The sequence below is a fragment of the Phycodurus eques genome, chromosome 14 (genome assembly GCF_024500275.1).
Source record: "Phycodurus eques isolate BA_2022a chromosome 14, UOR_Pequ_1.1, whole genome shotgun sequence".
Taxonomy (NCBI): domain Eukaryota; kingdom Metazoa; phylum Chordata; class Actinopteri; order Syngnathiformes; family Syngnathidae; genus Phycodurus; species Phycodurus eques.
Genome location: NC_084538.1, coordinates 16,938,710 through 17,070,323, shown reverse-complemented (window position 1 = coordinate 17,070,323; position 131,614 = coordinate 16,938,710). Strand labels below are relative to the sequence as shown.

At 40.4% G+C, this 131,614-nt stretch overlaps 8 protein-coding genes across 12 annotated transcripts; 3 read left to right on the top strand and 5 right to left on the bottom strand.

The window, feature by feature from the left end:
* Positions 1-7,223: 7,223 nt before the first annotated feature.
* LOC133412766 (S100P-binding protein-like) lies at positions 7,224-12,071 on the top strand. The gene is made up of 6 exons (XM_061696392.1): positions 7,224-7,327; positions 8,345-9,245; positions 9,316-9,452; positions 11,504-11,604; positions 11,710-11,800; positions 11,851-12,071. The coding sequence occupies exons 2-6, from the start codon at positions 8,361-8,363 to the stop codon at positions 11,978-11,980; spliced, it is 1,344 nt and encodes a 447-aa protein (XP_061552376.1). The 5' UTR covers positions 7,224-7,327; positions 8,345-8,360; the 3' UTR covers positions 11,981-12,071.
* Positions 12,072-13,205: 1,134 nt separating this feature from the next.
* Positions 13,206-47,635, bottom strand: ldlrap1b (low density lipoprotein receptor adaptor protein 1b). 2 transcript variants are annotated; one of them, XM_061696394.1, is made up of 10 exons: positions 47,363-47,635; positions 33,006-33,148; positions 31,742-31,854; positions 28,554-28,668; positions 27,986-28,058; positions 22,639-22,734; positions 20,597-20,730; positions 19,204-19,238; positions 14,359-14,390; positions 13,844-13,990 (listed from the first exon to the last, which is right to left on the bottom strand). In XM_061696394.1, the coding sequence occupies exons 1-10, from the start codon at positions 47,445-47,447 to the stop codon at positions 13,944-13,946; spliced, it is 873 nt and encodes a 290-aa protein (XP_061552378.1). In that variant the 5' UTR covers positions 47,448-47,635; the 3' UTR covers positions 13,844-13,943. The 2 variants fall into 2 exon arrangements, with proteins under 2 accessions (XP_061552377.1, XP_061552378.1); XM_061696393.1 differs by lacking the exon at positions 14,359-14,390 and having other exon boundaries at positions 13,206-13,990; positions 47,363-47,634.
* A 9,804-nt stretch (positions 47,636-57,439) lies between these two features.
* On the bottom strand, positions 57,440-85,721 carry maco1b (macoilin 1b). Of its 3 annotated transcripts, none has more exons than XM_061695651.1 (11): positions 85,326-85,721; positions 83,597-83,738; positions 82,964-83,090; positions 73,121-73,244; positions 71,478-71,656; positions 63,864-64,410; positions 63,132-63,290; positions 62,778-62,960; positions 62,123-62,243; positions 61,806-61,980; positions 57,440-59,516 (listed from the first exon to the last, which is right to left on the bottom strand). In XM_061695651.1, the coding sequence occupies exons 1-11, from the start codon at positions 85,403-85,405 to the stop codon at positions 59,314-59,316; spliced, it is 2,040 nt and encodes a 679-aa protein (XP_061551635.1). In that variant the 5' UTR covers positions 85,406-85,721; the 3' UTR covers positions 57,440-59,313. The 3 variants fall into 3 exon arrangements, with proteins under 3 accessions (XP_061551635.1, XP_061551636.1, XP_061551637.1); XM_061695652.1 differs by having other exon boundaries at positions 63,864-64,407; XM_061695653.1 differs by having other exon boundaries at positions 85,364-85,721.
* Positions 85,722-86,806: 1,085 nt separating this feature from the next.
* On the top strand, positions 86,807-89,894 carry rhd (Rh blood group, D antigen). The gene is made up of 10 exons (XM_061696932.1): positions 86,807-86,828; positions 86,938-87,124; positions 87,221-87,371; positions 87,514-87,658; positions 88,774-88,946; positions 89,020-89,159; positions 89,227-89,352; positions 89,430-89,509; positions 89,688-89,761; positions 89,868-89,894. The coding sequence occupies exons 1-10, from the start codon at positions 86,807-86,809 to the stop codon at positions 89,892-89,894; spliced, it is 1,125 nt and encodes a 374-aa protein (XP_061552916.1).
* A 61-nt stretch (positions 89,895-89,955) lies between these two features.
* Positions 89,956-97,732, bottom strand: tmem50a (transmembrane protein 50A). 2 transcript variants are annotated; one of them, XM_061696756.1, is made up of 7 exons: positions 97,622-97,732; positions 96,992-97,097; positions 94,607-94,719; positions 91,657-91,724; positions 90,923-91,015; positions 90,720-90,780; positions 89,956-90,630 (listed from the first exon to the last, which is right to left on the bottom strand). In XM_061696756.1, the coding sequence occupies exons 1-7, from the start codon at positions 97,690-97,692 to the stop codon at positions 90,585-90,587; spliced, it is 558 nt and encodes a 185-aa protein (XP_061552740.1). In that variant the 5' UTR covers positions 97,693-97,732; the 3' UTR covers positions 89,956-90,584. The 2 variants fall into 2 exon arrangements, with proteins under 2 accessions (XP_061552740.1, XP_061552741.1); XM_061696757.1 differs by having other exon boundaries at positions 96,992-97,113; positions 97,622-97,688.
* A 2,882-nt stretch (positions 97,733-100,614) lies between these two features.
* Positions 100,615-102,325, bottom strand: mgst3b (microsomal glutathione S-transferase 3b). The gene is made up of 4 exons (XM_061696638.1): positions 102,078-102,325; positions 101,819-101,941; positions 101,606-101,678; positions 100,615-101,002 (listed from the first exon to the last, which is right to left on the bottom strand). The coding sequence occupies exons 1-4, from the start codon at positions 102,237-102,239 to the stop codon at positions 100,902-100,904; spliced, it is 459 nt and encodes a 152-aa protein (XP_061552622.1). The 5' UTR covers positions 102,240-102,325; the 3' UTR covers positions 100,615-100,901.
* A 76-nt stretch (positions 102,326-102,401) lies between these two features.
* rsrp1 (arginine/serine-rich protein 1) lies at positions 102,402-106,453 on the top strand. Its single transcript, XM_061696637.1, has 5 exons — positions 102,402-102,874; positions 103,698-104,224; positions 104,313-104,491; positions 105,731-105,799; positions 106,111-106,453. Exons 2-5 carry the CDS (start codon positions 103,711-103,713, stop codon positions 106,267-106,269), a joined length of 921 nt encoding a protein of 306 aa, XP_061552621.1. The 5' UTR covers positions 102,402-102,874; positions 103,698-103,710; the 3' UTR covers positions 106,270-106,453.
* A 4,669-nt stretch (positions 106,454-111,122) lies between these two features.
* On the bottom strand, positions 111,123-120,352 carry syf2 (SYF2 pre-mRNA-splicing factor). Its single transcript, XM_061697083.1, has 7 exons — positions 120,304-120,352; positions 119,919-120,017; positions 117,738-117,863; positions 114,016-114,133; positions 112,645-112,735; positions 112,014-112,112; positions 111,123-111,463 (listed from the first exon to the last, which is right to left on the bottom strand). Exons 1-7 carry the CDS (start codon positions 120,319-120,321, stop codon positions 111,298-111,300), a joined length of 717 nt encoding a protein of 238 aa, XP_061553067.1. The 5' UTR covers positions 120,322-120,352; the 3' UTR covers positions 111,123-111,297.
* Between the last annotated feature and the right edge of the window lie 11,262 nt (positions 120,353-131,614).

Sequence of the window (131,614 nt, the reverse complement as noted above, 5' to 3'; positions counted from 1 at the left end):
GCAGTTAAAGGTAGACTAAGACCTTTGCAAAGTACTGTGCATTTTTAACATTACAGGGTGGTTCTCCTGGTGAAATATGTATTTTTTTGTGTTATTTACTGTTCATGTCCATCTATTAATAATTGTTTTGTAGCGCTTATCTACTCTATGTGCTTATATTATACATTTTGTCATTGAGCTATTAATGTTTAAAAAAAATACTCTTTTGTTGAGGAAAAAAAAAATGTTTAAAGGGCAAACTACTGACCCAAATATAAGAGTATAAGAAGTTATTCAGAAGCCTGGAACTCATCATCTTAATTCTGAAGCAATTACATTGTGTTTACAGACAAAACAATTGTGCATGCAAGAATAACACCTTTTTTTTTAAACCCTTATCTTTACCGTATTTTGTTTTTTTAAATACAACCCTAGTTACAATGAAGTTGGGACGTTGTGTTAAACATAAATAAAAACAGAGTACAATGTTTTGCAAATCATGTTCAACCTATATTTAATTGAATACACTACAAAGACAAGATATTTAATGTTCAAACTGATTATTGTTTTTAGCAAATAATCATTAACTTGGAATTTTATGGCTGCAACACGTTCCAAAAAAGCTGGAACAGGGTCATGTTTACCACTGTGTTACATCACCTTTTCTTTTAACCACATTCAATAAACGTTTGGGAACTGGGGACACTAATTCTTGAAGCTTTGTAGGTGGAATGCTTTCCCGTTCTTGTTTGATGTACAGCTTCAGCTGTTCAACAGTCCGGGGTCTCCGTTGTTGTATTTTACACTTCATAATGCGCCTCGCATTTTCAATGGGAGAAAAGGTCTGGACTGCAGGCAGGCCAGTCTAGTACCCACACTCTTTTACTACAAAGCCACGGTGTTGTAACACATGCAGAATGTGGTTTGGCATTGTCTTGTTGAAATAAACAGGGGTGTCCATGAAAAAGACGTTGCTCGGATGGCAGCATATGTTTCTCAAAAACTACCTTTCAGCATTAATGGTGCCTTCACAGATGTGCACGTTACCCATGCCATTGGGACTAACATAGCCCCACACCATCACAGATGCTGGCTTTTGAACTTTACATCCATAACAGTCCGGATGGTTCTTTTCCTCTTTGGCGCGGAGGACACGACAACACAATTTCCAAAAACAATTTGAAATGTGGATTCGTCTGACCACAGAACACTTTTCCACATTGCATCAGTCCATCTTAGATGAGCTTGGGCCCAGATAAGCCGGCGGCGTTTCTGGGTGTTGTTGAGTTAGCAGAGTTTTAAGTTGCACTGACGGATGTAGTGCCGAACTGTATTGACTGACATTGGTTTTCTGAAGTGTTCCTGAGCCCATGTGGTGATATCCTTTCCACATTGACGTCGGTTTTTGATGCAGTGCCGCCTAAGGGATCGACGTCACGGGCATTCAATGTTGGTTTTCGGCCTTGCCGCTTACATGCAGTGATTTCTTCAGATTCTCTGAACCTTTTGATGATATTATGGACCGTAAATGATGAAAGCCATAAATTCCTTGCAATTGTACGTTGAGGAACAATGTCCTTAAACTGTTCGACTATTTTCTCACGCACTTGATCACAAAGAGGTGAGCCTCGCCCCATCTTTGCTTGTGAATGACTGAGCAATTCAGGTAGCTCCTTTTATACCCAATCATGGCACCCACCTGTTCCCAATTAGCCCGTTCACCTGTGGGATGTTCCAAACAGGTGTTTGATTAGCATTCCTCAACTTTCTCAGTCTTTTTTGCCACCTGTCCCAGCCTTTTTGGAACGTGTTGCAGCCATAAATATTCTAAGTTAATGATTATTTGCTAAAAACAATAAGATTTATCAGTTTGAACATTAAATATCTTGTTTTTGTAGTGTATTCAAATAAATATAGGTTGAAAATGATTATTTATGGTTAACACAACGTCCCAACTTCATTGGAATTGGGGTTGTATAATGATTGACACCATTTCATTGCAAAACTAATACGCCTCATGTTCGATGCTGGCCATTGCAGTAAATTGGTTGCATGTTTTACCACTATTACAGTCACTCAACTGAGGAGTAAGCGTCATCTTATTTTATACTGCAGTGGAAGAAGAAAGAGGCAAAATGAGTCCAATGGTTACACTTGAGCAGAGCCACATTGGACTCGACTGATGATGACTGCAGTGACAGCCTTTCATCAGTCCGGCTTCTTTTATTCTTTATGAATGGCAAAGCACAGGACTCCGACAAGCAGTGACTTATATTCTGTATAGGCCAACACAGGACCTTGAGCTCCAGTTGAAGGGAACATGGCCTTAAAACAGTGTTCTTCCTACATTGGGCAGAAATATCATTGCTCTTTACCTTTGTGGTGGAAGACTGAATCAATTTTTCCCTATTTCAATTAATAGGAATCAATTCAGGTATGAACAGCAGCCATTTTGTGTACCAACTGTAATCACTGTTGTTATGTTTTTATTTCTTTTCCTACCTAATAAATATTCTTACATTAGCATCTAATGCTACTAGGTTATATTTTAAACTTACTAGAATCAATTTAAATTAAACTGAATCTTCAAGATAGATTGTATACCAGAAACCACTGTTAGAGAACTAGGAAAAAAGACGCTGTGCTAAGAAATAGTAATAAGACCACCAAGATTCTTCAAAGTTGCCTGATAAGGACAAGGATATAAATCATTTTCAACATTTCTAAAACAAACAAAAAAATGACTCTTTCTTTGTTTGAAAGAAATAATTTTATGTTGAAAAATTAGTGCCACATTATTGGTTTTCCATGATGGGTGTACTCATGAACATTGTGTGTAAGAAGGTTCCTCACATTTGTTCTTGTAAAGCATAAACATTTGCTCATTGACCCTGTTAAAGATTGAAAATCACTATTTATATTCAAATTGTGGAAAGATTTTAGAGTGTTCGGCTAATATTGATGTATTTGGCTTGAGTAGTTTGCATAAAGACACAATATTCTCCTAAAATAGAATCAATAATGGTGTTCATTCAAGAACCTATTTAAAGCCGTGTGTTGAAACCTCTTATTGAGATGTTGGGACCTTGCTTTAAATGCAGCCAGCCTACATTGCCTACATTGCTTTCATGTTTCTTGCTCTACGAGTTTATTGTTTTGTATGAATTTGAAAACATGTTTGGAAACAAAGTCACCATTGAGACCAATCAGCCTGTTTCAGTTGTGAACAGAGATTGTGGACAAAGAAACATGGTAAGAAAAAAACTGATTTATTAATCCTAACATATTTTATATTTATTGTATAATGTGTACAGCAGTTGTTGCTTAATGAGGGCTAGCATGGTTTAATTAACTATTATGCACAACGTTACACAACTTCAGTTATGAAGTATCTGGTGTGTGCTTACTTGTGTTTGCTTAAAATAAAAAGTATCAAATATTTTCTCCCAAAAATTGTCTCACCTCTTTCATGCGGAACAATGTTGTGGTGGATTGTAGAATTTAATCTGATGGTGTCTAAATCGTTATGTTCATAAGGCAAAGGTTCTGGTGTCAGGTTTGCAAGTGAAAATGCGCATGAATGAAGAATGAATGAAAGAAGATTTACTGAATAGTACATTTGAACCTTGGGATTCACTAGACATTAACTGTCAGACTTCTCAGAGCAACTGAATCTGATAAATAATAAAAATGTCAACAAGTACTGGTCTGACATGGTGTGCTGGAAATATTTTTTGGGTCTCAATAATGCTATATTTATTAGGCAAGAAATTCAAAGCATTTAGGGTCAAGGCATATTCCTCTAACCATTTTCCATAGCGCTTGTCCACTTTCAGGACACGGGTGAGTGGGTGAGCCTATCACAGCTGACTTGGGGTGAGTGGCAGGGTACACCCTGGACTGGTTGTCAGCCATTCACAGGGCACATATAGTGTAGACAAACAACCATTCTCACTCACATTCACACCTATGGACAATTTAGTCTCTAACATGCATGTTTTTTAACTGTGGAAGGAAGCCAGAGTACCCGGAGAAAACCCACGCAAGCACGTGGAGAGCATGCAAACTGCAATATACACAGGAAGCGCCGATCCTAGATTGAAACTCAGAACCTCATAACTGTGAGGCCAGTGGCGGTTTCTGGTATGTGCAATGCATGCAGCCGCATCGGGCACCATTTCCCGTGGAAAAAATGCCACCTGACATGAAAAGTTTTTATTGGCATCATCATGTTTGTATGGGAAGTTTGTCCCTTGTGTAGACATTACCAGGGGTCTTCCAGGATCAGAAAATGGATGGATGGATATTGTAAACTTTGACATGAGAGGTTATGGATGTCAAAGAAGTATGGCATCTTTTGTTCTTGTTTTTTTTTATTTTGTGGGATGCACGTTCTTGCTTTGCTGAGTGGTTAATTAAAAACGCAAGCAAACCAGCGATGGAGGTCCAATTATTGATTGACAATCGACGATTGCAAGTTGTGATATTCTCTACTATTTTCTGTTCAAATGAACTGATGTGACATCAAAGTAAGAGTAAGTTAGTATTCTTAGAAAATGTCGGTGGGGGTCAAGCACAGGGTGCGTTCAAGCAAGGACCGCCACTTTGTGAGGCAGCAGTGCTAACCACAAGCTTACCATGCTGTTAAGGGTTATTATCTTCATAAAATGTAGGAATTTATTGATTTTTTTAAACGTGGTCTCCTTTTGTCAGTATCCTCCCCAAAACATAAAAGTTAGTATTTATATTATATATACATATGGACATGTGTGCGTGTGTGTGTGTGTGTGTGTGTGTGTGTGTATATATATATATATATATATATATATATATATATATATATACATACATATATATACATATATATATATACATACGTATATATACATTGACACACACACGTACACTATATATATATCCATCCATCCATTTTCTGAGCCGCTTCTCCTCACTAGGGTCGCGGGCGTGCTGGAGCCTATCCCAGCTGTTATCAGGGCAGGAGGCGGGGTACTACCCTGAACTGGTTGAAGGGCTACAGTATTTATGAAATAATGTGGTCTTACAGCTCCCCCTACAGATGTTAAAGTTCACTACAGTACATACAGGTATCCGGCAATATGTATGTATGGCAGGCCTCCTATCCTAGGTCAAAGGGTGATGCTGGTGAAAGAGCAAAATGGGATGGGCTTAGAGAAAGAATTACACCGAATATGTGTTTGATGACATTATTAGTACAATCAGTATTTGTCAGTATCTGTAACAGGAACATTAGCATGGGCACAATTGTTATGTTGGTGTTAATAGAAGCCTAAAAATCATACATTAGTATACATTATTCTATTTATCTGTCATACTTTCCTGAATACAGATGAGAATCCACATGAGTATACGCTCAAGCCTTGAAGATCCCACAAGACCTGAATTTCCATCCATCCATCCACTTTTTATACCGCTTGTTAGGGTCTCGGGTTAGCTGGAGCCTATCCCAGCTGACTTTGCGTGAGGTTATACCCTGGAAAGCTCACCAGCTGATCGCAGACAACAACCATTCACACTCACATTCACATCTATGGACATTTCAGACTAGTCTTCAATCAACCTAAGATGCATCTTTTTAGAACGCGAGAGGAAGCTGTCGTACCCTGAGAAAATGCACGCACGCATAGGGAGAGCATGCAACCTCGACACATTGAAGGCTAGACCCAAGATTGAAAACCCTGAACCTCTTAACTGTGTGGCAGACGTGTTAACCACTACCCTGCTGACCAGGACCTGTCTGGTTTATTTATTCATTTTTTGGTTTACATCATAAACTGCTGTAAATGGACAAATAGAAATGAAGTTGAAAAAAAATACAGAGATGGGGGTACAAACTTTCAGGTATTTAAAAAAAAAAAAATAAATAAATAAAGGTGCATACTTCATGCAGTAGGCCATTTGTGAGGTCAGAGCTCTTTGATGTTGGGTGAGAGGGCCAGACTTTCAATCTCTGTTCTTGTTCCCCACAAAAGTGTTTGATAGGCAAGTACAGTTGTTCTGCACCAAACTCATCCAAGCATGCCTTTATCGAACTTGCTCAGTGCATTAGGACACAGTTATGCTGGATCACAAAAGAGCTCTAAGGAAATGTTTTTCCTTTAATTATGTGCAATGGTGGGAAGTACTGTACGTTAGATTTTTCAGCTATCTGCACTTTACTTGAGCGTTTATTTTTCTGTTGACTTTACTTTTACTTCTTGCAATTAAAAAAAACAGATATCTTTGTACTTTATGCTTGAGTATTTATCTTTCTGTTGACTTTTACTCTCTGCAGTTGAACACAGATATTTACAGTAAGTACTTTCTACTTTGCCAAAATAGGCTTGTTACATTTTCAACCTGATATTACATTTAGTCAACCGGTTGTCAGTTTAGTTTTGGTTATCCTGTCAGAATTAAGTCTGAGGCAAAGCTGTATCCATGATTTCTTTCTCAGTACAAGCAGTGTGCAAGTTAATAAGAGGGAAACTAATTTGTGTGCAGGGAAATTATTGAAATAAATCTCAGTCAGTACTTCTACTTTAACCAGTTTTTTTTATTTTAGTTTTTTTAACACAATTATCTGTACTTCTTTTCAAGTAAAGAGTGTGAGTACTTTTGCCACCACTGGTTCTGTGACAAAGAGATACTAACCAATTAAACTACAGTACAGTCCCCACCATGCTGGCACAGCAATTCCAGAGCTCCTCTGACATTTTTTGTGTACGTGATATTTTGTCTATTGACCGACTTGCACGTGTCCGTAGACACGCACCCTAGAGACTCAGTTGCTTGGTGTGGGGCCACTCCCCAATTGCTATAAACAACTCGCATGACCTTGCGAACTTCTTGGGATGTCCACTCACTTACATTACGTTTCTATAGAGGTTTACATTTACATAACCGCTCCCACCTCACTGCAGGTGCACAGGTGGGTCCGACTCTCTTCCCCTACTGTCCCTGTCCTGTCCCAGCCTACATTGTCCTGTTCCTCCCTCACAGGGTTTAGCATCACTGTCCCGTATAAAACTATCTTTGTACTATGCATATAATGCTTTGTTTCTTTGTTTTTCTTACTTCGTTTGTCCTGTCTTTTCATGTTTCTTGTTTCTCTCTGTCCTCTTCTTTTTGTTTTCTTTCCTGTCACTCAATGAGGAATTTCACAAAATAAAAGTTGCGTTGAAACAAATGAATTTGAACAGCGCCCCCACGTCGAAACGTGTGTGTCCGCGTGGCTACCTGCCAGTTTAGTCAAGTCGTGTTCCAGACAGCCTCGAAGAAACCCACTTCGTTCGAGTGCTGCGACGCGTTTGTGGAGGGTCGACGTCGTGTAAGTTGTACTTCCCACTCGCGGTTGTCCTTGCGAGCCAATATCGGCGACGGCGTTAGCTTCGAAGCTAACGTCGCCGGTAGCTGGTAAGTTAGCGTTGAAAATGCGCGCGAGGCAGTCAAGTTTTGAATTTCAAAATAACTCGACTTGTTCGTAACGTCAGTGTTCCAGCGTCAGAAGTAACGCAAACTAACCCATCGGGTTATATAAATAGATCGTTGGGCTTACTAACTTCATGAGTGGAAGTACTACGCTTGTTCCTGTAACTTGTAAGTCTTTCCGTTAGTGAAGACTTTGATCATATTTTTGAATTTATGGGCATCTGACCAAAAAGTGGTCATAGGTTCAATAGTTGAGCTGGTAAAGCTTAAGGTCTAGAACGCTTTGGGTCCAAATGAAGTGCATGCATTACATCTTGGACATGCGCCAGGATGGAGTAATTATTATGCAGTTTTATGTGAACGTGTCAACAGACATTGTGCTGTTTCCAAACCTTTACTGACCCAGGGTGCATATTATATCATATATATATATATATATATATATATATATATATATATATATATATCAGTAAAACTCCCTTCACACCACCAAACGCATTTTACATATTGTATATTAAAATAATGATGACCTCGTCTCAGTTGACTCACAAATGTACTTACTGGGTGTGAAATCTTTCTGTTGTGTGATTGGCAACAGTTACTTACGCAGGTTAGTCGTACCTTCTGCTATCCACAGTAGTGGCACAGCATTTAATTGCTCTGCTCGTCGATGGCATAGCTAGAGGAACTGAAACACATTGTAGTCAATAAAACATTTTTGGACCAGTTAAGTAAAAGTGGATAATTTCCAGCAGCACTCCCGATGATGTCTCACAGCACACTACTGTCGTGCCACAGTGGTTTGGTATCATTGTCCTAAGTATATACTGTATACGGCTACAAGGCTGGTTTATTGATCATACTGGTTAAAACGGGAAATTCGTTAACATATTTTATTTTTATTGTGACTTAACAGATTTGGGGGGAAAAACATGCAGTCCAAGCGCGCCACCTTCAGACACTTCAAACCTTTGTCAGCATATGCAAGGGTTGCAATTTCTGAAGAGAGCCCGCACAAGTTTCCGGAGCCATTTATTAATTTTCATATTGAGATTTTCAACAATGGTGCAACCAAGCGGAAATGGGATGATTCCAATCAGGAAAGCCATGATGAGATGCCAGCAAAGAAACCGTTCAGTCCAAAGGTGTCAACGCCAGACGAAGGCTGTTTCCTGTCCTACTGTAGCCCTCCAGCGGGACAACAATCCCCTTTAGTCCACTCTCAACCCTCACTGTTTTCTAAAACGCTGCCCATCAAAGTCAAAACCAGTGAGTCTGTGAGCTTGGAACATGAGGCATGTAAATCTGCCCCGGAACCATGCTGTCTCGCAGGGACGAATTCATATTTGTTCGAGTATGAGCTCTTTCATCATCAGCCTGTCTTTGACTCTGATGTTGATGAGCTCTTGTGCCTCAATCCCTCTTACGGCCATAAAGGTGCTGATCCTCATGTAAAAGATGATGTGGATAAGGGTTATTTGTCCATGTGCCTCGCACTCTCACTCCAGTCCCCACCTGCCTGTCGTCAAATTCTAAAGATGGCCGAGTACACGATCCATCCGCCATCCAAAGTTTATCACTCAATTCAAAGTCCAGACCCTGCTGTGGGCGGGTTGTCATTGGACTCCCCTGTAGAATCTTTTGAGGGCGATGCGAAGGAGGTGTGGAATATCGGTCCCCCCGTTCTCGAATCGTCAGCGTGCGGAGAGGAGGAGAGCGGTAGTGGGAACCAAAAGGGAGAGGAAGTGCAGCCAAGTGAGACAAAACCTCTCTCTAATTGTGACAACAGCTTGGATGACACCAGCTTGGAGGTTCAGGTAAGCGGTTGAGTACGCTCTCACAGTGTTGTCATGTGACGCTGTGATTTTATTTTATTTATTTTTTTAGGTGAAGTCGGTTGTGCATGTTGTCGGTCAGCCCACTTTCAGCAGTACACGAGCTGCACCTCGTGGAAAATATCTCATCCAGAAGCAGTTGTCCACATCAACACCCAGTACCAGTAAAGACTCCATCCGTTCCAGGAGGTTAGCACTCAAGCATTTTACAGATTAGCACATTATTTTGGAGGTCGGTTTTTAATCGTTTTCTGATTCATTTAATATACTCAATCACTGACCACAATATTGGGTAAATCTGTACAATCCAGTAAGGTGCTTCTTATAATTGACATAAGGGAACCAAAATATTCAACTTATGTTGTCAGTATCATGCAATGCAGTTGTACACTGCTGCAAACAACAATTACAAATGAATTGTTAAATTATTGCAAAATATGCTACGGCGCCTGTAAAGCAGGGGTGTCAAACTCATTTTAGTTTGCGGGTCAAATCCAACCCAATTTGTTCTCAAGTGGGCCGGGACAGTATGTCTGTCGCTTTATAAGCTATAAATTCAATTCAACTTTTTTTTTTTTTTTACCTTTTTTTTTTTGGGGGATGTCCATAGTTACAACTATATTTGGGGAAAATATTCACATTTATCGATTATTAGCTTGTTGCCAATCTTGTTTCAAATCAAATGAGCAATCTCAAAATGTCATAAAAATTTTAGTATTTTCAACAATATTATGAATCAGTGTTTTCATTTACAGTTGCAATTTAGAGCTCACAGTAGAGCTATAAACCATATGTACCTTTTTATAAAACAACCTATTTAGAAATCTTTTTAAATTTACATACATTTCCACATCCATCTGGAAATCTTGAAAGGCTCAACTGACTCATCACACCATTCAAACTAAAGTGGGAACTTTTTAGAATGAAAGTGTAGTTAACCTCCTACCTTGTAAATGTATATAGGCAGATTGACAGAGTGAAACAAAAAAAATGAAAACAAAATAAATGTATTTGCTATGTCCATTAAGAACACATATCCAATGCAAGTGCAAAATAAAACATCACGCTTAAGGCAAGAACATGACACTCCTGGGATCGAAAAACTATGCAAATACGCCTTATTAGTGTTTAAACTGCAGGGGTCAAAGCTACATTATGTCACTGGTGTATAGTACATTCGCCTGACCATTGCAGGCAGCGCGGGTTTAATTCCTACTCTGTGACAGTGTGTGTATGGATGTCAGGCTCTATATGTGCCATGTGATTCGCTGGCGACCAATTCAGAGTGGAGTCTGTCTTTCACCCACAGTCAACTGGGATAGGCTCCAGATCCCCACAACCCTTAACAGGATAAGAAAATGGGTGGGTGGCGTAAATCTGAGGGGAGAAGTCACGACTTATAGCCCAAATTTAATGCTAATACCTTTCTGAGTGTGTCAAAAAATGCATCTACAAAGACAGAATTTTCATACTGCTCCTGTGTTGGATTGTTTGTTGCAGTGTGTTCTTTAATATTGCAGCCTGTTTTGGGTAAATTCCTAATGGAATTAATTCATGTTGTCTTTCATGCGGAAGGCAAAGGTTCTGGTGTCAGGTTTGCAAGTGAAAATGCGCATGAATGAAGAATGAATGAAAGAAGATGTTGAGAAAAGAAAACGGTATCATATCATAATAGTGAGGTTTGTGGTACAAATCTTGCAGCTTCCTTCCACATTCCAAAAAGGAATGGGGAGATTAATTGGAAACTCCAACACCTGTCCACAGGTGTCAATGTGAGTTGCTGTTTGTCTTTGTGCCATGCGATTGACTGGGAACCAGTCCAGCAAGTACACCGCCTCTTTCCCAGTCAACTTGAGCTCACCTCTCACCAGTAACCATAATGTATACAATCTAGATGGATAACCATTGTAAACTGCGCTCCTCAGAACTACTCACTCCAATCTAATCACACTTGTGATATGTTTATTATGTGAGGCCACTATATGGACAAACGTATTGAGACACGCCTGTCCAACTCTCTTAATGGGTTAGTTAATTGAGCGCCTTGGAATGAATGAAGGGATAATTGCAACATTGTGAACAATTCCATGCTTCTACCTTTGTGGGCACAGAAGAGACGACCAACAACATTTTATTTTCACTTACTACAAGTGTAATGGCCACGTGTCCCAATGCTTTTGTTGATATTGTGTATTGAAAGTGTCCCAGCGAGGTCATCGCTGATCTCCATTATTTTCCAGGCAGGTGGTGTTAAACACTGAGGAGGATTGGGAGCGAGAGAAAAGGATGTACGTCCAGTCAGTTCACAGACACATCAGTGAGGCTTCAGATGCTGCGCAAGGTAATGTCTGGGCTTCCTTCAAGCTTCTACATAGGGTGCACTGCAGTCACAACTACAGCACTGTTACTTTTAGTAGTTGTAACAATGCTGATGTCTTTTCTAAAGATGCTGTTAGTGAGCTGTGGGGTCTCATGACGCATGTCGGGCACGATTCCTCTGGAAGACCATGGCAACATCCCTCGGACCTCACGCGCAGGTATACCTCTCTCTCGTTGCACTTTTAGGACTCATGAAACTTCCTTTCAGGAACTACAAGGCACACTTAAGGAACCCTGAAATGAAAATGTCCCTCCACGAATGGCAGGCCAAGAACATGGGAATTCACAAGCGCTTTGAAAAAGTGCACAAAGTGTTCGAAAGAAGTCCAGTTCCCTAAGTGTTTTATTCTTTCAATTGTTGTAATGGTACTTCCTGTTACATTTGCACTTTTATGTTTGCACTATGTTTCTATACTAAATGTGTTGTGTTTTCAGAGTTTACAATCCTTTATTATAGATGTGAAATTGAATGCATGTTTGCTGAATTTTGATGTGAAAATTATTCAGCTCAATGGGCAATATCGCATATTGAGCATTTTAATATTTGCAATTTTACTAGAATTCAAAGGTACTTGTACCTTAAGGTGTTGTGTTTTTGTACTTGCTGTGTAATGTTGCACTTTTTTTAGATGTATAACCTTTTGGGTGTACATCTGTATATGCATAATTTGTTGATAAATGCCAAGTAAAACTGATGATTATAGCATTTGCTTATGAGTTATTGCATCATGGTGGGAGATTAACTTAAAAACATTATTGAATATAGTAGATTACATTTTGACCTTACGGGCACAGATTCTAACTAAACAAATGGCATGTTGCTTATTCTTGACAAATATTTTCTGGTTGTTGCTATAGCTGAGCTCTGGAATTGACTACACAATGCAAGTAAAATATAATCAGAATACTGTATAGCAAATGAAAGTTGAAACGTAACGTCAAATACTTTTACCACTTTCACAAAGATTCTGAAACCTAATAGAGCATTCAACATCAAATTAAAGTAATTTGCAAACAATTTAGGAACAAATCTACATGAGCAAATGTATTTCATATTGAAATTTAATGCAAATTCTGTTAAGTTAAATTCATACATGAAACAAAAAGGTACAAAAATAACACTGAAGTGTGAACCCCCCCAAAAATTGATCAATGCACCAAACAGTTGAATACACTGCCCTCCAATTTTTTGAATGGTTCTTATTAGCACAGTCAATGTGGCTTCTGGGGTTTGCAAAGGACAAAGGAATAAAGCCATCAGGCATTATCAGATTATTATTATTATTTTTTTTTTTTTTTTTTAAATCATTGGAAATACAGTATGTAGACTTCAGTGTTCCACCAACATGTCTCTGTGCTAGACTTCTTATGGTGAATTTAAGCAGCCATCTAAATGCTAAAGGTGTTTATATAATGCAAGTAAGAAAGGTTACTCCACTCTATTCAAGGTATGAATGAACATAGGTTACAGAAATCATTTTTGACATTAAATTCCCTTACATGAAAGATGTGCTTTTAAACATGGATACGTGCGCAGTGCAAAAATAGATTTTGCATCGGGGGGGGGGGGGGGGGGGGGGGGGGAAATAGGATTGTCATTTATCTTCTCTCATGCACACTCTTGGACCACCACAGTCATACATTTCCTTAAAGCCTGTATTGCCCAACAAGAGGCAAAAGCTTTGATGCACACAGGTAGCAACAAGTGTTGCCCAATATGAGAGAATATTGGTGCTTTGGTGACATTCACCATTGAGTAAAACTGAAACATCTACATCCTTAACAGTACACTTTTAGACAATCGACCTGTTGTGCTAAACTGAAGTTCTAGTTCTCTTGCCTCACATAAAACTCAACTCTTAAACATGGTGTAAGGGGGGGGGAGGAAGAAAAAAAACAATATATATATATACCACAAGCACAATACATACAGTGAATTGATAAGATGTAAAAAGAAATACACCGACTGTAACAAACATCAAATGACTGCAGGTTTTTGTAGAAAATAAACTGGTTTCAAATTTTCATATTGCTTTGGCCTGTTCAGTGCAAACCCTGCTTGTGTCAACCTCTGGTTGAGTCGATGCAGAAGCACCTGAGAGCCGCCGGTCTGAACCATCAGGTGAAGTCAATGGGCTGTGGAAACCCCCCAGCTGTCTTCGTCGTTTTCCCTGCCGGTCTCTATCTTGGCGGAAGCGGTCAATTAGAACCCTGGAGAGTCTTTTTGTGCTGGGAAGTCTGTGTCTTCCTGGTCCCATTTGCCCGGGGATAGGCACTCATCAGTGGTGAAATCCTGAGGGTTTACCCCAATGTCCAGGACCTGGGGGTTAGTGCGAGACTCAGCGAGTCTGGGAGGGGACACAGCAAGAGACATTTAAAAGGAGAACATTAGAAATGCACAGAACTGAGAATGCTTGGGAACAGCAACGTACGGATGTAAAGATGAGCCATGTGACTACAGAAGTGTCTTTGCATGAAACGCTCATGTCCACATTTTGACAATAAGTTAATAGCAAAAGTGTGATTCTCTAGCAGGCAGATGAGAAACAGCGTACGATGATGAGTGAGTGGACTCTATTCTCTCGGTTTTTCTTGAGTTCTGAGCAGCGCTTAATGATTGGTGGCATGTTGGAATGAATCTGGTGCCATATGAATATCCAAACAAATGAGGGACGATGACGTGGATCTAACTAGATCCACTAAATGACATTGTTACCTGAGCAGGATTCAAAGCTATCCAGACTGCGGCTGGAAAGGGGGGTAAACATCACAAGTCAGGTAACAGTTCAAATTTGTTCTAAATAGATGAATTTGCACTACCCATTTCACTGGCTACTTTAACGTTCCATTGCTTAGTAATGCAACATTACGTTCTAACCAAGTATATGAATGAGGAAGAGAAGTGACCATTTGTGCCAGATAAAACTGATGTGGGATTTTTCCCATTTCACTCGACTGAGGTTGGTTCGGGTTAAAGATGAAATTATCCAATATGACGGGTATTTAGACAAAAATGGTCTCATTGAGTATAGATAGGGTCAACCATAACCAATTCAGCTTGCAGCAGTATACAGTTGAGCAGTTCTTCACATCCCGGAAAAGCAAAACACTAGACTAGTGGATGTCACTTCTGTCAACCTTGAACAGGTTACAACTTGACTGATCAGAGCTGGCTGGACAAGAGAAGATTTCATGCTCGTCAACACGGTTCCAACCAGACAAGTGTATTGTCCCACTAAATCACTTACTTCGATGTTTTGCGACTGCATAACGACAGCTTAGCAATTAGCATCATGCCTTCAGTCTTTTCCTATCCACTACTCGCCCTCCCTTCGTGAAAATGTAAACTATACGTGTAAGAAGCTTATTCGCTACCATGGAGGCGAAGATCAGTGACTTACAATGCATTGACACCAAAGAGAACTTTTGCTTCCGCGGCTTGGTAGCCGGGGTTGTAACAAAAAAGCGTGCGTCAAGCAGATGTTCAATTAGTACACTGCGGTAATGTCAGACGCTGGATTTTTTTTCCCCAATATCCGGAACGATCAGCGTTACGGCCGAAACGAGTCAACGTTCAGTAATTTCCCGAACAAAATACGGACGTTCTGTAACATTTGGCAGCTCTGCTACAGTATTTGGTTGGTGTGAGACATTTTAGATTTTTGGTTTTTTTTCATGCACTGAATAGATATAAATAGATATAGCACAGTAAAGAGTGGTTATTTTAACTAGTAGGGAAGTTGATTAACTACAGTTTTCATCCACCCTAAAACAACCATAGAATAAAATCAAAGTGCAGCACATGTACGTCATCTCACTAACTGCCACACAGTGTTACAAGAAAATAGTGGAAGTGTAAGATTATACAACAGATTCACCTACATGCCGGACGCATGGGAGAAGCAGGAGCAGTTTTCTCCTGCACAACAACAATTTCCAGCACAAGCACCTTATTCCTGATGGACAACATGAACCTGGCCCCAAATCAGCCTTCAATTATAGAATAGCTCTATCGGTGCTCATGCCAGGAGCATTCTCATTAAACAGAGAGTGGAAGATTTACGATGTTTGGGTTTAATTATAGTGTGTGGAGAAAAATAATCATCTGATAACAGAAAAAAAATAATAATAATAATTGCCTCTAGGTACTTGTTTGCATGTACTCTCTATCCTCTAACCGTTCAGCAAACGAATAAAATGGAGGGGGGAAGAAGGGTTGCATGCACCACTCGACAGTGTGATAACTTTGTTGCAGGTATCGATCCATCCATTCATTTTCCAACCCGCTTATCCTCACTTGGGTCACGGGCATGCATGTAGACTAAAATTGTCAATCACAGCTCTGTTCAGATTACTTAATGGATGGCTTATACTAGCTGGGGCAATTCCAATCAACTATACCTGTAAACAACAGCAACGACACACTTTCAAGACTGTACTCTAAACATTGATTTACTCTGCTCAGTTCAAGTGACAATTCAGATTTTTGCTCCCAAGCAGCACAATTGGAAAAGAGTCATGGCAGCCTAAAGAAAAAAAACACATGGAACCAAATTTTCACATCAAAATCAGGCCACTTCTAAAAATGGACACCAATCTGATGCGTATCCGATATCTGCCAATTTCATTACAGCGTAAAAGCACAGACTGGATCTACGCCAGCAAGACGATATTGATGTAATCTAAATGAGGAGATCTGAAAAAAATATTAGACCACCCTTGCTTCTATGCAAAACGTTGACAGCACGTGTTGGGCTCAAGGCGATTAGTAGGATTTGGATGGGGTGCTGGTGCCACAACATTAAGTACAGCCACCCTTGGCTTTAGTCCACTTCGCTGCCGAATGCTGCGCCCGTTGGTGTCGCAGTACTCACACTCGCCTCCCTGGCAGACCTATTAACAATGCTTTGTGCATAGTGACTGGATGCCTGCATCCCACTCCAAAGGACAACCTGCTTGTTCTGGCAGGCATCCAACCATCTGAGCTCCGCCGCAAAGGAGCCACACTGTCGCTGGCTTGCCGCGCACAAGAACCTAAACACTCACTGAATGACAGTCTCGTCTCCACCTTCCGTGCAGCATGCTGGATGACACTGAAGAGTCCAGTGGTATTTGGAGGAGAAATAATGCTGAGTTGCATCCAAAGAACACCATACCTACTGTGAAGCAAGGGGGTAGAAACATCATGCTTTGGGGCTGTTTTTCTGCAAAGGGACCAGGACGACTGATCCGTGAAAAGGAAAGAATGAATGGGGCCATGTATCGTGAGATTTTGAGTGAAAACCTCCTTCCGTCAGCAAGGGCGTTGAATATTAAATGTGGCTGCGTCTTTCAGCATGACAATGATCCCAAACACACTGCCCGGGCAACAAAGGAGTGGCTTTGTAAGAAGCATTTCAGGGTCCTCGAGTGGCCTAGCCAGTCTCCAGATCTCAACCTCATAGAAAATCATTGGAGGGAGTTGAAAGTCTGTGTTGCCCAGTGACAGCCCCAAAACATCACTGCTCTAAAGATCTGCATGGAGGAATGGGCCAAAATACCAGCAACAGTGTGTGAAAACCTTGTGAAGACTTACAGAAAACGTTTGACGTCTGTCATTGCCAACAAAAGGGTATATAACAAACAAAGTACTGAGATGAACTTTTGTTATTGACCAAATACTTATTTTACACCATAACTTGATGATAACTTCTTTAAAAATCGGACAATGTGATTTTCTCATAGGTGAGGTATACCTGTGATGAAAATTACAGGCCTCTCTCATCTTTTTAAGTGGGAGAACTTGCACAATTGGTGGCTAACTAAATACTTTTTTTCCCCACTCTACATGTAAATGCAGATAGGGTGGAGCCTAACCCAGCTGACTTTGGGAGAGAGGAGATTGGTTGCTAGCCAATTGCAATTGAACAATTCACAGTCTTCAATTTTGTTTTATTTTTTTATTTTTTTTATTTTATTTTTATTTTTTTTAAGAGTGGGGGAGGAAGTCGGAGCAACCTGAGAAACCTCAAGCAGTCACAGACAGAACAGGAAAACTCCACAAGGGAAAGCCAGAGAAGAGATTAAAACCCACAACCATGAGAGACAGACATGCTAACCACTCGTCCACTGTGCTGCTCCGACACAGAAAGATATGCTGTATGCATGCAACAATCGTAATTGGGCATTTTGACTTGCAGTGTAAATCCAGCAAAATGCAGTGAACATAACTACCACTAGATGGCAAAAGAATCCCAAAGAAATGACTGCAAACATGAGGCGTCACAATCCAAATACTGATAAAATGCTAATGTTTAAAAAGTCCTTAGTTTTGATGATAGCACTAGATTAATAATGAAAGTTGAATTGATTTCTATGAATAGCAGACTAATCTATGCAATGTAATTTCACCATGAAAAAAAAGGAATACCTGAGTACCTAAAACAGCCCTAGATTCCCTCACAGCATCCTTTAAGACCAAAAAGTTAGATAATTGATGTCATACACTGCAGGACAGTTGGGGGTCTTTGTAATATTTTAGTGGTTATTTTGCTCCTAGATAAACAAATTATCACAAAAATGTTTCTTTTTAAAAGCATCATCTCTGTTTCAGCTCGTGTTGGCTCTGATTAGATTGTTCAGAAGTACCAAACTTTCACGACCATAAAGCGCACCGTATTAAAAGGCGGAGTCTCAGGTAGGGGCGAATTCTGTATTTAACACTTACATAAGGCCCACCGTATTATTGGGCGCAGGCATGCTGCTCGATTCCCATGTTCCTCAGCGAAACTGATAGCTTGCAGTTTAAACTGTGCTTCGTAAGAGTGTCTTTTCGTAGGTGCCATTTTTGGGGGTCCTTAGCCAAACTGATGGTGTTTTGCACAATGCACATACTATATACCTACTGGGGGTGTGCCTTTAGCGTCCTCTTTCACACGTACCCTTCCCCCTTTAACGTCCGCATGCTGTCCTCTATCACGTCCGCCTTCCTCTATATAAGCAGCGTGTCGGCAGGAAATGCTCAACGGTCAGTCAAGCGGAGCGCTCATCAAAGTCACACAACAACATTTACAGATTTTGGAACTCTGTGCACACATAAGGCGCGCCCCGTCCATTTCGGATCAAATTTAAGACTTTTAAATGCGCCTTATGGTCGTGAAAATACATTACCTAATGTTGTGGCTAGTGAGATTAAATGCAGGTCAGTATTCCAATACAATAGCTGCGTTAAATTTAAAATATATTACTTTCTTTCAGGTTTGTACTATAACTCCCTCATCAATGTGTCTCTGCCTAAAAACCATTCAGAAACATAAGTTGTCTGAGATAGAGAGTATGAAATCGACATGTGATACTGAGATGATGTAAGTGGAGGTACAAAAGCAGCATGATTTAAGGAAGGTCCCTGCCACATTGGGACCCTGCAAGATGAGCCTGTCAGCGGGCATCTCCACACCATCGCTACTACCAATGTACACATTTAGGTGGTGTTTTGCTCAAACTAGAATTCGCTGGTTTAAAAAAACAAATAAATACAATAAATACAATAATTAATTAGTTTTAAAAAGAGGTATCGGTTTACCTTGAAAAGGCCTCATCTAGACCATCCTCAAGCTCCTGACAGACAGAACACAGAAAGGTTAATTTCTAAATCAGATAAATAGTAGGCCAGTTACTTGCATACATACACTCACATTTAAATGCACATGCACCTCTTGCCATTCTCAATCTTAAATAAGAGAGTAGATGAAATTTCTTCTTTCCCTCTGAAACTATGCAACAGGGAGCAGGGATGTGCTCACTAGGCAATTGTCCAGCTCAGCTTACAGCATGTCGTAAAGTATTCGCAGCACTTCACCTTTTCCACATTTTATTATGTTACAGCCTTATTTCAAAATGAATTTAATTAATTTTTCCCACAAAAATCCTACTCACAACAACCCTAGATGACAATGTGAAAAATGTTTTAAGATTTTTGCAAATTTATTTCAAATAAGCAGCAAAGAAATCACATGTACATAAGTTTTCGCAGCTTTTTGCCATGAAGGCATCCCAGATAGAAGCCACTCCTTAGTAAAAGGCACATGGCAGCCCACTTGGAGTTAGCCCAAAGACATCTGAAGACTTCCCGATCATGAGAAAAAACTCTCTGGTCTGATGAAACAAAGATTGAACTCTTTGGTGTTGAATGCCAGATGTCCTGTTGGGAGGAAACCGGACACTGCTCATCACCTCACCAATACCGTCCCTTCAGTGAAGCATGGTGGTGGCAGTATCATGCTATGGGGATGCTTTTCAGCAGCAGGAAAGAAAACTTGCTCCAGAGTGCTCTTGACTTGACTCCAAGCACATAGCCAAGATACCAAGGGCATGGCTTCAGGACAACTCTGTGAATGTCCTTGAGTGGCTTGAAAATGGCTGCGTATGAACGCTCCCCATCCAACCTGATGTAGCTTGAGAGCCACTACAAAGAGGAATGAGCGAAAATGCCCAAAGATAGGTGTGCAAAGCTTGTGGCATTATTGTGAAGCTGTAATTTCTGCCAAATTTGCATTTAAAGTATCAAGCAAATGCTGTGAATACTTATAAAAACACTTCATGTTTTTATTTCTAATACATTTGCATCCATCCAGCGATCCATTTTTTGTACCGCTTATTTAAAAAAATCTAAATAAAAAATAATGACCTTTTTTTTCTCCATGTTGTCACTGTGGGGTATTAAGAATTTTGAGGGGAAAATGTATTCCATTTTGGAATAAGGCTGTAACATAAAATGTGGAAAAAGTGAAGTGTTGTGAATAATTTCCCACTGTAGCAGCAGCAGCAGAAGAGTACAAAAGTTCCCTCTGCAAGTACAGCTGCATTATAGCCAATCAATCAAAGTTTCCCTTTCATCAGTAACATGTAATTACTGTAGTGTTTAACCGTATCAAAGCTGTACAACTGAAACTAATTGATTGGTTGACTCGTCTTACCCATACTGTATTGTTGTTATCAGTTGCATGATTATGCACTGTAAAGGAATTCAAATCCATTGGTATTGTTCCTGAGCTGACCAACGTTACATTGGCGCCTTCTGCCAAATCTAGGAGTTTTGTTGTGGTTACCTCTGCAAAACAAAACAGACACAAAAAGGACAATTTTACACATTTAACAGGTATATTTTTTCATATACACCCATAATTGCATTATGTTGTGTTCACATAACCATAAATAGCAGTGTGTATTTGAAATCCTATAGATGCTAACCGATTGATATTGGGGCGGCTGTTGCTAAGTTGGTAGAGCAGGTTGTCTAGTGACCGAAGGGTCGCCACTTCGAATCCCAGCTGAAACTGTCTGCGGTCGAAGTCTTCTTGAGGCACTGAACCCGAATTTGCTCCCAATGGGGCTGGCAGCACTTTGCATGGCAGCAGCCACCCATTGGTGGATGAGTGTGTATGTGAATGGGTGAACGTGAGGTTTTGTAAAGCACTTTTGGCACCTTATGGTGTAGTTAAAGCGCTATATATACGTGCAATTCAATGACCATGCAACATTGTATGTTAAGGTTTAATTATCCTTATTAATACTGAGCATCTAATGTAGCTCATAGAGTTTGCCATCTGTGCAATATGTGATGAGTGAGCTTGGAATAACCCAACTGTACCACATTGACAGCATGGACCTGAAATGAGATGCACTTACCAGGTAATTGTGTGCCAATAATATGTCAAACCCTAATATTTGAGCACTCTTTAAGCTAATGGTGTCCACTGAGAACAGTTAAAACGCCACTCTCTCTAAAGCTAACATTGTTGCACGCTGCAATCTCATTTTTTAAAGTCAAAAAATATCTTTGGCTGACCTTCCAATGACCTGTAATTTGTAATTGAAAGAAAACCGCATTTGTGTGCCTGTAATACAATTCCCATAAACTTCTCTCATTTCTGTCTGCACAGGTTTTAAAGTATTGACCGAAATGTGCCATTTTGCAGGTATTATTGCTAATGGACCTGTAATCTGTTAAGGTAGGAGTGGGTTACAGAGAAAACACCAAGCTGTTGTTTAGTTGCCTGGAGAGTATTGGATTTTGTGGCAAAAGCGGCCTAAGTGATCCAGAGTCTTAGCGACTCAGTGGCATGCTGCGTGATTAGGCAGAGTAAAGGGGGCATAAATATAACCATGTGATGGCAGCAATACTGAGCTGTTCTCATTCTTTGCCAGTACTAGCACAGAGGCTTCAACCATGTATAAATGATGCCAATTGTATTTACAAGAATAATTTCCACAATGACAACTGTCTGTTTAGAGGCATAGTATGAAATCCAAATGAGTCTTTCGCCCCTCAAAAAAATCCGATAGGCTTACTTTTGTCTGTCACTTCTCCTCCCAAATACAGTGTCAGAACACATTTCAGAGATCCCTTTCTAGCTTCAGGGCATTTGGCTGGAAGCATGAGTACAAAGCTGATGTCAGTTGTTCCTGGACTAGCATCAAGCTAAACCCTACGTTATGAAATGGATCAGAGAAAACGTGAGGATTTAATATTTGATGTACCAAGTGTGACAGGGAAAGGACACATGCACACATGCATGCATGCATGTGAATGTGTATTGCAGCCATTGTGCCACTGGCAGCAGGATGTGCCTTATCTCAGCAAGGACAATACCCACAGCTAATGATGCCTTACAGCATGTTAAGCTCAAAGAGATGTCAATAGCTTTCTGCTCACAAGCCATGAAGAGTAGATTCTTACGAGGATTTGAGTGAACAATGAGGTCGCAGAAAACATTTACTCTCGTGGTTTGTAAACAAACAAGAGCTGTTATCTACTGTTTCTAAATGCAAGAAAGCATCCTACCATTCACTATCACCATGTGCATTCACCTTTAATGTCCTTTTCTGTGCATTACAATGAAGCCAAGTAGAAAGAAACCCCAGGCTGTTAGCTGAACTACAGCCTCATTGTAAGCCAACCTTTGACAAGTGGCTGATTTCTGTTCCAGAAAGCATGATGTTAGGTGACATGACTGACCTCCTTCCTTCAGGCTGCCAAGGCTCGCTGAGCTGTCTGACTGGGAGCTGTTGACTCCTTCACCATCTGAACCGGACTTCACTCGCTTCTCCTTTTCTGCATAGGCGGCAACACAGGGGTTCAAAGGGTGTGGACAAAGAGACAGCGGAGTTACAGAAAAGGTCAGATGGCTACGACACAGCAAAGCTGTAACAATGGGGTGATTTGTCCTTGCACAACTGTGTACTCATCTAGTGGCTGGGGGGAAAATAAGAAGAAATGTTCCACCAGGCACACATACAATAATGTTTTTGAACACATACGAAGGAACAATTGGCAGATAATTAGCGTAATTATTCCGGTTTGCATGAATTGTGAGGCAGTGGACTGCAAAAATAACAACATCCAGTTCATGTAATAGTGATTGCAGCATTTAAATTTAACCAGCAGTGCATTTGTTTAACACCCAAGAGGCTTGTGCCAAACATTCTCAGCTGCTAAGGTTTACCATTGCACAATTCATCAAGGACAATAACTAATTTACTAATATTCCTAGTGTCATCATATTCTCTGTACACTTTCAATTTGGTCTCCTATATAAATATACGTAACATGCATACACATTGTGGTAGGAGTAATAGTGATAATAGCAGCAGTAGAACTATGTATGTATGGTTTGCTGGTTGTCCCATAAGCCCAGACATCTTAGTGCTAGCAGTGTGAAAAATGTGTCATCTTTGGTTATGGTCCAGATTTGTCTGTAATAAACATGGCACCACGTCAAGATACCATATTTACACGACAATAAGGCTTAAAAGTCTTAAATTTTCTCCAAAATGGACGGGGCGCCTAATGTGTGCGCCGAGTTCCAACATCTATAAATGTTGTGTGATGAGCGCTCCGTTTGACTTGTTTTTTTGACCGCTTGACTGACTGGGAGCATTTCCTGCCGACACGCTGCTTATACAGAGGAAAAGCGGACATGGCTGAGGACAGCATGCGGACGTAAAGGGGGAAGGGTTCGTGAAGGAGGACGCTAAAGCCACGCCCCCAGTAGGTATATAGCGCCAGGGTGTCCATTGTGAAAAACAAAATCGGTTTGGCTAAGGACCCCCGAAAATGGCCCCTACGAAGAAACACGCTTACAAAGCACAGTTTAAACTGCAAGCTATCAGTTACGCGGAGGAACATAGGAATCGAGCAGCTGCGAGAGAATTCAAGGACAACCACTCCATGGTTCGCAAGTGGAGGAAGCAGGAAAACGAGCTTTGCCAAGTCAAGAAGACAAAGCTGAGTTTCCGCAGAAAAAAGAGAAAAACAAAACGCGGAAACAAGGCGAGGTGGCCCGAGTTGGAAGACCAACTCGAGCAATAGATTCATGAGCAAAGAACAGCCGGGAGAACCGTCTCAAGTCACAATTCGACTTGAGTGCAATAACTCTGCCATGTGCAGCAAGTGAGGAAGCTTGCCATCATTCCGGGAGGATTGACGAAGGAACTCCAACCGCTGGACATTGGTGCAAACAGGGCGTTCAAAGTGAAGTTGCGAGTGGCGTGGAAGCGATGGATGACAGATGGGGAACACAGCTTTACTAAGACTAGGAGGCAGCCCCGGGCGAGTTACGCCACAATTTTTGAATGGATTGTGGATGCTTGGGCTAACGTGTCTGCTTGCACTGTTGTTCGAGTTTTCGTAAAAGCCGTCATCATTTCTGAGGATCCGCATGGCAACGAGACCGACTCTGACAATGACGAGAGGGAAGCTGGCGTGTTTGATGGAGAACTTGCCCAGCTGTTCCTTTCGGATACAATACATGAGGACTTTGATGGATGAGGATTGATCAAAAAATAACGTGAGTACATTGTTAAATACTTCAATAAAGTACAACCGAACTCAGTTTTGCTCCCGCTGCCTTTTTAAAAACATTGTTTTAGCGTGCATACATGCTACTGTATGTTTTAAGCTAGCATGTGTTTTACCATGCCTGCGCCCAATAATACGGTGCGCCTTATGTATGTGTTAAATACAGAAATAGACCCCGTAACTGAGACTGCGCCTTTTAATACGGTATGCCTTTTTGGAGTTACCAGTAGTTGTTTGGTGAATATTATACAGACCCACGTTTTTTTAAGCTAATCGGAATTGTAGTATGTGGAGGAATGCAGGGCAGGGGATTGTGGTCAAGTGGGGGTGGTGGGAGTGTTTGGCTGCTTAGGTTTTTTCTTATACAGACACACTCTTCCTGCTTTGATTCTCTGGGGTCCCCCCACCGCATTCTTTCTTTGCTTCCTTCCTATAAGAGAATACTACTTTAAAAGAAAAAAAAAAAAAACATTCTTCCCTCTGTAACCCAGTGAGAATCCATTCTACTTTGGTGGCACTGTATTGATGTGGTGGTAAAGAGTGGCGATAGAATAAGCAGAGTGTGGGAAATGCGAAGTTTAACTAGCTTACAATATGTGTGAGGCACTTACGCTGGCACAATTCTTGGCACCACACTAAGCAAAGCAAAGCAAATGTATTTATAGAGCGCATTTACACAATATATACACAATGTAACTCAATGTGCTTCACATGATTAAAGCATTTTTTTAAAAATGATTAAAGCATTTTAAAAAAAAACTGCTAATAAAATTGAACGAGAAAAATAAAATGTAAAATAAAATCAGCATATAGTGCAAGAAAGATCCTTTAAAAGTGGACATGGTCTAAAAAGCAGGGGGGACAAAGAAGAGGTTTTAACCTGGACTTAAAAACATTCACACTTGGGGCTGACCTGACTTCTGTTGGCAACCTATTCCATTTATGTGCAGTATAATAGCTAAAAGCTGCTTCACTTTGTTTGCGTTGTGCTGCACTATTTGACCTGAGTCTGTAGATCTCAGAGCCCTACTGGGTTTATATTCCATTATAATTTCTTTCATGTATTCAGGACCTAAACCATTTAATAATTTATAGGCCAGCAGCAGAACTTGAAAATCTATTCTAAAGCTGACTGGGAGTTCTATTTAGTCCTATCTATGTTTCCAACCTGTTCAGCAGTATATTATGATCTACTGTATCAAAAGCCGCACTGAGATCCAACAAGCCCAGAATTGACACCTTACCAGAGTCTCTATTGAACCTTGTATCATTTAGCACTTTGATAAGAGCTGATTCTGTACTATGATGAGTTCGGAAACCTGATTCAAATTTGTCAAAAAGGAAAAACTGTTCTACTAGAACATGACAGTAGAGTATAAATGTAGTGATTTTCAAACGAAATATCCGAAAGGGCTGAAGAAATAAGCTTGCGTTTACATGAGACAGTATCAGTGACCAACACTGATCTATCATACGAATTTCCTTTCCCTTTCAAATTCCCCTTCCCAACACACTCCACCCTGTGCCACATTTCTTCTTCATTCACCCTCCTATCTCAGAAACAGTTGAACCCGCTCGGGCTATGTGCCAAAAATATAACTAAACAAGGATGGGAGGCTCACTGTGCCTTACCAAAAAGATATAGTGCATACCAAAAATATATTACAACAATTGATTCAAAAGGATGGCAATAGACAACAAAAGTGAAAGAAGAAAGTGGTTGATGTTGAAAAAAATCTGATACCTTCCTTGCCGCCAATCATCTGCAGCGAAGTACCACATGTAAATTACATGAATGTTCTGGTGAGCTGTGTGAAAAGAACGAGGCGTGTGTGTGTGTGTGTGTGTGTGTGGTGGTGGGGGGGGGGGGGGAGTGACTGAGCGAGCGAGCGAGCAAGAGAGACACCCTCCTTGCACAGCAATTTGGATTGTGCGCCATGTGCCTCGACATCTACTCGCTCTACGAAAGGGTTGGTTGCTTTGGCCAACAAAAATAAAAACGGTATATACAATGAAAACAAATCCCCAGCGAGGCTGTGTTCTCTGCAGAAAGGAAATGGCAGATTTAGACTAGTCTGCCCACCTTCACCTGACGCTATAACCTTAGCTCCTTTCTACCTCTCCCCACTGTCAGTCTTTAACCAATACAAATTCCCATAATGAAAGAGGAATTTCTAAATAGGTCTGTTGATAATTTGGTCACTACATATCCAAACCACTGGAACTTTTGAGTGTACAGGTGGAGTTTAGGAATGCGAGTTTACAAAGACAATGATGCCGTTCTGATTGACACTGTCAGCGAAGAAGAGGTGGGTAGACACATGCTTCGGGAGTTACCCTTACATTTACTTTGCTTTTTAGTGTTATTAATGGTTTTCACTTTTGAGTATATTTGTCAAGAAGACTTGCTACTTTTAGTCTGTTCTTTTAGCTAGCCTCAGTCATTTTGTTTCTTAACTTTATTAATCCAAGTCTAGTTTTGCAATTTATTAAACATTCCGCAAGGAAATATCAAAATTCAATAGCTGAGCATACACAAAACAGGTACAGAACAGTACATAAAGCAAGATAACGAAAAATAAAAATGAAACGAAGCCAAAATTAAATAAAAACTAATGACAATGAAAAATCCTACTCTTAAAAACGTGTGTACAACTGAAGTGCATCATTGTGAGATATTGTGTGGCTCTCGTGTCTAAAAAAGGTTTAACCATTTTAATCTACAACTACTGGACGCGGCCGATGTCAAGTTGTTAAAAGAACTTCTGCAGCCAAGCGATGTGTGGGGAAAAAACAGGAAATCTTTGTCACTGTGGTGGATTGTCCAAGCTGGAGAGGCACACCAAAAGAAAAAGAAAATCCCACCAATGATGTGTGTACTTGATATGACACTATGAAGAAATCAAATTTCATGGAAAGTTTGTTTGCATGTGTGACACAAATTATTACAAATATTAAACGGTTCTCAGAGCTGCCAACTGATAAAAATTCACTTCCAGAACAATTTGTCTATATTTGTCAGAATTTCCATAAAAATTGAATTAAAAATAAAATAGCATACGCCAAGCAGCTGTTCAATGTGGACACGCAATTAATGTCAGACACTAGATTTCCCCCCCCCCCCCCCCAATATCCGGAACAATCAGTGTTATGGCCGTAACGATCAGTGACTTGCCGCCTGCAAAGTCAGGCGAGTGAACCGCAGTAACTAAAAAGGTTCTTCAATAATATTTTGACTGTGTCATCAAAACTGAGCATTGGCTCCGCTTATATCGGATTGCACAACTGTAAGTCATTTTTGAGTGAGTGAACGTTAGTGCTTAGATTCACAGTGGACTCGTTCTGTGACCAAGATAAAATGCAGTTTGAACATACATTGGTTAAAAAACAATAACGCTCAATATGTTAAACGAAAAGGAAAACACCAGAGGGGGAAGGGAAAGATGAGAGAGGGGTTTCCACTCATCCGTTATACTGCTCTTGCAGTCAAAGGAATCATGCATACCTTCCTTGGCAGCCTGCCAGAATTCAAATGCCACCCTGAAAGCTTGAGCCACTGTTAGGGTTACTGCTTGTGCCTGTTGGGGGGAGGCACACAGACAAGAGGGAAATGAGTAAAGGAAGACAAATGTCAAGTATCATATATTAACTCATAGGCTCCGAATCCACAGAATCGATATTAAGGCACAGAGCTACGACAGAGTAAAACAAGACATGACCATTAAAAGCAAAATAGAGACACGTCAAAAGGAGGAAGAGTCACCATGCCCTAGTTATGTAGCTGGGAGTCTTGTGTAGCGTTTTGGAAAGAACTAAATTAGTGAGAGGAAGGAAGAGGAGGGTGTGGCTCACTTGTTTGGGAAACCCTAGGGAAGGAGGGAATGATGACAACCTATCCTCATCTCATGTTCTCCTCCCTCATCCTACTTCAGTTATGACTTAATGTTTGCATGTTAAGTAGTCAAAGAGACAAGCTGGTTATATACTACCTACATTTTTTCAACATAAAAGCCTCTACAAAGCTACTTTGTCATTGCTTTGCATTGAAGGAATACACAGTCTTAATTGCTTACCACTTTTCTCTTTGTGCAGAGGAAGGCATGACACTCGAGTGCCTCATTGTGTTGGCTCTGGACGATGTAGGCAAACACTTTGTCATGCATTTTATCTGCTGTACAATAGGATATTCTGAAAAACACATGAGGACCAAGGAAAGTAAATGCACTGAGGAGATCATGAAGTTAGCCAAGCTATGCAATTTAAATGGTTCAATCAAGTGCAACTATACTATGTAGCAATTTTTATTTTTTAATAAAGCCCAAAATTATTTATTTTTTAATAAAGCCCAAAATGTGCAGCTGTGTCATTGTTGCGTAATGGGCTTTATATAATGAGCATGTACACTACGGAGAAAAACTGTTCTCCACTACCTCTGCGAAGGATACACAACCTGGTTAATGAGATTTTAAATGGTGGAGGGATGTCTTTATTTGATTGTTGGATATTTGTTTTTCCCCTCTTGGGCTGACATAGCTGTGAATCTCAATGTAAGTTGATCAAAAACAAAGTCATCAAGGTGAATATAAAAGGTATACAAATTTTACATCAATAAGGGCAAAGGAAAAAAAGTTGGCGATAAGCATCGCAGCTAAGCAATACGAGAGTTACTGACAAATGTTTGCCATGAGGCCGTTGGGTAATCAGGTGTCTAGTAGCCCGATGAATTTATTTTATTGAGTTTGCATGGTCTCCCTGTGCCTGCGTGGGTTTTCTCCGGGCACTCCGGTTTCCTCCCACATCCCGAAAACATGCATTAATTGGAGACTCTAAATTGCCCGTAGGTGTGACTGTGAGTGCGAATGGTTGTTTGTTTGTATGTGCCCTGCGATTGGCTGGCAACCAGTTCAGGGTGTACCCCGCCTCCTGCCCGATGACAGCTGGGATAGGCTCCAGCACGCCCGCGACCCTAGTGAGGAGAAGCGGCTCAGAAAATGGATGGATGGATGGATGATTATCCAACAGTCCAAGATATTAAGGGAGTAAAACTCAGATCGCAAGGTAGATAACAAGCTGCTTTATGTCTTCACAACCTGTTGAGGAGATTGCTACAAGCAATTTTTTTTTTTACACTGTAAAAAGATCAAGTTGATGAACATGACTATTTAGTTGGACTAAATGTCAATCAAAGTTGCACTTGGGATCTTAGGCTGCTAATCAATGAATAGTCTGACCCCGGAGTGTCTGAAGGCACTTAAATAAATTTGATCTCAGTCCAAGACAATGATGTTTGTCATTCTGCCTTCACCCTCCTTTCAGTGTGAAATGTTACTTGGAAAAAGCCCAACACTGCAGAAAGCAGATTTAATATAGATAAATGGTGTAAAGCTGTGGCATTAACGCCCTGATAGTCACACAGCGACATACAAATGAAGGCTTTGCTCTCAATTACACCTAGGCTGGATTTACATTGTAGCTCCATGACCATGTGTATATTTGCAGAACACAGGAAACAAGCCTCGTGTGCAGATGACCAAATTGCACACAACTACATAGGTGTCAACTCCAGGCAGTGATAAAACAGAAGTAAACGATGCTAAACGATAAAAATAGGAAACACACATGCCGCTTAGTTGGTCTGCACGACTTCTCACCACCCCCCACAACCCCTTCCTTGATTTCAATACTACTTAAACTACTAACTAAACTACTGGCCCCTGTTGTTTTGTAATGAGTGACAAACTTAGAATGTTTATATTTAGACTATCAAATAGTCTATCAATTCGCTGTAAAATCTAATTTCAATTGTGCCACTTCAGAGCAAAAAAAGCTAAATTGTGTCACTTGAACCATGCAATGTAAATCCAGCGCTAGTGCGACACACACTCACGAGCCATAACACTGAGAAACTAAGGAACATGGTAGATAATGTAGCAACGTGACAAGATTTACCAACAATGACAGTCTGTCAAAATGTGGAGTCTGGTTGGAAAGGCCACTTCAACCTGAGTACAACAAAGACTTTTGAAAATCGGATGATGGGTTCTAGAGAAATTGAGGTTTTTATGTGGGGGAAAAATATTGCCTTTTGGGGGAATAATTTCATGTGATATCACCTATAAAAAAAATCTGGTCAAAACCTTGTTCAAGTCAGAGTGAAACAGTCAAACTTATTTCTCAACATATCTCCTTGACCGTTTCATTTCGTCTGCTACTCAGGGAAGCCCTTCTCCGACTCGCTGTCCATTTTCATTTAAAAACTTCCACCAATTTCTCAGTCATCGACGCAGTCAACATTTGTGTGACATTTCAAGCGGCGTACTTGCCCTAAAAACACGACTGAAACAGCGCAAATGGAACATTATTGGTGCAATGAGAGCTTGTACAGTAGAATAGTTCATGTAATCAAATGTGTTTTTCCTTAAATATTTGTTATGGAGGATTTTAGATGCGCAAAGTGCTCATTCCATGTTTTTAGAAAATTCAATGAACAGGGCGACCACTTGTCAACGTTGCTAATTAATGGTCAGTTTTAACTAATAAAATCAGAGATCCATTGCTGGTGTATAACTGCACTCTAAAGACCTCTAATACAGTAATTTTAATGCAACAACCATGATAAAACATCTTGAAATGCCTCTAAATGGCCACCATGTAATTTCAAGGTGTTACAAAGGTAACAGTCATGACTGGAATTTAACACATTTCACAAATTTATGAACAATAATAAGAAACATACTTTGTTGTTGAGGAAAGAGGAAACTGAAATGTTACATAATGTTGTATAATGTTGATACTTTCCAAAACAAAACAAAAAAGGTCCCGATCTCGCTCTCCTCATGCAGACTTGGAAGTCATTTGGGAATGAATCGTTCACTCGAGGCCAAGTAAGGTCATGCAGCTCGAAGTACACAAGTTGAGACAGGCAAAAGGTTTCTATGGCAATTGAAGGAATGTTTGTGTCACTTGGGTGTGAGAGAATGTGTGCATGTCAGTCAGTCACACCTGCATGAAAGCTCAGACATACAGCTGTTGTGCTGTTCCCTGGAGAGAGTGAGGCATACTGCTTACAGACACACAGCAAACACTTGTGTGTTACACCTCTTTACCCCACACAACAATCCAGTGACAGATGAGTAAAGGCATGTGATGAGAATCTGTTTTAATCTGGGGGTTAAGGCAAGCTAAGACTAAAAGTATGCAATAACTGGGGCCGCCCAGTTCAATCATTAACCAACTACATGACAGAAAGTGGAGAACTGACCTGTAAATGGAAATGTTTTCTATCAGCTGGTTGGAGGCACTGTCGTAAAGGATGATTCCGCGAGGGGAGACTGTTAATGTGACTTTCTGGAGCTTTTTCCCACTGGCTTTGGCCTGAATGACAGAACATGAAGTAAAGTAAAAGACAGGTGTGAGACAGAAATATAAAATCAAACTTCAACCGTTTTAATATCTAACAAAAAGAACCCACGCAGATGCGAAATGTAGTTTTCAAATGTTCATTTGTGGCCCTATTTGAAAAAGTAATTGCCTTGCCTTGTTCAATACTATGATTAACTGCAATTCTTGGTGAGCTGAGTTCAATTTCGCTGGCCACACGCACCCAGGCCTGCTTGCCGCCAGATTTGTTGAATCAAGAAATCACTGCAATAGTACCTCTGAGACAAAGTGAAGTAGGCTCCAAGATCTCAAAAAGAAAAAGTATCATGCCACAATCCACTTAAATTCAAGAACAAAGAAACAAAGATATAGAAAACTATCAACCCGGAAAATAGAACAAATCTATTTCCATTTGGTTTGATGATTTAAATTTGATAAATGGGCAAACATAATTGAAACAAGGACAGGGGCACTGTATAAAACATGCTCACACGTGTTTGCAAAGCTAATAATGCTAATTTATTTTGCGAGTTTAAAACATCTTGGTAAACTTTTTTTTTGCTATTTGTGAGTGGCACCAAGTTATGAGGATTGCATAATTACATAAAAAAAAAAACATTGTTTTAGGTTTAACCACAGTCTGACCAAAGATTCCTATCATAGATTGCACAGCAAAATATGATACAGAAAATGTCCTCCCCTTCAGGGATCTTGCATAACTGTGGGTAGATAGTGGATTAGGAGCAATCAGCCCCTTCCTCCTCCCTCTCCATACATCGCTGTGTCCAGAGTCCCACCATTGTTTCACCACTAACTAAATTATCCCCCGAGCTGCCAGATCCAATAACATTAAGCATTTTCTAGCATGATAAGGCTGAGTGAGCCATATACTGAGCAAGAGTGTCCAAACTAATTGCATTTTCATTTAAATGTCAGCCTGGACCTCAAGGGAGTCAAGGCAAGCAACCAGCTGGATGACAACTACTTTAACAAAATAAATGTATAACTGGTCATGCTTTTGTTAAGACTTGTTCTGGAAAAACTCAAGATCAAATGCTGACTCTTAAATGAGATTTAGGATGCATTCAGTGTTTTCATTACATGTGTTTGTTTGTGTGCAGGTATTTGTGTGCACGGCATCTCACTGTGGCCACTATCCTCTTGACAGCAGCTGCTGACAGCTCTTCTCCTTTAGGCTGCTCAACCATTGTGACCCCCAGGTACTTGAGCTGGAACACCATGCCCTCCAGAAGGGTCTCCCTCGTGTCTGTCCAGTTCTCTGGAAGCTCTGTCAATGACGACAACACAGATAAGGTACACGATGCAATGGAAGTCAAGCTATTTCTCAGGCTCACAACACAACTCATCAAGTTTGCATTCAATACCAGCCATCATTCAGTAACTTTAGGTCCACACTGCCAAAACAAACACTTGAGCTGCTCTATATCATAGTTCAAGTTAAACCAATAACAACATTTCTTGTTTTGTACTCATCAATTTACTTCCCCAGAAGCACGCCAACTTCTCAGCAAGGGCTGTGGATTCTTAACATTAACCATTAGTAACCACCTTTCTGCCTTGTCTCTTCTTATCATACGTACAGTGCATTTGTTGTGGCAGCATTTACATAACACTAGTGGTTCTTTTTCACTTATAAACAAAGAAATTGAAGAAAATGATATTTATTACAGCATCCTCATTCGTTAGCAAGAGCATTTTTTTCACCTCAAATATGAATATGAGAGTGGTTGTTATTGTTACACTTGTATCGCTTTTAAAAATGCTAAAATTTTACTTAACGTCCTCTTGTACAGGAAATGTTTTTTGTATGCATTTTACCTTTGAAAGGATTATTTACATTTTTGTATTTCTTAATGGGGTGGGAAGGAATGTTTTGTAATCTGCAGTTATCCCAAACTGGATTAATAGCATTAATGTCACAGTGTTTTTAACTAAGGGACTGTTTAGCCTTTGTTGTAAATGTTAAAAGGTTGAGAACGTGTATTGAAATATAAATATTAACCATAAACATGTTAAGATTGACTGGATCAGGCAGCTTGAATGACTGCCCATAATTGGCTGTACATCACTGAACTGCTTTATTTAAAGGAGGATTGTGTAAGATTAGTTGTATTAAATACACTGGCTCTTTGCTATTTGGGATTTCTATTCAATGAATATGATCATGTTCGTATAATTACAGTGACAATTCATGCAGAAAATTGCCATCCGATTAATTTATACAAAATAAAAGAAATTAAATACCCAGGTGATTTTTCCCCCCTCCCCTTATTACAATTATTTCACATTTCACAATTTAAAAGTCCTGTAGGGAAAGTACTGCAGATAAAAAATTAAATCCCTTAAAGTGAAAGTGAGACTTAAGAGAAGAGACACGCATTTTGGTGTTTTAATAATGTCTGTCGAATGTGTTCGTCATAATACCCCAAGGATCAACAACAAACAGCACACTAACGAGGTGTGAACGATATATGTTATTGTATCAATATTTAGAAATGAATATTCAAGATATTAATATCACAAAGTCAACAATATCAACAATATAAAGTTTGCTTGCTGACAACTGCATGTACAGCTTAGCCGAAAAGATCACTTTTATTCTTCTACTTAAGGGACAGAAAGTTGGTCAAAGAAATATGGCACAAAAAAAAGTAGAACCACAAACTTAGTGAGGATAAAATGTGAATCTATCAAACCATTGTCTCCAGTTATCTCTGCGAGACTACCTCTTTTCAATATCAGGTCACTGGGTAATAAATCAAGGTTGATTAATGACATCATTACAACCTATGATCGGGACTTTTTGTTACTAAATGAAACTTGGTTAACAGAAAGTAGCTGTAATACCATTTTAAATGAGGCAACACCAGCAAATTATTATTTTGTGAAGTGTCGAATCGGGAAAAAGGCTGTATTGCTGTTATTTTTAACTCTATTTCAGTGTAAAGAAATTATACTGGGTGATTTTGTTTTTTTGAATACCTCTGTTTTTAGTTAAAGGTGACCCAAAGGTTATTGTTTTAATAATTTATAGACAATCCAAGATACAATAGAAAATTTATGGAGGCTATTTCAGAAGTGCTGTCAGTTATTTATACATACGGACTACAACTATTTTGTCATAACGGGAGACTAATTTCATGTTGACAATAACTTGGAAAAACCATCTTAAGAACTCTCTGCCATACTAGACACATTTGACCGCTCTCAACATATTAAGAGTCCAACCCACACTCAAGGCCACATCTTAGACCTGGTCATCTCTAAGGATGTTGAAATTCTATCAATTGACATTAAGGATACGGCTATTTCTGACCATTTTTGTGCATTTCTTGAATTACAGATTCTTCCAAAAGTTCAGACAACCTCTATATCTATTAAGAAAAGGTAAATAAATGAGAGTACCGCCACTACGTTTATGGGGACCACAGTTGTGCCACAAACTGAATGCTGAGACCGTTGATGAACGTTTGAATAATTTCACCTGGAAAATCTCAAATGTAATGAATGCTGTCGCTCGCTCCTATTAAAGCTAAGACAATCTTGAGGCGACCAAGAACACCGTGGAGGAGCACCATGTTTTTTTTTTTTTCATTTTGTGAAAATAGTAAAAGACACCCGAAATGTTCCTCGTCCAATGCCATTGTGAGTTCCGTTGGTGGAGTTCTCAATGCTGCATGATAGCTGTTATACTACTGATTATTAGTGGGAAATTGTATTCTTATGTTTAGAAATAGTAATATGTTTGATATGAATGTGTATTGTTATGTTTTAGTTTGTTATGAAAGTAAAAATCTTGAGCATCGTGACCGGATGCATCAAATACAGTACAAATGGGAAGACATCTGGAAGTTGCTTTTCAGTAATTGTATTTGAAAGTTTGTTCAAAAGGCCCAATAAAGGCTCCAATTTCAAAGAATTCCAATTTTCTCTCTATTATTTCATTTTCAGGCTTTACAGGGCTAATGACACAGATGGAGTACAAGAAACATGCAACCGAATAGAATGACCACAAGGTTCCAGCTCTGTGATACTTTGAAGTATGATGTAAAAGCGGAGTATAAAAGAACCGAAAAATTAGAAGAACCGAAATTTTCAAATTTTAGATGGTGTATAAATCGAGCAAGTGCTGCTTCATGTGGAAAGCTAATAATCCATGTTCATATTTGTTACATTTGCATTCATACGACCAACCCTCCACCCAGCAGCAGCAGCAATCATGGCAGTTCACTGCAGCCCCGGTGCTGATTAGAGCAAACTTCAAAGGCTTATTGGCTGTGCTAGAGCTGTGGCTGGCTGGTCAGTGGGCACCGCTCGGCTGTGTGCTGCCGCCTTGAAATAAGAGCATGTTATGCAGCAATGTTTGCTCAGTAGATGGGGGATTGCATTGAGAGAGAGTCAACTAGGAAAACACCAAGCTTTGCTCTACCGATAATGTTGAGAATAGTTTAGATTACAAATACTGCAATCAGGTCGGGTGGTCTTGTACTGGCGCAAGCTCTTTGCGGCTCTGCCAAAGCCTTGATCCTCTTTTACAACTGCCCAGCTCACACCACCTCTGCACACATTCAAATGGCCTCACATACACTAGAAAAGAAACGCTCATGCTCAGTACAGCGAGGTGAAGGGGAGAAACACAGATCGAACTTCAATTTTTGTCAATGTCTTTATGTCCCCAAAGTGTTCTGTAAATTGACTGTTTGTTGTACTAGAGCGGCTCCAACTACCGGAGACAAATTCCTTGTGTGTTTTGGACATACTTGGCAAATAAAGATGATTCTGATTCTGATTCTGATTAACAAAATCATAACTTAATAGGCCTATATTGTTTTAATACATTACGTTGGCACCAAATTAGTTCATGTAAAATTCAAGTTCCTTTTCTGACAATTACACAACAACAGCATCCTTCCGTTAAATAGACGTCATGGGCTGCAACTTCCTTTTTGTCAACCATCTCAACCGATAACTCACACATGGGGGCTTCCTGTGAAAAGAACCAGACTAACCATTGCTTGACCTAGAGAAAACACACAGGACAAGGACATCGTTCAAAACAAATTCTGTGGTTCTTTTTATCTCTTCTGGGATTTTATTTATTTCTCCAGATAACAACTGTGATTTGTTTGAAACATCAACTTCACTTTTTGTGTTTTGTTTTTACAGGACGTGAAAGTGAGTCTCTTCCTTTTTAAAAAAACGTATGTAAACATGATACTTAACAAATCCCACAAAAACTATTTTTTTTAAAAATAAAGAAAATAAAAATTGTCCTGAGCAAGTTAGGGTAGTTAGGTCTGACCCTATAGACCAGTGGTTCCCAACGTTTTTGTCTTGTGTACCCCCTGAACAATTTTACCATACCATGAGTACCCCCCCCCTCCCCCCCACTAGTGGTGAGGTTTCTCCTGATTATTGAATGAAAATCATTTTATCTTCTTAATTTGAACATTTAATTCATTGTCTTTTTTTTTAACTCAAACATCCATCCATCCATATTCTTTACCGCTTATCCTCACTAGGGTCGCAGGCTGCTGGAGCCTATCCCAGCTATCTTCGGGCGGGAGGCCGGGTACACCCTCAACCGGTCGCCAGCCAATAGCAGGGCACATAGAAAAAAAACAACCAATCGCACTCACATTCACACCTGAAGGCAACTTGGAGTCTTCAATCAACCTACCATGCATGTTTTTGGGATGTGGGAAGAAACCGGAGTGCCCGGAGAGCCAATGTTTCCATCAGCTTTTTTAATCAGTTTTTTCCATTGTATAAATAGGAATCATGCGGTATCAAAATCATTCAGCCCCGATTGCAAATGACTGTAAATTAATTTGCAAAGGTTACAAACGTTTAGTCATTTGTAATGAGCCAACAAAACAAAGAGATTGAGATCAGGACTCATTGCTGGCCATTTTTAAACTATTGTGTTTTCTTTTCAACCGTTCCTGTGTGCTTTTGGATGTGTGCTTTGGGTCTTTGTCTTGCTGGAAGACCCATGAGCTTCACCTCAAGTTTTCTTACACTGAGTAAGACATTTTGCTCTAAAATATCTTATTTTCTGATTTCATGATACCTGTGATACAGTCAAGGCTTCCAGTACCAGATGTAAGCAGCCCCCAATACTGGAACCTCCACCCACCATGCGTGACTGTTGTCACAGTGTTCATTTCCTTAGAGGCTTTATTGCGCTGTCTGTAATCATACTGTTTGTGCACATTGCAAAAAAGCTCTATTTTTGTTTCATATGTCCAGAAACCGTTTATATTTGCTCTTTTGTATCAAACAAGTTCTCTATTATAAAAAGAAAAAAAAATGCCCAAATTGTTAATTTTCTTCAGGAGATATTCCACATTTAGTACTTAAACTTGAAGCGTGCCAATAATGATGAGCACAACTATATCTAACCTAATCCAAAAGAATCAAAAGGGAATGCAAAAAATATATGTTTAGCGTAATATAACAGCAATCGCTAGTTACCAAAGTAACATTTGCTTCTTTCTTTTCATCTTAGCAACCAGCTTCTGTGCTGAGAGTAGAGCTGGGCATTGTTAGAAACCTCACGATTCGATTCAATTTAGATTATTTAGGTTGCAATTCGATATTGTTTTAAATGCTCTGATATCAACTCAGTAAGTATAAATGCAAAAAAGTAAATTTTTACCATTTTGAAATATTTTTGATGCCATGTGATGTCACATTTTTTTAAGCAATAATACATCTGACAATAAAAAATTTGCACATAACATATGTGCACATTGAGTACAAAAGTACTCAAGGGTTACTAATATTATTTGCAGGGTTTTTAATTAATACCTAATTAAGTATCATGGTTGCTGCGTTGTGGCTTTCCTCGTCAAACCGTACTCATTTATTGCATGTCAACAAGTTTGCTATATTGCTCGCTGTGTGGCTTTAACGGAGGTCTCTGTTCTGCAGAACATTTGGCACTAATTCCCACTCATTAGAAGTGATAGTTACGTACATAGGGGTCGTTCACTCTTTCTGCCCAATTCAACAACTCCAAAACGGCTGTCTTAACTGTTGTACATTTCCCGTGTTCCACATTTACAGAGGAATCCAAAATGACCAAATGTCAAATTTAAAAGTAGAAGTCGCTCGCGCCACGCTGCTGCTGCTTCCTTTAGTCACCACTTTGTTGTTGTTTGGTCGAGTGTGGCTTCAATCAATACAATGCGAATCACATGCAAAAGCGCCCCCCACTGGCCATGAGGTGACTCAATTCAGGATTTGCTAAATCGATACTGAATTGCAAGGGAAAGTTATGCAATGCATTTTTTCTTTCGATGTTATTACCCACCCCTAGCAAAAAGGGCATCATCCCATCTCAGTCCAACAAATCCAAAATATATTCCTGCATTATTAGACTCCAATTAGGACAAGTGGTTAATTTAGAAATTTCTGACTCAGACAATGAAAGAGACCTGGAGGCATACACAGACAAAGCACAAAGTAAGAAAAGATTTTAATTATGCCACAGAGACTCACATTGTATATCAAACTCCTCTGTGGTTGGGTATTATCTAATCATATGCGAAGCACTAATTCAAGTGCAAGTCAGAAATGAGCACATGCATCATCGATACAAAATATGAAAATCAGTTATTTTGAATAAGGACAGAATTGTTGAGGATAACTTGTGTAAATACGCATGGAGCAAATCTCTCTGTACAAAGTCTGATCTGGTACAATTGCTCCTCCTAACAATAGATGCTTGGGAAAGTATACAATAAATGTTGCACATATAATCTAAAGCTACAGTCGACATCGCTGAGATTTTTGGAGAAACCAATCAATACTAAGAGGCATAGAAATGCTCCTCTTGTTAAATCATCTATCTATCTCAAAATGTAAGGAAAAGTCTGCGAAGTCAACTGTTTTTAGCCTACTAAGCAATATGAACAAATTCCAATCTAAATGAAAAGCTTTACAGAGGGAAATAGTCTTTCGGTCAGTATTGGTCAAAACACTAAGACACGTGTCTCTCTCTGAGACTTAAATCCACTCAGTACTAACATTTGGAGAGCGAGTGAGACAGCCATGTGGAATGAGTGCCTGCCAATCAAGGATTAGACCTTTTAATCAAAAATCTACTCAACAAGAATCATGGTTATGAAATAAAGTGTGTATAAAAAGTCTACACACCCCTGTTCACATGCCAGGTTTTGATGATGTAAAAAAGATAAATCATTTCTAAATTTGGTTTCATCTGCCCAAAAACATTTTCCCAGTGTGTTTGGGAGATTTCAAGCGTGTTTTTTTTTTTTTTTTTTTTAAAGGATTCTGTCATGAAACCCTACCCAATAGCCCAGACATATGAAGAAGATGGGAGATTGTTGTCCTATGTACTAAACAACCAGTACTTTGCAGAAATGTCCTCAATGTCCATGACCAATTTTCTTCTCATCTTTTCAGCAATTTTGGCGGGATGACCAGTTCTTGGTAATGTCACGATTACGCCATACTGTGTGTTGTCAACTGTGGGTGTCGAGTATTCCTTTCAAACTGCAATCATTGATGCACGACAGTAGGAGCAAATAAAGAAAGTTGCTCACTAGAAGTTGAAGAATTGTCCACTAACAAAAACTAACATATTGTATTTCTCACAGTCTTCTATCCTTTCTACCATTGTCCTTTCAGAACAAGTATCACAAAGGCCACAAAAACGCTAAAGGAAAATGCAAAATAATGCAGAATTAATCCTTTGATGCTGGCTGAAAGTAGGTCTACTAAGATGGCTCGTGTGATATGCTGGTGGTAAGTTCCTTTCTCAGTTCTATCGTGACCATCACACTTGTCATTTTATTTTAAACAATAGTGCAATTGTATCTAGGACAACACTCCAGAGTGCACAATTTAACTGTTACTGCACGTGTGTGTGTGTGTGTAGGAGTCAAAATGTTCTTTGGGAAATATTTTGAGAAAATGTGATGAAAATAGGAGCAGGTCTTACCTGAATGACTTGCTTTGGGGGTGAAGAGCAGTTTGCTTCCCCAATTGTCCTGTCCACTGGCCAAACATGACCACCTTGACGAACACGCTTGAGAAAGGCACTAAGGCAGGGATCAGCTTAGGACTTCACAGTTTTAATCATGATCGCTATTTTGGCTTCCACAATTAAATGAGACTGATCGCCGGTGTTATTTTTACATTTAAAATGCGGGCAGTGCTACAAATTAACCACTTTTCATATGCCTGGCCAACCTAGTCACCCAGCCACCAGTGGGCGCACACATGGTTAAGGCTTCATTAAGACCCCGCACTGTGGTCCGGTGCAAACTTCAGAATAAAGGCCTAAAATTGCACTTATGTCCAATGTAGTAATATACAATGGTTGAAATGAGTATTTAACACATCACCATTTTTCTCAAATATACTTCCAAAGGTGCTATTGACCTGAACATTTTCACCAGATGGTGGGAACAACCCAACAAATAAGCTCAGTCTCCACATCTGGAGGAGAAATGGCACTGCACATCACCCCAAAAACGCCATACCAACAGTGAAGTTCGGAGGTGGGAACATGATGGTGTGGGGCTGCTTTTCAGCAAATGATACTGGTAAACTTCACATTATAGAAGAAAGGATGAATGGGCAAATATACCAAGACATTTTTGACAAAAATCTGCTGCCACCTACAAGGATGATGAAAACAGACATGCAAACACCAAAGGCATGAAAAAGGTGACCAAAATGAGAATGTTTTTTTGATTTTAATATGAATTAAGCAATCTGAAAGACTCTGAAGAGTACAATAAGGCAAAATACACATTTTTCTTCAAGCAGAAAAACATTTATTTAAACTGCTCAAGTACATGTTGATGTACAAATTTAAGATTAAAATAAATGTTTCTCATTTCTTTGCTTTTTTTGTTTTGGTCGGCAACTTGAGCCAAGCCCATCTCCACCTGCACCTGATGGGTGCTTCAAACTGTGCCACATGAATACCATCCTCCTCTTTACGCACTCATTCTGGAAAAGAATTGACTAAAATCATTGTCTGTTTCACTTCATTTTTCACTATTATCAACTGAAAGGTTTTGCATTAAGTTGCAATTTGTGATTTCACTTTGTATAGCACATTTATTCAGTTAGGCCTCGCTAAAGTAGATTTATTTTGGGTACATTTATTATTATTTATCATTTATTCTTATTTAAAGATTCATTTTGAACTGAAAACTGTTACATATTGTTTGTTTAAAAATAGTGCAACTATCATGAGGAATAAAAGTGATTAATAATTGTGATTACAATATTGATCAAAATAATCATGATTATTATTTTGGCCATAATCGTGCAGCCCTAGGTCACCAACATGGTGCTCGTGCACTCCAGGTAGACCCAAAGGACCACATGAGTAGCCTGCGGGCCTCTTCTAAAAATAGCTAGTGAGATGCGTCTAACCTTGTTATGTTGCTATTTTGAAACACGTACTTCCACTTTTTAAGAATACCTAACGTAGGAGAGCTGCAGCTGGTATCTCGTTGTAATGGGACGTAATTAACGCAACCTACATTTAAAAAAAATTACTAATACAAAATACAGCCATGACTGGGTGGGTAATTCTCCTGCTAATCTGTTTAATAATCATTTGTGCTGTACATTTAAGCAAAAGTTTAAAATTGTTATCGCCGGTTGTCATTGGACTGCAAAATATTTATGTCACCTAAACAAGGTCAGAAATTAGATCAACTGAAAAAACTTAAAACAAATGCACTTGAAATCAGACAAGCCTGAATGATAAAACAAGGGAGATTCTTTATTGATGAAAGTAGATCGCTTTGAGCGGCGGAACAAACAGGAGTAAAAACGCTCGTTAGCGTTTTGGGTTTAGTCCCAAAGCTAAGCAAAGCCAGCCAACATCAACTAAGCCATGTAAGAATCAGTTTAATGGCTAGATGTGTGTTTAACTTAGCATGTTGGCGCTATACAAATGTGTGATCTATAGGTCCTTTTCCTGGTGGTAAAAGTCTCTGCTGTTTTTTGTTGTTTTTGTTTTTTTAAGTCAGTGATCAACATATTGTTGTGTAAAGGTCACTTGAGACCACGCTGACCATATGTCTGGACATATGGCTGAAGAAGCTTACATTAATTATTTCTAAACAGGATGGCAAACTGGTTTGCCACTGTCTCTCTTAACCAAGACATCAATTTCATTCGTACATCATCGAAATGATGATTAGAGTTAAAATAAATGTTCTTAAATATTTAATCAAAGCAAGCCATTTCAGTATATTTAAAACAATCCATCCCACCAGGTCTGATGCTTGACTTCTGATAAGCACTCAACAATTCTGACAGGACCTTTGTGGTAAAGTGGGAAAAAGTATTGTGTGGGCACACTGCAGGAGCCTTTAGCGTTTTTGTTCCCCTGCTATTGAGTAGCCACATAACCACACCAGCCCAATTTAAAAAAAATTACATGCAGTAACATTTTCTAAGATGTAAAGACTGCAATTGTCTAAATATATAGCCACTTGGTTTGAAACAAGTACAAGAAATTCAACCTACATCTGGTGGAATTCCAGCGCAGAAAGGAGGATCATTGCCACCTAATGTTGTGGAGGCAGACAGTTTGAACAAGGGTTGAATTACACACACAGGGCATATTAACTGGGGCCAAACAAATAGGTATGAAAAAAACGGAGAACGATAAACTATTTTGGTAGCATGTCTCTTTGTGCATGTAAAAGTAGCGACCGACTGAACGCATGACTAAACACTAGAGACACCATATGTGGACTTCACAAACAAAAGTCTTTTGGAGATACAGAGGGCCCAATGAGGCTATAAATCAATGAGGACTTTGTAACGACAAAATAATTGTGCAGAGAATAGGGACCTCCATTACTGCTTACGGACTCTTTTCGATGCAGAGATCTACACTTTCGCACTGGTGCGACCAAATTTTTCAGTTAGCCGCACTCGTTTTCTGGGGAGGTACAGCATGACCTTGTATGCTGAGGAATAGTTGTTTTAATTGGCATACTGTAGTTTTATGAAGTAAAGATTGATAGTAAGATATATTTGCAAAATATTTTTTTGACACGCAAGGTCAGCGGTGAGTGCTCCCTGCGCTTCCCAGCCTTTCAAACACACACCAAAACATGTAACTATATTGGTAGTGTTTTTTACGAGAGAAGCAGATAGCATGAGTTTCATGTTGGGCTTGTAAGAGTCATCTGCCTTGCAGAGTTGAAGATCCGACTTCAGGAAGACGGGGTGATTACTGGCAAAAAGTGGAGGAGACGGATCAATGTCATTATGAATCTGAGTGGGTACCAGTACCATCTGCGCCCTTGTCGGCGGCAGCTCCTTGCGCCACGACAGAGGGTGCCGCTCCGCAAGCACAGAGTTTCTTCAGGCCGTGACTACTCTACCACACAAAGCTTGCTCACCGCCGTGGTCAGGGGGCCGCTCATATTAACGAGACGGTGCTCTCTCTTCAGAACAGGAGAACGTGCTAGAGGAGAACTTTGACTAAAGCAGTGAAAAAGACGACTTTCAACCACCATGTTTAGTGAGACTGTGTTAGAGGAAGCATTCAAACATGCACTCGTGCAAGTGTGACCAGATGTATTTTAACACATGCACACTGGGGAAAGAAAGTTGCATATGCTAGTGGAAAAAAATAGAAAAGCCCACAATAGAAAGCCAACTCTTTGACCAAGCTATTTGCAGAGAACGCGCCGTCTTCCTTACAACACATTGAGGACAGGCATTGGAGAGTCTACTCAACTCAACTAAACACTAAAAGACCGTTCTGAAAACGGTCAATTTGGACTGTAACAAGTTCAGGTAGTCAGGGGGGAGGTGAAGGGGGGGAGTCAACTCAGCAAACTGCCGAAATCCAACTGAGCAGTTTGAGAAAAATATGCAGGAAATTATATAATTCTCACATACTTGACCACAAAGCAATGTGATTGTGCTCAAATCTCAAATGGAAGAAATCATGTATGTGTGTAGTGAAAACAATACTAGAAGCTGCTACAATCCCACTAACAGAGGGAAACAAGCAATGTAGTGATGATGGATGAATGCCAGAGAAGGGAATTTTCTCCAATGACAAGGCCAGGCCCACATACAAGGGGGGGGGGGGGACTCTTGCTCAAGTTCTAAACTTTTTTTCAAATGGTTGACGTTGCAAGCTTCAAGAACACTGGCTGTTACAAATAATAGCCAAAACAAAATGGCCTCCCCCCCCCCCCCCCCCCGCCCCCCAAATTCATGTTTAAAAAATGACAATGCATGAGGCACATGTAAAAGCAGGTGCCCTGAGAGGAGCACTGCACTGACACTGCAACGTACAATGATAAAAGAGTGTTCTCTATTCCGGACATCTCAATGCACCAGTACTGAGGAAACAGAGGAAGTCAAAATCTCAAATTGGTAGTGGAACTTGAAGGATTCAGCCTCATGTCCCTATTCCATTTTCCAGCTAGGAAATATCATCTACAGTCTTCTGCAAGCTTTTTTTGCACAATTTAGGTACGTCATTCCAATAAAATAGAATAAATATATTGTAATGTATTGAAATGTACCTGTATATAATAAAACTCCCTACCTCAAAGACTCTCTGCAGCCATCTTGCCATTGCAAATGACAGTTATCCCTCAATTGCCTCACCTGGATAAAGGGTTACGTTTAAAAAGATCAAAAATATTTGAAATTTAGATTAAGATATAAAATAAGACATTGAAAGCTTGAAATACAAGCATTTTTTTAGATGCAGTAGGTGTCATTAATGAGCAGCATCAGCCTCATTTGCTTAAACTACCCTGAACTCATTAGTGCAATTAGTGCACATGGTCCACAGGAACCTTTTGCTCCCAGGAACTCAAAGTTCCAGGGCTGATTGGTGGAAAAGCCTCTACCTAAACAGCTTGAAACGAGTATGCTTTGCTCTTATTTTGAGATCTGTGCACAACAGACAGAGCAAGAACAGGCGCTAAGGAATACTTTAAAAGTGGGTTTTAATAAATTCAAGCATGTTTTATAAAATGTGTTTGAAGCATGTGGGAGGCATAAAACTATAAACATATGTTTTATATGGTCTCTCTGTATCACTGATTTTCACCTATTGGGGGATGGTCCAGAACATCCCCCACCTTGAACGGTACTGTATACATTTTCATGTATTTTACATACCGTTTCATCCAGAGTGAAAAATTCATTTACTTTACCCTTATGATACTGACATAATCCAAAGAGATTCCAAAAGGGAATATTTTACCCAAGAGAGTCGCCGTTCCCATAGCTTCATGATTTTAAAGTAAAGTTCTTGAGCCACATAGAAAGTACAACTCATACCATTTTGGGGGCATTTTGCTTTCATTTGAGAAACCCAGTTTGTGCATAAACTATCCAAAGGTATGGTGTCTCATATTTTCATTCAGTCATTTTACAATAAAATAAAAAAAAAAAAAAAAATCAATACTATGTACAGTGCTGCGTCAACCCTGCAGGGCTTCGAGCATCTCCCAGGTCTCTGGTGATGCAAAAGCATTGGGAAAGCAGCTAATTCGGGCACCAACAATGTGGCTTTCGCCCTGGTTATTTGTGGATGATCCCTGCTGAACTCTCATCATCAAAACAATGCATTGATTGCGTTGTCGAGGCACGTGTGACATCTCGTTGCCAAGTGCACCATCGTGTGTGTGTGTGTGTGTGTGTGTGTGCGCGCGCGTGTGTGTGGCTGGGGGCCAAGATAGGGACATCCGCTTTGTGTGAGCAAATATAAAACGCTGCGGGCTGCTAATGTATGCATGCTTTCAGAATCATGCTGAACCTGACGTGTGATGACCGTACACGCTATAAATCTCAAAAGTGCCTTCCATGCCAATCAAATCACTGAATTACAGTCAGGCACTAGGCTAAATAAGACTTGCAGTCACCCTCATTTTTTGTTTCACATAGTGCATCGCCTAGCAACAGTGGGTTGCTAGGATTGTACAGCCTTGCTTTGCCAGAAATACGACCACTAATTTCCCAGCCTGTACCTCCTCTGTTGTAAATCTCAGACGCGACGTGGCAGACAACGCCGGGTGTTCGCGCAGGACCGCCGGAGTTCTCGTGTCATATCTCCACGGTTGGACAAACATGAGACGATACTCGACGAGTGAGCCATTAGGAGGGGCACTATCATTTCACCCGCTCTCCGGGTGTCCACTATCGAGCTCTGGGGCGCTGCTGTCAAGAGTTCGAGTCAAGTTCAAAGCGTAAATGTGCACATTTCCGACTTCAATTGCCTACTTAAGTTTTGTTTGTATCGTTTTAGTTCCACGGGCTGTCAAACAACAGTCACGTTGGCTTTAAGTTGCCCCAAGTGCAGCTGGTCGAATTGTAACGTTTAAGGCACGCGCCGGTAGACTCTCATCTGCTGCTTGCTTGATGTAGCCAAATTAGCCCACGCTGGCGCCTTGTTTTAATGGACGGGTGCGGAGCAGAAAACAAATGTACTCACTTTTATGTCTGCCACCTCCCCATGACTGTTTTGCGATGCTGGGACTTCGTATTATCGCCCTTCCGGCGGATTTCAAAGCGTCCATACCGCGGTGTCAAAGTGGGGCAAACCCCAGTCGAGCCGTATACTGTGTGTCGAAACACCCCGCCTGTTTTAAAACAGCAGTCCCCCTGAACTTTTCTCATCTGTTTTCGTCCTTTCCGTGCGGTAGTTCAATCCACGCCACCGCGGATCAACATGCTCTGCCCCCTGGGCGGTGTCACATATGTAAATCGAGCAGATAATGTGCGTGACGCACGTTTGTAAAGCCATGCTAGTGGAGCACTTGTGGTTGTTATGCTCGCGTCCCGGGCGGGCGGGCGGTGCTTTCTCAGTGAAGAAACTCGCTGCTTTCATAGACAATCAATTAGCGTCGTCAGAGAGACATAGAACAATGACGTGACTACAGATACTTGCGATTAGATATTTTAGAAAATAAATAAAAAAAAATTTTTTAAAACGACGTAGTACTGATTCAACTCCTTCACTTAAAGAAAGACTGAAATATAATGGAATACAGAGGTCAAACTTTTTTTATGTCAATTATACAAAATATCTATTACGGGGTTTTTTTTTAGGGGGGGGGGACTGCAGACAATAGTTCCCCTCTTTCATTAACTTAGTGCTCATAAAGACAAGAAAAGAAAAAAGAAGATCACTGGACACGCTATTAAAACGCGTTCCCATAACTTTGCTAATTGCTAAAGTTGTGAAAGACAATGATGCTAAATTAGCTAACAATGAAAAACTACACCTTACCTATATCCGTTTTTTTTTTTTTTTTTAAGACAAAAGCTTGTGGTTTTTCAGGCTGGTTACATTCGCCATGAGTCATTCTCGGAGCCGACATCATCAAATAATTCTCTTAAATAAGCCCACACATGGGTAATAACTTAATAATAACTTCAAATATGTTGTGTCCTCCTCATTAATGCTGTCCCTGGTTCCTCCATAAAGAGCAGCTGTCCAGGTACGTGCGGTCAGAGGAGGCAGGGCAATAATAATAATAATAATAATAATAATAGTCGTAGTAATAATATATTACTATTATTTTATTTTCATTATTATTGTTATTATGACACATTACATAAAATTCTTTTAAATTTTAGTTCTGGACTTTATATTGAATTTATTGTTGAGACTAATGTCTATGATTTCATCATTACAATTGCTGAATTTGCTTATTTTCTGTCCAAATGCATGGGCAGCGAGAAGTGTGGCAGCAAGCAGCCGACCTCACCTCAGATTGCGCAATTCCTCACTAAAAGCCAAGAGAGTCTTTCTTCACATTTCCAATGTTTTCAGGAACTTGTAATATGGATTCAGATTTTTCATAGTCAGGCTAATGTATTTAATATTTGTTTGTTAAATATTTTGTTTTGCTGAGCTGAAGAGGGCGTACAAGAGCACAGTTTTACGATGGTGCCGTTCTTCTTCTACGCAGACAACTGCAAAAGTTCTTTAATTTTGAAAGACTTAAAGGCTGGTCTCATCAGACTATATATAACTCACAAACAGCGGGCAATAAAAGCAAAACTCATTGACAGCTTCTCATCGTTTTGTCCGAACCAAGGATTTGATCCAGACTGTACTGACGATGCCAGCTACAACAGTACCTTTGGCAAGATCAAAGAATAGGTTCATTTACAATAGGACTGATCAAGGAATACTGAGTTTGGGGGCAATAATCTCTATTTAAATGGAGAGACTTTTGAAGCTCAAAGAAAAAAGGATATTGTTTTACAGGAGAGTAACAGATTTTTGTTTTGAGAGTGAGATAGAGTGGGGCATGGACTTCATGTACAAGTAAAGGTAAGACAATAACATTTTTAAAATTTGACCTAAAATGATATCAGACAATGAAATGTATCATCCATTCGTCCATCTATTCTCTGAACCGCTTATCCTCACTAGGGTATGATGGCATCTATTCCAGCTGACTTTGGGCAAGAGTTAGGGTACACCCTGAACTCGTTGCCAACCAATCACAGGGCACATCTAAACAAACATTCACACCTACGGACAATTTAGAGTCTTGAGTTACCGTGCCATGCATGTTTTTGTAATGTGGGAGGAAGCCAGAGTACCTGGAGAGAAGGCCAGATTTGAACACGGGACTTCAGAACTTTCCTAACCAGTTGGCCACTGTGCTGCCCACCAATAATCCAAAATGAAAATAAAAATTTGAACTTAAATATTGTTGTCCGTTTAAAATATTTGAGCATTCAAATAAACTAGTTTAATAAATGAACAGAACACTTAGAAATTTTATTAGTAACCTTCTAAATAAAGACGAAATCGCAATGGCTAATACACTCACTCTAAACCGCTGGAAATTCCTTTCGGCCAAACTGAGATGCACCACTTCATTTGGCTCATGAAATTGTAAATCTGACTCTTAATATCAAGCCATGAACACCGCAAGTCCCTGTTGGTGTACTGTATTTTTCAGCCTTCCAAGATCTCCATCCATGTCACCGTGGTTGACTTTTAGGAATAAAAATGGCAGATACAGGTTTTCAAATGTAGAAAGTAAAAGTAAAAACTTGTCAGAAAAAATAAATACTCAAGTAAAGTACAGGTACCTGTAAAAATCTAATTAAGTACAGTAAAGTAGGCTTGGTTACCTCCCACCACTGACAGTCAGCAAATGAATCGCTGCAGCGCTTAGAGTGAAAAAAATCCAGCAAGACTGGATTTCAGAGAGGTTCACAAGCTCACAGACAAAAGAGACACAGGCTAATAAGTCCCCAGGACGTATAGGCAAGTATTGCATAACTTCATCGCAATCCTTTGTCAAGCTCTGGTGACAGTGACATAATAATGGCTTCATTCAACACAAACAGTAACAAAGACAGAATCGTTAACATGTAAATGAGAGTTAACTGTTCAGGTTTAAAAAAACAACAACAACAAAAAAAGGGTGCTCGTGCTGTGTTTGATGGCAGTAACGACAACAAAATTACTGTACGCTTGTGAATAAAGTGTGTAAAATGATGGATGATAATGATGAAGCTGCTTAACATGCAGAGGTGGGTAGTGTAGCCAAAAATTGTACTCAAGTAAGAGTACTGTTACTTTAGAATAATATGACTCAAGTAAAAGTAAAAAGTAGCCATCCAAATATTTACTTGAGTAAGAAAGTACTCAGTCAAAAACGTACTCAAGTAAAGAGTAACTCGTGAGTAACTTTTGATTTATAAAAAAAAAACCAAAAAAAAAACAGCAGTAACATCAAATAAAATTACAAAATAATCTATGGTGGTACGCAAACACCCCCCCACTATTTCAATTTTACACTGCCCAAAAACCAAGAACACATGCATTGGGACCTACAGAAACATTATTTGCTTTATTCACTTAAATACCCTCATGAAGAAGCTGTTTGCTGACCAGACTTGAAAGAATTTGTGTTTGCGGCAAGTCGATCATTGTAACGGAGTAAAAGTATCGATTCTTCTTCACATAAATACTCAAGTCAAAATAAAAAGTATAGTTCATTCAAACTACTATCACAAGTACAATTTCTCAAAAATGTTACTTGAGTAAATGTAATGGAGTAAATGCAGTGCGTTACGACCCACCTCTGTTACCGTAAGAATAAAAGCCAAACAAGTAATAGAATGGCATGGCGTCAAAGAAGCCAAGACTAATTGGGTTTTCACACGTGAGTATAGGGAGACGTAAAATACAAACCCCAATTCAAATGAAGTTGGGACTTTGTGTAAAACAGAAATAAAAACAGAATACAACAATTTGAAAATCCTTTTCAACCTATATTCAATTGAATACACTAAAGACAAGACACTTAATATTCAAACTGATACTTTTTCTTTTTTTGCAAATATTGACTCATTCTGAATTTGAAGCCTGCAACATGTTCCAAAAAAGCTGGGATGAGGGCATGTTTACCACTTGTTACATCACCTTTTCTTTTAACAATATTCATATTCATATTTTGCGCTTCTTAATGGGTCACACATTTTCAATGGGAGACTGTCTCTGGACTGCTGGCAGCCCAGACAAGTACTCTTTTTTACGACGAAGCCACACTGTTGTAACGTGAAGAATGTGGCTTAGTATTGTGTTGCTGAAATAAACAGGGATGTCCCTGAAAAAAACATTGCTTGGATGGAAGCATGTGTTGCTCCAAAATCTGTATGTACCTTACAGCATTAAAGGTGCCATATTTTACCAAACTAACTTTTTCTAGTATTTGGGATGTAATATTGGCTCTATGGTGCTTCAGTAAACGTGAACTATGAATTAAAATCATCCATGTATTCCTGAGTTCCAGATGTTTTTCAGCCAAGAGGCTTGAAATCAGGTCATTCGAATTTCTCAAGCTTATCTACGTCACTAGCGAACCTCTTCGCCTACCTCTCCGCTTTTGAGCCAGCGCTATCAACATAACAAACACGTGTTGCTCTCACAGGTGGGTCTTCTCCACGAAGGCAACCAATCAGAGACAAAGCGGATACAAACAGAAGTAGCTGTCAGAGGGGCCTTTTCTGGATATTTGTATGACAAAACCAGTTTTTTTTTTTTTTTTAATGAAAGTGACACTTTTATACAAAGTCCATGTTAGAGAGCCACTCTATGGAGGTCTAAATAGCAAAAATATGGGACCTTTAATGGTGCCTTCACAAGTTATCCATGTAATAAGGACTAACAACCCCCATACCCTCAGAGATGCTGGCTTTTGAACTTGGCCCTGACAATCCGGATTGTCCTTTTTCTCTTTGGCCCGGAGGACACGACATCCATGATTTCCAAAAACAATTTGAAATGTGGACTCGTCAGACAAAAGCACACTTTTTTCACTTTGCATTAGTCCATCTCAGATGAGCTCTGGCCCAGAGAAGCCGGTGGCATTTCCGGGTGTTCTCCATATATGGCTTTTGCTTTGCATGATAGTTTTAACTTTATTTTGTAGATCTCGCAACAAACTGTGTCAACTGACAATGTTTTTTGTCGCCCACATTGGCGATATCCTTTACACAATGATGCTGGATTTTAATACAGTGCTGCCTGAGGGATCAAAGGTCACAGGCATTCAATGTTGGTTTACGGCCTTGTTGCTCACGTGTAGAGACTTCGTCCTTTCAGACAGATCTTTTGATGATGTTATGAACCGTAGATGATGAAATCCCTAAATTCCTTGCAATTGTACTTTGAGAAACGTTGTCCTTAAACTGTTGGACTAATTACTCATGAAGTTGGTCACAAAGTGGTGACCCTCACCCCAATGCCTGCTTGTGAACAACTGAGCTTTTCGGCCAGGCTCATTTTACACCCAATCATGACACTCACCCGTTTCCAATTAACCTGTTCACCTGTGGAATGTTCCAAATAGGGTTGTTGTTTTTTTTAGCATTCCTCAACTCTCTGTCGTTTGTTGCCCCTATCTCATCTTTTTTGGAATGTTTTGCAAGTATCTTATTCATAATGAGAGAATATTTGCAAAAAAACAAAATAATGTTCATCGGTTTGAACATTAAATATCTTGTTGTTGTAGTGAATTCAATTGAATATAGTTTGAAAAGGATTTGCAAATCATTGTATTCTGTGTTCATTTATGTTTTAGACAACGTCCCAACTTCATTGGAATTGGGGTTTGTGGATTTAAAAAAAAACAGACAAGGATTTTCAGAGTATTTGAAATGGAGCCTTTTCAGATTCGGTTAATTCCACAAGTTTGCCTCAGCCGGTGCTATGGACAATTTGAAAAGAATGCATAATACTATACAGGAAAACACAGAGAGTTAAGTACAAAACATAGCTGTGACCAGTGCAAGTAGTTGTTGCAGTATGTATGAGGCTGATGCGCTTTTTAGATTAATCCTATTTTTTTCCAGCACTGTAAAGTTTTATCAGGGGCATTTGGCAAACTTTGTGTGGCAGCGCTGAGCAAGACCTCTTTCATGCATTGACATTGTGTTTCCTTATCGTGTCCAAGTGCATCAGATGAGAAATCAGATCTGAAAGTATGCAGCCCAATGGCTCGATCCTCTTGCAGTTGCACCAGTGAGTTAAATGTGGGAATGTGGGAATTATCTGTTTTAACATGTGTACCACCAACAGTATAAATATTTAAGCCTTACAAATAGGTCCGATTTAAACTTCCGATTTGGGATTTGTTTTTTGTTTTGTTTTAATAATTTGACCTTTTTAAGTTTAGTGTGTGAAAGGCCGTTCTGATTGGACCGGTTGTATAGTGTCTTCTAGCGGCTATAACGTGTAAATGCACTTTATGAACATAGATTTTCAGATTTAGCTTTGCCCAATTGTAGTCATTTTATATTTGGTGAATGGGTATCTTCTAGTTGTTAATTAATCATAAGAAGTGGCAAAAGAATAAGATGTTGGGTTTGGGTTGGGTTTTCCTTTTTTACAATTCTATACTTTCTTAATACAGGGATATGTGTTGTAAATGCAACGTGGATTACAATACAATTTTTTTTTTAAACCAGAAGTGGTGCAATAGATCACGTTTCCTCAACATTATCAGATAAATCAGGTATCAGTATTAATGATTTACAAAATGTAGGGGGTGGGGGCAACAAATATTGTAAATCTCAACACAATTTAGTTTCGCATCCTTTCCAGCCAGAAGATTCAACAAATACTTTGGCCAGGGTTAGAATTATTCAGGGTTTCACTACATATGGTAATGATCTTGTAGAGTTGTTTAAGTTTTAAATGAGGGTGTACTGTAATTATTCAACTCAATTTCAAAATTGAAACGATGCCTCTTCTGAAGTGCAGATTGCTGATATTTCTTAAATACAGTGGGTACGGAAAGTATTCAGACCCCCTTACATGTTTCACTCTTTGTTATATTGCAACTATTTGCTAAAATAATTTTGGGTTTTTTTCTCATTAATGTACACACAGCACCCTATATTGACAGAAAAAAACTGAATTGTTGAAATGTTTGTAGATTTATGAAAAACGAAAAACTGAAATATCACACACCCATAAGTATTTAGACCCTTAGGTCAGTATTTAGTAGAAGTACCCTTTTGAGCTACTACAGCCATGAGTCTTTTTGGGAATGATGCAAGAAGTTTTTCACACCTGGATTTGGGGATCCTCTCCAGTTCTGTCAGGTTGGATGGTTAACGGTGGTGGACAGACATTCTCAGGTCTCTCCAGAGATGCTCAATTTGGTTTAAGTCAGGGCTCTGGCTGGGCCATTCAAGAACAGTCACAGAGTTGTTCTGAAGCCACTCCTTCATTATTTTAGCTGTGTGCTTAGAGTCATTGTCTTGTCAGAAGGTGAACCTTCGGCCCAGTCTGAGGTCCTGAGCAATCTGGAGGTCTTCGTCCAGGATATCCCTGTACTTGGCCGCATTAATCTTTCCTTCGATTGCAACGAGTCATCCTGTCCCTGCAGCTGAAAAACACCCCCACAGCATGATGCTGCCACCACCATGCTTCACTGTTGGGGCTGTATTGGACAGGTGATGAGCAGTGCCTGGTTTTCTCCACACATATCGCTTAGAATTAAGGCCAAAAAGTTATATCTTGGTCTCATCAGACCAGAGAATCTTATTTTTCACCATCTTGGAGTCCATGTGTTTTTTAGCAAACTCCATGTGGGCTTTCATGTGTCTTGTCTTCCAATGAAGGTGTAGAACCATCTCAAGGACGATCAGAAGAAATGGACAGTACCTGAGTTAAATATATGAGTGTCACAGCAAAGGGTCTGAATACTTATGGCCGTGTGATATTTCAGTTTTTCTTTAATAAATCTGCAAAAAAATCAACAATTCATTTTGTTTCTGTCTATACGGGGTGCTGAAGTTGGGACCTTGTGTTAAACAAATAAAAACAGAATACAATGATTTGCAAATCATCCATCCATTTTCTGAGCTGCTTATCCTCACAAGGGTCGCGGGAGTGCTACAGCCTATCCCAGCTATCAACGGGCAGGAGGCAGGGTACACCCTGAACTGGTTGCCAGCCAATCGCAGGGCACAAATAAACAAACAATGATTTGCACTCACATTCACACCTACAGGCAATTTAGAGTCTTCAATTAACCTACCACGCATGTTTTTGGGATGTGGGAGGAAACCGGAGTGCCCGGAGAAAACCCACCCAGGCACGGGGAGAACATGCAAACTCCACACAGGCGGGGGCAGGGATTGAACCCCGGTCCTCAGAACTGTGAGGCAGACGCTCTAACCAGTCTTCATCGTGCCAGAAGATTTGCAAATCATGTTCAACCTATATTGAATTGAATACACTACAAATACATTTTATATTTAATGTTCAAACTGATAAACTTGATTGTTTTTAGCAAATAATCATTAACTTGGAATTTTATGGCTGCAACACGTTCCAAAAAAGCTGGGACACCTTTTTTTTCACGTTTTCTTTTAACAACATTTTAACAACATTCAATAAACGTTTGGGAACTGGGGACACTAAGTGTTGAAGCTTTGTAGGTGGAATTCTTTCCCATTCTTGCTAGATGTAAAGCTTCAGCTGTTCAACAGTCTGGGGTCTCCATTGTCAGTATTTTACGCTTCATAATGCGCCACACATTTTCAATGGGAGACAGGTCTGGACTACAGGCAGGCCAGTCTAGTACCCGCACTCTTTTACTCCGAAGCCACGCTGTTGTAGCACATGCAGAATGTGGTTTGGCATTGTCTTGCTGAAATAAGCAGGGGCGTCCATGAAAAAGATGTTGCTTGGATGGCAGCATATGTTTCTCCAAAACCTGTATGTACCTTTCATCATTAATGGTGCCTTCACAGATGTGTAAGTTACCCATGCCATTGGCACTAACACAGCCCCATACCATCACAGATGCTGGCTTTTGAACTTTGCGTCCGTAAGAGTCCGGATGGTTCTTTTCCTCTTTGGCCCAGAGGGCACGACGTGCAGAATTTCCAAAAACAATTTGAAATGTGGACTCGTTGGACCACAGAACACTTCTCCACTTTTGATCAGTCCATCTTAGATGAGCTCAGACCCAGAGAAGCTGACGGCGTTTCTGGGTGTTGATGATAAATGGCTTTTGCTTTGCATAGTAGAGTTTCAAGTTGCACTTACGGATGTAGCGCCGAACTGTATTTACTGACGTTGTTTTTCTGAAGTGTTCCTGAGCCCATGTGGTGATATCCTGTACAGATTGATTTCGGTTCTTGATGCAGTGCCGCCTGAGGGATCGAAGGTCACGGCAAAACAATGTTGGTTTTCGGCCTTGCCGCTTACATGCAGTGATTTCTCCAGATTCTCTGAACCTTTTGATATTATGGACCGTAGATGATGAAATCCCTAAATTCCTTGTAATTGTACATTGAGGAACATTGTCCTTAAACTGTTAGACTATTTTCTCACGCACTTGTTCACAAAGTGGTAAGCCAATCTTTGCTTGTATTCGAATGACTGAGCAATTCAGGGAAGCTCCTTTTATACCCAATCATGGCACCCACCTGTTCCCAATTAGCCTGTTCACCTGTGGGAAGTTCCAAACAGGTGTTTGATGAGCATTCCTCAACATTCTCAGTCTTTTTTGCCACCTGCCCCAACTTTTTTGGAACCTGTTACAGCCATAAAATTCCAAGTTAATGATTATTTGCTAAAAACAATAAAGTTCATTAGTTTGAACATTAAATATCTTGTCTTTGTAGTGTATTCAATTAAATATAGGTTGAACATGCTTTGAAAATCATTGTATTCTGTTTTTATTTGTTTAACACTGTCCCAATTTCATTGGAATTGGGGTTGGACATTGAGGGGGGGAAAAAAATGAAAAACTTAAATGATTTTAGCAAATGGCTGCAATATAACAAAGTTAAAAGTTTAAGGGGCTCTGAATACTTTCTGTACCCACTGTAAATACCCTGCTTGTTCAATGTTTTAAATATTGTAGACTAATGAACAGCGATGTTAGCCAGTTCCAATGGTGCCTTCAAATATTTGACTGTCATGCACTTTTTCAAAGAGTGAAAAATTTAAGGGGGTCTGAATACTTTCCGTACCCACTGTATCTACACACAAAATTTGAGACCATCACTCTGCAAGAAAAAAAAAACATTTATTCCTTGTAAACCTCACAGAGCGAGAGCGCACAGCCAAGGTCAGACCTGGATGGGGAAGAGCAGTGACTGGGCATAGAAAACAAAACACTTTTCTATAATTTCAACAATCAGTTGACCAACTGGCTAGACTTATTTTCACAACACTTTTTTTTAAGAGCCAATGACAGCAATCGAGCCAAAAAACAAAAAAAACTCCATTTACTGAAGGTGAAAACCACATACACAACAATGACCATTTCAGATGATGGTGAAACCTTACCAGACTCAAACCCTTTGTAAGAATTTGTAGTTAGGAAAACGGCTTTGAAACCCTGTTGCAAATACTGTAACATTCATGAGAAGAAATCAGATGTTTGAGTCCGTTTGCTGGCAACTATAGTCTATTCCAAACAAGTCACCACTCCCACTAGTTGCACAACTGAAATATTCAATGTGATTGTTCACAAATATGTCACCCAATATAATTGCAATACATTCTTGGACGTACAACTAGAGAAATTAGAATTCCATTCTTGGCACACAAACTGAAGAGGAGGATCAATTAAATAGTCTAACTCTAATATTAAGATTTGGCATTTCAAAGCTCTCTAACTCTCATTGCACAATCCATTTTAGGTTTTTCCCTTTCAAACCTGTTTTCTACATTGCAAGAACTGGAAGTAAAAAAGAAAAGTGAGCTGCACCTAAACTGACTGTTTCAACAGCAGTACATAAGTTTTGTGGTGAGGCTGAAACCAATGTGCAGTAGACAGACATGCCAAAACACTGGGTGGGATGACCAGGAGTTTTGTTTCTTTTCACACTGAAATCATAACTTTAGTAAAAGAGACAGACTGCCTTTAAGTGTTTGCAACAGATTCTGGTAAAACAAGGTCCAGAAAATGATAAAATCAGCCCGGAAGGTAACATTTGTGCCAATTCACAGCATGGGATTAAATTCTCATTCTTGCCAGTTTAGCTTGATGCTTAAAAACTAATTATGTAATTAAATCCTGTATGTGTAATTCATTTTCAAACTCAATATGTCCTCACTCAAGGAAGGCATTGTGAGAAATGAGAAATATTGACAAACATTCTGCACTCTAACTTGAACTGCTTTCAGAAACAGTATGGAAAACTGATTTTATATTTTAAATTTGACTGGTTCTAAATTGAAAGTGAAGAGGAGGTGCTTGCATTTTATTTTAGTCGCCTTCTGTTTACACAGATCTTTCCCTCATTTCCACCTTGAATCTTGAAAAAAGAGCAAACAGACAGAATCGCACATCTTAAAAACAATTTGCCAGCATACTCCATAGCAGCAGAGATGATTGCTTACTAGGGGACTGATTGTGGATTAAAATAAATTAAAAACAACTAAATGGATCTGTGCTCACTTTGCACTACATTCCTCTGATTTTTCTTGCTACCTTGAGATTTAAAAAAATCTGAAGGGTACGACCTGGGATATGTTTGATGGGAATTCTGTGTTGCACTCATAAAATAGAAAGCAGATATTCCCTGGGTGGAATCCAGTTTAACTCGTGGCCAGGAGTTATAATGGGGGTGAGAATAGAGAGCAACATCCTTGCGATGTACGCTAGATACATCCCCAAATCTGTGAGGTTTCACTAAACACTGATGAGAAAAAAACAGAGTTCCTAGTTGATGTGGTGTCGTTTAATTATTTTTTTTTCCCCATCTTTTGTTTTAACTACACACAATACAACATCCTTCTGACCTGGCAAGGAGAAAATAAAGACCCAAGAAAAACACTCTGCTGCAGACATGCCGAGCACATAGAAAGGTGCTGGGCCGGGGAAATAAAAAAATAAAAATAAGGAGAATGGAGGGAGGGATAGATCAAAACGGTCACTTTTTGAGTGGCTGGTAAACTGAGGCATTGGGGTCCAAGACAGAGGGGTTGGTGTCCATGAACTTGGAGGAGTAGTGGGGGGCCACGGGGGTCATGCTGCTGGTGTCGGTTGTGTATGAGATGCTGGGCATGACAGCCATCACTTCGGCTATCTTTTGCTTCAGATCTTTTATTTCTTGGTCTTTCTGAAGGATCTGACCTGAGGACAGAGATAAATGGTCAACAGTCAGTCCCATAACAACAGAAACTGAAACGTTCCTGGTAAACATGTGCATCAGAGACGTAACAGGAGAGTTGGCATTTATCAGCCTGTACCTCTCAGACTGAACTCGCCAAAACAAGACATTGTCGTGTAACATTCAGACAGCCATTGCAGCTTCCCGCATTCATATAAGATTTGTGGTGACATCAGTGCAACAATGCCAATCGCTTTCGACACAAAGGGTAGTGCATCTTAACTTCTCACTCTGATTACACAATGGTAGCAAACCCCAACTGTTACTCCTTTGATAGTACCTTAGAAGGCGGCAAATTCCTGGGTCAACTTAAAAATCTGGATCTTTCATCAGGACTTCATACCCACGACAGCAAGCTGTACAAAATGTGGCTTTGATGGCCTATGTGTAAGGGGATAGTGTCAAAATATGAGAGAAGAGGCTGCATTTGAATGCGGAGGTCATGAAATTGCATGAATATGCACCCAATCTGAAGACTACATAAAATGAAAAGTGACTTTTTTTTAAGGATCCATCACTATCACCAAAGTGTCACATTTAGTCCGAATTGTTTCAGTGGCATTTGTCAGTCTTGAAAATGATTTAAAGCCCCCCAAAACGAAAATCCATGTTTTTTGTACATTAAATATGTTTAAAGATAAGTGCTGAAAACGTGCAAAGACTGAGAACAATATAGTACTGAATTATTTGAGATATGGTTTAAAACTTTTTAACCTTCTAAATTTTCCTGATTTTGTGGGTTAGGCTAAAAAGTATCCCCGTGACGTCACGAGGATGCGGCTCCCCTACGATATAAACACCAAGCGCCCTTATTCCACGCAGTGGCACTTCCTTGTTCATAAATAACTTCACCCAGTTCTACCAGTATAGCGTGAAACTGACCATGAAACTATGCACACAACTCGTCTCAACTCATCTTCTCTGAAGTGGAACGTGTTTTGTTTTATTTGGGTGTCTTGCCATCTGCTACCACGCACGTTGTGTTGCGAGGCAGCGGCGAGTCGAGCCCATGGCCGGCGGAAGGGCCACGTCCTCATTCATTACAACCTGAATGATTGCCATCAGTATAGGGTGCAATTGACCATCAAATTATGGCTCGAAAAATTTTTTCTTTGTTATTTGGGCTGTGTCTTGCCGTCTGTCACCACGAGTTGGGTTGCGAGGCAGCGGCCGGACGAGATCCGAAACAGATGAGATCCACAGCCCCATGGCCCATTGCCAGCCCGAATGCGGTTAGAGAAGCCACCGGAAGTCCAGTAAAGCAACGTTATGGCCTTCAGCCTCACAGTTCCACAACCACACGTCACGGGAGCAAGGAGGGATGAGGGGGGGAACTTATCCACGGGGACTGGTACACGTCGCGCTCGGTGGCCACATGTGGGAGGGAAAATTGTCCTGGCGGCTAGGCTTATGATCATTATGCCGGCTTTGCAATTTTTTAATCCGTTCATTCATTGTCTTTTTAAAAAGAGTCTTTTCTGTCAGGGTTCGGTGCTACCCGTTCGCCACCTTGCCAATGTGGCAAAGTGAATATTGCACACGTTCACCACGCTGGCTAATCAAAATTGCCTGTGTAAAAACTCAAAAACCCTTCCTGATAAAAGTTAAAGTGAGTGCCCTCATTCTGCCGTATGTGTTAATGGTTTAGTTTCCCCCCCCCCCCACTTCGTAACATGCTTCAATCCCCCGTCCAGTCGCTGCCGGCTAAGCAGTCAGGCTCACGGACTTTCCCGGCTGCAGGGAGCTGCATCGGGTCTTGTCTTCCCTAAAGCCGCGTGGCGCCGAATTAAAGCATGCATATTTACTACCGTAATGTACGTTTTAAGTGTCGATGGTCAATGTGTCCTGCAATTGACATTAGTTCTTGCAGCTAGCTAGCTGCCTTCTTCGTCAATGCACGAGCCGGCACTGGCTTGAACCAGGGCGTATCTACTGGGTCAAACACAATTAGCTGTGAGAGGGGCGTTTTCTGGACACTCTTATGACAAAACCAAGGTGTTTTTGAAGTGTAAGTTACACTTTTACACCATACCAAGTCCATATTAGAGAGTCACTCTATGGCGGTCGAAATAGCCAAAATACAGGACCTATAAATATGCCTGAAGTCGTATTGGGAAGTCGTACCAGGGTTTTAGTCATTTTTATCATCAATCACGTCATCATTATGTTCAAATTGGGTCTTTTTGGTAACATTTGAGATGTTAGAAATCCTAATATAGCCACCTAACACCTGGGTCTTCAAAACTACAGACCTTGCACGATTTCTTGCTGCCTCTTGGCATCTCCCAGTGCAGAGAAGAGGTCCAGTTTGATCCTGGTCTCCGCACTAAGGCTGTTCTCCAAGTGCTGGGTCTTGTCCTGCATGGCTGACAGCGCTGACATCAGCACTTCTGTGTCTTTTTCGTTCTCCTTGTATTTATGAAGCTCCTGAAAGGCCAGAGACAATACTCATTCAGGGTAAGGGCAACTTCCTCTGCAGTTACTGCAGGTTTTAGAACAGTTGCATATAAAGGTTGTCCAAATTGTGTATTATTGACACCAAGTACTAAAAATAAATCTACTGGATTACCTGGACTTTCAAATCAAGATCTCGGATCTGGTCTTCCTTAAGCTTGTTGTCCAGGTTTAGTTTCTTACACTCTGTTTCTAATTCTGTGATCCGCCGTCGCAGTGTGTCTGTGCATTCTCCTCTGAAAAGCAGTAAGACTTCATTTGATACCAAAAAAATGATCGAGAACGGATACTTTAAGATTATCGCTGATGACTAATTTATTGTCTTAGATTTTTTTTTTCTTTTGCTGATTTAGGACAATTTTGATGTGTTGAATCCAAGTATCACATTCTTTTTGCTCAATCAGGTCATGTTTTTGAACTGTGACTGCTTTTCTTTTTTAAAACATGTACAGGTATTCAGGGGCTCCCCACCTGGGGGCGCAAAATATGATTTTTTTTTCTCTTAAAAAACAATCTCAGATGAGCTATATTAAGAAACATCATCTGATAATGTCACAAAAAGGAAATCAATTTAGGAAGAAAATCAGATTTTTTAAAATAACTTAGTATAAAAACCTGACTGGAAACAAGAGAAACGGATGTAATTTACGGATTCAGCGATGCAAAATTGTCCAAAATCAGTTGAAAAAACAGACAACTTACAAAAAAATAATTTTATTTATAACCCAGTAAATCAGTTCCATGAAAACAACATTTGGATGTTGAGCTACCTGGAAACAGCAGCTAGAGCTACTGCTCTGGCTGCCGTAGCTTCCTCAAGCTTTTTGCGCTTCTTTTCATCTGCGAGCTGTTTCTCAGCAGTGGTACGAGCTTCCTGCTCAGCTTTGAGCCTCTTCTCCAGTTGACCCACAGCCTGCTTGTCCTTTTGCTTTGCCTGTACAGCATTATGGAGCCTACAATTCCATGCACACAGGGAAATAATAAATATTTGAATTGACTTGATTGTGAGGGTTTTTCTGCTCTTTATTGATGTTTATTTAATATGGTTTCAAGTCATAACCCTAAACCCAAACCTTCACAAGCGTGACCTTGTTGGGATTGGATGAATTACTTAAGCCACTCACTTGTTCTGCAGCAGCTCGTTTTCCTGGCGGAGTTGACCCAGCTCAGTACGTATTGAGCGCTCAGCACTGCCAAGTGAGCCGATCTGGCTGCGCAGGTCCTGTTCCACCTGCCGGCTGGCCTGCAGGTCTGCCTTCAACTTCTTAACGTCCTGCTCCAATCTGTCCCACATGAGAGCATGAGCAGACTTGCAGACAAATACTGACCCATTTCCAGGCCATAGTACACACATTTTGTTTTTCATTTTGCTCACATTTAAATGACACATTTGATTTTTAACGTATTCAGACTGAGAATAATAAATTCCCTCTATTTTGGGTCATAAGCGGGAAAGTACTTTTGAGCCATTTGTTGAAGATGAACATGTACAAGCTAGAAGTGAGAAGAGGACTCAAATAATCGGTTGTGTTCGAATTGTGGTCAAATTTCACTATGGACATCAACAGCTGACCACAACCAATATAAGCACTTTGATGATCAAGTTTGGTAGTAGAGAGTGTAACATAATAGTCTGGTCTATTGTTTATAGCACACCGTTATAACTGATGATCCCAAAAAAAAAATCGTTCAGTCACTGTCCAACTCAGTGATTGGGGACTCCTGCTGTAGCCCAGTCTAGCCTTCTTCTCACTTCATAACCTGCAAAATAATGTTGTTCTTTTCCCTGAAGAAACTCAGCAGGGGATAAAATAATAATTTCCCCCATTATACATTGTCTGAATGTGTGTGCTTACCTAACAAGTGCTTCAGGCTTGCTTAGCTGATTGTTGGGAATACAGTTGTCTGTAGGGTCTCTGTTGGAGCCACTTGAGGACCCCTTCCCCACTGCTAACTTGTGCTTCTTCTCGTTCTTCCCTGTGGAAGAGGAGGATGGCGTAGAGGATGGCACGCTGCCATTGGTAGCACTGTGGCCACGGGGAGAGGAGTTGAGCATTGTGGCATTGCTGTTTTTGTAGTTTTTAGAGGATGAGGAGGAAGTGGATGAGCAGGAGGAATTATTGTCCTCTTTAAGCAAGTTCTCTGTGCTGCCGAGTTCAGTGGTCAGTCTCTTGCTGTTCACATGGTTCTCCATATACTCCATCTCTTGGAGTTTAGAGTCCACTGATGATGGCAGGATGCTGTTGCTGTTGTGCTGCTTTTTAGCCTCCCCACCACCTTTTCCGTCTTTCCCTTTTTCTCTATACTCTAACTCCGGCAAAGGCGCCGAGGTCTTTTTATTGGCAGGGGCACCATTCTGTAAAACTGGAAGTGTGTCTACGTCAGATATTCCTTTAGCTGCTGCTGTAAGAATAAGATTAAGGAGATGTCTGATATATTAACACAGTCAGGTCTATGAGTGTTAATGTACACAATTGAATAAAAACATTTTTATCATGACTGAAATTAAGACCTCAACTATGGACAAAAGTTCAGAAAAACAAACAAAAAACTTTACAAAACTTAAAAACATTATTGCATGGTGTATACATTCATACAAAATGTGAACCTTTTGGAATTTAGTTAATTTGTGCACATGTGATCTGATCATCTAAATCATGGGCATTGACAAAAAATGTGTCTAAAAAGTACCCAAAAAATATTTGTCTTTACTGAACACACATTGTTGAATGATTTAAAATGGCAATGAAAACGTAAGCAAACCCATCTATCCATTCTCAATACCACTCATCCTGTTCAGGGTTATGGGATGCTGGAGCCTATCCCAGCTGACTTCAGGCAAAGGGCAGATTACACCCGGAGCTGGTCACCAGAGGGTTGCAGGGCACATATAAACACAGACAGCCAGTCACACTAACATTCAAACCGTCACTGAGTAGGAATTGAACCCACCCAAGTGAGGCGAATGTACCACCACACCATCAATGACTGTAAGCAAACCCTTAGCATTAATAGCTGGTTGACACCGCCTTGGCAGTAATAACCTCAACCTCAACCAGGAGCTTCCTGTAGCTGTGGATCAGACTCGTCCATTCTTCCTTGCAGAACTGCTGTAGCTCTGTCATATACAGTCCCCTCCACAAGTATTGGAACGGCTTTAGCTCTGTCATATACAGTCCCTCCAAAGGTATTGGAACGGCAAGGTCAATTTCTTTGTTTTTATTGTATACTGAAGACGTTTCGGTTTCAGATCAAAAGTTGAATATGCGACAAAAGTTCGGAATTCCAGCTTTTATTTCATGGTATTTACATCTAGATGTGTAAACAACTCAGGACAGAGCACCTTTTGTTTGAAGCCACCCACTTTTCAAGTGAGCAAAAGAATTGGAACATGTGACTCATGGGTGTTTCTAGTTGCTCAGGTGTTGCCTTTTAGACTGATTGATTAAACATTAGATAGTGCTCGTTTTCGGCTTTGGGTTTCACCTGTGAAAACTGCATTTGCTGTTAAGCAAACAAAGACCAGAGAGCTGTCTATGGAAGAAAAGCAAACCATTTTAAAGCTGAGAGAAGACGGAAAATCAATCAGAGCTATTCCACAAACATTGGGCATAGCCAATACAACAATTTGGAATGTCCTGAAAAAGAAAGAAACTACTGGTGTACTAAGCAACAGACATCGAACAGGTCAGCCAAGGGTATCGACAACAGTTGATGATAGAAACACTGTGAGAGCTGTGGAGAAACACCCAAAGACAACAGTTAGTGACATTAATGCCAACTTCCACAGGGCAGGGGTGAAGGTATCACAATCCACTGTTCGAAGAAGACTGAGAAAAGGAATATACAGGCCATATCACATGATGCTAACCACTCATCAGCAAAAATAATCAGAAGGCCAGATTGGATTTTGCAAAGTAGTACAGAGATGAGCAACAAAAGTTTTGGAACAAAGTTTTATGGACTGATGAGACCAGGACTAACTTATACCAAAGGGATGGAAAGGCCAAAGTATGAAGAAAGAAAGGATCTACTTAGGATTCAAAACCCACAAGCTCATCTGTGAAGCATGGTGGAGGTAATGTCATGGCTTGGACTTGCATGGCTGCTTCTGGAATGGCCTCACTTTGTCTTTATTGATGATGTAACTCAGGATGGTAACAGCAGAATTAATTTTGATGTCTACAAAACCATTTTGTCTGACAATTTACAGAAAAATTTATCCAAACTACAGTATTTTCAGAACCATAAGGGACACTTAAAAGTCTTAAATTTTCTCCAAAATGGACGGGGCGCCTTATAATGCGGCGCGCCTTATGTGTGCGTTCCAAAATCTATAAACGTTGTTGTGTGATGAGCGCTCCGCTTGACTGACTGGGAGAATTTCCTGCCGACACGCTGCTTATATAGAGGAAAGGCGGATGTGGCTGAGGACAGCATGCGGCCGTTAAAGGGGGACGGGTGCGCGCGACAGAGGACGCTAAAGGCATGCCCCCAGTAGGTTCATAGCGCCGCTATGTGTATTATGCAAAACAACATCGGTTTGGCTAAGGACCCCGAAAATGGCACCTACGAAGAGACACGCTTACGGAGCACAGTTTAAACTACGATCTCTCAGTTACGCGGAGGAACATGGGAATTGAGCAGCTGCAAGAGAATTCAAGATCAACGAATCCATGGTTCGCAAGTGGAGGAAGCAGGAAAACGAGCTTTGCCAAGTCAAGAAGACGAAGCTGAGTTTCCGCGGAAACAAGGCGAGGTGGCCCGAGTTGGAAGACCAACTCGAGCAATGGATTAATGAGCAAAGAACAGCCGGGAGAAGTGTCTCTACAGTCACCATTCGACTGAGTGCAATAACTCTGAGCTTGCCATCATTCTGGAAGGCTTGACGAAGGAACTCCAACCGCTGGACATCGGTGTAAACAGAGCATTCAAAGTGAAGTTGCAAGCGGCGTGGGAGCGATGGATGACAAATGGCGAACACAGCTTTACTAAGACTAGGAGGCAGCGCCGGGCAAGTTACGCCACAATTTGTGAATGGATTGTGGATGCTTGGGCTAACGTGTCTGCTTGCACTGAACATATTTCTGTCCTCTGAGTACAGCATGTTTACCTATCCGAAAATCTGACTGTCAGTTTCCTATGTTTGCTTGTATAATCTAACAACTAAGGGTGCTGTGCATAAATTTGAAACAATGACGATGTTTTGACAGGAAGTACTTGAGACGTTCGAAGGCTGTAGATTATCAGATAGTAATGTACAGTGGTACCTTGAGATACGAGTTTAATTTGTTCCGTGTGCATGCTTTTAACACAGAATACTATTATTTCTGATCATCTTTTCACTTTGAAATGTTGTCTTTTAATAAGGAAAAATAGCACTCTACAATATTGTACTTTGTAAAAATACAGGGCGATAAAACATTTAAATAGAAGGTAAAGCATTAAACAGTTTGTGCCTTATGATCCAATGTTTCATCCACCAGTGTACTGCACCTTCTGGTGTGCCCGTGTTGGCCACTGGGAGGCACTATTGTATAATAGTCATGTAGAAAGACGAATAATAGATTTCTTCTTCTGCTGTTATACCACTCAGTAAATTGCTGTAATATTATTCATTATTTTGTCGAGGATGAATAATATATACCTGTGAGTAATGTTATATTATCTGTCTATATGTGTTGGTCCACTATATGCGTTCAAATATCAGTTTGTTAAAGGGTTCTAAAACTGTGACAGTCGATGCTAACTGTTAGCATGTCAATGGCGTTTTCCTTTCAATTGGTTGGCAATTCAGTTGGTTAGCATTAAGTTAGCTGACTTTCCAAAGACAAAGCTGTCGTTGTTTTACACACAACTTGTAATTCCCTTTATTTTATACATAGGTTGACCATAAACTTTAATTGGGAGTGGCAGCTTGAAACCTCTCCTTTTTGATGAAATGTGCATTTGTTGAAGTGCTTATTGTGAAGTGATTTAAACTGAGTTTACTGCCACCAAGCAACTGTGCCAGCCGACCCAATCCCCACATGATGCCCGATCTCGTCCGATCTTGGAAGCTAAGCAGGGTCGGTCCTGGTTAGTACTTGAATGCGAGACTGCCTAGGAATACCAGGTGTTGGGGTTGGGGTTGGGCAGCGGGCCAATCATCTGCTCCCGTAAAAAACTACAGATTACTGAAACTGCAATTGAGGCCTAATGTGCCTCCTGGCATTGAGAGCTCTAACTAACTAACTAACTAAGCGGTCATACCTCAAGTTTGCGCTCACAAGTCGAAGCAAAGATTTGGCCAAATGACAGCTCGTATCCCAAAAACTCTTAAATCGGGTCACTCGTATCTCAAGATTCCAATAAACCAATCAGAATTGAGTATTCACCAAAACCATGGCATATTACTGTGTGCTCTCACACAAACACTGTAGCTGTGGTTCGAAGCGCCTTTTAAAGAATATATATATTTTTTAAGAAATTTTATCATTTTTGTTTTATAAAATAGCTGTTGTAACATTCTTGGAAACATGAATACTTTTCCACACAAAAGTTTTCATTATCCATACTTTTCCAGACCTGGAAATTAATTAAATTCCATACTTGCGTAGGAACCCTGTATAATGGAAAATCCAAAACTATTATAACCCAGCCACTGTGGAGTATCAATTTGCTCTTCTGCAAATTTAAGGCGTGCAGAAATGTTCTTTTTAGTAAGCACTGACTTCCTCTGTGGTGTCCTGCCATATAATGGGTACAGAAAGTATTTAGACCCCCTTAAAATGTTCACTCTTTGTTATACTGCAGCTATTTACTGAAATAATTTAAGTTCTTTTTTCCCCTTATTAATGTACACACAGCAACCCATATTGACAGAAAAAAAATTTTTGCAGATTAAAAAAGAAAAATTGAAATATCACACAGCCATAAGTATTCAGACCCTTTGCTCAGTATTTAGTAGAAGCATCCTTTTGAGCTAATACAGCCATGAGTCTTTTGGGGAATGATGCAACAAGTTTTTCACACCTGGATTTGGGGATCCTCTGCCATTCCTCGCAGATCCTCTCCAGTGCTGTCAGGATGGATGGTGAACGTTGGTGGACAGCCATTTTCAGGTCTCTCCAGAGATGCTCAATTGGGTTTAGGTCAGGGCTTTGGTTGAGCCATTCAAGAACAGTCACTGAGTTGTTCTGAAGCCACTCCGTTATTTTCGCTGTGTGCTTAGGGTCATTGTCTTGTTGGAAGGTTGAACCTTTGGCCCAGTCTGAGGTCCTTTTCGTCCAGGATATCCCTGTACTTGGCCGCATTCATATTTCCTTCGATTGCAACCAGTCGTCCTGCCCCTGCAGCTGAAAAACACCCCCAACAGCATGATGCTGTCACCACCATGCTTCACTGTTGGGACTGTATTTGCCAGGTGATGAACAGTGCCTGGTTTTCTCCACACATATCACTTAGAATTAAGGCCAAAAAGTTATATCTTGGTCTCATCAGACCAGAGAATCTTATTTCTCATCATCTTGGAGTCCTTCAGGTGTTTTTTTTTAACAAACTCCATGCGGGCTTTCATGTGTCTTGTACTGAGCAGAGGCTTCCGTCGGGCCACTCTGCCATAAAGCCCCGACTGGTGGAGCGCTGCAGTGATGGTTGACTTTCTAGAACTTTCGCCCATCTCCCGACTGCATCTCTGAAGCTCAGCCACAGTGATCTTTGGGTTCCTCTTTACCTCTCTCACCAAGGCTCTTCTCCCCTGACTGCTAAGTTTGGCCAGACGGCCAGCTCTAGGAAGGGTTCTGGTCGTCCCAAACGTCTTCCATTTAAGGATTACGGAGGCCATTCTGCTCTTAGGAACCCTTCAGTGCAGCAGAATGTTTTTGGTAACCTTGGCCAATTCTGTGCCTTGCACAGGAACAGCTCTTCAGGCAGTTCCTCTGATCTCATGATTCTCATTTACTCTGACATGCACTGTGATCTGTAAGGTCTTATATAGACAGGTATGTGGCTTTCCTAATCAAGTCCAATCAGTATAATCAAACACAGCTGGACTCCAATGAAGGTGTAGAACCATCTCAAGGATGATCAGAAGAAATGGACAGCACCAGAGTTAAATATGAGTGTCACACAGGGTCTGAATACTTATGGCTGTGTGATATTACAGTTTTTCTTTAATAAATCTGCAAAAATTTCAAAAATTCCTTTTTTTCTGTCAATATGGGGTGCTGCGTATACAATAATGAGGAAAAAATGAAATGATTTTCGCAAATGCCTGCAATATAACAAAGAGTGAAAAATTTAAGGGGGTCTGAATACTTTCCGTACCCACTGTAAATAACCTGCTTGTTCAATGTTTAAATACTAATGAACAGAGATTGTAGCCAGTTCCAATGGTGCGTTCAAATCTTTGACTGTCATGCACAGTTGTGTCTCTCTCTTACTAATGAGTTTGTTGTGCTTTTTGTGTCAATCTAACTGGGTGCCCACTTCTTGGTCGTCACAGTCCCAATGTCTCTCCATTTGTAGATTGTTTGCCTAATTGTTGAGTGGTGAATTTATAGTCTGTGAAATAACTTTGCAGCTTTGTGTAAATCAACTATTTTTGACAGTAGAGCTTCTGAAAGCTCTTTTTGGCAGGGTATAGCTCACATAAGCCTGTTCATCTTGTGGAGCGCAAACTCCAAAAGTGAATTTTGTTATTATTATTTTTATTTTATTAAAACTCATTATCTTATGGAGACTCAAGGTGTGCTAAAACCCGTCTCCAATTAGCTTTTTTTTGAGGCCATAAACTGAAGTGTTCACAACTTTTTCCATGAAGAGTATGAGTGTTATGACAAAATATGGTCTATACTCTTTTCTTATATTATCCCATAGTTTTGTGTGATTTTGTTACTTCAATAGTTCTTTGTTCTTGTGTGACTTTTTTCAAATGTACTTAGTAGCTTAACTGTTTCTTCCTTTCTGTCATCCTGTCTTGGTGGTTGTACCAACCACCCATTTCTCTCAAGGACAAGATAATTGTGTGAATAGGTCTTTTTCTTCTTCCCTCATCTCCCTCTTCCGTGTTCTTCAGAGATGGGCAGAGACACGAAGCATCTGTAACCTCTCTTGAGTGTCTCTTTGCAAAGATATTAAAATTACAAAAGAGAAGATTGTTTCCTGATTTAATTTCCAAAACAGTGAGGGGTTGCACGTTTTTTTTTTTGGGGTGACGGTGGGGGGGTTATAGTTAATAAAAACAGTGTTATTATTTCAGACAGATTTGTCAAGACCTTTGATTTAGAGGAAGATCAGATTACATTTTAAAGATTTATTCATAAATTTAATTCCCAACGGTTCACATACTTCTTGCCACTGTATCATAAAATAGGGATATTTGAAGTTGGACAAAAACAGCAGTTGTGCAATTCAGTCTGACTGGTTGAAGAGATCTTTTTTTGATGCAAACAGAATGGATACATATACTATGCATGCCTGAATCTCACCTTCTTCTGCTTCTCGTTCTTGCCTTTGGAGCATCTGTTGCTCAGGAGGCAGAGCCTGCTGAAGGAGCTGCATGTAAAACTCATTCTCCTTCTGCACCTCTTTCTGCTTCCGGAGGCGCATCTTATAGCTTACATAGCTCTTAAAGCCAAAGCCCAGTGTCACCACTGGATAGCCAATGCTATAAAAAGCATAATACATACAACTTTAAGTCAATAAAAAAAATTTTCCATAAAACGTTCACAATAAAAACTGTTTAGTATAAAATGTTTTAATGATTAAAAACACAGACCTTACGGAGTTTACCATACAGTATACTACATGGACTACACACCATCAGGTAAAAATATGCTGCTTTTCATTATCCAGACCAGTAATTCCCAAACAGTGTGCAGTGGCACATTAGTGTGCCATGAGAGATCATTAGGTGTGCCACAGGAGGTTATGTAACTTCACTTCATGGTCTTAAAAATTATTTATTCACTACAAATGTTAGTTCATCTATCTATGCCACACTGGAAAAAATATTTTGGAGTGCGGTAAATATAATCCATGAAAATCAGCAAAAATTTACTTCAATATTTTAGATAATACCTATTTGAGAACAGTAAAAAGTGTTACCAAGATAAATTTTGTAAAATCCACCTAAAACCCATCGTTACTACAATATGCATCACGTGACATCCATGCCGCACTAATTGGCTGACATTTCATCGGCTCATCAGCACAAAATTGCGTCACCCATCGATGACAACTGATCACTCTGACTGGTTGTTAGCTAGCGAATCAGCACAAAACCAAACAAAACGACAAAGAAAAAGGCACTATATGGTAAAACAAGCTTAGCTAAACGATCATTACTTGGATATGTACCTGCTTGTATTAGGAGTGTGTCAGGTAAAGTTCGCAGGCTATACGTGCATTTCATTTCATAAAACCGTGTCTGGGGATTGTATGGAAAACAATGATTCCTCGGTCATGCTTCCGAAAACATGGAAGATGTCTTTGTGGGCATCTCACTGATTGGCCAGTTGAGTCTTTCTATAAGTTAATTGGCACCACACTTGCTTTGAAAGACTTGTTACTACCAAAATAGGCACTAGAAATGTGAAATGTGTGGTAAACGCTCTACATTTTTTTGAAGTATTTTATTGCTATTAAATTAAGGTAATGTTCACTCAACATATTTGGTTTAAATTTACCCAATTAAAGTGGCTTCAAATTGTTACCCTAAGTTTATTGGGTAAATTGTATAGGTCGTTTTTTATAAAGTGACAGGCAGCACAAGGCTACTAGATGCCAAGCAACTTGTGCATTGGTGGTGTGCAGTGAGATTTTTTCCAATATAAAATGTGTCTTAGCTCAATACGGTTTAGGAAACATTGATTAGACAAACATTAACACAGTTGATAAACATGCAACTTCAGGATATTTATTTCCGAACTTACAGGGCAAGCCAGTGATTTTCCATGAAAATGAGCAAATGCCTCTGGCCTAAAATGTAAGGTAACAGGTCTCAAACAAACATCAATTAATCATCATTGCTCAGAATCCTGTGGACACATTCACATTTGGAATAGAAGTAAACTTGCAGTACCTTAAGATCATATGAACAAAAAAAGCAGTTAAGTCAGCAGGGGCTCACCAGTGTGCAGCAAATGGGCGACACAAGTCTACATGGAAGTTCTTGAGGTCTTTGAATCTGATGGCTGCCTCTATGTACACGAAGAGTATCCATAGTGACACAGTCGGTAGACAGACTCCTCTCTCTGAGGACAAAAACAGTAATGGCAAAGATATTATGTGCATGCATCAAACATTAAAGCGTAAGGCAACCCTGGGGGTCAAAACTTCTTGTTATATTGTAAATATCCATATCTTCTTTAGCCGATGCAGTTTACTTAAATATAAAAAGTATTTATTAAAAAAATAATAATAATTAAATGCTGCATCAGGGCCACCATTTTTAAGTCATTCCGTGTGCCAAGGTAATTATAGTTAACGAAAACGAATGGAATAACAAACTAAAATTTAAAATACATTTCGTAAATTAAATATATATATATATTTTTTTTTAAGATGATGACCAAAACAACATTTTACATTTACAAAAATTAACTAAAACTAACTATAACTAGTGAAAATGTCAGTTTTTGCCTCTGACAGTAAATTTCATACATGAGCTTTCGGTGTTGACTTTAAATGTATTTATTTCGGTACAGCCAAAGGGAACAAGGAAGGTTTAACTGTTGTTTGGGAATTGTAATTCACTTACTGTGTGTGTCACCTACAAGTGACACCATGTGGCAGCGCCTCTGTATTGCTGCTGAGCATAAGTTTTCCGCGAGGTTTTTTTGTTGCTCCATGTTGCTAAGGGAGACGACTAAGACGGCTACGGACTAGCTAGTTATTGCCTTCATGGAACTATCTATCTATTAGGTCCATAAATATTGGGACATGGACACAATTGTCATCTTCTTGGCTCTAAACACCACCACAATGGATTTGAAATTAAACAAGATGTGCTCTAACCACAGATGTCAGTTTTAATTGATGGTACTATTTAGTTATATCCAAATAAGTTGAACGGTGTAGGAATTACAACAGTTGGTATGTGTGGAAACTCAGACTTTTGAAGGGACCAAAGTAGCGGGAAAAATTAACAATCCTAAATCCAATTTTTGACTTTTGAATACTTGTTTGCCAATAATTTGCAGTCGCATACTTCCTGAAGTGTGGAATGCATCAACGACATCAGCATATGCTGGATTTCATCCCTGGTGATGCTCTACCAGAACTGTTTTCACTTCCTGCCCTTTTCTTGCTTGGGGCATTTTCCCTTTAGTTTTGTCATCTGCAAGTGAAATGCATGCTCGGTCAGATTCAGGTCAGGTGATCGACTATTATTGTATCACATTTCACTTCTTTGCCTTCAAAACCTCTTTTGGTTGCTGTTGCAATATGCTTAAGGTCACTCTGTGCACTGCCGTTAAATGAGTTCGGAAGCAATTTGTTGAATATGAGCAGATATTGGCCAGCGAAACACTTCCTGCTTATTTTGTGAGCAACCACATCATCAATAAACAATAAAAGTGAACCAGTTCCACTGGCAGCTGGGGTTGGGCAATTACTTTTGGTCCTTGAAAACGAGGGAGGCACATCAGATATACAAACTCAGGATGCGCGCTGCCTGTTCGCCACCTCGCCAATGGCTAACTGATACAAGATGTGGCAAAGCAAATATTGCCCAGGATCGCCATGCTGGCGAATCAATATTGCCTGCGTCAAAACTCAAAAGCCCTTCCTGGATAGTTAGCACGCTCATTGTGCCACGTGTGAATGGGTTAATGGTTTAGTTTTCTCCCCCCACTACGTAAAATGCTTCAATCCGCCGTCCATCCGCTGCTGGCTAAACAGTCAGGCTCACGGGCTTTCCCGGGTGCAGGGAGCGGCGCATTAGGGAAGACCAGACCTGATGCTGCTTGGTGCCGAATTGAAGCATGCACATTAATTACGACGTACGTTTGAAGTGTCGATGGTCAATGGGCCCTGCTATTAGTTCTCGCAGCTATCTAACTGCCTTCTTCATCATTAATCCACGAGTCGCTAATCCCACTTCGGTTGTCATGCCGAGCGGCGGCCACGGTACCGTACGTAGCAAGCTAGTCATTTGGGGGCCCAAGGCAAATTACTGGCCCAAGGTAAAATACTGTCTTTCCTGTATGCCCTTTATGTAAGTTAGACTACTTTGTCCTGCTTTTGAAATCCTACAATTATGTGACAGTTAAAGTTAGCCTACTAATATTTACCAAATATTTAGAATATTGTTTATTTTCAACTAAAAAGTCTGAATTTGAGAAAATTCTACATGAAGTCTTTAAGAGCCTTCTTGAGGATTACTACTGGCAAGAGCATCATTACACACTATTACATTTTTACAAGGCATGAAGATAAATCAATAAGTCAATATTATACAGTGATTGAAGGTTTTTCTTTTTACAATTCAATAGTAACAGTATTCAATATTAGCTGTAGGGTGGGGAGGGGCGGACCCTTTTTTCTATTGGTTAGTTGTGTCATGTCCCCACCGGGTGATTTTTAAGTCCAGGTTAAAAACGATTCTTTTCTCTCATGCTTTTTAGAGCATTTCCACTTTTAAATGATATTTCTTGCACTGTACAGTTTTAATTATACTTTTATTTTTCTCTTTGTTTTAAATGTTTATAAGATGTTTTTTTCTTTGTTATTGAATGTTTGTAAAGGACATTGAGTTACCTTGTGTATGAAATGTACTATGTAAATAATTTGTTTTGCTTTATACTTTTTTTTTTTTTTTTAGCTTCCACAGTTAATGAGTAGCTCCATGCATAGATCACACCACATTGCCCCAAAGAGGCCAAGGTGCACACAGCAGGAACAGCAGATAGTCATTGACCGCATAAAAATGATATGATCGGTATCGGCAGTGATCAGCACATCGCACTCATGGATTATCAGTACCGGAATCAGCAGCATAAAACTTTGATCGGAGCATCCCTAGTCCATTGTGTGCACAACATCAAGACACAAAATAAATCATAGTTGCCACATAAACGTCTTATGTTGTGGCTAACTACACACGCTAGGGGATTTTTGTACTGTTTAGCCATGTTGGCCAAGACGTTGCATGACCCAATGCCAACCCTGAAACTGGTATAATTCCTCACCATTCACCTGATTTGGATACAAACCATGTGAAATTAAAACTCAAAGTCTGCAGTTGAAGCACATCTTGTTAGTTTCATTTCAAATCTTACCAAATCTGCGGACCGTTTTATCACGGAATAAAGATACAGTAATCCTCCACTATATCACGGTTTTTGCTTTGCAGTCCTGCTATAGTGCTTATTTTTATTACAGTTGTTACTCTATATTGTTTGTACAATATTTTTGTGTTATCCATTGCTCTTGCTCTCTCAATATACTGTGTTTAGGCCTGCCACAATAGCAAATTTTTTAGAATGATATATTTTTGCAAAAACTTTCATGATGAACGATAGTATCATTGATGTTTTTTTTATGCCACTGATATAATGATAGAGCATAATAAAGAATTGCACACATCTTACAAATTCTGCCCTGGTAATCAAACATATGAGCACAATTGTGTAATGTTATCTCATTTACTAAATAAAAGTAGGGCTGCATTTCACAATAAGAGCAAGTAAATAAGAAGTCTTATACATCTTCAAATAAAGTGCTTAACCTCGGAAAAATAAAAAAAGGTTTCCCCTTCTCTCTTCAAGATGCCAAATCTTGACAACAGTGAAGTCGCAAACAATTGTACATATTTTAATTCAACAAATCGTAAGTGAACCATTTTAGAGGTTATGTATGTTCAAATACATGTACATATCAAATATACGTACATATCCAATTTTAACAAGGGCTCCCAGTGGGAACTTCCCACTGAGAAGTACAAACAAAAATGACTGCCTGTTCCATTTTAAGCGCTATTTGTTCCAAATTTTCTCTTCCTTTGTCAGTCATTTTCTGATCTTTCTCAGTCTTTGACTCAACTTACACGGTGTCGCTCTCTTCTCTCTCTCTCTCCCTCCTTGTCTCTGTCTGGTCTGTGCGTAGTCAGTGATTCCAGTGATTACCGCCTATGATGCACATTTGATTGGCTGAAAGGGCTCCAGAACTCTCATATGATTGGTCATTTCAGTTCATCACTACTATTAAGCCTGTAATATGTTGCGCCGCTCAAAATAGAAGTACCCCGTATGTCTTGAATCATAACCTTTCATTTTGGGCTATGGTATGGGGCTGAATGGGACTGCTTCTGGGTCCCAAGCAAGGATTTTATGAAACAAAAATATGACGATATAATGGGGGAGTTAAATGTAGTGCTGCAGCCAACAAATATTTTAGTAGTCGAGTATCCTACTGAAAATTCTATTATTTGGATTCGATTATTTGGATAAACTATATTTTTGCTTGGTTAAAAAGCAATTTTGAATACAAGAGAGAAAATAAGACCATTCACTTAATAACGTACAACTAATTGGTTTCCTTTTTCTATGTAATCAGCAGTTTTGATTTCTTAAATTACAAATTGTGCATAAAAGGCATTATTTTTTTAAAAAGCATTAACAGCCTTTGTGCATCTTTACTTAAACAGCTAGCATTTTAGAATTTTGTGACATATTAATACATTAGGTTCATGGTTGTGCATTTATGAGCTTTGAGCAGCTGACTTGGAATAAGAAAAGCATTCTTTGTACTACTACAAGTTTTGGAAGTGTTCAATTTGGTCAAACTACAAAGAAGAAACTAGGGGATAAAACATTTCCTTCATCTCCCTTGACAAAAAACCTCCTCTGTTTGTGTACAAGATGATGATTCATTTTAGTCTTATTACTCAGGCCACATTTGCCACGTTTTTCACCTACTTGACTCAAGGTTTTGCCACTTACAGATCATCAGATTGGCCATAAATCACAGTGACTACACTGAGCAAAAATTACATTGTATGTACCATTGTGGTTGCATTATACTGTCCTTGTCATAGTAAAAAAACAAGCCACACTTTCAACCGTACTCACTATTGAAATAGACATTCCGCACCACGCAGGGCTAAGGTTATGTTAGTAAAGTAGACTAACGTTAAGATCACTGATTTGTGCTGTTAACTTCACCTGTGTCTCTCGGATCCTGCAACGCGATGACAGAGTGAAATGTCAGTGTAAAAACGCAAGGGTGCTCGCCTTGCATTTCAACACAAAATGCTACAACAGTTTCACCATTTGTCTTTTCTCTCTCTCTCCCCCCCCCCCCCCACCCCCTCCTTAATTCAGTGTCTCATTTTGAAACCATTGTCTTCCCGCTCCTCAACAGAATAGCTTCACTTCAGCATCCACGCATCGGTGACGTAAGTGCGTTCTGTCACATATACCACTGCCTGCTTCCGTCTTCACGACCGTCTCTGCAGTAAAACCAATTTGCAGTGTTGCTTATCAGTGTTTTGTGATGCGCAAAAATGGGAATTTTGACCAGCAAACTGCAATGCAAGACAATGCGATTGGAGCCTTTCACACATCCGTAGGTAAGCAATGAGGTGCGTCTGTGGACACACATTCATCATGTTTTATGCATCCCTGATCATTTTTGTGCATCTCAGGTGCGGGAAGTACATCAAACGAGATCCCTGGTGTTGTGTTGATGTTGGTGGCAACCGTATATGATGGTAATATAAATTGCGGTGAGGACAGCATCCAGTCAAGGAGCCGTGGTCAGGCTGGCAGCTGCAGCAAGTGTCCATACCGGAAGCCTCTGACGAGCTGCAGAGGCCAACTTCAAAATAAAAGCCTAATAATGCATTGATTTCCTATGTGTTATTGGTGCAGCTTTTAAAATGCAGCCCTATGGGGGGGGCACAAGCCAGTGCAAACTGTAGGCCGGTCCCAACCCCGGATAAATCCAGAGGGTTGCATCAGGAAGGGCATCCGGCTTAAACTTTGCCAAACAAATAGGAGCGTTCATCGAAAGAATTCCATACCGGCTCAGTCGTGGCCCGGGTTAACAACGTCCGTCCCCGGCAGGGCGCCGGTGGAAAATCAGCTACTGTGGGTCGAAGACGAAGGAGAGGTGGAAAGCGGGTTCTTAGGCAGAAAGAGAAGAGGAAAGCACAGAGCCTAGAATTGAATGTGGGGACTTTGAATGTTGGGACTATGACAGGAAAACCTCGGGAGTTGGTTGACATGATGATTAGGAGAGAGGTTGATATATTATGTGTCCAGGAGACCAGGTGGACAGGCAGTAAGACTAGAGGTTTAGGGGCAGGGTTTAAATTATTTTACCATGGTGTAGATGGGAAGAGAAATGGTGGATGGGTTATTTTAAAGGAAGAGTTAGCTACGAATGTCTTGGAAATAAAAAGAGTATCAGATCGAGTGATGAGGCTGAAACTTGAAATTGAGGGTGTTATGTATAATGTGATTAGCAGCTATGCCCCACAGGTAGGATGTAACCTAGAGGTGAAAGAGAAATTGTGGAAGGAGCTCGACGAAGTAGTTCTGAGCATCCCAGACAGAGAGAGAGAGAGTCATGATTGGTGCAGATTGTAATGGACATGTTGGTGAAGGAAACAGGGGTGGTGAAGAAGTGATGGGTAAGTACGGCATCCAGGAAAGTAGCTTGGAGGGACAGATGGTAGTAGACTTTGCAAAAAGGACAGAAATGGTTGTAGTGAACACTTTTTTCCATAAGAGGCAGGAACATAGGGTGACCTACAAGAGTGGAGGTAGAAGCACGCAGATAGATTACATCTTGCTCCCCGGGTGCTTCAGCTTCCCCCTGCTCCAGTGTGTTCCACTCACATGTGTATATGTTCACTGTGATGGGTTAAATCCAGAGAACAAATTTCATGTGCATGCATGCATGTTCATGACAATAAAAGATGATGATTCTTCTTCTTGTGCAGACGATGTAATCTGAAGGAGGTTATGGACTGTAAGGTAGTGGTAGGAGAGAGTGTGGCCCGACAGCATAGGATGGTGGTGTGTAAGATGACTCCACTGGTGGGGAGGAAAATTAAGACGACAAAGGCAGAGCATAGAACCATGTGGTGGAAGTTGAGAAAGGAAGAGTGTTGTGGTGAGTTGGTGGGATGAGGTGAGACAGGCTCTCGGTGGACAAGGAGTTTCCAGAAGACTGGACCACGTCAGCCAAGGTGATCAGAGTGACAGGCAGGAGAGTACTTGGTGTATCTTCTGGCAGGAAAGGAGAGGAGGAGACTTGGTGGTCGAACCTCACAGCACAAGAAATTATACAAGGAAAGAGGTTAGCTAAGAAGAAGTGGAACACTGAGAGGACCGAGGAGAGGAGAAAGGAATACATTGAGATGCAACGTAGGGCAAAGGTAGAGGTGGCAAAGACCAAACAAGAGTCATATGATGACATGTATGCCAGGTTGGACACTGAAGAAGGAGAAAAGGATCTATACAGGCTGGCCAGACAGAGGGATAGAGATGGGAAGGATGTGGAGCAGGTTAGGGTGATTAAGGACAGAGACGGAAATGTATTGACTGGTGCCAGTAGTGTGCTGGACAGATGGAAAGAAAACTTTTGAGGAGTTGATGAAAGAGGAAAATGAGAGAGAAGGAAGAGTCGAAGAGGCAAGTGTGGTGGACCAGGAAGTGACAAAGATTAGTAAGGGGGAAGTTAGAAAGGCATCAAAGAGGATGAAAGGCAGTTGGTCCTAATGATATTCCTCTGGAGGTATGGAATCATCCGAGAGGTGGCTGTGGAGTTTTTGACCAGCTTGTTCAACAGAATTCTAGCGGGTGAAAAGATGCCTGAGGGATGGAGGGAAAGTGTTCCGGTGCCCATTTTTAAGAACAAGGGTGATGTGCAGAGCTGTGGGAACTATAGTGGAATAAAGTTGATGAGCCACACAATGAAGTTATGGGAAAGAGTAGGAGGCTAGACTCAGGACAGAAGTGAGTGTTTGCAAGCAACCGTATGGTTTCATGCCTAAAAAGAGTAACACAGATGCATTATTTGCCTTGAGGGTGTTGATGGAAAAGTACAGAGAAGGTCAGAAGGAGCTACACCGTTTCTTTGTGGATCTAGAGAAAGCCTATGACAGAGTACCCAGAGAGGAACTGTGGTACTGCATGTGAAAGTCTGGAGTGGCAGAGAAGTATGTTAGAATAATACAGGACAAGTATGAGGTGAGCAGAACACTGATGAGGTGTTCTGTAGGTGTGAGAGATGAGTTTAAGGTGGAGGTGGGACGGCATCAGGGATCAGCACTGAGCCCTTTCCTGGTTGCAGTGGTGATGGATAGCCTGACAGATGAGGTTAGACGAGAATCCACATGGACCATGATGTTTGCAGAAGACGTGATCTGCAGTGAAAGCAGGGAGAAAGTAGAGGAACAGTTAGAAAGATGGAGGCATGCACTGGAAAGGAGAGGAATGAAGATTAGCTGAAGTAAAACAGAATATATGTGCATGAATGAGAGGGGTGAAGGGGGCAGAGTGAGGGTACAGAGAGAAGAGATAGCAAGGGTAGAGGACTTTAAATACTTGGGGTCAACAGTCCAGAGCAATGGTGAGTGTGGTCAGGAAGTGAAGAAACAGGTCGAAGCAGGTTGGAACGGGTGGAGGAAGATGTCAGGTGTGTTCTGTGACAGAAGAGTCTCTGCTAGGATGAAGGGCAAAGTTTATAAGACAGTGGTGAGGCCAGCCATGATGTACGGATTAGAGACAGTGGCACTGAAGAGACAACAGGAAGCAGAGCTGGAGGTGGCGGAAATGAAGATGTTGAGGTTCGCTCTTGGAGTGACCAGGTTGGATAAAATTAGAAATGAGCTCAAAGGGACAGCCAAGATTAGATGTTTTGGAGACAAAGTTAGAGAGAGCAGATTTTGATGGTTTAGACAAATCCAGAGGAGAAATTGAGAGTATATTGGTAAAAGGGTGATGAGAGGGATGGAGCTGCCAGGCAAGAAAGCTAGAGGAAGACCAAACAGAATGTTGATAGATGTAGTGAGGGAAGACATGGGGCAGTTTGTGTTAAAGAGGAGGATGACACGCTGTGGCGACCCCTAACAGGGCAACCCGAAAGGAAGAAGAAGAAGATTGGTGCAGCTTTCACGTTGAAGCTGGGCTCTGCGATGCGTTGGTGACTACCGGCGTGTTGCTGTGGTGGTTATGAACCATCGCTGTGGTGGCTGGCTTGACTTCGACTTTTTGACTGGAGGCACCGGCTCATTAAATGATGTTTTGAACCCAAACCTGCTACAATAATTTTCAAACTATCATTTGGCTAGTTATGGCAGCATACATGGGGAGCCCGATATCCCTATTTCCGGGTTTGGTCATGTGATGTTTGCGATGACACTTGTGATGTTAATTTCAATCGACAGCAGAGGGCTTAATTCTAATTAATTCTTATTCCACAAACGCAGTATTAATCAGAATGCCATGTTTAGACAAGTGGGGGCACAAAAAACATGCTTGCCCAAAAATGTTTTGCCTTTCCTTCCAAATGAATACAGGAAATAAGTTCCAACCCTGCCATAGTTATTTTACTTGTATTATGTCGGTTATATTATACACAATCACAATAGATAATTTCAATCTAGTTGAAATTAAGGTGATTTAACTTTACTGATTATAGGACACTGTGTCCTTTCTCTCTCACACAGTCAGACTTTAAACACATGTGGTGTTTCAATGACCACACCATTACTGATTCAGGTGCCTCAGGAGAGAGTGGTAAGGATCCAGACACTACACACCATCTGGTTGGCTGAAACTAACTTTTGTCAACAGATTGTGGAATGTTGCGTGATCAGCGTTGGGATGACTTCCAAAGGGTGTCTATGTCACAGGTGAAGGTGTACAGGATGGCTCCTACGTCATCATGAGCTTATGTATACATTAGTCATTTACAGTATGTATGAAATATAAACATGAAAACAAAAAGGGGGTGTTACCTGTGTGCCAGACATACTGCACCCACACGTAAGTACTGGCAGCAAAGAACAGCCATTGCACTGGGATGAAGAGGAGGCAAATGAAGTCCGAAGTAAGCGCCACAAACACAAAGAATACTGAGAAGGCCTGGAAGGGAGGGGGTTGGGGGGGTAGAATAAGTCCCATTTCGCAACAAAAATATATCTTAACGCTGATTTCCTGTATAGCCCTAAGGATGCAGTTTACTTTGGATATTTTCAACATTTCAGAGACAGATATCATACCTACACACACTAACCTTAAAACTAACCTTAAAACATTAACAGCTGTGTACAGATATAACTTGCACTGTAGCAAAAAATGAAACTGGCAAGACTTTTAATTGGTCTGTCCCAAAAATTCACACATATTTAACTGCTTCATGCACAAAGAAAAAACTACCTGTTAAAAGTTTCACTTGTAGCGCACTACAGTACCAAGGCACATGAAAGGCTGTTTTTAAGCCAGGAAGGAGTGAACTTGAGGTTTGCTCATGACAATTTTGCAGATCATTATGCTTCTCTCTCAAGTATGGTTTTGATAACACATTTTGGAAGCAGAGTTTAGCATCTACAATGTCAAGCTTTACAAAGGTTAAATAAATATCCACTCACCAGCCCCTGGTATCTAAAAGAGTCGTACACACTCCGGAGGAAGAGCCAGAACGGCCAGAGGTACTCAAATCTGAACTCCAAAACAAAGTCAGCCAGTAGCACTAATGCCCACACCACCAGGAACTTCAGGTACAGGAAAGTACTGCAAAGATGGGAGATACTTTTGAAATAATATACATTATGAAAATGACTACTGGCAATGTAATAGCAATCATCTACTGCAGGGATCACCAACCTTTCTGAAATTGAGAGCTGCTATTTGGGAACTAATAAATGCGAAACGCGAAGGGCTGACGATGTGATACACTTCTGAAATAAATTTTATTATTCAATCAAAAGGTAATTTGATCAATAATATTCACCTATGTAAAGAGAGTAACAATGTTAATGATTGCACAGAGTAGGATCAGATGAATATCAATATGCAACAATTGAATTTTTATAAATCTCTGCAAGTGTTTGCATTTTCAAATGATCACAACTACAACATTCCAAGGAAACCACAATGTCCCAATACTGGTGACCTATTTTCCAAACAGGCCCACAGGCTACTGATGTGTTCTCGCAAGCACCAGGTTGGTGACCCCTGAACTACAGCATGGAATGTCACAATTGTAGCAGTCCTAATGGCAATGTGTACATGATAAATGCAGAGTAGGCTAGCTTTCTGAACCTGTTGCTGCTATTTGATAGAATAGAAACCTGTATTTGCTGCATTTAGTCTAAGCAGCTTATGAAATGTAACAAGGCTTTCAAAAATCATGTGAATCCTTAAATCTTGAGAACACATCCTGCAAAAGGTTCATTTCTGGACTCTGACATGATATTACTGCACTTTTTTTGATACGACAACACGGTCAACTGTTGAGATCCATAAACTGTGCGTGTTGGAATATGCTATGTTCCCATTTCTTTCATAGTTTAAGAAATTAGATTTGCAGTCTTGGCTGAGTCACAAAATGTGAAACCCAGGACTCGGAGTTGTTTGATGTCAGGACAAGTAGTTGTTATCTAAAGTAATACAGTGTACCTTATCAATATTTCAAGGACTTGAAACTAATGCCCTTTAGAATTTGGTTCACTTCATATATATAAAACCAAGAAAGGTTGAACCTGTCAGGTGTGGCTGTGCAGAGCAACCAATCAATTTCCAGGTAGTTGTAACTCAATAACCGAGCATAAGCGCGACATACCTAAAGCTTTTAAATGTACAGCAAGCATAAGATAATGTCTTATTGTGCAACTAAGACCTGTGTAGTTTGTTGCCAGAAAGTATACACACCTTGATGCTAGTGACCATACATAAATTACTCAAGCAAAGCGGATGAATTATCCTTGGCCGTCAGATGTCAACTGGCCTGAGCTGACGGTCTAAATTGTCAGTGTCGATGAAGTCCGATCCAAAAAGTCCACTGCAGTTTATATTAAACTAATAACTTGGCAGTGAAAGACGAGCTTGTTGTATGGTTCATAACAGGCTGTCGTGTGGCCTAGCGCTACATGTTAGCTGCACACAGCTAGCTGCTATTTAAAACGAAAAGCGACTACTAGCCTACAGTGAGCTATCAACAGCAGCTAGTTAGCTGGCGCTCGCAATACATTTGTATCAGTAAAAACATTGGGAAGAGTCTTCATTTTACAGCTGTCAAGCCGTGCCCATTTGTAATGAGCGGTCCCATTTGTTGTCGTGAGGGCGACACATCCGTCAGCCAGCCTCCATAGAAGTTACCTGCCGTATATACCCTCGGTGATTCGATTCCGTTTTACCGGCCGTCGGAGTTTGCTGCAGTCCGCATTGCGCCGCTTCATCCTCCTCCACTTGGCTTTGGCCTTCGAGCAACCACCGTAATCTTATCCAGTTTTCTAGCGTATACGGGCAACGAAAATAAATGAAGTGTCGTATGTGTCGCTATAATTATTTGTCCCAACTGGCAAGAAAGAAATAAATAAAGGACTCTATTCGGGAACGTCCTCCTTTGCGTACTGGCCAAGCTATATTTTACGTGTATCTAGTTGGCAGACGTTTGGAACATCCAATCACACTATTCACCGAGGCCTCTCTCTTTGACGGATACCGAGACGAGCCACTTATGCTGCGAGGCGACCGCTCGACCACTTCCCCTCCGCCATGACTAGAGAGCAGTGGCGTGTGAAATGTCTCATCGGCAAGCCAATCACGTTGTTTGTGGACAAATGGGGTATTGCTCATTGGCCAATCAGATACAAGCGGAGGCGGGGTTTCTTTGGATAGTCTCCTATGGTTTCTTCTCATCAGAAAATGTACAGTGTTTTGTGTCATTACATACAAATGTAAAAACATATATTCATGCTTTGCATTACAAACTAATCTTAAGTACTAATTTATCAATCACAAAATGGGAAAAAGACTTCTCAGTGTCTCGTGACAATCGATATTGGGGGAAAATCTGCAGAAATACATTCTCAATGACAAAAAAAACAGTAATTTACAGCTCATCCAGTTCAAAGTACTCTATAGATCACACATTACGCAATAAAGCATGCATACAATGGGCTATTCAAAATCCAACATATGTACTGATTGTACTAAAAAATACTCCAGACACTATCGCTTTTTAGCTTTGTACATCTGTACAGCGCTTCTGGTCACTAGTGACACAGAAACTACCTGTATAGGATTCCAATTTCTTCAAATCTTTGTCTATTGGGTGATTTAAAACATATAGATCTCCCAAATAAACATGCTCAACCGATACTTGTAATTTCAGCAAACGCTAAAAAAACAATTGTTAAACTGGAAAGATAAGATGCCCCCCTTTTCTCTGGGGTCTACCAGCTGGTTGGGCCGGGCCAGACCCACAGGAGTCTAGCCTCTCACTTCACACACACACATTTTTACTACTCACACTGTGCATACTCGCACATTGGGAACATTCACATCTCATTCAGGGTCCCCTGAGGGGCTGGCACGAGGCATGATGAGGCGGAAGCTTGGCCGGCTCCTGGCATATCTGCGGTCCAGTCACCCCGTTCTCTGCCCGGCCAGTGCCCCAGTTTTAATGCATCATACAGCCATCGGTTGAGGGAGAACAGTGTCGTGCTACTAAGGACACTTTGCCAGGTGTTCCTGGACTCCAGCATGTTCCCTGGCCCACCTTGCCTTTACACCGCTGATTTTTAATGCACAACACATCCTTTAGGGAGCTGGTTGGTCTGGGTGGGGGTGACGGGATGCGGGTCATAACTGTCCCGGGTCCGTCTCGTCTCACCCCCACCCGTCTCATCACAAGATATAGTACATATGTGCGGGCTGTGTTGCAGTGGGGGCCAATATTAAAAATAGTATCTCTTCTCTTTGGCAGTGTTCCAGGATTTGAATGTGATTGTCTTTTGGGGTTTTGGCTTCTTGAGCACTTTTTTAGTGCGCTATGGTTTCAGTGGCTCAGGGTTCAACCTTCTTGTAGCTGTCATAGCCATCCAGTGGGGACTCATACTCAATGGCATTGAGTCCTGGTATTACAGACGGACGATTAGGATTGACCTGAGAAGGTACTGTATCACATTCATATTCATATTCGGATTCTCTCACACATATGTGCTGCTTGAACAAATCAGAAACATAATTTAATGGGAATTTGAACTTAGCTTGGTGGTTGCTGAGATGTGCACGGCCTCTGTTCTTATCTCAATCGGGGCTGTGCAAGGCAAAATAAATCCTATCCACCTCATTCTCATGGCCCTGCTGGAGGTATTTGGCTTTGTCCTGAATGAGTGGCTCCTGCTGACTCTGCTCATGGTAAGCAAGCTTTGTTTCATTGACCTCATATTAAGACCTTACAAAATTGCACCATAGTAAGTGGTAAGTACAGGAAGTAAGTTGTCATAAAATAATCCACTTTTTTTTGTAATTCATTTCACAACACATTTGTTGATTGTAGATCCAGCCTTTGGACTGCATCATGGTACTTCACATCTTTGGAGCTTTCTTTGGTCTCATGGTGACGTGGATTCTCTATCGGAAAGAATCAGAGGGATTCGAGAAGGAGAAACTTGATTGCAAAACAGGATTGTTCTCCATGTTAGGTGTGTAGTTGGATATGTGTGACTTACAATTCAGGATTCAAATGCTATTTTAAGTACAAACCCAGTATAAGCATGTATTAATGCAGACATAGAGTAGGCTGCCATGGTCATCCATGGTTAAGAATTCAAATTCTGACTGAAGGGCCTGTTGACCTTTAAGCAAGGCACTCAATTGCATGCCACTGAATCCAACTTTCCAGCAATTTTAAAAGAAGAAAACTTTCCATGTGAATTTACAAGAATTGACATAACATTTGAAAAATTGCAGGTTATATAAAACAGATGTAAACTTTAACATCTTGCAGCATAATCTTGTTTAATGTAACAACAATTTACACATATAAGTACATTTTTATTACATTACTGGGTAAATATGCTTTACCTACAAACCACAATTCCAATGAAGTTGGGATGTGTAAAATGTTAATAAAAGGATAATACAATGATTTGCAAATCCTTTTTAACATAGTCACTTGAATACACTACAAACAAGATATTGAATGTTCAAACTAATAAACTTTTTTTGTGCAAATATTCACCCATTTTGAATTTGATGCCTGCAACACATTCCAAAAAAAGCTGGAACCAGGGCATGTTTACAGCTTGTTACATCACCTTTCCTTTTAACAACACTCAATAAGCGTTTGGGAACTGAGGACACTAATTGTTGAAGCTTTGTAGGTGAAATCGTTACGATTCTTGGATGATGTACTTCATTTGGTCAACAGTCCGGTGTCTCTGTTGTCGTATTTTGCACTTCATCATGTGCCACGCATTTTCAGTGGGAGACTGGTACTAGCAGCTACTCTTTTACTCATCCATCCATTTTCTGAGCCGCTTCTCCTCACTAGGGTCGCGGGTGTGCTGGAGCCAATCCCAGCTATCATCGGGCAGGAGGCGGGTTGTTGTCTGAACTGGTTGTCAGCCAATCGCAGGGCACATACAAACAAACAACCAGTCGCACTCACATTCACACCTACGGGCAATTTAGAGTCACCAATTCATGCATGTTTTTGGGATGTGGGAGGAAACCGGAGTGCCCGGAGAAAGGAGTTATCACTTTTCTCCCCTTTGCTCACAACCCTAATAGTCTAAATGGCATTCTGCTTCTATAGGTGCTGTGTTTCTTTGGATGTTTTGGCCAAGTTTTAATTCTATCCTCACGGACCATCAATTTCCTGAGAGGAGGTCGGGGGCAGTGTGCAGCACCTACCTGGCCCTGTCTGTCAGTGCTGTAGTATCTGTTGTTGTGTGCGCGCTTTCCAGCCCAAAGGGAAAAGTCAATCCAGTATGTTCAAGTGCTTGTTTGGACCGATTAGTTTCACAGAGGCATTTTGCTTACGTTGTCCCTCTCCTATTAGGCCAATTTTCAGTCATGCATACTTGCTGGTGGTGTTGCTGTCGGGGCTTCCATGTCAGGGATACGTTACCCATGGGAGGCCATGACAATTGGACTGACTGCGGCTGCTGTGTCAACCGTTGGATTCCAATACCTCAAGGTGGTGCTCAATGCATTAACATCATTTAATCATCAATCTATCTATACCATATCTTATTACCAACCAAAACCACATGCTGTTTGCCTTTGAATGCCATGACACCTGTAGTGTTCTGAGCACACATGGACTCCCTGGTCTACTGGGGTGGCTGACACACCTCCTCCTGCAGATTGAACAGTGTGATGATCACACAACGTAAGAATGTTTTGTCACAATGGCACATTTTGACACTCACAAAGCATGCCACTGTCTAAGTAGTCTTTCATTCGCAGGGCAATCCGGTTTGCCGTATTTCACATTTGTGTTCTCTTCATCACGATAACTGTAAGCCTGACCATGGGTATCATAACAGGTACAATTATAGCATTTACTGTATTTCCTTTGTATTTCCTTAAGTGAACCTGTTTGATAAAATTTTGCAAGAATGCAACATCTGATCCAAAAGCCAAAATGAGAATATTCAAACAATAAATCCAAAACGACATCTGATATGTCACTTAAAAGTTGTCTCCCTCTGGATATGTTTAAAGGGGTACTACTTAAGTGGGATACCTGGAGACCTCCCCAAGATAAAAAATGTTTTGATGATCAAGCTTTCGGGAAGGTAAGAATATCATAAAAAAACAAGGTTCTTAAGAAAGGTATTGTGCAAATTTCTCCATATGTATAATATAACCTCAAAGACAAGTTAACAAAATTATGTTTTGCAGTTTGAACATCTTGCAGTTCGCAAGTAATCTGAGGAGTGCCTGGAAGCGTACATGACATTTACAAAAGACAAATGGAAAAACATGCATCCTGCTTATGATAATTGTTTAATTATGCCATGGTAGCCAAAGACTGGCCCCATTGTACAAACGTGAGCAATGGACACATCGTAAGTAAATCTACCAGACGATTGAGCTATGATCATTTTACAATAAATCTGCATGACAAGATTAAGAGCTCACTTGATGTCATTTTAGAGCAATACAATCTCACATGGCGAGATTCATCAGCATGTATTTTCATGGTAATCCCCTCACTTTTTTCATACATTATCACGAAATGTGTTCTTTTCACTCAGCTGACAGGTTACATATAATGATGGGACAGCATAAGTATACCCACAGGAGGTTTGGACCTAGAGTTCCCAATATACATGTTATATATCCGTTTTATACCATCTTAAACAACAGAGCTGCACGGGGCAGAGACAGATTTAAAAATGCGCCGCAGTTCAAAACAGTCAATGAGTGTTAGTTTGTGCTTAGTTATGATATAGCCTTTTAAAACAGTAACAAAAATACAAATTAAATATGTAAATCCTGAACGCTAAAAAGGCAACATATAAAGTGATGAATAACGACTGAAGCCTGGAACATATTGTCTGATACAACAAAGAAAGCAATGTTTTAACAATGATGGACAGACACACTGGGAGTCAGTTATTGCCACAGATCTTCTGTACGTCCAAACTTGAACACCAGGGCCCTGATTACAAATACAGGAGGGCGATGTCAGTTATTTTGCAAAATACAAGGACTTGAAGAATAAAGGGTCGCTTCGGTCTGCTCACTTACCCGAAGAAAATGAATGCATTCTGGAAGAAAATGGCAATACCAGGGTACACAACATGCTTCTCTGGAAAAACAAACACCAACTCAAAGGTCAACTTATTTATATAAATTTACAGGGAAATGCATTAACATACTACACTGCAAACTACTTTGTTGTTGAAAAATTGCAAATTACTGTATCACACCAAAACTAGACTGTTACTTACGAGGAACTACAAAACCTCCGAACAGGATCCACATGGAGGCAATGAGGGATCCAAATGCCATCATGAAGCCAATGAAGAGCCACACACGAGCGCCTGCAAAGTGAGATAACAAAGGGTGGGCTTCTGGTTGACTGTTGCTTGTATGTTGTACATGATGATTGCCATAAAATCAACTGCCACATTGCTGTGTACGACATTTACATTATGGAAACGTTTTCATTTTCCCTTAGGGTTGAAGTCGACAAATGTTATTGGCTATGGTCCAAATGGACAGAGTACGTAAAACCAATTATCTGAACTTTGTGATAAAGTCCTCCTTTTCCTTTTTAAATAGGTCAGTATGCTCCCAGTGTTTTTGTTTTGCAGTATTTTTTCAGTATGTCCCCCTCATCCACCAAAACAAGGTAACCAAGTTAGCTGGTGCAGTGCATGATGCATAGCCATTTTTACACTGAGGGAAATATGACTCAGCGAGCATTATCGTGATTGATCGGTCTTAATCGAAACCATCTACGTTTTTATACGGTTGCACCCCTAACTGAGAAACTAATGTTTTGTCACCCTCATCCACCTAAACAAGGTAAGAAAAATAGAAATTCATCTCATGGAGTTCAGTACCAAGCGATATCATTCTTGTATTTTGATAACGCTGTTGTACTATATGTCTTTGACCGTGCAGGTATACCCAATGAAGTTTCTGGTTAATGTTTAGAAGCTCATGTCCATGTACATACCAGTCTGTCCAATGCAGCCTTCACTGTAGCTGTCGCCTCTCACTTGGCCATTTGACACAGCATTTATCCTAAACACATCAAATATAACAATGTTATGGATTTTCTGAACAAATGTATGTATTTTAATTGGGATATAAAACCCCAATTCAAATTAAGTTGGCACGTTGTGTTAAACAAATAAAAACAGAATACAATGATTTGCAAATAATGTTCAACCTATATTTAATTGAATACACTACAAATACAAGTTATTTAATGTTCAAACTGATAAACATTATTGTTTTTAGCAGATAATCATTAACTTAGAATTTTATGGCTGCAAAACATTCCAAAAAAGCTGGGACATGGTCATGTTTACGACTGTGTTACATCACCTTTTCTTTTTTAACAACATTCAATAAACGTTTGGGAACTGAGGACACTAATTGTTGAAGCTTTGTAGGTGGAATTCTTTCCCATTCTTGCTTGATGTACAGCTCAAGCTGTTCAACAGTCAGGGGTCTCCATTTTCGTATTTTACACTTCATAATGCGCCACGCATTTTCAATGGGAGACAGTCTAGTACCTGCACTCTTTTACTACAAAGCCACGCTGTTGTAACACATGCAGAATGTGGTTTGGCATTGTCTTGCTGAAATAAGCAGGGGCGTCCATGAAAAAGACATTGCTTGGATGGCAGCATGTTTCTCCAAAACCTGTATGTACCTTTCAGCATTAATGGTGCCTTCAAAGATGTGTAAGTTACCCATGCCATTGGCACTAACACAGCCCCATACCCTCACAGATGCTGTCTTTTGAACTTTGTGTCCATAACGGTCCAGATGGTTCTTTTCCTCTTTGGCCCGGAGGACACGACGTCCACAATTTAAAAAAACAATTTGAAATGCGGACTCGTCGGAACACAGAACACTTTTCTACTTTGCAACAGTCCATCTTAGATGAGCTCGGGCCCAGAGAAGCCGGCGACGTTTCTGGGTCTTGTTGATAAATGGCTTTTAGCTTTGCAAAGTAGAGTTTCAAGTTATACTTAAGGATGTAGCGCCAAACTGTATTTACTGACATTGGTTTTCTGAAGTGTTCCTGAGCCCATGTGGTGATATCCTTTACACATTAATGTCGGTTTTTGATGCAGTGCCGTCTGAGCCATCGAAGGTCACGGGCATTCAATGTTGGTTTTGGCCTTGCCGCTTACATGCAGTGATTTCTCCAGATTCTCTGAACCTTTTGATGAAATTATGGAACGTAGATGATGAAATCCCTAAATTCCTTGCAATTGTACATTGAGGAACATTGTCCTTAAACTGTTTGACTATTTTCTCACGCACTTGTTCACAAAGAGGTGAACCTCGCCCCATCTTTGCTTGTGAATGACTAAGCAATTCAGGGAAGTTCCTTTTATACTCAATCATGGCACCCACCTGTTCCCAATTAGTCTGTTCACCTGTGGGATGTTCCAAACAGGTGTTTGATGAGCATTCCTCAACTTTCGCAGTCTTTTTTGCCACCTGTCCCAGCTTTTTTGGAACGTGTTGCAGCCATTAAATTCCAAGTTAATGATTATTTGCTAAAAACAAAGTTTTATCAGTTTGAACATTAAATATCTTGTCTTTGTAGTGTATTCAATTAAATATAGGTTGAACATGATTTGCACATCATTGTATTCTGTTTTTATTTAACACAACTTCATTGGCAAATTGTTCTGAAAGTGAATTTTTATGGGTTGGCAGCTCTGGGGAAGGTGGACATGGTGGCAGTATACCAGCTGACCAGTTAGAAGGAAATGTATGCTCCATGGAATATCACATGACTTGACATTCTATGTGGAGCTAATCCACCGACTGTGCAAGAACCCTGTGAGAGCCATGTCTGAATACTTCAGTAAGTAATATTGATTTTTAAATAGCTTGAAATTTCATCGAGGGATGATGTTTAAATTCAGAAATTGGGAGTTGTCATGGCTAGGAGAGCTTGTTGTACTGTCACATGCCCTTGAGCATGACACTAAATGCCTACCAAACTCAAAGCCACCCTCCCTTAAGTCTAACATCTCTCCTGCCTGCAAGTCCATTGTGTATACATATAAGACAAGGGAAGATTTGTCTAAGTTATGCTGTTCAAAATAACGAGTTTAATATACCAGCAAAGTGTTCATTTACTGTACTGCTACAACAGTATGAGCTGCAGAGTTTTGATGGCATTACACCAAGGAGGACAACCAGTTGGCATGTACGAGGGAATACACACAATACATACTGTACAAACTACTCTTGATGAGTACAATTTACTAAAAATTTGGAGGTGATACAAATAAACTGTCACAAATAACCAGTTAACAATTAGCACTCATAGCTGTTCGAGGGTGGGGGGTAGTTTATCCAGGTTCTCAGCAGCAAATAAAATAGATAAAACATTTTTGGTTAAAAATTCCCTCACTGCTTAATAAATACAAGACATAGCCAAACCTTATGCAGTTTTCCGGGACATGTATTGTAACTTTTGGCTCACAATACCACCATATTCGCAGAAGGCCTTGAAAAGATTTGGCTCACGTACATGAAGACTATTTGAGACGTAACAGAGGATCAAACAATTTAAAAAATGTTTCTGGTCACAAATTATTGTTACATTACAAGAGGGTCAGTTACACATAAAGGCAAATATTTTATAGCAGCAACTGCAATGAGGTTTGAAGCGATGCATCACTATCCCAAATTATATCAGTGACTCAAAATCGGGCAGTTATTGTTGATTATTATTGATTATGCATTGACACGTAGAGCCTTTATCCCCATATTTTAGATGACTGATGGGTCATATTTACAGTTACACTACCAACTGCTCGTTTGGCATGTAGGATTTTCATTCAACCATTTTTACCAAGCTTAATAACAAACAAAATAATACAAAATATATCTGATGAGCTAGAAAGTGTTTGTAAATTTAGTCTTACATGAGAAAAGCCACTGTCGCGATGACTCCACATGTGTGATAAGCATGGGGAAACTCTCCCTGATCCGGATACTTCACCGCTGCATCTATGATGATCCACCAACCGGTGAAAAACTGCAATGACAATATTGAAACAAAGACCTCACAAGACATGCCATCCAACCACACCCGCACGTGCACACACACTGGCCAAACTGAGCAATTGGGACACACACACGCAAAGTCCGGCCAAACTGAGTAATCGGGGGAGAAGAGTCTTGGTGAGAGAGATAAAGAAGAACCCAAAGATCACTGTGGCTGAGCTCCAAAGATGCAGTCGGGAGATGGGAGAAAGTTCTAGAAAGTCAACCATCACTGCAGCACTTCACCAGTCGGGGCTTTATGGCAGAGTGGCCCGATGGAAGCCTCTCCTCAGTGCAAGACGCATGAAAGCCCACATTGAGTATGCTAAAAAACACCTGAAGGACTCCAAGATGTTTTAAATGTTAAACTGTTTTTTTTCTTTGTTTTTAAATGCTTTTAATCATGCAAAGCACATTGTGTTACCTTGTGTATGAAATGCGGTATTTAAATAAATTTGCTTTGCTTTACTAAAAATGTGCAGTGTGTGTGAAGTAAGAGGCTAGACTCCTGAGGGTCCGGCCCAGCCCGACCGGCAGGCAGACCACAGAGAAAAGGGGAAGCTTTCAGAATCATCTTTATTTGCCAAGTATGTCCAAAAAACACACATGGAATTTCCGGTTGTTGGAGCCGCTCTAGTACGCCAACAGACAGTCAATTGACAGGGAACACTTTTGAGACATAAAGACATTGACAAAAGCAGTCACTGAGCAATAAAGGGTTGCTAGTCCTTTGGTAATGCCGGTACAACATTGTTTTTTTTAACAATTGTGCAAAAAGATGCAGTGACCTCTACCACTTTGAATGACTAATGACTAATTCATGTGACATGAATACATTATTTTTGAATAAGTGACGAAGGCGGTCAATTTAACTTTGTTCTTATGTGCTGCATTAAAGGGGTATTTTGTTAATCTCAAAATCGGGATTGTGCCAGATTGGGGAGGAATAATCTGGTGCTAACTGAGATTGCGTGGTTTCGAAACTTTTCCACCAAGTTGATAAGTGGTAGCAATAATCGGATTCTTAAAACAATTTTGCCGTTTGAGACTTGTGCTGATAAATGGGAGGTCTGAAAGTTTGGTGCTATTGCAGTCTGTCTGTTCTAGTTCCAGCCAAGATTGTTGTTTAACATTTCGATGTAACCATTTAATTAGGTACTATATTTGGCTAGCCAAGTAATAGTGTTTGAAGTCAAGTCCCCCTTCTGCTTTACCTTTCTGAAGGGTAGCTAGGCTGATTCTATTTTTCTTATTTTTTGTCGAGCATTTGGAACCATTTTAATGTGGGTTTGAATGGGATCATTCAAAATAGTTAATTTGTGGTAACGTTTTCAGTTTTACTGTAGCCATAGGCCCTAAAATTGAGATGGGTAGGCTGTTGCAACATTTTAAAATCATCACAATTTTTTTCCAGTAAAGGTATGTGATTTAAATTATGTAACTCTGTTTTGGTGAGATACTAATGCCTAGACATTTGATGGCAGAATTAAAAAATATGTTTGATGGCGGGATTAAAAGTATGTCCTCATGCTCTCCTTGCAGAATGGCCACCCCAAATAGCCCACTCTGGAGCACCCAGGGACAACACCACACACGTTATTTCTTTCTTTTGTTCTTTTTTTCATCCAACAAAAAACACTGGATAGCTGGGTTAGGCTCCAGCACGCCCGCGACCATAGTGAGGAGAAGCGGTACAGAAAATGGATGGATGGATTTTGATTACCATCAAGAAAACAATGGAAAATGGCTCGATATTAGTGCTTAAACTCTTGAGCTATTTTTGTTATAATTTGTCCAAACAAATGTACCTTAAATTGCACCAGGCATTAAAAATTACCAAGAAACAAGGGTGGTCTAATATTTGTTTCCATGACGATATGTCGTGTAGTGTTTGCCAGTGTTCTGATCAAAACACGGCAGGATTTCCTGTCAGTAGTCTGACACAGTGCCATTGTGGGAGACCAAATGTTTCTTGTAGTCTGAACCAGCCATAAAGAGTAATACAAACACTTGGGGCAGGGGGATCCTGACCTAGGTTGTCATAATTCATGCATGAAAGGACTAGAATTCATTGTCAGTATAATGGAGCAATGCAAACAACACTCACATTAGTAAACATATTGCTTCATGAATACCTATCTGCCTCTGTCAGCAGAATAGATTGAGGTCAAGACTGTTGTGGTTGGAATGTGCACAGTGATATGATCAGTTAAAATGAAGGACGGCATGCATTTTTTTTAAAAAAAAAAAAAAGAAAGAAATACCAAAACTCCAGCGGCTATAGATGCGATGGCGTTTCTTCTTTCACTCCAGTCCACATTGCACTCACAGTCTCCGCACCGAATCCCATCCAGAAATCCTGACATGGCTCTGGGGAAGGAAGGAACTAGTCACAAGAGTAATTTAATAACCAAACACTTCGTGGAAAAACCTATAATGTAAACCCTATTACTCTTTAGCATGTAGAATTATGGGTGTGGACCAATACGTTAACTAAACAAACAAAACAAAACAAAGCAAAGCAACCTTAGTACGCAACTGCTACATGGGGATGCTGCTCATCTCTTTGGCTACATATAAAAGGACAAACAACTGCGTGATCCCGAATAGTAAAACAACTCTCCAACATTCATTTGATAACAAATCATCGAGACGTACCACTAAAACCGACGCGATGAAAATAGTCTGCGAGACAGTGGAGATAAACACGACTGTGTCGTAGGGTTCTTTTGTTCGTCGCTTTGATACTAGCAAACATTTCCTCTAAGGCGCCTTCTCGCCAAGACGCCGCTAAAAACAATCGCAAAACCCATACGACAGTGACGGCGCGAAGGGAAAACTGACACAACTGTGATGTTTACACTCTGTAAAGTCGTTTTCAAATGAGTAAGTACCTCTTATTTTCGATTTTTGATGTGGACCCTTGGATCAGCACTACTTTGCTTCCGAGCTTGGTCAAGCGCATGCGCAGCTCTTGATATTGGTGCCTTCAAAGGTTGTGGGACAAAATACCATTTGTTGCTTTGACGCACAATATTAATATTTTACAATAAATTATCTCTCTCTCTCTCTCTCTCTCTCTCTCTCTCTCTCTCTGTCTCTCTCTTTCTCTCTCTCTCTCTCTCTCTCTCTCTCTCTATATATATATATATATATATATATATATATATATAGGGTACGGAAAGTATTCAAACCGCCTCAAATCTTTCACTCTGTTATATTGCAGCCATTTGCTAAAATCATTTGAGTTTTTCCCTCATTAATGTACACACATCACCCCATATTAACAGAAAAAAATGGAATTGTTGAAATTTTTGCAGATTTATTAAAAAAGAAAAACTGAAATATCACACAGCCATAAGTATTCAGACCCCTTGCTGTGACACGCATATATTTAACTCGGGGGCTGTCGATTGCTTCTGATCATCCTTGAGATGGTTCTACACCTTCATTGGAGTCCAGCTGTGTTTGGTGCGCTTAAGGTTCCTAAGAGCACAGTAGCCTCCATAATCCTTAAATGGAAGACGTTTGGGACGATCAGAACCCTTCCTAGAGGTGGCCGTCCGGTCAAACTGAGCCATCGGGGGAGAAGAGCCTTGGTGAGAGAGGTAAAGAAGAAACCAAAGATCACTGTGGCTGATCTCCAGAGGTGCAGTCGGGAGATGGGAGGAAGTTCTAGAAAGTCAGTCAGTACTGCAGCCCTCCACCAATCGTGGCTTTATGGCAGAGTGGCCAGACGGAAGCCTCTCCTCAGTCCAAGACACATGAAAGCCCGCATGGAGTTTGCTAAAAAACACCTGAAGGACTCCAAGAAGGTGAGAAATAAGATTCTCTGGTCTGATGAGACCAAGATAGAAGTTTTTGGCCTTAATTCTAAGCGTTATGTGTGGAGAAAACCAGGCACTGCTCATCACCTGTCCAATACAGTCCCAACAGCGAAGCATGGTGGTGGCAGCATCATGCTGTGGGGGTGTTTTTCAGCTGCAAGGACAGGACAACTGGTTGAAGGAAAGATGAATGGGGCCAAGTACAGGGATATCCTGGATGAAAACCGTCTCCAGAGTGCTCAAGACCTCAGACTGGGTCAAAGGTTCACCTTCCAACAAGACAATGACCCATCTCTGGAGAGACCTGAAAACGGCTGCCCACCAAAGTTCAACCTGACAGAACTGGAGAGGATCTGCAAGGAGGAATGGCAGAGGATCCCCAAATCCTGATGAGCAAAACTTGTTGCATCATTCACAAAAAGACTCATGACTGTATTAGCTCAAAAGGGTGCTTCTACTAAATACTGAGCATATATATTATATATATATATATATATATATATATATATATATATATATATATATATATATATATATACACACACACACATCAATCCATTTTCTACCGCTTATCCGAGGTCGGGTCACAGGGCCAGTAGCTTTAGCAGGGACGCCCAGACTTTCCTCTCCCCAGCCACTTCATCCAGCTCTTCCGGGGGGATCCCGAGGCGTTCCCAGGCCAGCCGAAGGACGTAGTCTCTCCAGCGTGTCCTGGGTCGTCCCCAGGGTCTCCTCCTGGTGGGACCTGCCCTGAACACCTCACCAAGGAGGAATCAGATGCCCCAGCCACCTCATCTTGCTCCTCTCGATGTGAAGGAGGAGCAGCTCTACTCTGAGATCCTCCCGGATGACCGATCTTCTCACCCTATCTCTAAGGGAGAGCCAAGGACACCCTGCAGAGTAAACTCACTTCGGGCGCTTGTATCCTGGATCTTGTTCTTTTGGTCACGACCCACAGCTCGTGACCATGGGTGAGGGTAGGAATGTAGATCGACCAGTAAATCGAGAGCTTCGCCTTTCGGCTTAGCTCCTTCTTTACCACAACAGATCGATACAAAGTCCGCATCACTGCAGACGCTGCACCGATTTGCCTGTCGATCGTGAACAAGACCCCAAGATACATGAACTCCTCCACTTGGGGCAGGATCTCATCCCCGACCTGGAGAGGGCACGCCACCCTTTTCCGACTGAGGAACATGGTCTCAGATTCGGAGGTGCTGATTCTCATCCCAGCCGCTTCACACTCGGCTGCGAACTGCTCCAGTGAGAGTTGGAGGTCACGGCTTGATGAAGCCAACAGAACCACATCATCTATATATATAGCTATATAGATACACTGTAATTCTGTTATCCATCCATCCATCCATTTTCTGAGCCGCTTCTCCTCACTAGGGTCGCGGGAGTGCTGGAGCCTATCCCAGCTATCATCGGGTAGAGGTGGGGTACACCCTGAACTCAAAGATGTATTTATTCTGTGAAATCTTGCCATGTTTAATTGAACACAAAGCTGCACTCACACATCTGTGTATCCACTTGCAAGGCAACAAGTGAATACACAGGTTAATTGTGCCTTCTAATGGAAGTACAGAGTCCATTTCATTGTTCTGCCTTTATACGTCACTGGGATAGATTGATATAGATGTATTTGTAATTAAATTTTTTTTGACAAATTAACTGAATTTGGATAATTTCCCATAGCACCCCTGATGATCTCTCATGGCCCACTTGGATACTACAGCACCCTGGTGGGGAATCCCTTCCCGAGCCAAGTTATTGTGGACAAAGCAACTGTTCAGTTTTCTCACCCCCCCCAATAAGACAGACAGTGAACATAGCCTTGCAAGTTGCAATAATTCTATAAGCAAAGAAAAAAACAACAACGAATAAGGTAAACTAAGTGCTTCAGACCATACCATTCGTAGTCTTTGAGCATGAACTGATGAAGCCTACGCAGATGAGAGGCAAAATCTAACTTCTTCTAACTTCTAAGTTAATGCAAACAGGATAGTTGCGATCAATTCTATGTCCTGACAATACAATGATAAATGACTATATTCACAAGCAACAGGGCAGCCGTTTTTTTAAGATGTATTTATTAGTCAAATACAGGCAAGAATCTTGGATAAAACCTACAGTAATTATGTTGTCAGTCCAAATCAAAACAGTGTATTTTCATGAGACTATGATATGTATTTTCAGTATCAGTTGTACTAGCTTAATGCTGGAAAGTAAGGTGAGGCTGCTACATGTCAAAGCAACATGCTATTTTGTATAATTGAGTAATATTATCAGTCATACTGGAAAAGATGAGCGCAATCTTTTTTTTTTTTTTTTTCGGAAAATGATCTTAAAAAACTCCAAGCAATTGCAAGCCTACATATATGGACAGACAGATAACTCCAAGGTATCCAATGTAGCCATAGGCACCGTTCATTCTCTTAGCGGGATCTGTAATGAAACACACAGCATTTCACATTTTAATATTACAATTTATTTAATAATCTTTCCCAAAAAAATACTGATTTAAACCAGTGCTTCTCAAAGTCTTGTACGTGTACCACGAGTGGTATGCAAAAAAACTAAATAATTACTGCCCAAGTACAGTTCAGTTTTATTTAACTTTTAAGTTCAATACATTTGCATTTAATCTTATGTGGCTGTTTTTAAACATGTATTTAAGTAAAATTTTTAACGTATGTCCAATACATTTGAACTGAATCATTAAGTCCAGCTGTTTTCCTGTATTTAAGCACGGTGTTAAACTGTCTATAATGTCACAGAGGCTTACACTGATATTAAATGCACTTTTTTGGAATAAAACCTCATTGCCTCATTTTTGATGAATACTTGGGCCTACTACGCGAAAGTAGTTTGATTTTGTTCATGTGGGTGGTACTTAAGTATTAAGTACTGTTTTTTGTTTTTTTAGGTCATACTTGGTGTATAAAGTTTGAGAACCACCGATTTAAACAATTACTACTTGAAGGTATCAGTATGAAGGAGCTTCAGCTTTTATTTTATTTTATTTTATCGAGCAAATGTCAGTCTTACCTCCAGTGTAATAGCCCCAGGCATAGGAAAGCCTGCTTGTCACCCAAATGGCACCCAGCACTGATGCTGTTAACTAATGTAAGGGAATCAACAAAAACAATATAAGCCGACAATCCAGACCAGTGCAAATGTGCTTAGTCATCGTGACAGTGCCATTGCTCCTAAGGCCGTTATCATTAGAAATCATGTCAGAGAGCAAAGATAACATCGTACCGGAAAGACGAGGGCTGCGATGGTCTGGAAAACAAGCCACTGAGGATACACCTCAAGAGTGTTCTGATGGGCTCTCTGGATACAGTTGAACACTTGAGCCTTGTCACTGTACATGGTTGGATACTGTGCAATGCAGGACACATGAATATTTTATTAGAAAATAACAGGGATTCTTCAAAAGCAACAAGCACCAAATGCCAACTCAAGCTCTGTGTTTAAAACAAAAATATAGAGTCCACTTAAATGAAAACATAACTACCTTAACGTCATACTTCTTCCGGGCTGCTCCAACTTTTACAGCTAAATAAGACAGCATAATCCAACTGTATAGGTAAGTGAATATGACATATCCAAAATTGGAGGGCAAAACAGTCAGAATATCCATCTCTGGCCAATTGTTACGTTCGTTTCCAGGTCGCATTGGAGAGTTCAGAGAGACGAAGGAGTTTGAGGTTCAGATATCGCGATCGCGCAGCTATTTAAGTCGAGTGTGTAAAACAGATCGTGTGTGAAACATCGCGAGATCTGCGAGACTTTTGACGTAGCCATAGATAGGAACAATACGTAGGTACACTTCCCTTTGAGCCGCGTACGGACGGCGACGTTCAAGTTTATGGAGGTGTCGGTGTATTCCATTTTTGTGGACGGCACGAAAACCAAAATAACAGGATACCTGCACATTTTGCTGCAATTAAGGTTAACTAATATTGCTCAAGTAAAAATGGCAAAAAAATGCTGGAGTGACGTTGTTTTATTTTGTTCGACAAAGCTTTTGAACGCTTTCCGATATGTCGCCAGTAGAGGGCGTCACAAAGGACAATCACGTGACTGTAATTTTCCAGAAGCTCAGTGAAACTCGTTGGTCCTTTTGTTCGGTTTCAGTCGAGACTAGACGACAGCAGTAGCACGACGACGGGAGTGGCCGGAGACATTTAGCAATCAGAAACGATCTTTATTAACTTCTGAATTACTCGGTTACTTTGTGAAAGGCGACCATATTGTACGTTTGTTACCGTCGTGACCTTGATACGGTTTCAACTGAAGCAATAGTAACTGGTAAGAACCTCCTTTTTTGTAACTCATTTGTATTTCTAGATGTGTTATTATCACATTGTTTATAAACGTCTTACTTTGTATGCTAGTCTTGAAGTAGCAAACGCCTGGACAGGACAAAGAAAACATAGCATGTTAGAGCTACAGCTAATGCTAGCTTGCGTAAGATAGAATTTTCCAGAACGTTTTCGTTGCGTAACAACGCGGTTGATCACGCGGGCCGGACAAGCATTCAACCACCAAATATTAAACCATGCGTCGTTCTAAACAGAATATTTCTGTGTTCTATATCTTTTAGTTACGATATCGTTTAACTTGTGTTCCTACTAATTATTGTTACCCATTTTGGAGAACAGAGAACCCCCATTTGTCGCGTGGGATACGTTTCAGTCCACCGGTGAAAATCCGTCATGTAGAGAAACTAAATTAAACATAATTTGTAGTCTTAGCGCTCCCATACACGTTGAACACTTTTAAACACTTTAAAACATTAACTTGTAAAACCATGAAGTACTTCAGTGACTGTTCGTACCCAGTGGGGTTGTAGCATGCTTGACTTTCCCATTTGAAGTCCAAGGCAAAATTGACACAACTAAAGAGAATATTGTACATTCAAACACCAAAATGTAAAAAAATAAAAAATGTTTAACAAAAGTCTGGTCGACGGACTAACAAATTGGCACGCATCAAGCTACAACTGAATACATACATACAAACAACATACATTACACACAGGCTTATATTGTCTTTGCTCAGTGGAAACGATGGGCCGCATTATAGTGAAAACTGTACTGTGTTGTCCCTAATGTTATTGTTTTTGTTTCAGCTTGTGGAAGACAATGACTAAGGGAGAAGACTCTCGCCTAGCAATGGCTCCTGTTCAACTGAGTGATGAACCCAGTGGTGTTTTTGATCAGAGGAGCCCCTCCTCCTACTACTCCAGGAATAGTTATGAAAGCAGCCCTTCCTCATCTTCTGGCAGCGACAGAGGCCGTCACAGGTCTTCATCATCCAGCGACAGTTCCTCATCTCGTTCCAGGTCCCGCTCTCATCCTCGTTGCCACAGACATTCCCACTGTCGCGGTCATCGAAGATACAGCCGCCACCATGCATCACGCCGCTACAGGGTGCACTCTCGATCCGACAGCCGCTCACCCTCACTGGACAGGTATCAGAGGCTCCATAGGTGCTCCACTTCCACTTCTCACTCCAGATCCCGCTCAAGAGCTTCATATGCTGGGAGGAGATACAGCAGGGTCCAGGCTCGTTTTAATGGGTTTCCCAGATCACCGTCCAGATCCTATAGGAGTCCTTCGAGATCCTCAGGAAGTTCAGTCATCTTGAGTTTGGAAGGTAATCTGATCAAGCAAAATTAAGGGAACATTTCCATCCTCATAACTATATACACATACTAATTATATCTACACTTGTTTTTCCTCAGATAAGAGAGAACTTCTCAAAGTTGCAAGAAACAATGCCATGAAGCTGCTGGGAGTGGAGAAACTGGAGCTACCTGAGAGTGTGAAACCGATCCTGTCAGAGCAGGTGGAGAAGCACAAATGGGTGCTGCCCGAGTCTGAGCCAAGGGTTAGACCACACCCTAAAAAGATATCATCACAGGTGCGTGTCAGCTCCCCTAAATGTGTCACACGACTATGTTTAGGATTGCTCAGATTATTTTTTTCATAGTTTGTGGAGAGTGGAAGTGATGATAAACATTATCAATCCTTTGAAGAAAATTGCTTGCCTTATTGCATCAGCCACAGTACTTCAAAGACATAAGTAGAAGTAAAAAAAAAAAAATGAAACAAGCTAATGTATCTAATGGGCTATGAAGATCTATAGCTCTAAGACACACAATCATGATTGTTAATGGTAGGGCTGGGCATCGTCTGAATGTGAGTGATTGCGGTTCCAAATGACTCTCGATTCCGATCGCAACTCTCTTCTTCGGGGTTGGCGGACTGTAGGCATCGAAACTGGGAACTGAAATTTTAAAACCTGAACGATTCTGGGAGAACCGGAACGTTAGTCCTGGTTCCAATCAATTCACGATGCCCAACCCTAGCAAATGGGTCATTTGACTCATTTTTGGTATCGGCTGCAGCGGCAAAATATTTGAAACAAAAGCAACTTCCAGCAGACTCGTAAGTCAACACTGGTATTTCTAAAGACAGTCAATACAGGAATCTGTTTTGTGATGTATTTCCTGTGTCTTGTGTTGACCTTTTGGAACCCTGAGGGAATGCACATACTCTCTGTATTTATTCCTGTCTTCATAGATAACATGACAGTGGTCTCCTTCACTCATCGGCGCCTGGGAATAAAGGGCTGTCATGTGACTTGGGTGACGACAATAAGTTTGCGTGAAAGGTTGACTGATGATTCTTGTCCTGCATTCTCTATTCTGTACCTGGATTAGCACACATTTAAATTACACATAGAAATGTACACAACACAAGCAAATTAGAGGACTAATATACCGCGTTCTACAGGCAGTACTGTGTTGACATGACAAATGTATCTATGGTTTGCAGTTGAAATGGGTCATCATTATTTAGCAGAATCCACCACTTGCTGATGGAGCGCAGGCGTGTGCTTTATAATGACTATTCCTGTCAAGAGAACTAGAACCAGATGAAGTCGTCGTCTCCATATGCCAAAGATAAGTTGGTACATGAGGCGTCTGTCGAGAACTTGGTCATGACAACAGTGAGATTAAATGTGCATGTGGTCTTATCCAGTAAAAGTGCTTTATATAAAACTATTGTCAGAAGTCAGATTAGTTTATAAAAGTGATAAGATACTCTTTCTACTCGTGGTCTTACTGGTTCTGCTATTCTTGTCTTTATGAAACAGCGCAACGAAGCAGAGGCCTCAGTCACCAGCCCAAAGATTGCCACAAAAACCATCACTTTCAGCATCAATGTAAGTGACCACATACTTTTAGACCAAGCTCACTCTTCACATATTCACATTTTAGAGCAGCGATTCGCAAGTGTGAAATGCGGGCTCCCTCTCGTGTGCAAATGAATCGCTGGCTAAGTACATTTCGGTTATAACTTTTAGTTCAATACATTTGCATACAGGTCTAGTATGCGACTTGTGAGCATATAAACCATTTTTAAAATGCACACTTAGGCCTACTACTACTTGGAGGGCTAACGTTTTAAGATGGAACTTAGTGTAACCAGTTTGAGAACTAAAAGTCTCAGGTTTATTTTGTCTTCTTTCCCCAGAATTGTGTGGCCAAACCAACCATGATTGCGCCATCTAGTGCTAAGGTAACAGCTAGAGTGGACAGCTATGAAAGCAGGAAGCCCTATGGCCACTGGGTCCCAGTCATGTCTGGCAAGTCCTCCAGGGCACGCAAACAAGTGCGCACCAAGTCACAGTAGGGATGGGACACCACCGAGAGGACATTGTATATACTGTAAATACTTTGTACATACGTTGACATTTTCTTTCAGATGGTTAAAGATTTAAGTGGGAAGGAGTGAAGAAATCTTTCAGGTGCGATTATTTCTCTTCCCTAGTCCTGTATTTTTGCTGTTCAAATAAAGTATTTTATGAAAGGAACAATGTCCATTCTTTCGGCAGTAGATTATTTTGAAGACTGCGTCAAAAATACAAGGTGGCTAATGCTTGGATGAGACTATAAGACAATTTGGTCTTTCACGATTGCACTATGTCAGACTACTGCCATAAAATCTTGCCACATCTCGGGCAAACAGTGGCAACACTACATAACATTTATTCCGATTGCACCATATCCCATCTTTCACGATCACTGGACTTTATTTTGTCAAATAAAACCCTGTCGGAGAGGCGGAACCAGAAAAAGTTACCATGTGGATACACCGTTAACGTTGCAACAGTAACTGAGTCGTGCCAATGTATTGGGTTGGGGGGGGGACAAGAACACACTGGTGTCACCACTGGTACTTGGGAGTGGGCTGTCTCTTCAAGAAGAGCTTGAGGTATGTTCACATACTTGGACTACAGGCAACAATGTTATGTAGCCATGCAAGCTTGTGCTAGCACAACCATGCTCTAAAGCTTCGGCAGACATTGGTTCGTGTGAATAAATGTTCACAACCGCTACGGGAGGCGAAGTGAAGGTCATAATACACAATCCTATTGGTCGAGGTCAACGTGCGCTATCGGAAAGTTGTGTCACTACACGGAAGATACCCCACAAACACTTGTGTACTATTTCCACCTTTGATGTCCCAAAACTAAACGAAGAAATGTCAGGAAAGAACTTCATTACTTCCATCGCCATCTGAAACACAGAGTTCCCTGACTTGTGGGATTCACAGCATTGTTTTAGAAAAAAAAATGCCGAATCCAGTTTATATAAAACACCACAAAGTGTAGCTGAGTTTTTTTAACTAAACAATTATAATCACTTCATGACCAATGACTCTCCCCTATTTAATGTAAAAGTCGCTTTCACTTACCAAGGTAACAATCCACTGCTACTGCCATCTTGGTGGCTAGGATGGACCAATTGCCCTCCTCTCCACTGTGTCTACCCAGTCTTGACTTTCCATGGCACCTTCTTAGCTTTATGTACTCTGTACGATAAAGGGGTCTATAAAAACTTACATACTGTGCAGATTTCAGAGGACTTTTATTTTGATATACCACATCAAGAGTTTTATGAAAGTGCTTTAGTTAGATTCCTGGGATGGTCTGGCATCCCCCAGAACTGGACTGGTTCTGGGATAACGAAGCGATTTAAAAATATTTTTAAATCAGGCATAATGGCTGTCAAATATGCAGAATTCAAAGGACCTTTATTTTGAAATGTCACATCGGATTTTTATGACAGTCTTTTAGTTGGACTCCTGGGATAGCGTAGGTTCCCCCAGAAGTGGGCTGGTTCTGGGATAGCTAAAAGATTTTTTTTTATAACATTTTTGGAAATCAGGCATAATGGGTGTCAAATATGCACGTTTAAGTATATAAATAAATAAAACAGGTAATTTCAAAGGGTTGACATATTCTTTCTTGCAACATTTTACATAAACGTTAATACGTATTGTATAGGCGGCACGGTGACCGACTGGTTAGCACATCTGCCTCACGGTTCTGAGGTTCTAATCATGCCCTCGCTTGTGTGGAGTTTGCATGTTTTACTCCGGGTACTCCGGTTTCCTCCCACTTCCCCAAAACGTGTGGTTGGTTGATTAAAGACTTTAAATTGCCTGTAGGTGTGAATGTGAGTGCTAGTGGTTGGCTGTTTATATGTGCCCTGCGATTGGCTGGCGACCAGTTCAGGCTGTACCCTGTCTCTCGTCCAAAGATAGCTGGGATAGGCTCCGGCATGCCTTCGACCCGAGTGAGGATAAGTGGTACAGAAAATGGATGGATCGATGTATTGTATATATTAATGATTCTACTGTATATTTGTGTTATTAATGCATTATTATTATTGTCCCATAAGTTTCCATATGTTGGAAAAATTGTTGAAACATCTTTTTAGGGTCTGAATATAAGCACAACATCTAAGAAACAAATGAGCAAACTTAAGGCCCACTGTTTTTATTTTTCAGGTACCCTAAAAATTATTTTTTTTACAGTCCGTAGTATTGGAACGCCAAGGTCAATTCCTTTGTTTTTGCTGTATACTGAAGACATTTGGGTTTTAGATCAAAAGATGAATATGAGACAAAAGTTCAGAATTCCATCTTTTATTTCAGTGTATTTACATCAAGATCTGTTAAACAACTCAGGACAGAGCACCTTTTGTTTGGAGTCACCCCTTTTTAAGTGAGCAAAAGTATTGGAACGTGACTGATGGGTGTTTCTTGTTTCTCAGGTGTTGCCTTTTAGATAGATAGCTTAAACTTTAGATAGTGCTTGGTTTTGGCTTTGGATTTCACCTCTGAAAATTGCATTTGCTGTTAAGCAAACATGTAGACCAGATACAAGAAGACAAATACAACAATTTGGAATGTTTTGAAAACGAAAGAAACTACTGGTGTACTGAGCAGCGGACATTGAACAGGTCGATCAAGGGTATCAACAGCAGTTGATAACAGAAACATTGTGAGAGCTGTGAAGAAACACCCAAAGACAACAGTCGGTGATATCACTGCCAACCTCCACAGGGCAGGGATGAAGGCGTCACAAGCCACTGTTCTAAGAAGACTTCGAGAAAAGAAATATACAGGCCATACCACAAGATGCAAACCACTCATCAGCAAAAGAATCGGAAGGTCAGCTTGGATTTTGCAAAGTACAGAGATGAGCCACAAAAGTTTTGGAACAAAGTTTTATGACCTAATGAGACCAAGATTAACCTCTACCGAAGTGATGGAAAGGCCAAATGATGGCGAAAGAAAGGATCTACTTATGATCCAAAACCCACAAGCTCATCTGTGCAGCATGGTGGAGGTAATGTCATGGCTTGGGCTTGCATGGCTGCTTCTGGAACGAGCTCACTGGTCTTTATTGATGATGTAACTCATGATGACAGCAGGCAGAATGAATTCTGAAGTCTACAAAAAATGTTGTCTGGCAATTTACAGAAAAATGCATCCAAACTAGGTAGTCCAGAGAAGCTGCATCAATAAGACAATGACCCAAAACACACTTTGGCACACAACAAAGGACTTCATCAAGGGGAAAAAGTGGAAGGTCTTAGACTGGCCAAGTCAATCAGTAGACCTTAACCCAAGCTTTGCATTTTACCTCCTGAAGAGGAGGCTGAAGGGAGAAAACCCCAGAAACAAAACAAGAACTGAAAGAGGATAAAGGCTTTGAAAAGCATTTCAAATGAAGAATGCAACAGTCTGGTGAAGTCAATGGGTCAGTAAGGGTAATGACCAAATATGAAATGTTATTCACTTTTAAGTTAATTTAATAGTGTCTGTTTCAATACTTTGGCTCATTTGAAGTGTGGGTGGCTTCAAACAAAAGGTGCTTTCGTGAGTTGTTTCACACATCTAGATGTAAATACCATGAATTAAAAGCTGGAATTCTGAACTTTCATCTCATATTCATCTTTTGATCTGGAACTCAAATGTCTTCAGTATACAACAAAACCAAAGGAATTGGCCTTGCTGTTCCAATACTTCTGGAGGGGACTGTATTTTTCCTGTGACATACCCTGTATGACCTACACTCTTTTTGCAGTTTCCATCATGACCACAAAATGTCGCTGTTCTCTTAAATTTACTAGTTCGCGTTAAAACAATTGACAAACATGTTTGCGTGCCATTTTGTTATTCTGGCTTTTTTGCTCACGTCCTAATTATTTTCCCTTGTGATCCATCACACGTATCTGATAAACTAACTGTCCAATGTGAGCTAACATTACTATAAGGGAGATTAAAAAAAAAACCAAAAAAAAATTACTTTGATATGTCTAATAGCGTGTTGTAACTGTTGCAAGTGGAGCTTACGTTCGATTTATTGAAGGCTTTTTAATAGACTCCCACATCCTAGTTAGGTCATTGTAATGAAGCCTCCCAGGAACTCAGAGATCAGTGGTTTTCAGATGGGTGTACAGTAGTAGGGGTACTTGAGATTTTTTAAGAAAACAAATGTTAGAAGTTGCTAATAAGTTAAAAACGCAAATGAATTTTAGAGTCATTCGCTGCTTTCAACGTTATCGCTTCCCACGTCACATTATGACACTTGTTTTCTGGGTGCATGGGTGACAGTGTTCGAAACATCAGCAACACAGTGGAAACCAAATATGAGGAAACATTTCAGTGTCCCATTAAAAGAGCAGCAGCAACATGAATTTATCGACAAATTCTAAAAGGAAATGTGGCCTTCTAGGGTTTTTCAGTGACAAGGTTTCCTAATAAATGGGATGATGAAATTGTGGCGCAGATTTTCCTTCAAGGCCTTTGCTAAAAAAAAAAAAAATTCAAAAGGTTTGATAACCAATTATCTCAACATTTAGTTTACAACATTTAGAAACAATTCCAGTTCACTCAGTGTGCCCTTTTAGAGTGCATGGGAATAGCTAGCCATGATTCTCCTCACCAGTCACAAGGCTCTCCTGCTCATGTAGCTGCTTCAAGCGAGTTGGTTAGATGGAGTTGATGATAATAAATTGAATTACGCTCTTGTTGCCCCTTACCACAGTGCAGCTACATCAAACACATTCATTAGTTAGCATTTGCCAGCTAATAAGCCCCGAGGTTTGATACGTTTTGATGGTAGTTAATTCTCACGCTCAAAATGTCACGAGACCACACACACAAACCAACAACCAAGTTGTGTTCTCAATTGAAGGACTACAGAGTGTTTTATTCAAAAATAAGTGTGGGAATACTCCAAAAAGGGTATTCTTAAACTGTACACACATTAACAGGTACATCATAGCTAAAAAATACACAACGTGTATAAAAAGACTAGCAATGCACTATTAAGTTTCAAGATTTGATGACTCAAAAGGGAACTTAAACAGCAGTGCCTCTCTCCAGGTTCTGCTTGATCTCTGCTGTGTATTTGCCATAAAACCGTTCCGCCTTCTTGTTGAACTTGGCGTTCCTCTCGTTAATGTAATCGATGTCTGCGTCGTCATTGTAGGCCCTGCGTCGGCTATATTTGGTCCGCTTTTCGATCCTGCACAACAGAAAAGACAAGCAGCTTAGTGGTTGATTCCACAAATCACTGATGAAACTCCAGTCTTGTCAGAAGAGTTAATGGTAAACAAACAGCCAGTCTCATTAACGGCATTGTATCGGGAAACCCCTCCTGATCATCATCACTTTAAAAGGATTACTACGAAGTCAATTGGGCCCTATCAGCTGCTTGCGTGGTGTTTATTGCTTCAGAGAAAAACACTTTATGCACTGTATTAACACACTCCAAACAGTCCTTTTGTCTACATAATGTGTTGAATGTCAAGTATTTTACAGGCCTGCCTTGTTACGTTCATTTGGTCAGATACAGCTTTTGGTTTATTTGGGTGTTAGAAATTAATGTCAAAGTTTTGCTGTGCATCCTGCTGAGTACATTCAAAGAGTGAGACTTCAAGAAGACTGATTGAAGGCAGCAATAACCATTCAGTCCAAAGGCTGTCGACGGCCAGCTTCAGAGTGACGTTGATAGGAAATGGATAGGAAGGGGATGGAGGGCATCTCTCCTTTGCCATCTTTTAACTAGAACTTACTGTTTCTCGACGTCTTCCACCATGCGGTCAATGCCTTCCTGGGAAGGGACGTGGGTGCCGTGGATCAAGCTATTGGACGTGGGGTGGAAGTCCTCACCACTGCGGGTTAAGTGCAAAAGAAATTAGATGTACAGAGCCATAGCTAATCAGCATTTTGGCATACTTAAACTGGCTTCTCTATAGCGCCATTGTGATCTTGGTCATTCCGCTGAAAGACGATGGTGTGGCTTGGGGCAAAATGTGTCAGTGAATCCTTCACGGCGGTGCATGTGGCAACATTTAAAAGCAAGAAAACCCTGCAGGCACTTCTTTGACCTTTGTGTGCATACCAGAGATTCAGAGTTTTACTTTTTTAAATTACAGTGTTTGGATGAAACTATCCCCAGGGCAAAACTGGGGTACAGTCGTTTATGTATAAGATGTACTTTGTGCACATGTGATGGGATGAATGCTAAAACGATTAAGCCAAGCAAAATCCTTAGGATTGATTATGGTTGACTAGATATGGTTATATTAGCAGAGATGTCCTCATATATAATTCTTGTGTGTCTTTTCATCAGATGAACAAAAATCAAGAATGGCCAGAGGTCATTTTCCCTCAATTTCTAACTGATATCAGCCATCTACTTACCATTCCTCTCGCTGTTTCTCATAGTTTTGCATGTCTGGTCTGATTTGTTTAGTGAGCCTCTGATACTGCCTAAATTGGGCTTCAGCATAACCTGGGTTGGATGTGACAGAGAGAGAGAACACGAATGAGTTCATCAGAATTAGCCTCTCTTGTATGTTCTGTGGTGTTAATTTGTGATAGGATAGTAGCCATATTTGACAGGCACCGTCTTTCTTAGGAGATTCAAGAGTAATACTAGTACTGTAATCGTGTGTGCCAACACACACCACCAATATACACAACAATGCAAAAAAGCATCACTTACGTTCCACATTGCTTCATGACATAACACTTAAAACTTTACGTTTCTTTAACTCAAAGGTGACCTTTATTACACGAATGAGGTGCGAACATAAATCAATAAAGCAACGTGCCATCAGGTCCATTTAAAGCTTTATGTAGCTTTGGATGAGTCTTTGAGCTTAACAGACATGCTCATTTACTCATCAGGTGTTGAGTACAGCTAGCATCGTGTGTTGCTGGCTGATCAAAAGACATCAGGAACATAGACCCAACCACGTATCTTGATGCCACTTTTTTGGTCTCTTCTGAAAGTGATTTTTTTACTCATTTAGACAGATTTTGGGTTGCTGGACATTTTACATTTGCAGGATTTACACTTACAGTCCCAATTCTTGGTTGCTATTATTTAACATGGAGGGAGAAACACTGCTTTGTCCGTATTGACATCAAACAGTCACTGCCGACTTATCAGCTGCACATCCAGAGTTGCAAATGACCCGTTCCACCACATCCCAAAGGTTTTCAATTGGCTTGAGGTTTGATGACTGTGGGGTCCATTTTAACGATAATGAATTTGACGTTAAAGAAGACAGATTAAGATGCTTTGAGTTTGGCGACATAATGTCGCAACCAGATGGTGAGAATTAGCTAGTAAAATCTGAACTTTTTTAAGACCATCAATAGGCACTGTAAGGAAGACCAACTGCTTTTCCACCAGTTCTTATCCCAAATTTGCTTCTCCGTGAATGTATACATTTTATACACCGATGTACTGTTTGATGTAATAATCCAAACATGGCTATGACATCACTGCGGTCTCTGAATCACAGAGTTGCATGTACAAAAGTTTACACTTTGGCGCCTCATTTTAAAACTTTGCATGAGAAAATTTCAAGAATCTGCAAGTGGTCACAACATTGTTAACAGATGGTGTATATTTTTGTCAGTGTGAAAAAAATGCTTGAAAATGCAATGGAGTTAGTCATGTGGTTTGAAGTGACTTCCCAATACGTGCCTCTTGGATGGTCTTTGTAGGAAGTAAGACCATTAAAACATTTTTAAATGTTTTAAATCAATATTGCCCCCAACCTGCAAATCCTGTGTCAGGATTCTTCTTCTTTTTCTTCCTCTCCCACCGCTCTGCATCACCAGCTGTGATATCAAGGAGTTTCACTCTGTGGTAGTCTTCACCTCTGGCTGCACATTCCTAAAAAGACAGACCCCAATTCAATTACTAAGAAGAAAAAAAAACCAACTAAATGTAAGTTAATGGAAAAATTAACTTGTTTACAAGACACAATAGTAATCTTTGGGGTTGGTTATTGTGATCAAATAAACAAAAAATAAAAAATTGCCTGTCCCCATTATACCCACCCAACATTTGTTAGTTTACATTCAAGGAGCACTACAGTAAGATCAATGTAATTGTATGATACATCATTATCAGCGTGTGGATTAGTATTTAAATGTAATGGAAAAAAAAAAAAAAAGGAAAAATACTCCTAAATTACAATATCTATTGTGTGATCTGTTTCAGAGCAGCAAATAACCATATACCGTAATTTGTCATGTATAATATGCACTCCAGTACAATACGCACCCTCAAAATCTGAAAAACCCTTCTTCCGATGTCTAATGCGCAGCCATGACTTTCTATCCATTGATATATTTATATGCAATTAATGTTAGTGGTGACCCTCTCCTAATTTGTTTTTCTAACGGATTCTGATCAGTAATATTATTAATACTGACGTCTGTGTGGTCTTTAATAATATATTTCTTATTGTGGCGCACCCTAGTGTAGCTTTAACACTGAAGCTTTAAAACTAATTTATGGCTGTTATAAAACACATCTACTCCTATACCTCATTTCACTGTGAAAGAATTTTCTAACATTTGCTAGACCCATGAATAACACGCACTATTGACTTTTGAAGATTGTTTTGGGGAAAAGAGAAATTACGGTAATTTTCATCATGCTAGATATACAAGTCTTCATGTGGATACTGTATATGCACTAGGGTTTCTAAAGGATTCACCAAATAATTTTTTAGACAACTACAATGAAAAACTTGCAAAACATTTATCACAACATAAAAACTAAAACTAATTCAAATTGAGTACAGTACCCATGCAGGTTATGAATATTTTGATCCAATGAACTACAGGAAAAAGAAAACATCTTGGTGTCAGGTTGCAAATCAAGGACAATTATGCAATCTGTTAATTATTGTATAATGTTCACAATAATGGCAGTTTTTTTTTTAAAGGGAGTAGAGCTCAAAATCTTCATGGCTTTTACACACAAATGCATTGGGAACACTGCAGATTTTATTCAAAATAAAAACATGAACAATTTATCAGTTTTTCCCCCTTACAGAAAGTGAAGAGGGAAATATTAGATGTTGCTTGTATGGCAGTATATGTTTCTCCAAAACATGTATGTACCGTTCAGCATTAATGGTGCCTTCACAGATGTGTAATGGTGCCTTCACAGATGTGTAAGTTACCCATGCCATTGGCACTAACACAGCCCCATACCATCACAGATGCTGTCTTTTGAACTTTGTGTCCATAATAGTCTGGATGGCTCTTTTCCTCTTTGGCCCAGAGGACACGACGTCCACAGTTTCCAAAAACAAATTTGAAATGTGGACTCGTCGGACCATAGAACACCTTTCCACTTTGCATCAGTCCATCTTAGATGAGCTCAGTCCCAGAGAAGCTGGCGGCGTTTTTGGGTGTTGATAAAATGGCTTTTGCTTTGCATAGTAGAGTTGAAAGTTGCACTTACCGCTGTAGCGCCAAACTGTATTTACTGACATTGGTTTTCTGAAGTGTTCCTGAGCCCATGTGGTGATATCCTTTACACATTGACGTCGGTTTTTGAGGCAGTGGGATCGAAGGTCATGGGCATTCAATGTTGGTTTTCGGCCTTGCCGCTTACATGCAGTGATTTCTCCAGATTCTCTGAACCTTTTGATGATATTATGGACCGTAGATGATGAAATCCCTAAATGCCTTGCAACTGTACGTTGAGGAACATTGTCCTTAAACTGTTCGACTATTTTCTCACGCACCTGTTCACAAAGAGGTGAACCTCGCCCCATCTTTGCTTGTGAATGATGAGCAATTAAGGGAAGCTCCTGAGGACTTGCACGCTGCCAGAACTAAGACAAGAGCGTGCAAAATCCTCTCGGACCATCCGCATCCCAGTCACCAGCTCTTCCAGCCCCTTCCCTCAGGTAGGCACTACCGATCAATGCAAACTAGAACTAGCAGACATTCCAACAGCTTCTTCCCTCTTGCGATCAACTTCTTAAACAACTAACCTACAATTCAATTACAACATGTTGGCAATTTTTTGACTTGAGTTTGTTGTCACATTTCTGTGGGGCCAATTATACATTACTCGTGCACTCACTGTAGTGGTCTCGCCACGCTGCACTATTTGCATATCTGTTGTTGACAAATACTAGCCACTCATGCCAGAGTAGCATCTGCTCCATTTGCACACTGACTGAGGAGTATCTGCAACATTTGCACAATCAACATTGTCCCAGACTATCGTACTACTCGCTTGATGTCTTGGCGCCCTTTGCACAATAGTCATTGCACCGGACTATTGCAATATTAGTCATTCGAACTGCTCTAAGTGCTAGAGGACTCTGCATCTTTTTGCACAACTGTCAAAAAATAAATAAATGTACCAGCATTCCCAGATAACTAGCAACTCTTTATTGCTCAGTGACTGTTTTTCTCAATGTCTTTATGTCTCAAAAGTGTTCTCTGTCAATTGACTGTCGGTTGTCGTACTAGAGCGGCTCTAATTACGGGAGACAAATTCCTTGTGTGTTTTTTGGACATACTTGGCAAATAAAGATGATTCTGATTCTGATAGTCTGATCCGGCATTACGTGTTGCCTGTCCCAGACTATCGTACTACGTATTGTCTGTCCCACACTGCCTACATGTTTTTTTTTTTTTTTTTAAACAACTATTGGTGGTCAGATATTTACAGTACTACGGCAAAAGACACGCGACAAGGCTAAAAATAAACTAGCTTTTGGATTCAAATATACTGTACACGATGGTGACACAATGTCTTTTGCAGAGCCGATCAATGATGTCATTGATCGTATTGGCGAATGATGACATTAAAGCCGATCAGCATAAAATGCTAAATATCGGCCGATACCGAGCAGGCCAATCAGATCGGTGTAAGGTCTAACACACACACACACGTCTGAACCCATGCGTCAACGGACGAAGATTAAATATGCTTCATGCGTATATTTTTGCATAGTTTCCCCACTTCAATGTTTAGGATCATCAAACAAATATAACCTTAGGGAACTTAAAATGCTGTTTTTAAATAGTGATTACATTTATTCAGGAAAAAACTTCACAGATACCTGACCCTGTGTGAAAAAGTAAAGTAAATAACTGGTTGGGCCATCCTCAGCAGCAACAACTGAAATAAAACATTTTCTATGACTGGGAGTGAGTCTTTCACATCTCTGTGGAGACATTTGTTTTGAAATACAATACATTCCCTTCTGACAGCTGAGTCTACTCTCTCTTCTGGGATCTCAAACAGGTGAGAATGAGAGCAGCGCAGTTTTACAGGATCACAAGACTTGTACGTGTCCAGGTGAACATAGTCGTCATCAAGAATTCATGCTTTAAATCAAGTGGCAATCCTAAAAGCCAGGACTTGCCAATAATGCTGTTTGGATGTTATGTTGCTTTTTGGACTCAAATACTGTATTTAGACTTTTTAGGACACCAGAAAACCATGTTTTACATACCTTTTTCTTTTCATCTTCATTAAGTTCCCACTCCAGTCTGGCTTTTTTAGCCTCCCAGTTAGAGGGTAGCTTGAGCCTCTTATCCTCCTCAACAACTTCCTGGTGATTGAGCTTGCGTGCTTCATTCTGTCGATGAAGACAGAACACTTTTCAGCACATCATAGAGAATAAGTAAATCCATTTTTCTTGAAAGGTCCCCGAGATGTAGAGGGTCAAATTCTATTTTTCTCAATTTGGCATACTGAAAAATGTATAGGCCATGTTCACCTGTTGATTTGCAAGATTGATTCATTTAGATTCCAAACCTGATTAGTCATGCAGAATGGTGGATCGGTATAACTTTTTGAGCTGAAACAGTTTCTCTGTGCAAAAGGGGAGTTTGAAATAGTGTCCCAGTAGTTGTTTGTTTTGTGAATCGGAAATGCAGCCAGACAGTAAAAGATTTGTGAAGGGATAGACTGAGGTTTGGATCCAAAAAGTGGACCTGTTGCTGCCAAGCCTATGGGTGAGTTGTTCTCCCAACAACCCCAATGCTGATTAATAATTATCAAAAAAGACCCTGTAGTGTGTTGCAATATCATTCTCTGGTGTACAAGCAGCGTTCACGCTGCCCGTTTGCCACCTCACCAATGGCTAATTGGAACAGGATGTGGCAAAGCCAATATTGCCCACGTTTTCCATGCTGGCGAATCAAAACTCAAAAGCCCTTCCTGATAAAAGTTAAAGTGACTGCGTTCATTCTACCGTGTGTGAACAGTGTTAATGGTTTAGTTCCCCCCCCCCCCGCTTCGAAAATGCTTAAAACCGCCATCTAATCAGTCAGCTGCGGGGAGCGGTGCATCGGGCAAGACAAGACCCGATGCCGATTGGCGCCGAAATGAAGCACACACATTTATTACCAAGGCCTACGTTTGAAGTGTCAAAGGCCAATTTGTCTTGAAATTCACATTCATTAAACTGCCTCCTTCATCAATGCAATCAAGTCACTAATTCCACTTTGGTTGTCATGCCGAGCGGCGGCAGAGCTGGCTCAAAGCAGGGCGTAACTAGCTAGTCATTTGGGAGCCCAAGGCAAAGATAGTCACCCCCCTCCCTTATGTAATTGAGACCACTCTGTCCTGCTTTTGAAATCTGTTACAATTATCGGACAGCTAAAGTTAGCCTACTAATAGTTACCAAAGATTTAGGATATTAATGTTCATCTTCAACTAAAACGTTTGAATGAGAAAATTCTATATTATGTCCTGAGGATCCTTCTTAAGCATTATCAAATAAGTGAATCAATGTAACACTTTCACTGTAATTGATAACATTAATTCTCACATAATATAGTATACCATTTCCACTGCTTTTATACTGCTTAGTGATGAAGTGTCAATCCATTTTATCTCTATACTCGGCTGTCACTGAGAGCAGTGTTACTGCTACTGGCAAGAGCTTCATTTTACAGTATTACATTTTTACAAGGTATTAAGTTCAATCAATAAGTCAATATTGTACTGTGATTGAAGGTTTCTTTTTACAATTCAACAGTAAAATAAAGATTTGTTCTTCATATCAAGTCATCATAACATTTAAGCCCGGCCCACAGGAAATAGTTGCTTATTTGATGGCTATATCCAATGTTGTGTTGGTCATACTATAAAAATATTGTATTTCTTGTGTTTGCTAAAGATAAACTTCCTCCCCAAAAAAACACATGCTACATTGCAATGTTTAAAAGACGCAAAAAATAAACAAATAAATAAATAAAAATAACTCTCAATTAAGAGTATTTTCCCCAAATCGTTCAGCCCTACTCCTGATTGATGGCTAGGTAATTTTAATTGGGCCCCCATTGTTAAAGCTTAATGACTTCTCAGTGACGAGGACTGCCTAACCTCTGGCCACATAAACACACGTGATGTTGTGACTAACTCCATACAAGTATGGCTATGACATTTTTTTTTAATACTCAGTGCCATCCTTGACAGGTCAGTTTCTTAATTAGATTTCGTAGCTTTTAAGGGGTGGGTTAAAATTATAAATCTAAAAAAAATTCAAAGGCATACAAAGGCATACATTGAATTACTAAATATCAGAAATGTATTTTTTTTTTAAAATTATCAGTAATCCTGACGAATCGACACAACTGCTGTATTGTGACAGACTTTAATAAAGAACACAATACTGCAGTCTTACCCGTTTAAAATGTAACTCGCGGAACTTTCGTAGTCTGTCCTCCCTCTTTGAAGACGCGAAGGTTTCGGCCAGCTCCCCCTCAGTGGCTGTACTCTTCTCCTGGAAGTCAGTTAAGAAATCAAACAACTCCAAAATATAGTAAGTCATTCAATTGTAGATCATTTACAAACAGAATGTGTCTTGTGAGTTTTGTTGACGTTAGCTCACAAGACATTAGCATAGCAATGTCGCCACAACTCCAAACCGTGTCAATGAGTACAAACATATCATGTCACAAAATAGACATCGTTACAAAGGTCCGCTGGCAGCAGTATAAGCACTGTCTGGATAGAGAAATTAAGATGCATTGCCATTAAAATAAGGGGGGAGGAGGGGAAACACAAACCTCACGACCGGACGCCATTACTGTTTACACTGCGGAAGAAGACCGGAAGTTATAGAGCGGATATTGCGCAGTTTTTTTTGGAAAATGACGTCATTCGTATGTATTATCTTTTAATCTGTTTTTAAGATACAAATGTATTTCATATAATTGGCACAATAATATAATATAATATAATATAATATAATATAATATAATATAATATAATATAATATAATATAATATATTATAATACAATACAATACAATACAATACAATACAATACATATACAACGCAACATATTATAGGAACATAACGTAACGTAACATAACATCTCGTCTACCTCACAGTTCTGTGTCCTACGTTCAGTTTTCTCCAGCCTCCTCCCACATTCCTAAAACATGCATGTTAGGTTCATGAATGACTCTAAATGAGGGGTCACCAACCTTTTTGTAACTGAGAGCTACTTTTTGGCTACTGATTATTGTAATGCGAAGGGATACCCGTTTCATACACACTTCTGAAATAACAAATTTGCTAAAATTACTTTGCATGTTATTATTCAATATTATTATTAAAGACCATCTAAATTTAATTCAGATATTGGTTTCTAAATACATCATACATGTTTGAAGATAATTTTAGCAAACCTGTATAGACTGAGAACTGTCGTACTCAATTGTGGGGATACAGCATTAAACTGTTTTTCATTTCAGTTTCCCTGATTTTTTTGGGCATGGCTAAAACCGCACTCAGTTTTGCACTTGAGCATCCAGCATGAGTCGACCCCTGCCCCATTGTATAAGAACTGACCGCCTATGTTTGCATCAGTGGCTAGCCAGCGCAATTGCATGTTACTTAGTTATAATTACTTGCCCCTTTTCTACCACTACAATGTGTAGTTAGATAAAAATGCGTCTTCTCAGGATGCCACAATTTACAAAACAGCTTGGTGTCGTTACTTAAATTCCCAAGTGTTATGTATTGTATATAACTAGCAGGAAGTATTTGCTCAAATATCTGTCATGGAATGTGAGCCACAGGCTAAATAACGTGTGCTCCTGTGTTTAGTAAACGGTTAACTTTCTCTTAAGTGTTTCTGTAATGCGGACCTGCACACCAACACAACACTAAGAGTACGTAAGGAAATTCAATCTGACACTCTCACTACGCGCTGAGAGTGCAGTGTTCAGAGAGGCAGAGCGTGCTCCACTTTCTATGAATTTACGAACGAGCGGGTTGGCCTTTGGCAGGGATACACCAGTGCGTCCGCCATATTGATATATTTTTCATTTGTTAAAATTTGACAGGCTTGTTAATAGCACTCGTCTGTAGTCTGCCAAATGTATAAGACCTTTTTTTTTTTTAAATTTACAGCGACTTTAATAATTAACGATATTCATTTGCTGTACGTGAAGACACTGATCATGTTAACAATTTCTCAAAATAATGATCAGCAATGATTACACAAGGTAAGATCAACATCAATATGGACTTTGGATACGTTCGGAAATTTACTCTAAGCGGCCTCTCTACACTCCGTAATGTTTGGAAACTTTAGAGTGTTGTTGGAGTGTGCTGTTCGGTTATTCAGAGAGCCACACTCTGGGAGTGCGGAAGCGGAATAGGGGTGCAAACCACAACAGATCAATAGTGAAACTGTCTAGATATTTGAGCACAACTAATATTACAACAGTCAAATCGTGTTCTTATTTGTGGATGGGGGGGGGACACCCGTTGAGGACATGCAATAACTAACCAAGAGAACAAGATGAGAAAGGACAGAAAAGGGCAGGACAGGACAGGATGTGGGAAATGAGCAAAGCAGTGCTACTGACGAGTGGTGCGATGGGATTCTTTTTTAGTGTCTAAACACCTGTAAGAACCTGTGAGTTGATGTCAGTATAATCTGTGTTGTTATTAGTGGTCCCAGCACAAGCAACTAAAGCCTATAGTGTGTCTTATTAGTGAATGAACACTGTATCACAAGCATATTAGTCAACTGGTGTACGCAGTTGCTGAGCCGGCACATTGAGGAAGGGTGGGCCTGGCCCCCTCCACCCGCAAGGGGGGGGGGGCTAAGCCAGCGAGCCCGTCCAGTTCTATCAAGTCTTAAACTGCAGTGACTGCTGGAGAATTAGATGCCCGTTGGTCTGAAACAAAAGATGTATCACAAAATGACATTTAAACTTATGCATATTATTTAGTTGTTTAAATATTGTTCTATTAAAAACATCTTTTATTATTACAATTATGTATTTGGCGTAATTGTAATGTAATCTGGGTTATCTGTCTGACTTTTCAACTTTGAATTTAAAATAATTGGATTAATAAAAAACACACGCATATTATTGAAGCTTGTACAGTGAGCCATGAAAGGTCAAGCATGCAGCCATGTGCTAAATGAAAAGTCTGGGGAAAGAGAAAACTTATTACTTATGTGTTTTTTGCCCATAAAAGTCATACGTATCAATTATATACTTAATCATGATCATATTCATGGGCCTTTAAATATGAGTCAATGCGCTGACAAAAGTCAACACTTTCAAAAGCCATTTGAGCATATTTGAGTGGCCAAATGGATTCAATCCGTATTTGATTGCACTGCACTAATAGAGCTCTTTTGCAGGATGTAATTAAATTGAGTTTATAGTCTTAGATTAAAGTATCCACGAGATCACAAGCATTGTTAATGGGGTGATGCGTTTTCACTGGAAACCAGATGGGAGCACATCATAGCCAACTCTGGCAACAGTAATGGGCACGCATCGTCTATTGATGCGAAAAAGACAAAACATCTTCATAAAAAAAACCCATCTAAAATGATTTCAAAAGTGGAAAGTGACCAGAAAGAAATTGCAACCATCATTCAATTTAGTACACAATTTCAAAGCCCACTTACAAAACAGGTAGATACTGAATACTGAATATCATATTATATATCCAGACATTAAATTTGCGTTCATCATTCATGGCAGTTCAATGTTCTTACTAATGTTATGCACGCATATTTTGCAGTTCAACCCTTCTCTTACACAGGATATATCCCCTAGCGTTCCTCGTCTCCACCACTTTCCACTGAAAATGGCCAGAAGCTTATAAATTAAACTGCCTCTTTTTTATACACAAGATAATTTACACAATATACGTAGCACATAGGCCTACCTTATATTCCATGGGAGTCAGCCAGTTTAAACAGATGAGAAGAGCTTCAAAATTTGGAGTCGAGACTAGCTTGATATTAATTTTAAATAAATTGAGGCTCTGTGCCAGGCAATATAAGGAATCCTGCAATAATGTCACTGCGATTTAGTGTGCAGTGAACTTTAGTGCAGTAAGTTATGGATCTCACATGTGCTTGGGGAGGCCACCCAAAATTGCTTAACAGCCACTCTTCAATATTAACTTTAGCAGTCTAGCAAATCATATCTAAAATAGATTAACATTGTATCTTCAAATAAATTGCACTTGAGGGACACATTCATGAATACAGAACAGACTTCATGGTGCCTCATAGCTATCGCATGTTAATTAAACTGGATTTGATATTAGTTTAAATCCTGTAAATGCATGTTATATATTATTAGATTTCTATTAATATGCACGCAGCAATATATTTGACTGGTGCTGTTATGTTACTCTTAATAAAACTTTATCAAGATTGTACATGGGGGGTGGGAATAAGGCCGCTTACTCCACAAGCAGCTGCTTCACATCTGGAAGTTAATATAAACATCATGGCCAATAAAATCATTCCATTTCCTTAATTACTATTCCTGTCATTTCCGCACTAAATGAAAAGTTATTAATTCCAGGCCAACGCAAACATGCTTCTCCAAGATGAGGAGCTACTCCTGAAGCGTCACCACCCTGACTACAGCCTCTTGTCACTGGAGTGGAACCACAAGCTCAAGTCTGCGCTGCAAGTGTGCATTTGTGTGAATGTGTCAAAAGGAGTGTGGGAGTCCAGGGGACTTGGGCTGAGGCACAGCAGACATGAATGGAACATAAAGATGGCGTCTTCTTTTCCATCTCACCCAAATGTTCCCCACAGGAGCCAACGTGATCAAGACCAGGGACAACTTGATTTGTTTCATCTTTCTCCTTGCCCCCACCATCTTTCAAACTGCAGTCCCTGATTTTTTCGCTACACTCAGTGACGCTCTTAGCTTGAACCACATTCTCTTCCAATGATCTCTGGAATGCCTCCAAATAGCATAAATTTGATTCCTTCAAATGTATAATTTATACTATCCATCCATATAGCCATCCATTTTCTATACAGCTTGTCCTCATTTCATGGGCGAGCTGGAGCCTATCCTGGCTGATTTTGGATGAGAGGCAGAGTACACCCTGGACTGATCGCCAGTAAGTTGCAGGACACATGAATAAACAACCATTCACACGCACATTCACACTGCTGGACAATTTAGAGTCTTCAATTAACCTAACATGTATGTTTTTGGGAAGTAAAAATTTATATTTTTAGAAGCCGAAGTACCCGAAGAAAACCCACGGTAGCACAAGCACATGCAAAGTCTATAAAGCAGGCCCTGAGCTGAGATTCAAACTCAGAATTGACTGTGAGGCCGATGTGCTAACCACTAGTCCACTTTGCTGCTCTAATTCATGATATATAAAACCTAATTAAGGGCGGCACGGTGTAAGAGCACGTCTGCCTCACAGTTCTGAGGACCTGGGTTCAAATCCGGCCTCGCCTGTGTGGAGTTTGCATGTTCTCCCCGTGCTTGCGTGGGTTTTCTCCGGGCACTCCGGTTTCCTCCCACATACCAAAAACATGCATGGTAGGTTAATTGAGAACTCTAAATTGCCCGGAGGTGTGAATGTGAGTGCGAATGGTTGTTTGTTTATATGTGCCCTGTGATTGGCTGGCGACCAGTTCTGGGTGTACCACGCCTCTCGCCCAAAGGTAGCTGGGATAGGCTCCAGCATGCCTGCGACCCGAGTGAGGATAGGTGGTACAGAAAATGGATGGATGGATGGAAAACCAAAGTTAGAATAATATTTGCAAATATTTGTACAACCCTAATTCCAATGTAGTTGGGCCGTTGTGTTAAACATCAATAAAAACAGAATACAATGATTTGCAAATCATTCATCAATCCATCCATTTTTCACCGCTTATCCAAGGTCGGGTCGCGGGGGCAGTAGCTTTAGCAGGGACGCCCAGACTTCCCTCTCCCCAGCCACTTCATCCAGCTCTTCCGGGGGGATCCCGAGGCATTCCCAGGCCAGCCGAAGAATGTAGTCTCTCCAGCGTGTACTGGGTCGTGCCCGGGGTCTCCTCCCGGTAGGACGTGCCCGGAACACTTCACCAGGGAGGCGTCTGGGAGGCATCCGAATCAGATGCCCCAGCCACCTCATCTGGCTCCTCTCGATGTGAAGGAGCAGCAGCTCTACTCTGAGATCCTCCCGGATGACCGAGCTTCTCCCCCTACCTCTAAGGGAGAGCCTGGACACCCTGCGGAGGAAACTCATGACGGCCGCTTGTATCCGGGATCTTGTTCTTTCGGTCACGACCCACAGCTCGTGACCAGTAGGTGAGGGTAGGAACGTAGATCGACTGGTAAATCGAAAGCTTCGCCTTTCGGCTTAGCTCCTTCTTTACCACAACGGATCAATACAAAGTCCGCATCACTGCAGACGCTGCACCGATCCGCCTGTCAACTCTCCCGTTCCATTCTTCCCTCACTTTTGAACAAGACCCCAAGATACTTGAACTCCTCCACTTGGGGCAGGATCTCATCCCCGACCTGGAGAGGATACGCCACCCTTTTCCGACTGAGGACCATGGTCTCAGATTCGGAGGTGCTGATTCTCATCCAAGCCGCTTCACACTCAGCCTCGAACTGCTCCAGTGAGAGTTGGAGGTCACGGCTTGATGAAGCCAACAGAACCACATCCTCTGCAAAAAGCAGAGATGCAATACTGAGGCCACCAAACCGGAACCCCTCTATGCCTCGGCTGAGCCTAGAAATTCTGTCCATAAAAGTTTGCAAATCATGTTCAACCTATATTTAATTGAATACACTGCAAAGACAAGTTATTTAATGTTCAAACTGATAAACTTTATTGTTTTTAGCAAATAATCATTAACTTATAATTTTATGGCTGCAACACGTTCCAAAAAAGCTGGGACAGGTGGCAAAAAAGAATAAGAAAGGTGAGGAATGCTAATTAAACACCTGTGTGGAACATCCCACAGGTGAACAGACTAATTGGGAACAGGTGGGTGCCATGATTGAGTATAAAAGGAGCTTCCCTGAACTGCTCAGTCATTCACAAGCAAAAATGGGGCGAGATTCACCTCTTAGTGAACAAGTGCATGAGAAAATAGTTGAACAGTTTAAGGACAATGTTCCTCAACGTACAATTGCAAGGAATTTAGGGATTTCATCATCTACGGTCCATAATATCATCAAAAGGTTCAGAGAATCTTGAGAAATCACTGCATGTAAGCGGCAAGACCGAAAACCAACATTGAATGCCCGTGACCTTCGATCCCTCAGGCGGCACTGCATCAAAAACCGACATCAATGTGTAAAAGATATCACCACATGGGCTCAGGAACACTTCAGAAAACCAATGTCAGTAAATACAGTTCGGCGCTACATCCTTAAGTGCAACTTGAAACTCTACTTTGCAATGCATAAGCCATTTATCAACAACACCCAGAAACGCCGCCGGCTTCTCTGGGCCCGAGCTCATCTAAGATGGACTGATGCAAAGTAGAAAAGTGTTCTGTGTTCCGACGAGTCCGCATTTCAAATTGTTTTTGTTAATTGTGGCCGTTGTGTCTTCCGGGCCAAAGAGGAAAAGAACCATCCGGACTGTTATGGACACAAAGTTCAAAAGCCAGCATCTGTGAGCGTATGGGGCTGTGTTAGTGCCAATGGCATGGGTAACTTACACATCTGTGAAGGCACCATTAATGCTGAAAGGCTACATACAGGTTTTGGAGAAACATATGCTGCCATCCAAGCAACATCTTTTTCATGGACGCCCCTGCTTATTTCAGCAAGACAATGCCAAACCACATTCTGCACGTGTTACAACAGTGTGGCTTCGTAGTAAAAGAGTGTGGATACTAGACTGGCCTGCCTGCAGTCTCGACCTGTCTCCCATTGAAAATTGAAAATGGGAGACAGGTCAGGGAGACAGGGAGAGAGACAGGGAGACAGAAAAACAAAAAACGACAACGGAGACCCCGGACTGTTGAACAGCTGAAGCTGTACATCAAACAAGAACGGGAAAGCATTCCACCTACAAAGCTTCAAGAATTAGTGTCCCCAGTTCCCAAACGTTTATTGAATGTTGTTAAAAGAAAAGGTGATGGAACACAGTGGTAAACATGACCCTGTCACAGCTTTCTTGGAACGTGTTGCAGCCGTAAAATTCCAAGTTAATGATTATTTGCGAAAAAAGTTTATCAGTTTGAAAATTAAATATCTTGTCTTTGTATTGTATTCAATTAAATATAGCTTGAACATGATTTCCAAATCATTGTATTCTGTTTTTATTTATGTTTAACACAACGTCCCAACTTCACTGGAATTGGGGGTTTATTTTGTATAACATATTCAAAACAACTACAGTACAGCAAAAAAAAAAAAAAAAAAAAATTCACGTTGAATTTTCCACACTATGTACCCAATCTACATTTGCAATACACTGAATACCCCTGAACTTTGACCACTCATGTTACAGTGTGCCACAAAATGGACATAATGCTGCGACTGGGGCTCCTGAACACTTCGGAAAAGTTTTGTCAGTGGACATTGTTAATTGTTGCAGTTAAGATTCTACCATGCAAAGCGAAAATAATTCAACTGCTTCCAGAAATGCTGCCAACTTCTCTGAGCCTGAGACAAAATGGAAAAGTGTACTGTGGTCTAACAAATCCTCATTTTCAAATTGCTTTTGAAATGCAGCAAGATACTTTGGTTATTACAGTAAGTTAAAAGGGTATAGGACTACATTGGCCTGCCATCGAGACCAGACTCTCACTGCAGGCATGAACCACAAAATCCAACAAAAGAACCTTTCACACTGAAGTAGCAGAGCTAGCAAAAATTACATATACAGTATGAAAGTGGCCCAGTTGATGAATTTTCCCCCTGTACTTTTGTCAATGCTATGGTGACAACACAATGTTGTTTTTATGTTTTACGTATTTCTTTCACTTGTATGATAGTTCAGGCCAGCACGGTGTAAGACTGGTTAGCACATCCGCCTCACAGTTCTGGGGACCGGGGTTCAAATCCCGGCCTCGCCTTTGTGGAGTTTGCACGTTCTCCCTGTGCCTGTGTGGGTTTTCTCCGGGTACTCCGGTTGCCTCCCACATCTCAAAAACATGCATGGTAGGTTAATTGAGAACTCTAAATTGCCCGTAGGTGTGAATGTGAGTGTGAATGGTTGTTCGTTTATATGTGCCCTGTGATTGGCTGGCGACCAGTTCTGGGTGTACCCCGCCTCTTGCCCAAAGGTAGCTGGTATAGGCTCCAGCACGCCTGCGACCATAGTGAGGAGGATAAGCGGAACAGAAGATGGATGGATGATAGTGCAGAATGTGAAAAAGGGCGATGCATAAAGTAAGCTGTGTTTGGAAAGTTTATCTCTCTTTTTCCTTAAATGCTACTCCTATGTTCTGCCTCATGAAAAGTTAAGTCATTCAAGATTCAAACAACTTCATTTTATTTTATAATTTTGCAATTTTTTATTAGACTGAAGGGAGCTTCTTTTTCCACTTCTAAGAGAGTAAAAAATGTTACATTGGTACTCAAAACATGCCTGTACAATTAATAAACCTCTGATGGTGACAATTTGACCCTGTAATGGATGAGCTCAATTTCAATTATTTTTGATGGGGAAAAATTTATTGGAAATAGGAACAATTTTGAGCTGACCAGCATCCTGGAAGAGATTGTACTTGTTCCTTTGAGGTTACACTGTATTGGACTTTTCATTCATTTCATTTCATTCTGTAGAGTAGTTAATTCTGCTATCTATAAGACAAACAAATGGAAATGAAAACAAAATCCATCCATCCATCCATCCATCCATTTTCAACACCGCTTAGCCTGGTTAGGGTCACGGGGCGCTGGAGCCTATACCAGGTGACTTCAGGCGAAAGGCGGACTACACCCTGAACTGGTCGCCAGTCAGTCACAGGGCACATAGAGACACAGACAACCATTCACACTCACATTCACACCGTCACTGAGTGGGAACTGAACCCACGCTGCCCGCACCAAAGTTAGGTGAGTGTACCACTACACCATCAGTGACTGAAAGCCAAATTGGTGGATATAATATAAAGGTATGAGTACTGATTATATTAAGTTAATCAGTTTGAAGAAATAATGTTCTGGTTGAACAGAAAATGTATTTCAGACAGTTTTATCATGCCATTTTGGGTATCTTATTAACACCTCTGAGTGTTCAGGCGAAAGACACACTCTTTGGCGAAAATGTTATTGCAGCAATACATCTGTTCTAAAGGGGAACTTCTTCTTTCATGGTCATATGTCATTAAGCACATTTTCATCTGGAACCATTCTTCACAGCACATTATCAGTCATCCCAGCAGTCATGTCTGAGCTGCTGTTGCTTTACTACATTTCCAGAGGGCATGTATCACTGAGCTATTTAGAAAAGGATCTCTATAAAGTCCCTCACACCAAAAATATCTTTGTGTCAACATAAATGCCCGTGTATGTGTGTCCATACTGATCTTGACTCACTTGTTATCTCCTTTCTCCGCTGGCAAAAGGATGCTAATATTATATACATCATGACATTTACAACTTGGGATGGTACTTTCTTCTTCAGCCGGTCACAGGCCAGAAGGGGAAGTCAATTTGGTGAGTGTCAACTACACCTACACAAAAGATGCATGTATCTATGCACTCAAATACCACCAATTTTGCAACCAGAGCTTTTGCTCCACCGCACACAATTAAACCTCCAATTAAAGGCCATTATGGCTTTTCCACTAGCAGCAACCACAGGGATACAGCTCGTACATTGCGGGCACATAGATGTCTCCTGAGTTGTCATCCAATGGAATGAGCCACTAACTTTATGATCATAATTACTGATCAAAACAAAAGTGCAACAACAATATAAACTCAAAGGACAGCAATAAAAAGTTTGAATGATTCCAATAAGTGGGTGGCCAAGTGGGACTATGAGAGGGAAGTACACTTGAGTAGACTCACGGGCCACAACATTAGATATATATGCATGTGCGTTTGTACGAGCCAAATAATAAAAAAAAAAAAACTGCCTTCACAAATATATCAATCCTATTATACAGAGAAAGCGAGCTATTGATGAAATATTTTGGTTGTAGTTTTAAGTTGTGCACTGTATTGTAAGTCTCTAATGTTACCTTTTTCTGCAATATGCATAAGTCACAGTATTAAAACTATGTAGTGTACTGTAATGTACTGTAACACATTACACCGACCCACCGAGCCCTCCGTCCACCCACTCCCCCATTCATCCATCCATCTGTCCATGATTGTGGGCGAAAGGCACGCCCTGGCGCATATATACTGACACCAACATTCACACCTGTAGTCACTGGCTCGGAAATGATAATGCTACAACCAAAATAATAAACACATGGTCAAATGAATAGGTCTCTGATTGTATCAATCAAAATTGAGCCTTTTTGTAAAGGCAGATTTAACAAAACTCAAATATTAGAGCTCAATACAGTATACCCACTACAATGAAGAAACGTGCCCATGCAGTGCATGTAAAGAACAGCCCGAGTCTGCATGTCAAACCTATAATAAACCACAAGAGGGAAACCTTTCCCTGATATTTCCTGCCAGTTAAACGTCTATAGGAATATGAAATAAAAATATTTTTTCCCATCATGGTTGATCCTCAAAATTCACATGTTCCTTGGTTTCCACCAGCCAAAAACAATATGAGCTCTCATTTTAGATAAAAGCACGGAGGAGTTAGAAAAAAATACTCCCCATGATACCCACAAGCAGAGTGACTTCCCTTGAGCGGGGCCCAAAAGTGTAATGGTAAATGATTTGCTTCTGCAATACTGAAGTTCTCATTGACCAAACAATGTGCTGTTGATGAAGGTTGATAACAGAGAAAAACCCCAGGATAAACAGCTGTGTAAGACAACAGCCTACAAATGTATTAAAATAAAGGAGCCCTTTCTTTGCGGTTAGTCGATTTACCTTTTGAGCTATTTAAGGATTGAATAGATCTTCTATATCCTTTAACAAAGGGATTTTGTGAGACACAGCATTTAAACTATTTTCCAGCTGGAGAGACTTT

Excerpts from the sequence above, each read along its gene's own strand:
- rsrp1 (XM_061696637.1), top strand. The coding sequence starts at position 103,711 with ATGACTAAGGGAGAAGACTCTCGCCTAGCAATGGCTCCTGTTCAACTG. Across the intron at positions 104,225-104,312 it reads AGTCATCTTGAGTTTGGAAG|ATAAGAGAGAACTTCTCAAA; the intron begins GTAATCTGATCA and ends GTTTTTCCTCAG. Across the intron at positions 105,800-106,110 it reads CCATCACTTTCAGCATCAAT|AATTGTGTGGCCAAACCAAC; the intron begins GTAAGTGACCAC and ends TTCTTTCCCCAG.
- tmem50a (XM_061696756.1), bottom strand. The coding sequence starts at position 97,692 with ATGCGCTTGACCAAGCTCGGAAGCAAAGTAGTGCTGATCCAAGGGTCC. Across the intron at positions 97,098-97,621 it reads TCAAAAATCGAAAATAAGAG|AGCCATGTCAGGATTTCTGG; the intron begins GTACTTACTCAT and ends TTCCTTCCCCAG. Across the intron at positions 90,781-90,922 it reads CGGAGGTTTTGTAGTTCCTC|AGAAGCATGTTGTGTACCCT; the intron begins GTAAGTAACAGT and ends TTGTTTTTCCAG.
- mgst3b (XM_061696638.1), bottom strand. The coding sequence starts at position 102,239 with ATGCGACCTGGAAACGAACGTAACAATTGGCCAGAGATGGATATTCTG. Across the intron at positions 101,942-102,077 it reads GGAAGAAGTATGACGTTAAG|TATCCAACCATGTACAGTGA; the intron begins GTAGTTATGTTT and ends TGCATTGCACAG. Across the intron at positions 101,003-101,605 it reads CTGGGGCTATTACACTGGAG|ATCCCGCTAAGAGAATGAAC; the intron begins GTAAGACTGACA and ends GTTTCATTACAG.
- syf2 (XM_061697083.1), bottom strand. Across the intron at positions 117,864-119,918 it reads GCGAGTTACATTTTAAACGG|AATGAAGCACGCAAGCTCAA; the intron begins GTAAGACTGCAG and ends CTTCATCGACAG. Across the intron at positions 114,134-117,737 it reads ATGAAGATGAAAAGAAAAAG|GAATGTGCAGCCAGAGGTGA; the intron begins GTATGTAAAACA and ends CTGTCTTTTTAG.
- rhd (XM_061696932.1), top strand. The coding sequence starts at position 86,807 with ATGCGGGTCATAACTGTCCCGG. Across the intron at positions 87,125-87,220 it reads ATTAGGATTGACCTGAGAAG|CTTGGTGGTTGCTGAGATGT; the intron begins GTACTGTATCAC and ends ATTTGAACTTAG. Across the intron at positions 88,947-89,019 it reads CAAAGGGAAAAGTCAATCCA|GCCAATTTTCAGTCATGCAT; the intron begins GTATGTTCAAGT and ends CTCTCCTATTAG.
- maco1b (XM_061695651.1), bottom strand. The coding sequence starts at position 85,405 with ATGAAGCGGCGCAATGCGGACTGCAGCAAACTCCGACGGCCGGTAAAA. Across the intron at positions 73,245-82,963 it reads GCAGTATGTCTGGCACACAG|AGAGAGGAGTCTGTCTACCG; the intron begins GTAACACCCCCT and ends TTTTGTCCTCAG. Across the intron at positions 63,291-63,863 it reads AAGCCTGAAGCACTTGTTAG|ATTGGAGCAGGACGTTAAGA; the intron begins GTAAGCACACAC and ends CATGTGGGACAG.
- LOC133412766 (XM_061696392.1), top strand. The coding sequence starts at position 8,361 with ATGCAGTCCAAGCGCGCCACCTTCAGACACTTCAAACCTTTGTCAGCA. Across the intron at positions 9,246-9,315 it reads ACACCAGCTTGGAGGTTCAG|GTGAAGTCGGTTGTGCATGT; the intron begins GTAAGCGGTTGA and ends TTATTTTTTTAG. Across the intron at positions 9,453-11,503 it reads GACTCCATCCGTTCCAGGAG|GCAGGTGGTGTTAAACACTG; the intron begins GTTAGCACTCAA and ends ATTATTTTCCAG.
- ldlrap1b (XM_061696393.1), bottom strand. The coding sequence starts at position 47,447 with ATGGACGCTTTGAAATCCGCCGGAAGGGCGATAATACGAAGTCCCAGC. Across the intron at positions 31,855-33,005 it reads TCAAGAGGATAGTGGCCACA|GCCAAAGCCAGTGGGAAAAA; the intron begins GTGAGATGCCGT and ends TCTGTCATTCAG. Across the intron at positions 19,239-20,596 it reads ATAACAACAATACAGTATGG|GAGCTTGAGGATGGTCTAGA; the intron begins GTAAGACGAGTC and ends TCTGTCTGTCAG.